Source organism: Cornus florida, unplaced genomic scaffold, assembly GCF_030987335.1.
Source record: "Cornus florida cultivar Cherokee Brave unplaced genomic scaffold, ASM3098733v1 CherokeeBrave_3.0.0_Hap2_Chr08, whole genome shotgun sequence".
NCBI classification, from domain to species: domain Eukaryota; kingdom Viridiplantae; phylum Streptophyta; class Magnoliopsida; order Cornales; family Cornaceae; genus Cornus; species Cornus florida.
The window spans coordinates 7,565,685-7,709,863 of NW_026775578.1; the positions used below are offsets into that span (position 1 = coordinate 7,565,685).

Sequence of the window (144,179 nt, forward strand, 5' to 3'; positions counted from 1 at the left end):
AGAATGTGACTCTGAGGATACGGAAGAAGACCTTAGGTGCGGCGCTTGGAAACTTTATGTAAATGGCTCCTCTAACCAAATGGGGGCTGGAATTGGGGTTAAACTGCAAACCCCAGAGGGTACTTCTTTGAGTCAAGCACTCAGACTTGAGTTCCGAGCCACCAATAATGAAGCGGAATACGAGGCGTTGCTGAATGGGTTAAAGTTGGCCAGAGAGCTACAGGTCAGAAGTTTGACTGTTTATAGTGACTTACAGTTGATTGTTCGGCAGGTAAATGGTGAGTACGCAACCAAGGATGACATGATGGAGGCATATCGTTCTGCCGTTCTGCATAAAGCCAAGGACTTTGCGAAGATTGAATTCATACAGTTACCGAGGGAACAGAACGCAGATGCGGACCGGTTAGCATGTAGTGCTTCGAGTTCTGGTGAAACATTGGCGAGGGTGATTCCAATAGGAATATTGACCCAGCCATCTATTTTCGAAGAACCTTTGGACTCTGACCCTTGGCAAGTCAATGTCATACCGTATGAATCGAGTTGGATTGACCCTATCATCACTTATATTCGAGATGGCGTTTTGCCTATGCAAAGGGATGAAGCTAGGAAAATAAAAAAGAATGCTGCAAAATACGCCATCGTGCATAACCAGCTGTACAGAAGGTCCTACTCTGGCCCATACTTGAAGTGTGTCACCCCCGCAGAGTCGCAGTAGGTATTGCGAGCTATTCATAAAGGCGTATGTGGCAATCATTCTGGGGGAAGATCGTTAGCGCATAAAACAATGACACAAGGGTATTTCTGGCCGAACATGTCAAGAGATGCGGAGGAGTTCTCTCGAAGGTGCGATAAATGCCAACGATATGGACCATTGATTCACCAACCACCTGAGGAATTGCACGTAATGGCCTCGCCATGGCCTTTCGCGCAATGGGGGATGGATGTGGTCGGTCCTCTGCCAACGGCAAGAGCTCAGAACAAGTATGTGTTACTGGCCACGGATTACTTCACTAAGTAGGTGGAAGCAGAACCATATCCAAGCGTGACTCAGACTCATGTGAGACGATTTATTTGGAGCAATATTATCTACCGTTTCGGCGTTCCAAGGTCAATAGTCATGGATAATGGCACGAACCTCGACAGTAAGCAAGTAAGAGAGCTGCTGGAGGAGTATGGAATTAATCAGAAGTTGGCTGCAGTAAGTCATCCTCAGGCTAATGGACAAGCAGAAATTACAAACAGAACAATTTTTGCCTGCATTAAGAAGAAGCTGGAGGACCATAAAAGGAAGTGGTTGGATGAGCTCCCGAACGTCCTATGGGCTTACAGGACCACCCCAAGGCGGCCGACTGGAGAGAGCCCGTTTGCAATGGCATATGGTACCGAGGCGGTTATACCGGTTGAGCACTTGGTCCCAACTATCAGAAGCTTAGCATGGAGTCGAGATCAGAACGACAGAATGTTAAGATTGAACCTCGATATGATAGACGAAAGGAGGGACGCTGCAGCAATAAGGTTAGCATCATACCAGCAAGTATTGGCGAATAGTCACAACAAACGAGTGAAACACAGAGATTTTGCCCCTGGCGATCTGGTTCTGAAAAGAAAGGTGGGGATAGTCAAAAAAATGATGCCACCCTGAGAAGGCTCATACAGAATTGCAGAAGTCATAGGCAAGGGAGCGTATACGTTAGAGACCATGGCGGGAAGGTTGGTCAGCAAGCCCTGGAATGCCACGTCTCTGAAGAGGTACTACCAATAAAAACTAAGTTTCGGCTTTATTGGGTGTTGTTTGTTGTCAATCAAGTACGTATGAATGTGCAAATTCCTGAAATTTATAAAAATAACTTTCCTCTTCAATGGGTTTTTTTTTAAAAAAAAATGAATGAAAAGCCAAGTGGCAAGTGGCATTCTAGCCGAGCGCCAGGTACTTAAGCAAGATAAGTGGCAGCTGGCACCATAAGCCGAACGCCAGGCACTTGCTAAAAAAATGAAAAGCCAAGTGGCAAGTGGCATTCTAGTCGAGCGCTAGGCACTTAAGCAAGATAAGTGGCAGCTGGCACCATAAGCCAAACGCCAGGCACTTGCTAAAAAAATGAAAAGCCAAGTGGCAAGTGGCATTCTAGCCGAGCGCCAGGCACTTAAGCAAGATAAGTGGCAGCTGGCACCATAAGCCGAACGCCAGGCACTTGCTAAAAAAATGAAAAGCCAAGTGGCAAGTGGCATTCTAGCCGAGCGCCAGGCACTTAAGCAAGATAAGTGGCAGCTGGCACCATAAGCCGAACGCCAGGCACTTGCTAAAAAAATGAAAAGCCAAGTGGCAAGTAGCATTCTAGCCGAGCGCCAGGCACTTAAGCAAAATAAATGGCAGCTGGCACCATAAGCCGAACGCTAGGCACTTGCTAAAAAAATGAAAAGCCAAGTGGCAAGTGACATTCTAGTCGAGCGCCAGGCACTTAAGCAAGATAAGTGGCAGCTGGCACCATAAGCCGAACGCCAGGCACTTGCTAAAAAAATGAAAAGCCAAGTGGCAAGTGGCATTCTAGCCGAGCGCCAGGCACTTAAGCAAGATAAGTGGCAGCTGGCACCATAAGCCGAACGCCAGGCACTTGCTAAAAAAATGAAAAGCCAAGTGGCAAGTGGCATTCTAGCCGAGCGCCAGGCACTTAAGCAAGATAAGTGGCAGCTGGCACCATAAGCCGAACGCCAGACACTTGCTAAAAAAATGAAAAGCCAAGTGGCAAGTGGCATTCTAGCTGAGCGCCAGGCACTTAAGCAAGATAAGTGGCAGCTGACACCATAAGCCGAACGCCAGGCACTTGCTAAAAAAATGAAAAGCCAAGTGGCAAGTGGCATTCTAGCCGAGCGCCAGGCACTTAAGCAAGATAAGTGGCAACTGGCACCATAAGCCGAACGCCAGGCACTTGCTAAAAAAAATGAAAAGCCAAGTGGCAAGTGGCATTCTAGCCGAGCGCCAGGCACTTAAGCAAGATAAGTGGCAGCTGGCACCATAAGCCGAATGCCAGGCACTTGCTAAAAAAATAAAAAGCCAAGTGGCAAGTGGCATTCTAGCCGAGCGCCAGGCACTTAAGCAAGATAAGTGGCAGCTGGCACTATAAGCCGAACGCCAGGCACTTGCTAAAAAAAAAAAAAAAAATGAAAAGCCAAGTGGCAAGTGGCATTCTAGCCGAGTGCCAGGCACTTAAGCAAGATAAGTGGCAGCTGGCACCACAAGCCGAACGCCAGGCTCTTGCCATAAACACGCACACGACAAAGTTAATATAAAAAAAAAAAAAGAAAAGGCATATATATATTGAAAATGGGTTTGAACAGAGCGTAACACAAAGAAAAAAGAGAAAAAAGAGTTCTGTCATCTCATTCATGATAAGCATTGGAGTTACAAAAAATGAAGTATTCAAGTCACATTGTTACAAAAAAGTATGGAATCGAAGAGTCTGGAGGAGTCCTAGCTAGCTGCCCCAGTACCGACAGCCTCCTGGTTGTGCCGATCCGCCTCCTCGGTCCCGTTAGCCATCTCACCCTCACGAGGTGGGGAATCAAGATGAATAACAGAGTCATTCTCCTGGGGGCCAACGTCAGCAGTGACTATGGGAGAGACCACAGTTGACGAATGAGGAGCGGTTAGAGGCTGAATGGTAGGAGGAGCTGTAGTGATCCTAGAGGAAGCAATATCCTGACATTCATCAAATATATGCTCCGCTTTGGTGGGTTCTGGGTCAACATAGACCCTCAGAGGATCAATCCCTAAATCCTTATCGACCTCATCTGGAGTTGAGCTGGTCTGTCCCTCAGCCAGAACTCGGTCGGAGAAACCTTCTCGAAATCCCTGAGCATATCTAAGAGCTCCGACTCTTGAGAACCGAGCATGAAGAGCCAGCATCCCACCGTTCACTCTGCTGATGGTATCAATCAGAGCAGTACGCTCGTCCAGAGCTCTCTTCTCAAAAGCCATCCGAGCAGACTGTTCATCAGCCAGAAGGCGCTGGAGCTCTGCCTTTTCGTCTCTGATTGAATCACGTTCAGTCTGCCAGACACTCTTCTCAAGCTGGAGGGCATCCTTCTCATCCTGAAGAGAGTCGTTTTCCTTCTTCAAGACATCTCTTTCTTGTTCGGTTTTTTCAAGCTGAGCCAATACCTCGGTATTCTTGCTGGCGAGAAGGTCGTTCTCCTTATTGGCCACCTCCAGGCTATCAGAGAACTTACGGGCCCTGGCGTTCCCTATTTCCACCTGCTTCTGCATAGCCATCATTCCGAACAAAGTCTGCATAGATATACATTTATAATGGTTAAACCGATAGTCTGGTCGGACGAAGGCAAGACCAAATAATATGAGAGGATTCATGAGTTGGAAAATAAAAGTCACCTCCATGGCAGATTGGGGAAAGCGGCTGAACACATCATTCTGGGATAGACCTTTCGCCGCCTCAAGGTCTTTCGGAGTCCACATGCTCCTATAATACGCCATGGCGGTTTGGCCATCCTTTAGCATGGTCTCGTTCGGCTTCACGAACGTCCCATCCATTCAGGTGTACCGAGGAGCCCATGGTGGTAAAGTGGGAAGAGAAGGGGAGGCTGAAGCAGAAGCAGAGGCACCAGCTGCAACAGGCCCGGAGGGGGCAGGAGCTCTGACTGGGCGATGCAAGAGAGCACCCGGCCCAGAGACCCGGGTCCTTCTTATAAGAGGTTCCTCCTCAGGGTCGACCCCACCGTCAGGATGAGGCCTTTTGCCTCGTTCTTTGTCCCGAGCGCCCCCAGCGGCAGCAGGGGCAGTAGTGATTTGTGGAGACGCGCTCGGGTTGGTAGCAGGGGTGCTGACAACAGAATCAATAGCCACCGTGCTCGGGATGGTGTCAGAGATGGTGGCTGAGGAAGAGGCTGATGCAGGAGAGGAGGTTGCCCCAGCAGCAGAAGTGGCTGGGGGAGTATTTTTCTTCCTACCAAATGATGGAATCTGAAGCCTGCTCATGGTATAGCCGAGGGATGAGAGCGCTAGAAGGTTGTCTGAAGTGAGGAAGTCTGAGTAAGAAGGAATATCGTTCAGAACGTATTTCTTCAAGTAATTACTCCTATCCCTGCAAACACTGTAGCTCAAGTCATCACAAGGTATGCCTAAGGAGCGACATAAGAAAGTACAAAAGTGAGGAACACATGTTTCGCAGGGACAATCGTTTTTATGAGATTTGAATTTCTTATATGAGGAAACAGAGCAGACGCCAAAGGCGCTCGGGATTGGGTAATCCTCTGCAGCCGGCGAAGACCAGGCCCCACTAATGCCCACGATGTTATCCCTCCAACCCTTTTCAGATTTGATTGTGTCCGTACATATGGACATCTTGTCGGTCGGGTAGAGGTGGTAGAAGGGCTCGTTAGTTCGGATCTTACTGACCTTATAACACAGAAGAAGATCTATGAGGTCAAGGTCCAGACTTCTGTCACGAATCAACAGTAACATAACGGATATGATTCTAAAGAAATTGGGGTTTACCTGCAGGGGGGATATCCCCAGTCTATTGAAGACATAATTAAAGAAGGGGTGCAGAGGGAACCTAACGACATTCAGTTAAAGGTTTGAAAATAAAACTTCGCCGGGAAGAAGGCCGGTACCGGTCATAATATTAACATCCTTAGGGCAAACCCTAACTTGGATGTTGTCAGGAAGTCTAAGTCTCATACGAAGAACATCTAGATCTACAACCATGGTGGAAGTGTTTGAAGGATCTAAAAGGGTAAAAAGAAGCCTGCCGAAAGTAAAAAGGAACAAAACTAACCTCTGAGATAGAAAGCAACAAAGAGCACTGCAAGACCGCTGGAAGAATGACTCTTGAAGGATTTCACCGGAAGAAGTTTAGCACTGTTCTAAAAGGATGAACGAGAGATTTGACTGATGATGGAGACGGTAAAAAGGCATGAAGTGGTATTCTAGAGCCTTATAAAGGCGAGGGGGACCCGAGGGCCGAAGCGTCAGGAAGGCGAGAAATTCATCGAGCCCCGGAACATTGATTCTGGATCTGACCGTCCGTTCCCCCATGTGAGTTTCTCGAGCCGTCAACGTCATGATGAGACGCCTTCAATAATTACCCCCTTATTAAACAAGGGGTAATTATGGGGGCAGTTGAGGAGGCCCGAAGTGGCATGGGCCGGATATGACTTGCAAACGCGACATCTGGTCCGTACAGATGGGTCAGACCCGTACAAAGACACTGCCATATGGGCCGAACGCGAATTAGCCCATCAAAGATGACCAGAACTCATAGAGGAACGGGTCTAGATCCAACAGTCCATCGACATTTGTAAATATCTATAAATAGGAGAAGTAATGAATAGAGTAAGGGGAGATATTTTTTGGGGTTGAAATGCAAGAGTTCTAGAGAGAGAAAGAGAGGAGGAATTTCCTGCATCTTCAATATACTTTATCTATTTTGAGTTCCTTCCGTAATTAATTAAGTTATCCTAATTACCTAATATAGTTAGTTACCAGAAATGTTGTGTATGTGGTGCATTATTGTTCGGGTTGATGTAATAGCTTGAAATTGTGTATATATTATATTTAGTTTGGTTTCTGCATTTTGTGTTGTGTATGTGGTGCATTATTATTCTGAAATTACTGCAAACCAGTCTTAAGCATAGAAATAGTGACAGCATGTCTTCATAGTTAGTATGAACTAATATATTACATGCATTATAATTTATACACACAAGAAGCCTATGCATATTCTTACATATATATATATATATATATATATATATATATATATATATATATATATATAATTAAAAACAGAGTGGCTTATTATGGGAATGGTACATATAGTCTTATGGTTATCTCTATTTCTGCTCACAACATATGATATTTGGTTAATTTATAGAGTTTAATTTTCATAAAATTTAGATGGAAGGCGTGAGGTGATGACAACTTCCAGTGGGGTTGCCTTAGGCAATGTAATACCTAAGCCTTCAGTCATGTCCACGGGTTCACCATTTGGTGTTGTGAAGTTGAACCCCTGTAGCAATCGAGCCAATGTCAAGTGTGTCACTTGCAAGGCAAATGAGATCCCGGGGCAAGATCGCCTACCGGAACCAAATGGGGTGTACTCAAAATGCTGACCAGCAAAATCTACCTCTGCGTGGCTCGTCAAGAACCTCTCCGGCATGAATTTGTCAGGCTCTGTCCACACACGCGGGTCTCGGTGCATCTTCCACACATTTACTAGCAAGCGAGTGTTCTTTGGGATGTGATAACCACTCACATTACAGTCTTCCCTGGCCTGGTGTGGTACTGATAAGGGACCTGGTGGATACAGACGTAGAGTTTCTTTAACAATTGCCTGAAGGTAGACCAAGTTCTTGATGTCGGATTCTTCTACCCATCTCTCTGTGCCAACTTTGGAGTCTATCTCTTCTTGAGCATGCTTTAAAGCATGGTTGTTGTTCAATAATATGGACATGAGCCATGTCAAGTTAATGGATGTGGTGTCCGAGCCTGCTAAGATAAGGTTCTGCAGGGCAAGAATGTTAAGAACATAATAAAAACCAGAGGATGTATTAAGGCTATGTTTGACGGGTATGGAATAGGTAGAATCTGCGAAAAAATAAAATTTTCTCCAATTCCATGCCACCAAACACAACTTAAATCTATGTTACACAAGGGTTAATGATAAGATTGCTTTATTGAGACCTAATTACCATATCAAAATAAAAGTATAGTGTCACCGCATACTAAAGTAAGGTTGCTTACGTCAAATCTTCCCGAAATAGTGGAAGCATCATGCAATTGTACTCGTATACCCATATAAACATTTATATGTATTTTTTAATATATACAAACACCAATCAAGAGCCAAGAAACCTGCTGCACAAACTATTTGAGGTTAATTGGCTTCTATGGATCAAGTAGTATTTTACATGGAAGTGTTAATAGCCAACTGATAGTCCTGCACTCCTGCCCAAATGGAAAAAGGTTTGGACTCTGTGTGGTCATGTTATCGCTTGCCTGGAGTTCTTTTATTCCTGCATAGGTAGCACTAAAAACAAATACAGTAGCGTCTTAAAATTGGACTATATATATATGCATTTTCTTCAAATTGAAATTTAGCTCAATATTTAGTTCGAAGTGTAAGTTGAAAACCATGAATGGGGGAATTTGGCAGATATATTCAAGGCACTTGGGTTACCTTGCCCCACCCTCTCACTCCAAATGGTACCTGTATTTGACTGCCTCACTAATTCATTCGCTAGCAAGACGTCGATTGTCTAGTCTTAAGTCTCCCATATACTTTTGTGACCTTGTGTATCCGACCTTATACTCTAATTCCAACCATGACCCTTTGTAGGAAACTTCCCGGAAATCACTACTTGTGTTGTCCCAATTTGGCCATCGTTTTCTAATGATATTTTTTTTAATTATTTTTTCCACCATGAAGGTCCCAACCACCATTAAGACTTTTTGGTATCATGAATGTTGACAATGTTGCTTACGTTTTACAGTACTATTTAAAGACAGCATTGAAAACTCCGTCTATCCCAAACCATAATTTGACAGACTGCTAACTTAAAATTTTGTGATGACCAATACGAATATGAATATAAAGACATACATACCGATATTGTTGCCTTGATAACAGTTTCCTTTGTGTGGCCATAAATAAATTGGTCGTCAATTACAGAGAGCAACACATCTATGAAGTCCAGCTCATCACCCCCAATTCCCTTCTGAACATGTTCTTGAACCCAACTCTCAAAAATAGAATCCAATTCTTTTCCAATTCTCTTCATGGTCTTCAAGCCTCCTACCATATGATCAATCCATCTCAGCAATGGAAATGGAATTACATCTGACAATACAAATCCCCCACTCACATACATAAATTCCTTTATAACTCTTCTGAATCGCGTTGTCTCTTCACCATTCTCGCTCTCCGAATATCTCTTACCTGCAATCATTTTCACAACAATATTCAAAGTCAACTGCTCAAGCCATTCACTGATGATCACTCTGTTGTTGCTCTTCTTGGCAAGCAAGTGCAACTCTTTTATGCTAGTGTCCAATTCCGAGACTCGGACATACCTCAGTGTGTCAAGTCTGCGACTTGACAGCAACTCGAGGAGTGCTAGCTTGCGCATCTCGCGCCAGAATGGTCCGTAAGGCCCAAACCCAAAGGCTGCATAGTTGTAGCCGAGGTAGGTGCCAGCGCTAGATGTGGGGCGTGAGGCCAAGGCTATGTCATTAGTGGTGAAGCACTCTTTGACAGCCTCCCAATTGCTCACCACCACTGCACGGTGCACTCCGAGCTTGATGGTGAAGATGGGGCCGTATTGGTCGGCCATGGCTCCGAGGGTCCGAGCCAACGGCTTTTTGCTGCCTAGTTGGTGGAGGTGACCTAGTAAAGGCCATGCACCTGATGGTTCAGGGAGTACTGGTATGCTCTTGGTAGTGCTTTGACTGTGATTTCTTGATCTCCATAGACTGTACAATAGCAACAATGCTATGAGACAACCAACTGCTTGTGGAAGAGAGAGGATATCCATGAAGCAATAATGTTTGGGAAATGAATGAGATAGTTCTGCAATTAGTTTCCAATTTGGTGGCCTAAAAGTCTATATGACAATTGACGAGGTCAACTTTCACTTTTGAATTAGGAACATATTATTATGAGGACAAGAAAACTTTGTTGATATTCAGAGAAATGAAAAGGATAAGAAAATTATAATAATTAATTTTTCTTCTTTGTTAAGCGTTGGAATCATTGATGGGGAAATATATCTGTAAGCCAAACACTCATTGATGGGCGTTTACTAGGTCCAATTTGAATATTGTATTATGAATATTGTTTTAAGATGATTATGGATTTTTTTTTTTTTTCCACAGTAAATGCACTCTTTACATAATTTATTGTCTAACATATGTATTGAGTTGACAAATAGTTGATATCTGTGGCTTTTTGAGTTAGCTAGTGAATTTGAGACAAATTTCGAAGCTTCTTGTAATTTTTTTTTTTTTTTTTCTTCCAAAAAATCAGCTTCTTCTGATTTTCTAAGAAAAAGCATAGTATTCTTATTTTATTTTTATTTTCCTTAATGTTCACATTTTATTTCATTCATATTATATTGATTATTTTATTTTATTTCCATGAACTTGCTAAAGCCAAGACTGGATTTATATGTATTAGGATAAATTACATTGATATCTTTTGAGATTTTGCTAATATGCATTGACAAGTTACACTTACCTCTACTAAAATTTATATGTAAATATTAGAACATACCTCCCCTTCGTTAATTGTCAACACCTTCCCTTTGTTAACAATCAACACGTACAGTCAATCACAAAAAATGTTAATGTGAGTAATTTTATAATTTTTAAATTTTTATTTTACCCTCAGAAGACATGTTTATTAATGCAATAAAATTCAATAAATATTTTATTAATGTAATAAAATACAATTCATCTCTGAGGCCAGAAACATAATTACGAACCCAACTTCCCAAAAGAGAAATGTAATTACAAACTAAACAAGTTTAACAGGTAAGTATATTTTGATAAATTAAAAAGGAATATCAATGTATATTGACGGAATATCAGTGTAATTAAACTACACATATTACTCTTTACTCTGTTTGGGCTTGGATTAGCTGGGCTTGTCACTACATTGTGTACAGCCCATAAAATCCATCCTTCCAGCCCACCGGAAAGTTCAGAGACACACACTATTAACGGCTAATTCGGCCGTTAATTGTGCATTACTGTTGGAGGCATTGGGTTGGGCTTGTCCCTGTTCAATTGGGTTGAGTTTGTACCTTGTTTTGCTTATTTTGAGTTTTGTTTTTCATTTCATGGTTTGCTTGGCCAAAGGCCCATAGTTGCTTAATTTTTCGAAGGACAAAAAAAAAAAAAAAAAAAAAAAAAAAAAAAACATGTTTTAAAACAAACCTGTGTGCATCAATGTTATATGACCAACTAGTATATATATTATTGTGTATCCATTTTTTTTACCCATTCTCAGATCTAAATAGATGTGTTAACTCTTGCAGCTTATAGCTTAAGTTTTTGCCCAACTGATTTCTGGAGGTTAAGACATGAGGTGAAATATTTAATTGGGATTTTTTTTTTTCATTTAATATATTAGTTATATTATGAAAAAGAGGGGGAAAAGAAAAGTGAGAAGAAGATGAAAATGTCTATGAGAGATAACAGGATAAATAAAAGCGTAATTAACTATACCAATTTTATTTTTTAATGATTGTAATTAACTATCTTATTATCTTCTTAATTTTCTCTTTTTAGTTTCTACGTACTTTAAATTCATTGTAAAGTCGTAACAATTTCATTTGTAATAACTTTTTTTTTTTCCTTCAAATTGCTTATTTTGGATAATGATGACACCCATATCAGTGTAATTTAATATATGATATCATATTGTATTTTCGACATGTGGGTGTTAAAATGACTTGTTTAAGTAGTTTTAATGGGTTTAAGGTGAGCATACTCTAAAATATTTTAATAATTGTAACCATCTCATTATGTTTTTTCTTAATATGCACTAGTAGTTTCTACTTTAGTTGTAACTATTTCATTTGTAATAACTATATATTTTTTTTCTTAAAAATTTCAAATTGCTTATCTGCGATAATGATGAGACCCATATGCATATGAGTGAAATTTAATAATGAAACCTGATTTTATTTTCCACATGTTATTAAATGACTAGTTTAAGCAGTTTTAATGGGTTTAAGGTTAGCAAGGTCTAAAATATTTTGGCAAATGGTGGGTTAAGCTTGCCCAAATTAGCAACCTTAAAAAACAATATGTGTACCACTTGGAACATAATTTTTGTGATAGTCATCTAAAACTACGTGAGATATATACAAATATATATATATATATATATATATATATATATATATATATATATATATATATGGTGATTAAATAGCTGACGCTGAAGTTTTAGATGAGATCAATTGAATATTAAAATGAAATGAGCAGGGATTGTTTTAGATGAGATTGCTGAGTCAAAGTGCTTACTATTTAATGAATACCAAAATGGAGCAGACAATATCCAAGTTTCCAACCAAACCCAGATGGCAACCTTAAGATTCAATGAATACTCCCGATTTATAATCCATAGGGCCCGACGGGACGGTACCAAGGTTTGCGTATTTTTGCATTACGTGTTAAATAAAACAAGGGAACACCAACAAGTCGCTTCACCAACTTCACCGCCGATGGGTACCACCAATCTAGAGAGCCAACAATTGCACAAGGACTTTTACAACACGGAGTGTGTATAATATATATATATATATATATATTGAATAAAATAAAAAAGATACGCCGTAGTATCTTATTTATTATTTCGGTCTAATATAGCGGGAGAGATATAGTGATAAAATAATATTAAAACTTTTTACCTTTTTTTTTTTCATCTCTCTGGTTTTTTTTTTTTTTTTTTAAATTGAAGAAGATTGATTTAAAGTTATTACATTTAAATGTAAACTTATTACATTAGACACAAGACAAATATAAGATCAAAATGATAAATGGTGCATATGTTGTGGATCGTACTCTAAGAAATATATATATTAAAATAGTAATTGTTGAATCTTTTTATTTAAACCTAAAATCTTATGCCAGCATAATGTGGTGTACAATTCGATATGGATTTCTTTTATTTAGAAAAATACATATTGATTAACTTAATTTTTAACATTTATTTATCAAGTTCAAGAAATTTCTATTCATACGATGTAATGAATAAATTCAAATATAAATCATATTCACTCCATCAAAAAATAATAATAATAAAACGGTGCACCAAGATAAACGGATTTGAAAATTCCGTTGAAAATTATTTTCCGTTTTTTCTAACAACCCTACATAGAAATAATAAATGAATTAATAAATGTCATTACCATACAAGTTCATGTGTACTTGCCAACTCAAAACCAAGTGGCTTCTGAATATAGAATAGCATTATCAGGTGGCGTCTCTAATCTGGTGCACAGCCCTCAAGTTCCGTAGACCTTTTGGCATCCTTTTTTTGACAAATCTAAAAATGACACATGTACACACGACATATACGTGGAAGCAACGATATCCATACACCAATTACTCAAAAATATATATATATACACATCATTTGATAGTGATCAAATCAAAATTAACATAATCAAGTTGTATATGATTACATAATCACATATGTCAGCTTAGATGTTTAGTCCACAGATACATCTCTGTTTGTGATTAAGTCTTAATCTGGTTGAACTGATCCCTAATTTAATTCAAACCTGACCACTTGGTCATGGCCCTTGTTGTGAGACCGATTGAGCAAATTTTGGAGGGAAAAACTCAAGGGAAGATGCAAGGGGGTCTGAGGGGCCTCTTAGTCCCAAAAAAAATTGAAAGAATTAATAGTATTAGTCCATCCCAAAATATATTAGCCCACTCTAAAATCTATTTCTTGATCCACCAACATACTAATCCATCATATTATATATATATATTTAATGAGTAATGATAAATAGTTCGATAGTCATACAAATTCTACTAATTTTATGAAAAAATTAATTTTAATTTTATCATACTTACCTTTAAACTTATCTATTATGTCAAATGAATTTAAATTTTATAGACATTAGAATTCTCTATTTAAATATCATTACTCATTTTATATATGAGTTTAATGACATTCCTATATTACGAGTAATAATTATAATAATTAGTTGGAATTGTTCATCTCTCATAAATTAGTTGGAATTGTTGTCTAAATCATTATTCATATTTATTAGACAATATAATATAATAAGGGTGACCGCAAGTTGAATTCCACTAGCCCACAGAAATTTTAAAATTCAAACAGACAATAATCCATATCTGACTCCATCCAAAATAAGAAACTTCTATCCATTTTCACTCTCTATATATTATAAATAGACATATAGAATTAGAGGTAGAATCATAGATACGGAGAGCACTTGTCATCAAAGAAAAAAGAAATGAGCTTTGGAGTGATAATATCAGGAAACGAAGCAGCTGGCTTCAACCTCTGCGCAAAACCCAACGACCACCTATCTTCAAAATTCTCAATGTCTGAAGCTTCTTCTCAACTTCAATTCAAAACCCATGTCACAAAACCAAGCATTTCCATTAGAACTCGAACAAAGGCGACCATTAACAACCTGTATGGTACAGCACAGACCACAGAGAGCTTCTATGAGCTGTTGGGCATATCAGAGAGCGGAAACCTTTCAGAAATCAAGAAGGCGTACAAGCAACTGGCTCTGAAGTACCACCCGGACGTGTCGCCGCCGGAGCGGATGAAGGAGTACACCAGGAGGTTCATTCGAGTACAGGAGGCTTATGAGACTCTGTCCGACCCCAAAACAAGAGCCATCTATGATAGAGACTTGGTTGGTGGTTTGAACCTGGCTCTCTCCACAAGAAAACGGTCTCAATATGACCAGGTTAGGTTCTACTAATGAGATTGTGACACTTTTATTATTTAATTTTAGAAAGAAAAAAAAAGATAAAAGTAAAATATACTATTCTTTTCCCCTCAAATTTTATGGTTGTATTAGGAGTTGAGTTTAGATTACACTTACACATACCCATATATATATATATATATATATATATATAGTGTATAGATTAGGTATGTGACTAGTTAGAGATTGTTTCTCTTTCTTATTAGTAGTTATTTAACCAGGTTAATTTTTGTTGGTTTTGATTTCACCAGAGATTTGACGACTGGGTTGAATGGAGGAACCGTTGGCAGTCTCAACTCAGTGAGTTAAAGAAAAGGAGGGAAAATAAGGATTCAAGAAGGCATGCGACATGGGAATCTCGAGGACGCAGGCAAAGAAGTCAAACAATATTTGATGATGATGATGAATCATTCTCGTCATACTAAGAAGAGTTTTACTTTTGCATTGCTTCTTCATCTAACAGAGCATTCCTTTTACATGCTTTGGCTATAGCGAGAAAAGAAACAGAACCAGTTCTTGATTATTACAATTTGTCAATTTAGCCCATGTACGTACATATCATTTTTGTTCCAAATAAATACTACTGCCTGCTCTACATGATGGTGTTTTTCAAGTAAATTATTGTTATCTTCAGTTGTTTGAAATTGGTATTTTGAAATTGAGAATTACAGAAAATTTTAATTTAAACCATGCAATCAAACATAGTATTTGTGTATTTGAATGCAAAGAATAGATCCTTCATTTGCAAGGTGTATAAGGATTGGGATTTTTGTTCAAAATCCCTTGAATCTGCATGATTTAAAGTGTTTTTGGGTTTTTACCCTCTAATGCGCTCCAAGGTTAACCCCAATCCGATTAAACCTTATACGAGTTTAATTAATTTATCCTAAATTTAAGTCAATTTTTATATGTTTAAGATGTCAATTCCAATAGTTCAAATTTTTAGATTATAAGGTAAGCATCTGACTCATTATTCGCATCAACGTCTATTCTGAATGTTCTCGTTTACTCTACTTCATCCCGTCCCAAAAAAAAAAGTCCAAAAAAAAAGTGTTTCATTTGAAAAGTCAATATAATATTTTTCTAATATTATAAATTTAATATTCTTTCATTAAACCTATGAAAAATAAGGACTTACTTAATTTGTAATTTTGAAAATAATTTTTAAAAATTCAGAAAACATAGAGTATTTTCAAAAATTATAAAAAAATTGTTATCTTAAAACACCCTAATCTTTCTGTTTTTTAAATTTTAAATAGGATTTTCCCCGCTTAATAAATAACCATTTGTTACCAATAGGAAATTGCTTTTCATTTAAAATAGAGGTGATTGAATTTGCACCAACGAAAACCATAAATTTCATACACAATAGAGGGATACGATATTTTTTATTTTTACACACCATGTGAATAAATGATAATTCATTTATCACTTATATAATTAAATAATAATAATAAAATATTATCTAAAAAGTTAAATTTCTGAAAGTGACACTTTTATTTTATTCTTGTAAACATTCACGTACATGCTCCCACTTGGAACCCCAAACTTTTTCTTTACAGAAAGTGGAAGACATACCCCTTAAAACAAGCATTTGTCTCATCCATTTTTTAACCTTTATTTATTTGTTTATTTTTTTAATTCACCATGTTATCGTGAAACATAATCTAAGTAGTTGAACTTTCCCCCACCAATCAAAAGTAAATGTATACCACTTCCTCAATGATTGACTGGCACCATGTTGCATTTTCTGGAATTGAAGTTTGAATTTTTTTTTTTTTTTTTTTTGTCACACCTTCTTCTTGTTAAATTTTGGTGAATAAATTGAGATCGTGGACTCCTAGTCATTTGGTCGCTGAAGCCTCCAAATTGCTCCAATTCTCTTTCACAAAGACATAAACCACATTAGTTCTACCAAACCAAATTAAAAAATAATTAAATAGAATTTCCAAACTGAATGTTGTTTGATCTAAAAACAAAAATATTTAACTTTGATATTGCATTAATTTTCCACCCACTTTTATTGACGAATCTAATTAAATTAATATATTCAGAAGACTGAAATCAGAACGATATTATGTGAAAACTAAACAAGTGTCAAATGGCATCTAAGAAGACGTTAAAGTTAATTCTTATCATAATGATTTAGCCCCCTTTCAGCGATTCCACCACGGCTTAAGACTCTTTTGGTCGTGACTGCAAAGTTGTTGTTGTATTTGCTTTTTAGCAACATTTTCAACACTGCATACGTAATGGACTACTTTTCTGAACAAGTTTTGCTTTAACTTTAATTGATTGTATTTTTTAGTGGGTTGATGACGACTTGTGGAGCAAAGACCCTGGTTTTCATCACTAAGCTGAATCAGCAATTTCAATCCATGTCTCCTTTCGCGCGCGCGTGTGTATTTTATTATTTGAAAGGCAGAAATGCCAAAAGTGACAATACTGACATATAAGTTAAATCAAATAAAGACATATAATTATAAATTATGAAGTAAAAAATAAATAAATAAATAAAGAACATGTTCTAAATTTGTTAAGAAAGAGTCACCCCTCTAAAACGAAAATCACCAAAGGATAAGAGTAGCAACTGGCCAAAGGTCAGGCCATCATCAAAGTAACAGCTCTAAAGCTGCATCCACAAGGCGCCTCCACACACCTAACCCTGTACAAAATCTAATCAAGTCGAGAAAAACAAAAACCGACCTAAATCAAAGATCTGACCGAAGAGAAAACAACAGATCCACTCTGTCGAGCTGGAAACATACCAAATTAAAACATAGGGGTGCACACGGTTCGCTTCCTTACGATTCCGGTCGGAACCGAAACCGAAATCGGAACCGTATAGATATAGAACCAAACCGTGAATACCGATTCGATTCTATGAGAACAATTAGTGTTGTTCCATTTAACAAATACAATAACAAAAATATAAATAATTATTCAAAGCGTACCCTATAGAGTAAATCCTATTTCAAGATATGCTCCTTCAATAACCTCCGCTGAGACATTCGAGTACAGGAGGCTTATGAGACTCTGTCTGACCCCAAAACAAGAGCCATATATGATAGAGACTTGGTTGGTGGTTTGAACCTGGCTTTCTCCACAAGAAAACGGTCTCAATATGACCAGGTTAGGTTCTACTAATTATTTTCTTATATTATTATTATTATCTCTAATTTCATAAATAAAATAATCAAACACTAATGAGATTGTGACACTTCTATATTTTAATTTAAGAAAAAAAGATAAAAGTAAAATATTAATATTCTTTTCCCCTCAAATTTTATGGTTGTATTAGGAGTAGAGTTTAGATTACACTTACACATACCAATATATATATATATATATATATAATAGTGTATAGATTAGGTATGTGACTAGTTTGAGATTGTTTTCTTATTAGTAGTTATTTAACCAGGTTTTTGTTTATTTTGATTTCACCAGAGATTTGACGACTGGGTTGAATGGAGGAACCGTTGGCAGTCTCAACTCAGTGAGTTAAAGAAAAGAAGGGAAAATAAGGATTCAAGAAAGCATGTGACATTTTTACCTAAAAAAAGAAAAAAGAAAGCATGTGACATGGGGATCTCGAGTACGCAGGCAAAGAAGTCAAACAATATTTGATGATGATGATGAATCATTCTCGTCATACTATGAAGTTTTTTTACTTTTGCATTGTTTCTTCAACAGAGCATTCCTTTTACATGCTTTGGCTAGCGAGAAAAGAAACAGAACCAGCTCTTGATTATTACAATTTGTCAATTTAGCCCATGTACATATATCATTTTTGTTCCAAATAAATACAGCTGTCTGCTCTATATGATGGTGTTTTTCGAGTAAATGATTGTTATCTTCAGTTGTTTGAGATTGGTATTTTGAAATTGGGAATTACAAAAAATTTAACTTAAATCATGTAACCAAACATAGCATTTGTGTTTTTGATGCAAGGTGTACAAGGATGGGGATATTTTGTTCAAAATCCCTGAATCTGCATGATTTAAAGTGCTTTTGGGTTTTTAGTTTTTTAACCCCAATCCGATTGCAACCTTATATGAGTTTAATTAATTTACCGTAAATTTAAGAAGTTTTTATATGTTTAAGATGTTAATTACAGTAGTTTAAAATTTTAGATTATAAGGTAGCATCTGACTCATTATTCTAATATTAAACTTAATTAAGTCATTCATCACGTCTCTCAATGTCCCCCATCTACTACTCTTTCCATCTCAAAAAAAAAAATATATATATATATATATATAATAAAATAAATTTGTGTCAACTTTCTATTCCTATTCGTTCCAAAATAATTGTCTCATTTCAAAAGTGTACTATTCTTCTAATATTACTAATTTAATATTCTTATATTAAACTTATAAAAAATAAATTATCACATCAAATTTAATAATCATTAAAAGTGCTTTTAATGATTACTAAATATTTAAACACAATTTTTTAAAATAAAAAATATTTTTAAACATAAAAAAATCAATTCTAAAAGTAAAATTAATAATTCATTTACCACAAGTACAATTAAAAAATAATCTCTTAAAGAGTTAAATATCTGAAATGACACTTTTATTGGGATTAATTTATTTTATTCTTCTGCACTCATGATTGACTGGCACCATGGTACAACACAGATCATACAGTGACTTAGTGATACCAAATTCTTACCTTTCAAAGAGAGGTTAAGGGTTAGAACCCCAGTAGAGATATGTGCGTGTGAGTACCAATTAAGAAGAAGAATGAAGAGGAGAAAGGATGGAAGGAAGAAGAAGAAAAAAAAAAAAAAAAAATTGCTCCCACTTGGAAGTTGGAACCCAAACTTTTTCGAGTAAATTATTCTTCTGCACTCAAGTACATGCTCCCACTCGGAACCCAAACTTTTTCTTCAAAGAAAGTGGAAGACATGCCCATTTAATCAAGCATCTGTCTCATCCATTTTTTAAACTTTGTTTATTTTTTAATTCACCATGTTATTGTGAAACATAACCTAAGTAGTTGAATTTCTCCCCACCGATCAAAAGTAAATGTTTACCAATTCCTCGATGATTGACTGGCACCGTGTTGCATTTTCTGGAATTTAAGTTTGAATTATTTTTTCTTTTGTCACACCTTCTTATTGATAAATTTGTTGGGTTTGTAACTCAAAATTCATGTGCAAAAAATTAGTTTCTTTTTTCGTTTTGAAAGGTTGAAATTTGTAGAGGAACGTGTTCCATTATATTTCTATTTTAGAGTTTTGATCAGTATGATAACTTCTTGTAAGCAAGTTTTCAATAAGAAATTGGATTTAAAAACTCTATAAATAAAGATGGGTGTGAGAGATTTAGAAAGAGAAAAAATAGAAAAGATATAAAGGGTTTAAAGGTGAATGTTGTGAGAAAAGGAGAGAGTATATGTCTCTTCCTTGATTCATAATAATGAAATCTCTCTCACCCATGAACGTAACTCTAAAGTTTCACCATGTAAAATATTGTGTTGTGCGTGAGTATGCGTGATTGTTATCTTCATGTACGTTTGTGTTGATGTGATGTGATAATGCTTTCGTTATGTGTGATGAAAGAGAGATTTAACTCTTAACAACAACCGATCATTGAATAAATTAGAGGGAGTTAATTATTCCCAACAAAATTATAGTGAATAAATTGGGATAATGGACTCATAGTCATTTGGTCGCTAAAACCTCCAAATTACTCCAATTCTCTTTCTCGAAGATACAAACAACGTTAGTCCTACCAAAACAAATTAAAAAATAATTAAAAACAAAAATATTTAACATTGATATTGCATTAATTTTCTACCCACTTTAATTGTCGAATCTAATTAAATTAATACATTCTGAAGACTGAAATTAGAATGATATTATGTGAAAACTATACAATTGTCAAATGGCATCTAAGAAGATTTTAAAGTTAATTCTTATAATAATGATTTAGCCCCCTTTCAGCGGTTCCACCACAGCTTAAGAGCCTTTTGGCCGTGAGTGCGTAAGTAGTTGTGTATTTGCTTTTAGCAACATCTGGAACACTGCATACGTATGATTGTATTTTTTAATTGATTGTATTTTTCAATGGGCTGACGACGACTTGGTGGAACAGAGGCCCGGTTTTCATCGCTAAGCTGAATAGCAATTTAATCCGTGTCTCCTTTCATACTCTCCGAGCTATAAGAAAAATGATATAGTGCCCGACCACAACACGTGGCAATCAACTATTTGGGAGCACAAATTGAGCAGCACCAAACGGTTGTGATTATTCACAAATATATATGATCACAGTTTTCCTTTAAAAGTCGTTTAATGTAGTTTGAAGTAGGAGTGCAATGAGAGTTGGTCAATTCGAATCCAACTTGAGTTCAGAGTTTTTTTTAGCATTTTTTTTAGTTTTTTTAACTTTCTTTATTTAAATCTTAATATATTATAGGTTTAACATTTTGGAGTAAACTTTTTAAGAATTTATTTATAATTATAAAAAAAAATGGTATTAAGTTTTAAAAAATTGTGTTTAGAGTAATATAATTTTAAACTAATTAAAGATGACTTTAAATTTCAATGTATAAATTGGTTACATGAATAATTCGAATAAACCTCTGTTTTTAACTGAAATATCAACAAGTTATAACACACAATTTTTAAGTTGAATTGTGTTTGGGTTAAATAGCTAAGGTTGGGAACAGATTATTATGATTGGAAGGGTACCCACTCCCAGTTACTACATCCAAAACAAGCAAGTGACCAATTTGGTTGAATTATATTGACAAAAATAACCCTATATGTGTATATATATATTAAAAAAAAGGATTAAAATAATGCTCCAACACCTTATCCGGTTTGGGCCATATGAGGTTTGGGTTTATTGTTGTAAGATTAAATTTCCGCAAAAATTGCTTTGAAATTTTGGTTTAATTTACTTTGACACCCCTTTATAAAATAAAATTTCTAAGTTACCCTCCATCCTCGCTTTCTCTCTCTACCCACCTCCATCCTCCCATGACTATTAAGTTTGGCCCTTTAGCATACTTTATCACGATTCTGGGTGATTCCTTGAATGTATTAGAGGTATTCCTAGTGATATTTGTATTTTGAATATCTGTATGACCTGTGACCCATTAGAGTTATTATTTTTTAATTTCTTTTAGGTAAAGTGTAAAAAATCTTCCTCAATTATGTCTAAATTTAAAAATAACCCCTTAAACTATGTTTTGTGCATAAAACCCCCAAAATTATCACATTTAGTTATAAAATACGCCATTGTCATACCTATTTTTTTATTAAAAAACCATAATACTCTTTCCTATTAAATTACACTTGATATATTTTTCTTGTTAAAATAAATTATGAAAAAAATTCATACTAATTTGATGAAATATTATACATTTAATTTGCATAAGTTTCTTTTAATTATTAAATAAAAATCTTAAATAGAAAAATTTGAAACAATTTAAGTAATTTCGTAATTTTTATGAATATATTGCATTAAAAAGAAGATATTTTTTATTTATGTAATTTATTAATTTTTCATGAATATTGTTTGAAAAAGAAGATATTTTTATACTAAATTTTTTTAAAGTGAGTATAATAAGTTAATCATTTTGGAAAATGATAGCTACAATTTTGTTTCCATTTTATAATCAATTGATACTAATTATAAAATTAAGGTAAACAGTATAATTAATATTTAAATAAGAGAAAATATAATATAAAAAAATTAATAAGAAATGACAAATTTAATAACAAAGGGTAAAATAGTCTTTTGTGATTGATTTGTCATTAATTACAGCAAATCAATAGTTTAGTGGGCAATTTTTAGTTCAGGAGGATTAGTTGCAAAAAACTAATAATTCAAGAGAAATTTTCGCACGTTATCTATTTCTCATTCTTTCAGTTGAATGTTTTTAACAAGACACACTGTTAGATTTTTTTAATTTTTTTCTATTCTCCATGAAACTCCAAATTATCCAAGTTACCAGCATAAAACATATAATTTTATTGGACTATCCAAGCTATTGTGGATTTGTTGTATTTCTTTCATTTAGCTTATTTGTCAGTGTTATTTTAAAAGAGCTTTGAACGTCAAAAGATTTTTTTTTTTTTTTTTTTTTTTGGAAAAACATTTGGTGAATCTCTTTTACTGTAAAAATAACTATTATACCCTTACATTTATGTGAAGTATTTTTGATGCTCATGAACTAACCACAATTGAGAGACTTAAATGGCATAAAAAACATCCTCTTATTTTCCATTAAAGCACAATTTTTGCATTAGAGAGCTAAATAAAATCGAAGTATCCTCTTATTTTCCATTAAAGTACAATTTTGGCACATCTTATATTACAATATTGCGTACAGAACTATTGGTGTTGATGGGGAACCAAAACTTACAAAAACAAGAATTTGGTATTAACAAATAGTTGTCTTTTATTTCAATCATAATATTAAATTTAGAATCAGCAATAAAATAGTGCATCTATCACCATCAAAATCCCCAATTTTAAAGTCTTAACAATAAAAAAATTATTCGTATTATGTTTGTTTTTTATATTAAAATTAAACTGTTGAAATTTGAGAGAGCAAACAATTTGGCTTGTAAAGCAGGAGAATAAAGGACGAAGCCTCACCAAATTAATCTTAATCTTTCGGGTTAAAATTTTTACAGTTTTTCATTCACAAATCAAGTAAGAACAGAACTTTACACGAACGATTTCCAGAAAGATAGGAAGAAAATTAAAAGAAAAGAGCCTAAAAAAATGAAATATCCCCTGAAATGTTGTGGGTCAAATCGACGTAGGATTGAGAATTAGATCTGGATGGTTTGAGTTTTTGGGAGAGAGAGTTAGAGTTGAGTTGCAGTTGTCAAAAGATAAGGAGTCCATGATCAAAATTAGGGTTTTGAGAGAGAAGAAGACGACCATATTGAAGCTTGATTTTGCAAGGAGGGCAGATGGACATCAAATTTTTGCCAAGGGACTGAGTAGATATTCAGAGGCGATCTTGAGCATGAGGGTCCTCAATTTCTTCTGCCACCCTAGGGCTTGGGAAGAAAACACCGTTGTCTTTTATAGGAATACAGTTGGTATTTAATTTGTTTATTGAGTAAAAAAATAGGATATAATTAGTATTTAAAAAGTTTCATTAAAATATAACACCACTTCTCGTGTTTTTCAAAAGAGCGTTTTAGAAAAGCTGACCAGCTTCTCCAAAACACTCTTCTAGGGTTCATAAGCACTTATAAAAAATTAGTAAAACACTATTAAAAATAGTTTTTAAATTTCAAAAGTCAAAAGCAGCGTTTAAAAAGTAAATCCAAACAGACCCTAAGATAAGGAGAGTCCTAAGAATTTTTCCAATCATAAATTCATTTCAGACGTTATATCTCACGGACGATCCCCAAGGTCTAATATGTATTATACCTTATCAACCCAAAAAAAACAAAAAATCGCCCGTCCATGTGGCCCATCCTAGTTGAGTTGGGTTTTGTTAAATTCTTTGGACTAAGGGCTGAACCAAGATTCTATCGCACGGACGATACAGAAATAAGCCCAGGATTTAGTCGTTTCGGGGTCGTATTACAAATTTACAAGAGACGTGCTAATTCATATATAGATATACATACCTATATACATTGAAATTTTGTATGGTTTGCTAAAGTCAGTACATCGATCTCTATTGCAAAAAATGGCTGCCAATTTTTGGACATCGTCTCACTAGTAAGTTTTAGACTATCTCGTTTAATTTTTTTTCCCCTCTTTGTTTGAGTTTTGATCTACTTGTTTTAGTTTTTCTTGCGTTGATTTGATCATTTTTCCGGTTTTGTTTGATTGCGTTTATACAGCAAAGAACTTCTGGACCCGGAAGAGGTGGACGTTGTGAACCCCCTTGACAAGGAGAAGGGCATCACTCTTGAGGATTCCAAGCTCATCAAGATGCACATGGCCAATTGTACGAATACTTCTCTTATTCATACATTATATTGGATTTTATGATTGGAAATTATCTATTATTTTTTTGTTAGACGGAAAATTATCCAATTAATTGCAAAATTCTCGGAATTTTTTATAAGCTTGCACAATTTTTATTCTATTATTATCCTTCTGTTTCTTAATTGAAGAAATAATTGGAAAGAAAAGGTGTAATAACTAATAACCCCCATAAAGAGACTAGTACCATTCAATTCAACATTTTCTTCATTGGATTCGAGCTCTACAATTCAAAATTAGGTTAGATTTATTGTTGGACTGTATGGCTGATTTTAACCCTAAAAAAAGAGTTGTTCTTTTATGGACTTTGGTTCACACAAACATGTGTCTGCACACAAATTCAAGCGCGATTCTCACACACACATACAGACACTTAAATGGATATGCAATCGTACAAACATGCATAACCCTTCAAGAACTAAGACATGAAATAATGCTTATTGCCAAAACAAACCTAAGTATGCAATATAATTGGTTGCATTTCAGTTATTCTGCACCGAGGATACATTTTATGAGGATTCATCATTATGAAAAATGTTGAGAAGCCACCAAAGGTCTTGTAGCCCAATGGTATAACCTCCTATCCTCAAAGAGGGGGGGCGTGGGCAGCAGTATGTGTGAGTACTTACCTGATAAATAAAAAAAGTATTGAGAAGCCCAAGATGACACTATCTCAAAAAAGGACCCAAAAAATAGGAGATAAAAGTTAATCGCTAAAATAACTACCAAATTTCAAATCAATCCGAATCCGTTTAAACCTGTAACCAGAAATCTCAAAATATTCATCAGTCTTCCTTTATCACTGAAAAACGTGATTTATCTGAACTAAACGATGAAATTTTTTTTTTTTTTAAAAAACGACATGGCTTGGGAGTTTTGATTGTTGGGCTGCTTTAGGTCCAGAATGTGTCTCCACAAGTCAAAAGGAGCTCGTCAAATTGTACCAGAAAATTTCGGTAACTTGTCCTACATCACAAATCCTTTGTGATGTCATACCAATATATCCAATAACTCCATTACAAAAATTTTCTGGACATGTGATTTTATCAAACTCAACCAACCTATCTCTGTTTGAGATCCCTTAATTAGCAAACTAATATTTTGTATCTATATATAGACAATTGAGAAGAACTGGAAGTATCCTGGTTTTTTGTTGAATCGTTGTAGATGCTCTCTTAAAATCATACTTTTCATGGGAGTATTGTGAATAAAATTTGCTAGTATATACATAGGCATATCATTCATATGCATGCATAGGTTGCACTTGAAACATATTTTATATGTGTGCATTCTTTCTGACATTCCATTTTGTTTCTATATTTTACAGATATTGCTAGCTTATTGTAGTATTGAAGTGTTAGGAATTGTAATAACCTCTACCTGGACTTCATGTTTTCGTACGCTTTTTTATTTTATGGATTTTCATTTCTAATTTTTAATTTCATGCAAAGAAAATTCCTCAAAAGACAATTTTTAATTCATATTATAAAATCAAATTCTTGGAAATTGTATGGAGCATGAGCTGACATCAACACCCCCACATATATTTACTTACCAAAAGTAAAAGAAGCCACACATATACTGGCAGGCTGCCAAAATCTTGCACTCTTTCATGTGCTCATCTCCTTACATTTGTTAATCTTGTTTTTTTCCTTTTCAGACATTGGGAGATTGGCTCAAAGTGTGAAAGTGAGGCAAAGGTTTGGCCTTCCTTTTATGTTGCCTTTACAATTTTTCATTTATATAAGCTGCAATTTCCACAAAAATTATGTAAAGCTGCAGGCATACAACTAATTAAATCAATATCATGTTATTATCAGAGGTTGAAGTATGCTGATATTTTGTTACATTCTGGAATTTGATTACAATGGCTTTTCTCTTCAAGAGAAGTTTAACGTAGTATGATGCATATTAAGAATTCAGTTAACTCTTGACATCAATTTGTTTTGGGAAAGTTACTAGAATTCCTACTCTTTTCCCTTTCAAGAACTAATGAATCCTATCAATTTTCCTATTTGTATAAAAAGTAATTTTAAAAAAAATAATAAAAAAATTACAAGAATTAATGTGATATCTAATACAATAATGTGATATCTTTCAGGGTCGTAGCCACTGCTATTACATACATGAGACGTGTTTACACCAGGTATTATGTACGATTTCCTGATGTCGGGAGAAAAAATGCATTGTTAGCAACCAGCTGTCTCGGCCTTTGCTCAATTGAACCGTCTTGCTTTTTATCTGAGTCACAACCATGAAGTTTTTGTGAATTTGTGATGCATCTCTGTAGTGGCATGCATTTAATTATTTCAGAATCCTCTGCCACTTCATTTAGAATCATATATATTGAGGTCCTTGTTTTTGTTTAGACTCTAGATGGAGTCACACCTCCGGCACGCTACCCTGACTTGGTTATCAACTCATGAAGTTGACGTGGAATAATCAATTAAATTTTTTTTTTTTTTTTTTTGGAACTAATTCGAGTCCCAAGTCTTTCTTTCTGTCTTTTGACTAATATTTTGTTTTTTGTTTTCAACTTGAATAAATTCTTTGACAGACATTAAGCGCTAGTTTTACTTCCTTTAAATGGCATTTCTCTATCCCTTTTTCCATAACTCATTTATATTAAATCACGATTTCTTTTTGCTGCACCATCATTGTTTTTATAAAATTTTAATGTTGATACTCTAATGGCAGATCTAAAATAAATCTAAGATCACCTCACAAATTGGCATAGGGATAAGGATCAAGAATGCAGTTTTCAAAAACCCTATGACACTATTAGATTACATTTAACCAACAATATTGAAACCCTTATTTATAATCTATGTAAGGCCTCACGATATGAGCTAAAATGTCTGCTTTATTGGTCTTCTGTCAGCTGACTTTGAGGATAAAAGAACTGTGCTTCCTTTGAAGTCCCTGAGGGTGCTTTTGGTTCAAAGAACTGGAATTAGCTTATGAGTTTTATTTCTAAAATTGTAAATCTTAGAATTGCTAATATATGGTCAATTCAAATATAATTCTTCCTAAAATTACTTTTGAACTAACAACATATACAATTTATACTCTGAAGTCTGTTGGTAAAAGGTTAGTAGTAGATGGAAATGGTGGTGGTAGTTATGAAGCACACATGATACTGATCCCACAATAGTGGTGGTGGCAAACCATAAATGCAGTGTTGGGGTTGGAGAAGTGTTTATGATGACTATATAAATTGGTAGTTATGGCGGTGGCATTGAGTCATTGACATTTGTGTAATGAGGTTAGTGGACCGGTGATTGTGATAATTTGAACAGTGTAAGATCATGGAGGTAGTGACAGAAGTGGTGAGGACTGTTGGTGATGATGGATGAATATCAATCATGATGATAACACAATATTGGTGGTGGGGGTAGCAACGGCAATAAAATTGGTGATGGTGAAGTGGACAACATCATGGTGGTTCGTGAAACTGATGTTTTTGGTAGCATCCTGTTGTTTTACTTATTTTGCCGAGAGGGATCTACAAATAATCCTTTGAAATATGCAAATCATCTTTTTATGGCTATATTTCAAATCTTGGGATGGATTTTCAAATCATATTGGAGAATTGCACCCAAACACAGGATATGGGTTGAAGTCCAAATCTGAATCCCACTCCTAAATATACCAAAATCCTTGAACTAAAAGACACCCTAAATGTAATCCAACTCCTTGCTGATCCCGAATCACCAAAAGCAACCATTACATTTAAGTTTGATGCTTTCCATGTGGATAGGCTTTCAAGTATAAGCAAGGTTCATTTTCTAAGGTCAACAAGAAGTCTCACCACATCCTGATCCTCATTACTGTAAATAAAAACTGCCGTTGATGTTTTCCTAGAATTTTCTGCATTTTAAATATTTTTATGGAGACCCAAAAATAGCACTATCCTGGCCAACCAAATACGATGAATTAAACGATACCTATTGAACTTGCACAATATGAACATATATTCAACTGAAATTTGGTATAAATTATATGATTTCTTGGCATAAACGTTTTCTCAAGCTGCTTATATTGTTGGTTGAACGGGAGTCAAGTGTATATGTTTCTATCTTATACACACACACACACGCACATTTTTAAAATTTAGAAAGTGCATTATTTTCCCAAGAACTTCCCACTTCTCATCATTCAAGTGTTTGTCAGGCTCTGGACATTCATCTCTTGCATTTATTTTCTGTTCAAAGTCAAACATTTGGGGATTACTGTATATAATAACCTATTGAGCACTATTTCATTATGCAATTTTTAAGCATGGTTTAACCATTTATATATAAATTCTGAGCATTATCTCCTTTGTGCATTTAGGAAAAGTATGACAGAATATGATCCACGTCTAGTGGCTCCAACCAGCTTATATCTGGCATCAAAAGCTGAAGAAAGCACAGTGCAGGCTAGACTTCTTGTATTTTACATCAGAAAAATGCGTAACTACTTATTGAGCCTGTTACTAGATTAATTATTTAATTATCATCAGAATTCAGTCTTGGTATGTTTCAATTTGTGAGAAATGTTGAGAACCTGCTATTTTGGCTTTGCAGATTCAGACGATAAGTTTAGATATGAAATCAAAGACATACTTGAAATGGAAATGAAGATTTTAGAAGCCCTCAACTATTATCTAGTTGTGTTCCATCCTTACCGTGCATTATCACAGTAAGTATCTGTGCTACACGTTACATATTTGCAGTTTGGCCAAATAGTTTGACTATCTCAACTTTTATTTTTTGCTTTCACAAAAAAATGCTTCACTTGACAGGATAATATTCTTTGGATCCTCATCTTGATATTTATGGCTGTCATGTTTGGCAAACACCTATTTATGACTTCTTTAAGGAAACTACGACCTCTGGGTTCTCTGTTTCCTTGGTTCCTATTTTAAATTTTTTACTGCTACAGAGGAACTGCATGACTAGCCTTTGAAAAAGGGTAATTTCAACCCCTTGAACAAGTTGACATATGATGGGTATGAGCATGGCCATACGTCATATATGTCTGGAACTTTTGATCGTGAATAACTTGAGGTGGTTGCGCTGTAATAAAGTTTCCACAACAATCTCCAAATATAACCCTTGCTACACCAGGATTACCAATAAATTCCATTAGCTTATAGATAAATTAGTTTATCCAGGTAACCTTCGGTGTCTGTTGCCATTCTTGATTTTCCTTCATCTTCTATAACTTCGTCAGGAACCTCTATAAGATTCTGGTTGTCATTCGCCTATGGTTAGAGTTTTTATTACCAAATTTTCCGTACTATCAGCTACCTTAGGTCCACTGAATCTTAACAAACTGGTGTGTGCATTTTAATCACTTGAAGCTCATCTACAACACTAATCAATCTAATAAATGATTGTTCTTTCTTGGCAGGTTGCTTCAGGATGCTGGCATGAATGATGCAACTCAGTTTACTTGGTAAAAGACTAATCATCAACACAGTCAATTTTTAAAGTTGTTTAGATGCATCATGCTTTTATTACTATTTTCCTGAGACTACCCCTTTAAATGTTCAATGCTTCCCTGGGATGTCCTGCCTAGTGGCAGAACTGCCGAGACATCCTTCTGTCAAATGCATTGCTTAGAAGTTTTAATTAATCACCTGGAACATTTGATGGTTGAAAGACTGAAAGTTACCCGATTAGATTGTCTTAATCTTCTGAGAAAGTTGTTCTAAGACCATCCTCATTTTCTTTTACCTTTCCTCAGAAAGAAAACAAAGTAAATAACGCTACAAAGAAAGGAAGAACCAGATTAGTTTTGAAGTACGAGCGCATTATTCACATTACACTCAAAGTCCCCAAAAGAATTACATTGCAAACACGCAGGTGCACACTTTTGCCCGGTCCCTGTGCTGCTGATAGCGTGTCTCTGGCTTAGATTACCTAACACCCATATCTTACCACTCAGGAAATTAGCATTCTGTTGGATATTTGAATAATTCTACACGGACGTAATCGTTGAAGCAGTGTCCATAAAAAGGCATGGATTAAATATATCAACAGGGTTCACAAATAATAAATCCTCATTGTTAGAAATTCCACTTGGCGTGGATTAAATATATCAACAGTGTACATAAAAAGGCATGGATTAAAGATACCAACAGGCCAGTGGCCTAGTGGTACCAAGCCCCTACTTCTCAAAGAGAGGTCAGGGGTTCGAACCTCAGTGGAGGCATGTGTGTGTGAGTACCAACTAGGAAAAAAAAATAATAAATCCTCATTGTTAGAAATTCCACTTGGCATGGGCATTTATCAAGTGGCTATGCAAATTAAGAAGTAATTAGGATTACAGGATAAAATTAGTACACACCAGACTCACCAGTGTCTGACCAATGTCATGCTAGTACTACTGGTTTTCTCAAGCTCAATATGTTCTGATGGTATTGAATTCGGAAACACTCTGTTCATGTGCTTTTCATTCTGGAGGCAGGTTGTTCCTCATGCTAAAAAAGTAATAAATGTATAAAGATAGGGGTTAATGTTTATCAATTAAAATTGTACTTTCTTGGATACAAATGCTATGGCAATGAGTTTTTTGCTTGGAAAAGTCTTCCTTTGATCATTAGTTGGCCCTTTTCTTTTGGCTATTTATTTACAACTGAAAAATAGTTGAAAGCTTTCTCAGAAAATCATCCCTATTTTTTGTCTTTCTGGACATGTCAATTGCTCCTGCAAACATTCTATCCCACAAAGCATGGTTGATCTTCTGAAGGCATTTATTTTAAACAATACAGGGGACTCGTCAATGACACCTATAAGATGGATCTAATCCTCATACATCCTCCGCACTTGATTGCATTAGCTTGCTTATATGTTGCCAGTGTCCTCAAAGATAAAGAGAACACAGCCTGGTTTGAAGAGCTTCGAGTTGATATGAATGTGGTAAGTCTTTGAAGCTAAATCCTCCTCGCATCCATGTATTTTAGTGTTTAACTTTCATTATATTAAATTATTAATAAAGCTAAATTGGAGTCATATTCTGAAATTCCATGATGGACAAATGTGATCTTCACCTTTGATGGTTAAATTCCGTCAATTTTATGAACAATTAATAAACAAAAACTCAAATAATAAAATATAAGAATAAACAATCTATTTATCTAGGTGGATTTAATTCTTTGATGACAGGTGAAAAACATATCGATGGAGATACTGGATTTTTATGACAACCAGAAAACAATCCAGGATGGTAGGATTGTTGTTGCCATGAACAAGCTTGCTTGAAAACCGTATATGGTTGGGAAAATTCAATCTCTTGTGATGACCAAAAGCTGTACTTATTTATCTGAAATTATGTATACGGGCACCATGTTTATGAGAATGAGACCATCAGTTCTATGCCATCCTTCAAGGTCAGCTCTAGTTTAGTGAGCTAAAACGATTGAGAGTGCTTTGAGCATTGGTAACATTTTCTGAAATTACTATGGTCCGGTGTTAGAAATGGCGAATGTTGTCAAAGTCGGTCATGCGTACCGTGGCATAGAAAATTTAGTTGATCAATCTGTCATGTAGCTTTGGAGCGTTGTCCTTTTATTAATTATTGCAAATGGTTTCATGTAAACGTACTCATCTAGTAAAAAAACTTCTCATTTTCTTCTTCCTTTTTTTTCTTTATTATTTTTTTCCCTCGTGTTCATTTTATTTACAGGAAATATTATGATTCAAAACAGATTATGCATGCCATGTTGAGAAGACATGAGTATGTGGAGTTTAAAATTGACGAGAGACCTGGAATGCAAAACATGTCAAAGTATTTAGATATTAGTGTTTGGTTGGAAAGGATTAGTGGACTTGTGGTTGTCATCAGATTTCGATACTATGTATCTATTCATTTAACTTTTAACACGAAAAAAAAAAAAAAAAAATATGTGAAACTCAATATGATTGTATACGGAAAGGAGAGAAAGCAAAAAGACATTTCAAATACCGGACCCAGCGTGTCTGTAACTTAATGGTTCTCATATCATTTCCTCTTGGTGGTCTCTCTAGATTCGCAAAGATCGTAAAGGACAAGCATACTTTCTTTTGCAGAGTCCTTAAACCTCCCACATGCATATCTGTATTCTAAAATGATATACTTCTAAGAAAAAACTGTATTCTAAAATGATATACTTCTAACAAAAAAGATTTAGTACATACACAGTAGTATCATTTGTCAATTCCTAAAATAAAGCAATGCACCTTCTTCATTATATATGTATCTCAAAGTCCAAGTCGCAATAAACTCTCTTTTACCAAGAGCTGGAAATTACCCTTCTCCGCTGAGTTGGAAATTTGAAGTTAAAGTGATCACATGTGACACACGAAAAACTTGTTCTTGACAAAAAAAAATTAAAAAATTAAAAAACACTCTTAACTTTTAAAATCAATTGTAAATAATAAAATGAACACGCGTAAATATATTTTTATCAAAACAATCAATTCTTGTGTTACGTAACGCACGTGACCACTTCAATACTAGAATTTTAATATTTGACTGCTATCAGAGAAGGATAATCTGTAATTTTTTGTAAATTGAGAGTATTTGCTAATAAATAAAAAAAAGGGATAAAAGAAGAGATATAATTCAACATTTTAATAATACAAAAGAATTTAGTGCAATTTGAGTTAATCTCAAAACATAATACTGTATTCTATTTTAAGTAGGAGGTGCAACTTGGGTTGGGTAACCCAAACCCAACTCGAGCCCAGTCCGATTTTTCACAGATTTGGACAATCATTTTTACAATTAGGGTTGGGCATGGGTTGAAAAATCTCAACCTGAATTTAATTAGGATTGGGCTTGGGTTGAAGTGCTAGTAACCCGAACCCAAAATATAATATTATTTTCATATATATTTTTACTTTTAAATACATTATATATAATATTTAAATTATGATTACTTTTTTTCTTTTTAACTTTTTTTTTTTGTTAAATCTTAACTTATTGTATATTAACATTTAGGAGAATTAATTTTCTAAAAATTTGTTTGTAATTTATTAAAAATCTATTTAAACTTTTTCTTGTTTAAGAGTAATTTAATCTAAAACTAATTCAAGATCATATTAAATTTTCGGTGTAAGAATTAGTCATATGAGTAACCCGAATTAACCTGAAATCTAAGCTTAAGTTGTAAGCCCGAATTTAAAAGTAAAAGATTAGGATTGGGCTTGAGTTGAGTAGTTAAAGTTGAGGATATGGTTAGAGTTGGGTTTGGGTTTAGCATTTCATATGGTGGGTAAAGCTTAAGTTATACCTTAAATCCACCTGAGTTGCAACCCTAATTTTAAGGGATAGAAATGCCATTATGTTTAATATATATATATATATATATTTTCTTGACAAGAATGTTAGAAGTTAGTTAGTGATGAGAGGGAGTGGGTATTCGGTGCGGTGCAGGCACATTGAACATTTATTTGATTAAAAGAGGAGGCGGGGAGGGTGCAAAATACGACAAATGACCCCGAATACATACAGTAGTAACCAACTATTTGGACAACACATTACTTCATATTATTTAATATTACCTCTGTTCCAAAAAAACGACTGTTTTGCCCGAGCAGAACATTTTTTTTTGAGAGAGAAAATAAATAATTAAGCATCACAAAAAAAAAAAAAAAAAAAAAAAAACCTTACAATCAATAATTAGGCATAAATTTGTTGAAATCATTAAACCATCTATAAAACGAGACATAATACCTTTAATAGTGCAGACACAGATCTTTGCTTATTTGCCTTTTTTTTACATCTGAGATCTCAAAAGAGAGAGGTGAAGGTAGTGTTGTCATTCTCAGATCCGGAATATGCGATTCTTTTTCAATTTTCTATCCTCAGAAGTCTATGGTATGGTGGGTGGGTTGTTGGCAATGTACCACTCTATACCATAACCCAGTTTTCTATGTGGGTCCACCCCCTCTCTCTCTGCGTGTGCGTCAAAATGGTCTCATGCCCAGTACTATCACCCTCCTCCTCTGTCTTTGACCACCACCCACCACCGTAACGATAACCTGACCGACCCATATCAGATCATTTCATCGTCACTCTCTCTTTCATACCAGACCTATCTCTTTGTGGTCCCACCTTCCGTTGGGAAAATAATTAAAAAACAAGGCATCCACACATTCCAAAGATCACAGCCAACTGCCAACCCTACGTTTATAAATACAGACATTATACATATACGAGCACACACTCGCAGATCCCTCTGCCTCCATTTCCGTCTGAGTTGGGTTCACCCATCAATTTATTTTTTCTGAGCGTAAGAGAGCTATGCCCCCCTTACTTTTTCTGGGGCTAGCCATATTATTATTCTAGGTTTTATTGGTTTGATTGGTTAGACCCATTAGTTTTTTTGCTCGTTTTCTTCATCTGTGTACCTCAAATTTTGAATCTTTTGGCTGATTCTTATTTGGGGCTGGTGTTTTAGTCCAACATTTGATTTGATTCAATTTGCTTGCTTTCGAAAGACTTTATTTGTGATTTGGGTCGGTGCGGGATTTGTTTTTCTGGGTCTGTCAATGGGCGCTTTGGATGAGGGGCATTTCAATGTTGAACTACAGAATGGAGTGAAACTCGGTGGTTTTGTTGATGAAGAAGAACCAGAGTCTGTGGCCATTGAGGAAGCTGTGAAAGTTCTGTTGCAGGGCTTGGATGAAGATATTAATCGAGAAGGTATCAGGAAGACTCCACTTCGCGTCTCCAAGGCCCTCAGAGAAGGAACCAGAGGTGTGCCCCATATTTCCTTTACATCCTGCGACTCTCTTTTAGTATCTTTGTTCAATTTTTAAATCCTGTTGCATAGGTTTTTGGTCTACTGGATCTAATGGTTTTCTGGTTTTAATTTTGGACATATTGAGAAATGAATTTTTCTTTTTTGGTTAGATTACTAAAAGGATTACTGTTTGTTGCAACTTATTTGGTAGCTGCTAAGTTGGTTTCTTGCAATAAAAAAATAGTCAAAAGTTAGTGCAGTCTACTGTTAGTGATTTTAACTCTTTGGACGCTACAATCAACAACATTAATCTTTGTATGCTATGTGCATGTATTTGTTGATTGAGGTTATTGACTCATATGGGATATGGGTTTGAGCAGATCTGTCATTTTGTGGAATCAAAATCCTCATTATTTGTTAGATTCATGTACCCAATTCAGTTCAGTGGATCCTTCATTCACATATTTTTTTTAAAGTGATGGAACACATTGATTTGTGTGTTGGGTTGTGGAAAATATACTGAATTGGTCAAATTCAAATTGGAATTGTTTTGTCAAAAATTAGGTTTGTATGTAGTGTACCTCTTCAGCAACCTGCATTGGCTGGATCGATGTTGGTTGATTGGCTATCAGCCTTGCAACTTGCTGTCTTAAATATTTATTGCTTCAAATTTCCATGATGGTAGTTTAAGCATTATGTGCTTATCTCTGTGTATCCATTATGAAGAGGAAGAGACTTTGACAATTTGCCATCTCTTTGTGGATGTTATCTAGAACACTTGTTTGGGCTGTCCACCTTGATAACCTGGTATCTTGAAACCTCTTTGCCTGCAGGGACAAGCCATCCCTCATTACCATCTATAACCACTATGGAGCTTTTTCTTTATTTAATAAATCGCCTGCGTGTGTGTGATATGCCTTTTTGGCTTAGGTTCCTTCTGCTTAACATGTGATGTATCCCATAACTAGTTGGATAGCTATAGGTGCACTCTGAGCTTTCGGGGATCAGTATATTCGATAAATAACCTTCAAATGAGGAAAATAGTTGGGGTGGAATATGAGTTTGACAATAACCTTTGAAAGATTGGAACGGTAGGTGGTAGATTCATCAAATGCTTCCATCTTTGCTAAAGGTATGAAGTCCAGGTTAGAAGCTTTTGTTACTGCATCCAGATGTTAAACTAAAAGCAGTTTGTAATACGGATACCTTATGTTATTCGGACATGGTTTTGTAAGTTTGAGAAGAGCAGCCACATGCATGTAGTGTCATCCATTTTAAAAAGTTTAAAAGCTTGGGACCTTGTTCTTTTCTATATTAGTTTGTGGTTAAGAACATGGAAATCATGCAAGGAAACTTTTTCTTGCCCTGGCTGGTTGAGCAGTTAAACATTGAGTAAAAGAAGATATGTTGAAGATGGGGAGGGTTTTAGGTGTGCTCTTCTTTGCTAATGATAAGGCACTCCCTGGTAAGTGCTTTCGCCTTTGGATTTTCGCAAGAGCAGGAAAGCTTGTGGAGAAAATATTGCTGTTAGAGGTGGAGTATTTTTATATGTGACTGACTCGTAACACCACTGTGTAATCCTTGTGTATATGCTATTGAGTAGTGATGTTTTAATCATGAATTGGGATCTGTCAAATGCAGGCTTGGTAGTTTAGTGTAATTTCAGGAAATGTCGTCGTGGTGGGTAATTATTGAGAATTAGCATATTTGTTTGACTGATATATGTGGTTGCTTTGCCAGGAAACTGTTTTTTAACCAAGTTGCTGGTGGTATTTAAATGAATTCATAGGAATTAATCAAATGGTTCATATAGGTAATGATAAATTTCAAATATGGGTAGTAAAATTTGTCTACTCTAGAAGATAGCATCATGATACACACATTTTTTTGGCTGATCAAATGAGAACATAGAACCAAAAGCATAGCTCAAGGAGGAACTTTTATAGGACCATTGAGTATTTCTAGAAGGTAAAACTTCTCGAGAGAAAAAACATGTTATTTTACAATCAGCCTCCATATGTAATCTTTTCTCCAAATTTTAGAGCATGTTGTTTTGTAATAAAAGCTCTCAGTTTCCATTTGCAAAATCAGCCTCCATATATAATCTTTGTTGTGCCAATATTTTTGTTTGAAAGTTCTAAATAATTGAAACAATAGTAAAAGAAAAATGAATGAAGAAAATATATCTCTGATCTAAATATCCAATGTGTATACAAGTCTCTATTATTATTAGTTTGGATTTTGAAGTATGTGACAAGCGTTACTGATTTAAACATCTTTTCCTACTTTGTCAGGCTACAGACAAAAGGTTAAAGACATTGTCCAAGGTGCTTTATTCCCTGAAGCTGGATTGGAAAGTGGAGTGGGTCATGCTGGAGGTGCAGGCGGGCTTGTTATTGTTCGAGATCTTGATCTATTCTCATACTGTGAGTCTTGCTTGCTTCCATTCCAGATTAAGTGTCACGTAGGTTATGTCCCATCAGGGAAACAGGTTGTAGGCCTAAGTAAGCTCTGTAGGGTAGCGGATGTCTTTGCAAAAAGGCTCCAAAATCCACAGCGTCTGGCAGATGAAGTGTGTTCAGCTCTGCAGCATGGCATCAAGCCAACAGGTGTTGCTGTAATTCTCCAATGTTCACACATTCACTTCCCAAATTTTGAATCGGCTTTCTTTGACTCGAATCACCAAGGATTGATAAAGGTACTGGTTACTTCCGGTTCAGGAGTGTTTGAAAATGCGAATGCAGATTTTTGGGGTGATTTTCTGAGCCTTCTAAAATTCAGAGGCATAGATGTGGAGAAAAACTGTTCTGGAGACTCGGCTGATCTATGTTGGTGCCCATCCCAGTCTTTCTCCAAGCCAGGGTCAGCCAATTCAGGAATGGTTGTTGCAGTATCTTCAATTCTTCAATCTTTGGGTGATGATCCATCGAGGACGGAGCTTGTAGGAACTCCCACTCGTTTTGTGAAGTGGCTGATGAACTTTAAAAATTGTAATTTGGAGATGAAGCTGAATGGGTTTGCCCTTGGTAGAATGGATCCTTTTAAATCCAATGAGGATGTCACTCACACTAATGAAGAGATCTGTTCTGAGCTAAACATGTCATTCTGGTCCTTATGTGAACACCATTTACTCCCGTTCCACGGTGTTGTACATATAGGATACTACTGTGCTCGAGGAGTCAATCCCCTTGGAAAATCCCTTTTGCAGTCGGTGGTACATTTCCATGGTTTTAAGCTCCAAGTACAGGAAAGGCTCACCAGGCAAATCGCTGAGACTGTTTCGTCAATATTAGGTGGAGATGTAATGGTTGTAGTGGAGGCTAACCACACTTGTATGATATCTAGAGGTATAGAGAAGTTCGGAAGTAGTACAGCTACAATTGCTGTGTTGGGTCGGTTTTCAACTGATCCTGCTGCAAGAGCAATATTTTTGCGGAGCATCCCCACCTCTAAACCGACTGGATTGTGATGTTTTAATCCAAATCCTGCAATATTTTTTCAACAGAAACCTGTGGTCCTTGTTCATTCTGCTAGTCACACAGGTATAACAAGGACAATCCATGATCAGTAGCAGATCTAAAAAGTGCAGGTCTTGCTCGGAGTTTTGTTTGCCGTTGTGGTAGTTGAGTTCAAGATGGTATGATAGTTGAGGAATCAGTGATTTTATTTATTTATTTTCTATCATTTACTTTGTGTGTGTAGCATATAGATAATCTAATTTGATGATGATCATTTGATATATACACCATTTGAGGAGTCATAATTTTCATATTTTTTGAGCGATGCTATTAGTAAAGTGATTTACATTGGTCATCTTTATGATTTTTAATGTTTACTGCATTTTGGTTAGCATTGTCAACTGATGCACAGTAAGGTGCCATTTCATTTGAAAGGAATGAGGCCTACTCTTGCCTCTCTCTTAACACGACATTGTATTGTTTGATTCGTCTAGAAATGGCTTACATATTAACACCCCCAATTATGGCAACCCCTTGGTTCTGTTCAGACTAAAATTCCTTGTAGTGAATTGCACTGAATCCGCACACTGAATTACAAAGTTCGAGTGGTGGCAGGACATTAACAAAGTTTGGGAGCCAAATGAAGCTTCTTGAATTTGAAATTCGAAGAAATTATTTAGTTAATATGCGATTCAGTGCTCCCACAAAAAATAAAAAATAAAAAATAAAATCATATGGACAGTTCTGGAGCAATTATCTGCCGAGAATCATTAGTACAGTCCATGTTTCGCGAATGCATTATACAACGTAATGGTGAGTATGGGCAGTGAGGACAAAATCATTTCTCCATTCCAGTTAAATTCCAATTAAACTGTCTAGACGTAACAATTTAGAAGGAAATTTCATCTGGCCCTTAAAAAGAATTGAACGAAAATCTCCAAAATAACCACATCATGCGCAAAAAGAATAGGCTTCAACTGCAGCACATGACAGGAACAACACTTGTCTCCTCACCGTTGCTGATGCAGCATAGCAATAAAATAAAATCATCTTGTATTTAAAATTCAAAATGAATCATTTAAACATTATGTCATATGGTGGTTCCTCGTCACCGGTTAGGAGACAAGTATTGTTCTATGTAACACCAAATTTAATACCAACAGAACACGAGCATGAAAAATGAGACGCTAACATAAGTCCACCATATTACCATCTAACAGCAAAAGCGCTTCAGTACATGAAACCCGAAAGTGTTTAAAATATATTTTGGGTACAACTGTAGAAACCACTTTGCATAAATTAAACAGTATACAATAATCCATTGCATGCTAATCCAGTCGGAGTGGGTAAATTTACCCAATTTGAGAAAAGCTACACGTGGATGTAGAAAACACAAATACATGTACTTCGAGCATAAGACATTTGGTTTATATACAGTATGTTTTGGATTTTACGAGCATGACATATACACGTAAGCTAATTATATTCCGATTCCTACCACAGGTGTCGGATTTTATGCCAATCTATATGGATATCGGAATTAGAGGCACTATGCTTGCGAGCACAATGTCCACGAGTACCATAAATATGGGCTGCTGCAGTAATGGCAATCCCCAGGATTATTACCACGAACAAAAATGCAGGTAGAGATACTTTAAAATCCTGCATGAAAATATGAAAATCAGCAGATTTTCCAAGGAAATAGCTATGCTGAATAGAATATAATCTAATAATAAAAATGGACTGCCCATTAAACTTAATTGCAGTGTCCTTTTATTGCACGCATTAATGTTCATGCATCAATTAGGTTACACCACGTTTACCACTTTATAGTAACATGTATGGAGTATATGTGTGCATGTGTGTACACACCCACACAAACACATAAATTTATGTATGTATCTGTGTATGCATGAAATTTCCAAGGATCTTCAATGGTTGCTATACAATGTAAACGAGATCATTCATTTTAATAGTTCATTGATAAAGAAAATCCTGAAATTGATCCAATACGAACAATAAAATACTCATTTTGAATGCTACTCTTCACTTTTTTGATAAAGAAAATCCTGAAAAAGAGTATATCTTTGTGTATTGCTTAAAGGACTCGTCTCAATTGGTTCTAGAGCACAAACAATCTCTTAAGACATTTAAACGAGTTTACTAGCAGTGTGAGAGCCATTGCGACAGCCATTAACAAAGTTTATTCTGTTGAACCACTGCAAAAGTTGCGAAAAGGTGAATATGCAAAAGAGTGAACATGCAATCATACAAGGGTCTTGTCGTGTGGGTGCAACTACTGCATGATCTAACCATAGTGAATAATCAATGGACAAGCATACAGAAGAATCAAGACTTCACAAGTTTCGACAGTGTGTCTACGTGGAAATAACAAACCACTGTCAAAGGATCAAATGGTATGATAAGAGAACTTAAACAATCAAATCATTTATCTCTTCCCTGTTATAAACTCTCTCAACTGTCTCTTATCTCTCTAATATGTTTTCCTTGGAATTCATAGCCAAAAGAAACAATTTCTGAACGGGAGACCAACACTCACACCACCTCTGGCAAAGCTCGATTTGTTGTACTAAACCCTTCAATCAATCACGAGAGAGCCTTGAGTGGCTGCCTCAATTGGTCAACCACATATGAGTGAGTTTTTACTGTTTCTATACCTTACCTCAACCTGTCCAATATCTTCTAGACTTGGCCCGATCATTGCAATGTTTTACCTCAACCAATTGGGACGGCATTACATTGAACAAAAAACATTTGCAACTTCAAAAAACAACCTTTTCTGTGTCATAGAACCCAATCAACCAAGTACAAGCAGGAAAGACACTCTATGGTACCGTGTAAGAAACACCTACAGCAAGCAGCACCAGCAGAGGTCTTATTTAATTACTCAAGGCAGAGAGATTTTTTTTTTTTTTTTTTTTTTTTTTGTTTTTTTTTTCTTCGCAGAGGATCAAAGATGTATGGTTTTAAACATGTGTCTTGGTGATTGATAGTAGCGAAACAGTAAATGGAAAGGATAAAGACAAGTAGTTGCAGCTTGATCTGAAGAGATGGAATTACTAAGAAGAATAGGACTTGGCAGTTGTTGAAACTACCCAAAAAACAAATAGGTTATAGGGTGCAAATGTGTGTATAGAAAGGAGGAAGAATTGCTGGAAAGAGGGTAAAAATTTCAAGGCCCATTTGGTAGCCAATGATATTCACAAAAGGAGAATTTATTGCAATGAAATCTTTTTCCTTTGTGTTTCACATTTCCATTGAAGTTATTTTACTGAGGTTCCCCTCTTGATTGGTGGATCTTGCAACTCACACACGCCATACTGCTCCAGCAGCTCCATGGTAGTAGGCTTGAACCACCCATCTCCCCTTTAGCTCATGCCATCAGAGCCAATTGCCCTGTAAGTCCATCTATGTCCTGCCTGCATTAGGTGGCCAATCTGCATTCAACTGGAGGGAAACTTTGTACTACACCTTAGTTTGAGAGGCCTATGCCTCATACAAACTATCTACCTAAGATAGAACCTTTACCCTTAGGCCCTAACACAATATAAGAATTCTAACTCATTGCATAACAAGGAGTTGAAGCTGCTAGATGTAAAAATCACCTTCCTTTATGGTGATTTAAAAGAACATATCATGATGTAATAAGACTTGAGGATTCAATATATCAAGAGAAACATGAAAAATCATGCTAAGTCAAGTCTACAATTGATGAGGTAAAATCATGTTGAGCACAGAGTACATGAAGAATCTCCTTGGCATAAGAATCTAGAGCGATAATAGGGTTGAGAAACTATCTTTGACCTAGATAATGTATGTGGAACACCTATGGTACCGCTTCAACAAGTCCATCACCTTACCTTGACTGCTCCACAAACTTCTGGATTTGCCCTTTTGATCCATTACTTTACGTAGATTGGTGGGGTGTCCTATTGACTAACACTTCGAACCTGAAATGCTTCAAAACTTCCAAAAGCAGCCCTTTGATGTTGTTAGCATATATGATAGCCACGATTTATGAAATGACTTACCATATTAGCAGAGATTTGATTATGCTATAGAATATGCCATAGAATATGTTTTAGAATATGCTGTGATTTGATTTAGATTTGATTTAGTTTAATTTCTTGTAATATAAACATGTGCTCTTTTTATCTATAAATACTAGAGCTGTGAATGAGTGATTCATCTCATTCAAGCCTTTACATATTCTTAAATCTCATTCAAACATTTTACATATTTCTCTTTGATTTAGTTTCATTTCTTGCTTCTCCTGGACAGTTGGTTACCGTTGGCAATGCAGTTAATGATCTGTCTGAAGGAGTAACGGTCTGTGTGGGAAGAGATTTGCAGTTTAAGCTGTCCAATTATGAGGCTGTGGCTCTGTTCAAAGAGCTACAATTAAATGTTGCGTTGAAAGTTCTTAAATGTATGCCTTCTGCAACAGATGAGGAGAATGAGGTTGGTAGTATTGTCGGATTGGGTGATTATGTTACAGATTCAGATTCTGTTTATGAGTATAACATAAAAACTGAAGAGGAGTTGGCTGATGACTTGGGGTCTATCCAACAAGTCTGCTCTAATGAGCTTCAACCTTGGCTGAAGGATGACTCTTAACATATCAGTGGTGGAAACCCTGGCAGTGGCGAGACCTGATGATGAGGTTACTGATTTGGGGAGGGATTGGGTGGTTGATAACATTGGAACTACTAGTGAGTTGTTGGGAGTATCTTCAGAAGGTAATCATGATAAGACTTTATCTCTTCTTCAAGCAATTGTGACTGGAACTGAGATAGCAGTCATTAATGAAGTTATAAACACGAAGCCCATATCGTCTTGGAAAGGGAAATGCTTCAGATATTAAGAATTTTCGTCCTATTAGCTTAGTGGGTTGTTTTTACAAACTCATAACTAAGGTGCTTGCTCAAAGAATGAGGAAAGTTATGGATGGGATTATTTCAGATTCCCAGAATGCCTTTGATGGAGGACGGCAAATTCTTGATTCAGTTCTCATCACCGGTGAATGTGTGGACTCAAGGTTGTGTAGTGGTGTTCCTGGAGTTCTATGCAAACTAGACATTGAGAAAGCTTATGATCATGTAAATTGGAATTTCCTTCTCTACTTGCTTCAAAGAATGGGGTTTGGAAATAGATGGAGGACATGGATTGAGACATGTCTTTCGTCTGTCAAGTTCTCAATTCTTGTGAATGGTTCTCCAGCTGGTTTCTTTGGGTGCTCACAGGGTATAAGACAAGGTGATCCATTGTCATCTTTTCTTTTTCTTATTGTTATGGAGGGCTTAAGTAGACTTATGCGCCGGGCAAAGAATCTTGGTCTCATTAAGGGATTCCAGGTAGGAAGAGATATTGACAATCAGGTGGAGATTTCACATCTGCTATTTGCAGATGACACTCTGGTTTTCTGTGATGCAAATGTGTCTCAACTTTAGATATTTGAGGTGCATTCTGGCTTGCTTTCAGGCAGTTTCCGGGCTAAAAATAAATGTGGCCAAGAGTGTGCTTGTCCCGGTCGAAAATGTACAGGACATATCTTCTTTAGCTACAGTTCTTGGGTGTAGGGTGAGCTCCTTTCCTATCCCTTATTTGGGATTGCCCCTAGGGGCTTCTTCCAGGTTAGTGGGGAGTTGGGATTCTGTGCTTGATAGGTATGCAAAGAGGTTGGCAGGTTGGAAGAAGCAATACTTGTCTAAGGGGGGTAAAGTAACTCTTATCAAGAGCACTTTATCAAGCCTTCCCACTTATTTTCTTTCTATGTTCCAAATTCCATGCTCCGTTGCTGATAGAATTGAACAAATTCAAAGGAGTTTCCTTTTGGGGAGGAAGGGGAGAACAGTTCAAGTATCACCTTGTTTTATGGGAGCAAGTATGCAAGCCTATAAAACTGGGGGGTCTCGGTATTAAACGATTGATTCCTTTTAATCAAGCTCTTTTGGGCAAATGGTTACGGAGATACGGGAAGGAAAGACACCGTCCTTGGCGTAGATTAGTATCTTGCAAGTATGGGGAAGAAGTTGGCGGATGGACTACACGTCCGTTTTCTATTGCGGGAGAAGTTGGGGCTTGGAAATCCATTCGAAAAGGATGGGATGCCTTTCCCTTTCATATCAGATTCAGAGTTCGTGATGGTAGTTGCGTTCGTTTTTGGGAAGATCTTTGGTGTGGAAACCAGCCTTTATGTTGTACATTTCCCAGATTATATAGTATTGCAATTGATAAACATGTCATCATAGTTAACTGTTATCAGCTTGATAATAGTGGGATTACGTGGACTGTTCATTTTCGGCGTTCATTTCAAGATTGGGAGTTGGAAGATATGAGCATTTTCTTGGATCAATTGTATCGGCAGGAAGGAATTGGCAGGGGTTATGACAATTTGATTTGGATTCCCTCTTCTTACGGTCATTTTGAAGTAAGGTCTTTGTTCTTATGTTTGTCTAATTTTGCTACCTATGATTTCCTATGGAAGACTATATGGCGCTCTACGGCTCCTACTAGGGTGGCATTCTTTATATGGACCGCCGTTTGGAGTAAGATTCTGACGATCGATAATTTGAGGAAAAAAGGAACTATTCTTGTTAATCGGTGTTGCATATGTAAGCAGGATGGGGAGTCAGTCGATCATCTCCTAATGCATTGCTCTGTAGCGCACGATTGCTGGAATCTTATTCTTGGCCTATTTGGCATGTGCTGGGTAATGCCACGTTCTACTAAGGAGTTGATTCATGCTTGGAGAGGTTGTCGTGTGAGTAGGAGTGTTCGTGATTATTAGAGATATGTTCCACATTGTATCTGGTGGTGCATTTGGAAGGAGAGAAATAGTAGAATGTTTGAAGGGAAGGAGTCGTTTACAGCGACACTGAAACTTTTTATTATTCGTTCTCTCTTTAGTTATGTGAACAGAATTTCTTGTTCCTCTTTTGATGATTTAATTTCTTTTTTGGATTCTTTGGGGCCTTAAACCCCGGTCATTCTAATGTTTATGGAACGCGTTCCCCTTTTGAACGCCTTTTTTAATTTATTATTACTTATCAAAAAAAATATTGCATTTTTTCTTGGTATCAGAGCCAGGGTGGTCTGACTGCAATGAGGGCATTGCGAGTTTAGAACCACCCATTCGGGAATGGTCTAAGGTGAAATCGCCTATCCGGGAGGTGTTGGGTAGGCAGGGTGGTCCGACCTCAATGAAGGTGTTGCGAGTTTGACACCACCTATTCAGAAATGGTCCGAGGAGACATAGTTGTTTCTTTTTATGGTCTAAGGAGACATTGTTGATTCTTTCATCTACATTATTTAAACATATGTATAAAGGGGAATGGTCTGAGGAGACATTGTTGATTCTTCCATCTACATGTTTTAAATATGTGTATCAAGGGAAATGGTCCGAGGAGACATTGTTGGTTGTTTACGGTCTGAGGAGACATAATTGGTTGTTTATGGTCTGAGGAGACATTGTTAATTGTTTATGATCTAAGGAGACATTTTTGATTTGTTGTTTGACACTTCATCTGAGAGAAAATCATCGCTAGTCAAATTTGCACTCCATTTGTCACAGGCTCTCAGCAGCTTGCAAGCATTCTTACAAAGAGCGTTAGCAAGATTGTGTTTGAGAATGCATTGTCCAAGTTGGGCGTTTCAGATATCCACGCACCAACTTGAGGGGGAGTATTAACATATATGATAGCCACGATTTATGAAATGACTTACCATATTAGCAGAAATTTGATTATACTATAGAATATACCATAGAATATGTTTTAGAATATGCTGTGATATGATTTGGTTTCATTTATTGTAATATGAACATGTGCTCTTTTTATCTATAAATACTAGAGTTGTGAATGAGTGATTTATCTCATTCAAGCCTTTTTATTAAATCTCATACAAGCATTCAAACCTTTTACATATTTCTCTTCTCTTTGTTCTATATTGTATTTCTTTTGTTATAGAGCACAATACGTCAAATGAAAGATATTTTATCCTCAAAACAATTGTTTGGCCTTTTGAGATCTGGCATATAATGTGATCATTTTTTGGATTCCTTATATTGAAAAATATATATATATATATATATATATATATATATATATATATATATATATATATATTCAATATTCTAGTATCATTTTGGGGATGGCTAAATTTAGATCCGTTCAAGATGATGAATCCATATCCTCTAACATTGTGAGGAGCATGGAGCCATTATAACTCACAGCACATTCAAAAAGGCTCAAAGTGAACTAAGGGTGGTGTGATAATCATGGACACTCCTCAATAAGGCACAAAGTAATAGGCCAACTTGGTGTTGCTGATGCGGGATTCAAAAGGAACAAAAACTCAATCAAGTAAATAAACCTGACTTAACACCCGTTGATATTGGAGCCAACCATTCACATTAATAAAGCTACCAAATTGTCAATCTGAAATATTTTTTTTCGGCAAGTAAAATAAAAACCATAAAAATCTAAATGGTTTCCTTGCTCTAAGATTTATATCCGTAATGACTATTTCTTCAATCAGCTTTAATACCTATCAGGCTCCAAGGCTTCTTCCAGATATCATAATTTTCTCATGCCAATTAAGTAACCTGCAATGACTTTTGTTGTATCGAGTGAGGAAAATTTTGTTTGGCCACAGCTTGTCCTATAATGAACAAAATGAAACCAGATGACCCTCCACTGATGTCTTCGTGAGCCTAAGAAGTCAATCACTAGGCATGATGTAAAATTCCAAAGCTGGCAAGGCATGAACTGAGTTCCTCACATGAAGAGATGAAGAAAGATTATTATATTGTGTGGATTGGGTAAGCAGAGATCTCTATTTACTCTTTTGTGTGGATTGCATAAACATATGGGATTGGGTTTAGGGAAGGATGTTTACTCAAAGCCCTTGTATCAAACAACCAAGTGCAAAAATACATGTTTGATCGTGACAGCAACCACTTGTACCAATTCAGCCAGAGCATGTGTAATGGAGGCCTACCCTTCCAACATTGTGCGTAGACAAGACTAACACCGGATAGTGATGTTTATGGTTTCTCCCCTCCCCCCACAATTGATTGGAAAATAATTGAAGGTGACAATTTTGTATTATGAAATGTGCAGTAAATGTTAAATAATTATTGGTAAATTGCATGAACCTGAAAAGAATTTAGACAGACCTACCATGAGGCCAAAAGGGTTTCATTATCCTCCATTTTCCATGTTTAGTTTGTTGTATATAAATGCATGTACAATACTGACACCGAGATTTAGTCCTACATAGAATTTTGATAGACCTAACTTTACCATTGTTTTTTTTTTTTTTCTTTCCAGAAGGTACTTTACCATTGTATTGTAGCTCGGTAGCTGATAGGCACTGCAAATGATATCAACGGATTCATACATGTGTGCATGCAACTATACGTAAGTGCATATGTATACCAACAGTCACCAATGCATTGTAGCTTGGTAGCATGTAGGCACTGGAAGTGACATCAACACTCCTATATGAGTGCATGCAACTACGTTTTAAGTGCGTACATTTGTAATTTGCAATGCTGCTCAACAACCGACTCTCAGTAGCATGATAAAGAACATCTAAGAGAGTTATTGGCAGAGACCAGAGACAGACAAATAGACATCTAAGAGAATTCCCGGAAAGATTTAGAGAAAAATCAGGAGTAAATTGTAAGAGGGAAAAAAAATAACATCAATAGCACATGTTATAATATTAACATGCAGAACACTTTGGAAATTCTGCAAAGACCTACAGAAGAAATCACTATTGGTCAATTTTAATCTAATTGTGAAGCGGGTTATTGAGGGTCCCTGACTGCTTCAGCTGTAAAATGCTTAAGCATCGGTGTCACTGGCACGAGTTTGAAACTCAAAGCAGTCACTTTGTGAAATAACAAAGGTTAGATTTGTTTCAAGTCTTCTCTCCCTAGGACCCTTCCACGGCGAGACTAGAACTGGATAATACCTTCTATACCCTTTTGTGAAGCAGGTTATAAGCGAATAAGGTTCATATGCTTCAAAGAAATTGCATGTAGTTCAAGAGATATTTGTCACAGTGTAATGCAAACATGACAACATCTACAGAAAATTGGAAAAGGGGGAAGTACTCGTGCCACTCAAAAATGAAGCTGAAAGTCCAAAACTCAATTCTAAAGATAGAATCGAAAGAAGACAAATATACAAATACCCCAAAACTGTAACAATTACTGCAGGTATATCTTGCAAAAAAGATCAAACCTTGACCATAGACCTTCCCTTGCCAGGTAGATTTCTGTCAGCATGTTCGAGCGAATAACGTAACAAATTGACTACTGTCAACTCAGTTGCTGGATCGCAGCTTTCTGCAAAAGCAAGGAATTATGATTAATCCCTTAAAGATGGTTCATCATCTCACACAAATTTGAGAGCAGAAGAAAGGGTTAAAACATGTAATCACCTGGGATGTCAAAAATTTGTTTCACTGGATCAATACCAAGCAGCTCTCCCAAACGAACACGAACACGAGCACGTTCAGAAAGTGAAAGTAAGTCTCCATGTGTAACAACAATAACAGGCTTGTTATCTGTGACACAGGAAAAAAGTTAGGAAACTAATTGCCAAATTTCATTTTATTCATTTTTTTTTTGGGTGGTGGTGGTGGTTATGGAGGGGGGGGATCGAATTCTACGTCTCATCTCCCATAAAGATAAACAACTATAATAAAATGAGAAAGGATAAAAAAATAAAATAAAATAAAATAAAATAAAAAATAAAAAAAAACCCTTAAAATATCATAAGGCCACTAAATAAGAACCTTCAGCCTGAAAACCCCACAGTTATTTTGACCTGATAGATATATTCAATACCCAAGAAATATAAAAATTAAAATAAAAAAAAAATAAAAAAAATAAAAGTCAAAAAGAACGAAATGCCAACATGATATGCAGGGAAAGTGGAAATGAAAAGAAGTATGTAGAAATTAGCAAAAGAACATGGGCAAATCACTTCAAAAGGCAATCAGCCCGGATAAATTTCAGACTACCCTTTTCCACCTTGATTTCTAGAACTAATTTATATGCTTAAATACACTCCACCCAAGTTATAAAAGCTACCAGTTTCATTGGATGATTAAATCTGCAGTCAATAATACACTGCTAAGTTGTGTAAATTAATATCTTCACAATCAAAATAGAGTAGACAAAATAACGTCGTCATTCAGAGTAGACAAAATTTTATTACTATGGCTGACATTCCGCATAATGCAAATTTTCATCCAATTGTAGTATCCAACAAAGTATTGTGTGTGGGTGTGTATGAGAGAGAGAGAGAGAGAGAGAGAGAGAGAGAGCACATGAATAGTGAGAAAAAATATTTCAATCGTTCTTCTTGTTTGCAATACATTATATTCAATTGAAGGTTATATGGTGTATTCACTGGAGGAATGCTGCTCTATAGTTGCTCATAGTGGAGGCTTTTTATGGCATTTTTCCCACAAAAAAAATATGATATGTTTGGGATAAACATGCAACACTGTTAAATAACCTGTAATCCTGTAATGAATAAACCCCCCCCCCCCCCCCCCCCCCCCCCTCCCTCTCGCTCTGTCTGTCCCTTTCTTTTCTCTTTTGTACAACCCTACATCAGTTAAATATCTGTCATTTGTCTAGAGCATGCTTTCATCCTGCTTAAAATATCTCATGATGAAACCTTTACTTGTATAAGAACAAATATTATAGATCTGCAATTTAGATTTAGTACCTGCGTACACAATGTCTGGTACTATAAAATATGAGAGGAGTTATGAAAAAATTTAGTAAAATAGAACGAAGTACATGGATATCTATACAATTACTTTAATTTCCTCACATTTACAAGAAATCATCTTAGAAATGCTACACTCAAGGAAGCTGAAAAGAGAACTCTATATGGTCTTTGAAAAGCCAAAAAGCATACAATGGCACTGCCAAAAAAAGGTCTAGATTGATAAATTATGTGACATCAGTTGTCCAAAACCAATAACATCAACTTCCTAAAAGCATAATTTGTTGGGGTTTTGAAGAAGAATTGAGGTAGCATTGACATTTTAGAGAGCGAAAAATAGCAATGAAATGACAATGAGATAGAAAACTTCCAATAATTAGCTTCCAGTTACAATATACTTCCATTAGGAGTCAGCGTTCAAGTATGACTAAATTAATTCTCTTATTATTATTTCTGCAAATATTCAAGATGAATACATGCTATATGCAAACGAAGAAGCAAATAGAACATTAAAATTGTGCTCTGTGTCTAGAAATTTAAATTGTTATGAAGCTGAATGGAAAAAAGTACATGATAAATAGAGTGTAGATCAACTTTTCTTGAGCATTTTGGTTTTCGTTTTATTATCAAGTGGATTAAGTTGAGTTGCCTAGAAGGGAATAATTTCATAAATCACATTGACTTTCACAAATCAGTATAGTTATTTGTCAAGGTGTTAAATTCAACTGAGGCCCACTGCAAAACACATGCACTGTATCCAACATAAGCCCAGAAAACAGGGAGAAAAAAAAAAAATCTAATATTAATTATTAATTCAAATTAGCACACAGAACTTATGAATTATTAAAATTATTTATTTTATTCAGCTATTTATGGATTGTAGTCATTACTTTCTGACATACAAACAAGTTTTAAGAATACAACTTTTTCAGGTCAAAAGAAAACAATCTAATTTATTCAGTTCAGCACATCCATCGAAGGATATATAAGATGGCTACAGAGCATTCCTCCACCTCCTCTCTCCCTCCCACCCTCTCTCACTATCTCTGCACATACACTCGTGTGTGAATAGAATGATTATAAATGGTTACTTTGTACAACGGTATGCAAATATGTATCTATATGGTGTACATCTCGGAGAACCATAAAGAAGTCCAGTGGACTAGTCCCTCTGTCCCAAAAAAGATGTCTCTTTTGTGAGTCACAGTTCCCCAAAAGAGACATCTTTTTTGGGACAGAGGGAGTATTTGATTAGGGTTACTTACTCTTAGTTTGGATTTGATGCAACAACGCTTCCTTAAAACTGGTTCATGTAGGTAGAGAGAACTTATTTGGTTTGCTGGCACCACTCTACACAAGATTTAATAGCCCCCATTGTTCTAAGTGTTGACATTCATAATAAATAAAATGTCTATTAAGGCTCATTACTCATGGCCTTCCATGGTTAACCAGCATGCTGAATGATATGTGCATAACTAACGGATATTTGGGATCCAACATCCTTCCTTACTGAAGCTGGACTATTAAGCAGCCAAAACTAATTTAAGATCCGGGCCATCCTTTGATCTATGATACACCAGAAGAAAAGGTTTGAGGTTTCACTTTCAAAGTTTGTATCCACTCTGATTTCAGTTAGAAATTGAAACATCTGTACCCTTTTTTTGCTAAGTAAGATAATTATATTGATATGAAAAATCATTACCTACCAAAAAAATTTAATAGAAAGAAATTTTGAAGCATGAATTAATGCTTTGGAAATTCTCTTTAAATTTCACTAAGATCCCTCCTCGTGTGTATCCTTTTGCCTTTCGTATTAAGAATATATTAGTAATCCCAAAATATTTGAACAAATAAGCTATTGAGAAAACCCATTACGTGAAAAAATATCATCAAGTTCCTTCAAGTCCACAAAGAAACTACTGAAAAATTAAGTGTGTGTTGGTACCTTTAAATGACAAGAATGGGCAGTTGAAAGTTGTAGCGATTATTTGAATATACCGTGTCTCTGCTGCTGCAACATCATCGCTACTGTCCATGGATTTCAGAACTGAAAGCCCATTGACAACAAATATAACAAAATTGACCTTCCTGATCTCACTGTAGTAACCAATCTGGCGATCTTTGTACTTCATTCTGGTCTTTACACTTGAACTATCTGAATCCCTGGCAAAAAAAAAAAAAACCACGCGATAACTGAGATTCTAAAACCCGAAAGGAAAGCTGTGTGAAGTAATGATATCAACCTGATAACCAGCTCTCCATGACGAACACCTTTTGTCATCCAACGCTTCAGCATTTCCATGTCTTCAGATGAAACTTCAGATAGGCCTCGCGTGTCATATAGACAGAAAGAAGTTGAACATCGTGGAATCATATATTCCTGTAGGAAAAAGGTCCCATCCCCAGTAGACAAATTATCTGGCACGAGTGAGATCAATGAATCAGAAAAATAAATGAGTAATTTACCAGCCCTCTATTTGAAAAAGAACGGGGAAAATGGCATCCTTCATAATTCACGTCAACTTTAAGAAAAAATAAATAACAGGTACATGATACTTGGGCCCTTTCTGATGCAAACTTGTCAACTTCAAACACCCTTGAAATTCTATTAACAAGGCTGCTTTTTCCAGATCCCTTGGGACCAATCAATAAAAGCGACGTGGTCTTTGGTACGTCAAAATCACTCAACTGCATGCCTCCAACCTTCTCAATCCATGCTCCAGGGTTATAGCTGCAAAGAATACAATACTGCATTGGTTCAGCTGTCCATCAAAAATGGTTTAAAAATTCAATGATTATTACAACACATTGTAAGTAGTCAATCCTATTAAGAACAACAATGCTAAAAAATTGGCTTTGGAATATGGAAACGTCACCTATCAGGCTATCACTTAATTAGTACGGAGAATTTCTTGAAAAACTTTAGTCTCACACAAATCAACTCCAATTCCAGATCAATAAAGCTACTCAAAACCAATGTTAACATTGTAAACCTGAATTAGATGTTTTGATTTGTATATTACTTCAACTTCTATTAGTTCTCATAAATTAAATGCTTACATTATGTGCAATGAAGATGGGGGAGACCAATGAAGAGCAATTTGACTTAAATTGACAGAATTGTAAGGAAGGACAAAAAAAATTTCAGTAAAGCACCAAGAAATGTAGGATAGCAATAAAAGTTAGGGGTGGGACACTGGGACTTGGGTGGGCCTAACCTAAGCAACCCGATTCCCGCCCAATAGTTTTATGGGAGTGGGAAAGGTCATTGAGACTATGGGATGGAACTGGATTTAAACTTTAGAGCCCGAATTCATTTTGGGCGGGATTTGGATAAAAGTTTTAGTAACCCGAGGAACCCAAAGAACCAAAAATATAAAAATAGTTTATAACTTTTATATCAGGCTATAAGTAAAGGAAAATAAAGTACATTAAATTATTTATAGTATCATAAATCATGGACTCATGGTATTCACCAAACTCAAGTACTTTGGCACCAAGGGCCTTGTGGCCCAATCATATTTCCTCTACCTCCCAAGTGGATGGTAAGATTTCGAGTCTCTAAAGGAGCAAAGTGGGTGTGTGAGTACGTTTATTTTTAAAAAGTAAAAACTTTTAATAATTGAATTTTAGTTAAGGAAACCAAATATTAAAGAATATCAAATATTGAGTTTTTTTCAAGTTTATATTATGGGAACTTTTTGGACCATGTTACCTGTCTTAAATTATTATAAATTATATCTTATTGCTATAAGATTATATTACACATAATTTGGTTGTGTTTTTCACATGATATGAAAGGTTTTTTTTTTTTTATGTCTAACTTTATGTAGCTATATACTTTAACATTTTATTTTCTTATAATTTTATTTATTTATAGGTTATTAAAATTTGAGACAACCCGAGAAACCCAAAAAACCTGTGTAGTATGGCACGGGCTGAGATACAATGGGTTTCTTGGGACTTGGTCTTGGCGCAGGCGAAGGTGTTAAAACCTTGGGTTTGGCATGGGCTAACCCCTTTGCCCACCCAAGATATAGCCAAAGTTGAGAAATAAATCCCACCCTAGATATAGCCAAATCCCATAAGGGGCAATTGGCATTGTGTGCTCATCTCCTACTTACCAAAAAAAGGAGAGAGAGAGAGAGAGCAGCCGATCATTGCAAATGAGCCAATTACTAAATTAGCAGCCACCACGGTATATGATGATAAATAATTTACAAAGGATCCTGTAATGAAAACCTATGGCCACTTTCCTTTAAATACTATTTGAGACACAATAAAGCCAAATACATCTTCAATAAAGAACCACATCTCAATGAAATCATTAGTTTTATAACAGAAACTCTTCAGCAATCAAAGACTATGGCAATGTACCTTAAGACTTTACTCTATGCCTCTTTCATACTCACATTGAATTTGCAACCTGGAAAACTCCATTAGAATGCACATAACATTTTCAACCATCATGCCCTACATATTCTTGTCTATTTTCTCTCCCTCCCTTTTTGGTTGAAGAAATTAACAAACAATTATGATACCTCCATTTTGCAACTTCCCTCAGATGTGGACATAGAGTTTCCCTTACCATCCATGCATTGAACATGTGTGTAACTCTTCTGCTTTTTTCTTTTTGTGGGGGGTGTGACCGTGTGTGTAATTTTCAGTAGTATGCTAAGCTTCAATTTATTCTTTAATTCAAAAACAAATCAAATAAAATAATTTCAAGAATTAACCTTAAACCTCACAAGATCTCATCCATGGTAAGAAAAGAGGACATATTACCGATTAGATCAATGATCGGAACTTGATTTTCACTAAATCACACGCAGAATCTAAATTGATTATTATAGTAATAATTAATAGCACCATAAAAGTTTCTTCATAGTAAAATTTCAAAAGCATGATTAACAACAGAAATTCTTCAACTAACACAAATGGTAATATCAATAGACAACAAGAATAAACTTATTTATATAATACCTCAAGATTTTACTCTTGGCATCCTCCAAATTCCCAATCCGCCTCTGTAATTCATCGTAACTCCGCAACACTTGACTAAAAGCACCGAGTTTCTTCCTTTGATAGGCTTTGACATCCAAAGAATTTGAAGAAATTCGATGACTCACATCACCAAACTCCCCTATCACCGATCCATGTTCTTCACTCACTGTACCATCATCCAACTCCGTGTCCAAACCACCCTTCCTGAAAGATTAAAACCATACACCAACTGAAAATGTCCGGCTAACACATTATATTATCTTTCATCAAAAAAGAAAGAACAAATACCTGGGTGTTGGAAGTGATAACTCTGGCCATGCTTGCTCAGACGAAGAATCTTCTTCTGCAAGTTCAAACCCCAATATTTGTACATTTATTTCTCACTAAATCAAGATACATAAATATATATATATATATATAAGCAGGTAAGAAAATTTAGAGGCAGAAAGTACCAAGAGAGGAATTTCTATCGCCACCCATGATTTTCTTGCTTAGTTGCTTGAGAGCTCCTTCGCGTGGAGGTGGAGCCTTGTTTTCTCTCTCCGCTTTCTCTCTCTAATTTAAACTCCGACTTTCTTCGCTCTTAAGACTAGAACGAAAGTAGACGACGAAGGCTTTACCCTTTACATGGGTTGAAACTTGGAAGTAGAAAGCGTTGTGTGGAATTTTGTGCGTGTGTTGCGTCGTGCTTTGGGATTCTTTAAAAATTATGCGGACTATTAAAAAATGCACAATGACATAAATGCTCCTAATTCTAAATAGGGAAATAGTATTAAAGACATGTTTGTCATTTACCTAAAAAAAGAAGACCAAAAAAATGTAAGTATATATTGTATTTGAGCAAGGCTCGTCTTATTTAAAATTTGAAAGTTGAATAATTCTTTATTATTCACGATGTCATTAATATTTATAATGTTATGATAACATCACATTAATAAGATGTATTTAACTATAGAATTTCTTATTATTTTTTATTAAAAAAAAATAAGTTCAAATTAAAATTTGTGTTGGATGAAACCATTTTTGAGAATATCATTCAAAATGCATATATTCAATCAACTTAATTTTTAAATAATTTGAATTTTACTGATTTTATATATATATATATATATATATATATATATATATATATATATATATCAGCCTTTTACTTTTTACAACTTTTACATGTTTTAGAGGAACACAATTTACAATACCTTATTTTTAATATGAAACCAAGCAAGCTACAAGAATTTAAAAAAATAAAAAATAAAAAATCTTATAATATTCATCTTGTTGAAACAAGATTATTTGGTGGAAGGCATCTCAACCTTTAAATATTATAGGCTCTGGAAGACTGGGACTTACTATCTAATTACTGTTTGAGATGTAACAATGGCAAATCACTAGCAATCCTCTTTATATATATGTCTTAATGAACACCCTTTAATGCCACAAAAAAAATTTCATTCCATCTTCAAATTTACTCATTACTTTGTAATCCATAATCTTAAATTTATGTAGAACTTATGATATTTTGCTATTTTACCATTAAAAATGGATTTTTTTATTACTATAAAAAATACAAAAGAAATAGTGATATAGAGCCGTCTTTAAATAAATAGGTAGTTGTCTCCAGGGTATAGCGATGGTAGGAATAAGGGAGGTAAGTATTTGAGATCTTGTTTCGAACTGCATTCTTAATTTCAGTAGTGCGTGTGTTATGGGGTCGATAAACAAAAAAAATAATAATAAATAAATAAATAAGTATATGCATTGTCTTAAATTTGAACATATTATAGTCACCAACAAGTCATTAGTCCATCGTCATCACATTCCTTTTTTCTTTTCTGAGTCAAGTTATTTCATAGGTTGAGTAGTTATATTGGTAATATAAGGATGTCACCGTCAATTAACACAATAAAATGGAGATTCTAAAAGTGCTTGGACTGCTACGAACTCAGACTTTGTGACCTCCAAGGTCACCCCTGAAATTAGAGTGACTGGAATCAAGAGTTCAATGAGAGATCAAAACAGAACTTTCCACTCAGATTCATTTAGAATAAATGGGATCATCAAAATGTCTAAATAAATGAGTTAAAGAAATGAGACCACCTCTTCTATATTTCCTCTACCCTACACTGGATGTATATGATATCGGTATGTTACAGCCAAAATTTCATCATGGTAAAGCAAACACAACATCAATTCTACTATTTTTACAACGGTATCGGGTTTTCAAACTCTACAAAAAGATAATATAATAAGCTTTCTCACATTCCCAATGTAGTCCCCCCTCCATTGCCCAAGTCAAGCAATGATGAACAAATGTAAAAAAGCAAGAAAAGAAGCATGTGTGCAGGTTGCAAGACAACCCCAATTCGTGTCAAACATTTTCAGGATAAGGAATCCAGGCATTTTTAGTGCAAACAAGTCAATTCAATCGGCTCCTTGGAGGATAATAGAAAGCAGATGCAGCAAGAAACCCATAGTAAGAAATGACATAACATCCCGGGAGGGCTTCAGGATGCCAACTTGGGGATGACACAAAGGGGAGTCGAATCCATTCACTATCAATTAGTAATGAAGCAGTAACATCTGCAGACTCCAATGGAAGAGCTTAAACAATTGGCCTCTCGTTGTGATGCGTTTGCTCAACTAGCTTTAGTACCTCAAGGCATTTATGAGGTTCATCTTCCTTTGTTAAGAACTCAATATATGGTGTAAAAGCAACTTTGTCCTCGATACCAGCATAACTTAAGAGGTCAGATACCAAACTTTGAGCTTCTGGAAACTTCCCTTCGTTGCGAAGACCAACAATCAGAGAATGATAAGATGCAAAAGATGGAACAAAACCTTTGCTGAGACTTAGTTTCATGAGCTCAAGGCAATAATCATACTTGCGCTCCCTGTAGTAGTGCTCAATGATAAAAGAACAAACAGCCTTGTCGGGAAAGAGACCTTGTCTTACCATATCTTGGATAAGGTCATTTGCTTCTAATATTCTTCCCACTTTGCACAAACCCATAACTAACAAATTGTACAAGTCCACAATGGGACAGCCACATTCCTCAATCTTATCTCGGAATTTCAGAGCAAGGCCAATATTCACTTCCCCAAAAACATGATCAGAAATGCAATTATCATCAATTTCCCCCGTCAGTAATGATCTACCACCTAAATCATCCATAGGATTTACAGATTCTTTTCCTGTAGCCTTATTTGACATAACAAATCCGGCAAGCAATGCAGAATAGATACGAGTATTTGGTCGACGACCATTTTTAACCATAACACTCACAATTTCAAAGGCACGATCCAACCTACCTGCCTTGACATGTGCTTTTACCAATATAGTATAAGTAATGTGGTTTGGAGATACTCCTAAAAGGGGCATCTTGAAAAGAAGAGCCTCTGCTTCCTCCACTCTTCCAATTTGGCAGAGACCATTGATCACAACATTGTATGTGTAAACATTTGGGATGCAGCCAGCTTGCTTCATGAGGTCTAACATATTCAAGGAATGACTAGTATCACCTACTCGGAAAGATCCATCAATTAAGATTGTGTAAGTCACAACAGAAGGAACTAAACCGTACTTCACCATCTTCCCAAGAATTGCATGTTCTTCATTCACCTTAATTTCTTTGCTAAAAACATCAAGTAACAAGTTGAATGCATGAGGAGTTGTCAAACACCTATCTTCAATCATCCTGTCAAAAAGCCTAAAAGCATCTGCAGTCTTACCAATCTTGCAATAGCCATTAATAAGAGCAGTAAATGTAACTTCATCAGCAGGTATTCCCTTCTTCACCATCAAACCCAATAGCCCATTTGCTTGCTCAAGTGACCCTTGTTTGCAGAGCCCGTCAATCAATGTGGTATAGGTAAAATGATCGGGTTGAAGGCCAACTGAATACATTGAATTTAATATATTGAAAGCCATATTGAGTTGGCCTTCCTTGCAGAACCCATCAATCAAAATGTTATAGGATACTCTGTTAGGCCATATGCCATTATTGACTACCTTTCTCAATAGCAAAATCGCTTTGCAAGTTCTATTTAAACTACACAACCCTTCCATTAATTCATTGTAGGTCCGTATATTAGGCTTGGAATTTCTTCTTTCCATCACACTAAGTAGCTCAAAGGCAGAAATCACCCTCCCCTGTTTGCAGTAACCATTGATCAGCGCATTATACGTTACTGTGCCAGCAAAAAGCCCATCTTTTAACATCTTCCTGAACATCCCATTAGCTTCCTCAATCTTCCCTTCTCCACATAATCTATCTATCAACACTGTGTAAGTGTGAACATTTGGTTTACACCCCTTCATGGCCATCTCATCGAACAAACCTATAGCCTTATCCATCAATCCTGCATCACAAACAGCTTTGATGAGGACAGTGTATGTACGGGTACTTGGCTGGCAACCCTTTTCCTTCATTTCTTCCATTAATCGAAATGCTTCTTCAAGCTTGCCCGCTTCACATAAACAGTGTATCAGAATTGAGTAAGTAACACTATTGGGGCTGCAAACATCCCTTTTACACATTATATCAAACACTCGGAAGGCCTCCGGGAGATCACCTGCCCTTGAACTACCCAACACCAAAGAAGTATAGATATGAGCATCCAAACCGAACCCAAGTCTCAAAACTCTCGACAAGAACATTTCAGCAGCTTGTACAAACGCATCCTTGCACAGAGCATTAATTATGTTCTTGTAGTCAATGATATCAAGAACAAACCCATCACCTACCATTCTTCTGGAAACCAAAAATGCTGGCAAACCCATACTCAACTTAGCTAAACAGATCAAAAGAGTACTGTAACAAGGGTAATTGAGCCTAAATCCAATCACTCGCATGTCGTCAAGAGCACCCATTAGCTTCAAAATCTCATTTTCGCTATCAGTGCACTCTTTAATTAGAACAATTATGGCCTTATGTGCAATCACAAACAAATTATTCGATATTAATAAATTCAATAGATGAATTCTACTATCCAAATCATAACAATATGTGGATTGCTTACATACCCATTTGAAAAACTGAACCCCGAGTTTGATGTTGGTACTGTTGAGTGCCATTACATTGGAAGCTACATGAGGGGTCATGTGAGAAACCAGTGATTTTAGGTGGTGGTCTTGTTCCCAGTTGGGTTGGTTTATCAAAGTGGAGACACGATGAACAGCGTCGTCTGAGGCGTCTGGAGATCGAAATGAAACAGAGGAAAGCATGGAGAGAGATTGCTTAAGGTAATAGGATCTGAAGCAGAAGTTGAGACGTTTGCTTGTGTGAGACAACATGCACAAATATTTGTGGAGAGAGGGGTTAGAAGTTGCAACATAGAACTGGCGGTGCCCAAGCACAGAAAAAAGAGACCGTTAGCCGGTTTATGTTTTGAAAACGTAGAAATTATGCTAGCCTATACCGCCCTAAATTGAAACGAACATTGAGTTTGATCGATATACTATCATCCGTTTGATTGGATGACTAATCAGTATCATTAATTCATGGATGTAATAGAAGAGATGGGAACACCCTGATTGTCTGTATATCACATTTCCACGAATGAATTTTTTTTACATAAATACCCATGCTAAGGAAATTGAATTAAAAGAAAAATATATATTTTTATAGATTGTCCTGACCACATAGTATCATCTTAATAAATTTATGTTGATGAGTGAATTTAATTTCCTTTACCCATTAATTGAGCTATTTATTATTTATGTGTCAATCTCTTCGATGCTCTGAGTCAGATTGATTCTGCAGCTACGACCCGTATCGATTTATATAGACAATAATGGACTATCTTTTCAATTAATGAGTGCTTCATTATTCAAAAGGAAATAGATCATCTAAGATTAAAAAAAATAAATTCACTAATCAACATTATAAAAAAACACTACTCAACATTATAAAAAAAAAATCAATAAATTTTAGTAAGATGATGTTATGTGAGACTACTATTTTTTTTTTTTTTCTTTTTAATTCGATTTTCTTATTATGAGTATTTATGTTTTCTTTCCGATCCCTTTAAGGGCAATTAACCCTCTATTAGCCAAATAGGTAAGTTGCAACAATTAGTAAATAAATGTTGTTTATTGCCAAAAAAAATAAAAGAAAAGAAAAGAAAAAAGAGAGGGGGTATTGTGTAACATTTTGGAATTAGAGGGGGATTTAGTGCACTAAGGCCAAATTAGTATCTTGCAATTGAATTGGAAAGAAAAAAAAAAAAAAAAAATTTACATTTGAAAGCACCTACTAAAATGAAAATAATTTAATTCAAAGTTTTAATTAAATTGTATTGATTTTTAATACAATTTAAAAGATAATTCATAGAAGATTCAACCTTACACTTTTTCAAGTACCAAAGATTCAATTCCTAAGAATCATTAATCCCTCACATACTTCATAGAAAGATAATTCATAGAAGAATGTTTAGTATAAATAAAATTGCTTCTTCAGGTACATCTACGGGACATATGTGAACACATATTTCACAAGCAATGTATTTGTCAAATTCAAAGTGAATCTCGATCTCTTCGTGAGATCGATTCATTTTTGTATTACTTATAATTTTTTTGTTGGTAGACAAAATGAAATTGTCTTTCATTTCAAGGCATAACTTGTTATGGGGTAAGAAATAAATCAAGGTCATCATTTCCTTTGGTTTACCTACACAACCAAAATATTATTCTAAAGCCTCATATATTAATGAACTCTATGGAAGAGTTATTTATCGAATCGATCTATTAACAATCACTAGACCTATACTAGGAGAATTAGTAATAATTGAAATGACAAATATATTTACTCCATCAATAACGGAGTCGAATATGGTGTATCACAAGGAATTTGCTTCTTCTATTGATTTATAGGGATTCAACTCTAAAGATGCATAAAGATTGTCTTATATTTATAGAGAACAATACACAATACTTGCTTCCCGCTCAAATGATTTTGGACTCCAAGTAAACTTGATGAAAATTGTAATTCTTTCTACCTTTCGAGATAACTTAATTCAATTAGGTGCTTTCAAAGCAATTTTATTTTTATTTTTATTTTTTTTCAATTCAATTGCAAAAAAAATCATTTAATTCAAAGTTTTAACTAAATTTCATTCTAATTTTAGATTTAAGTCATTGAATTTGGTGTTCAGAACCATCCATTGATAAAGTGAAACGCATGCTTTAGAGACGTTCTCACAATCCAACCCCTACTAACATAGTAACATGGTTGCTTGAAGTATCTTCATTGCGGGCGGTGGAGGAGCATAACGTGGTTGCTTGAACTATCTTCTTCAATGCGATGGTGGAGGAGCATAGCTAATCGATGCAACCATTTTTCTTATGTCCTTTCCAATAATTATGCAAAATATAGGAAATAAAAATGGCCCATGTCATGTTATAACTATTTTGTTCATTTTCTCCTATGCTTTTTTCTTACCTAATGCCATTGCATTTACTTATTGATGAAAATGAAAATTAGAATTGTTCTTTGACAATTTATTTATTTCTGTATCATTATTAAATTTTTTTGGGTGAAATTTCAGGGTTGCCATATTATGTTCTAGCCGTTCAATGGTTTCTTAACTTTTTATTTTTTTTCTTTATAAAAAGGTTGATAGTTTTGCTGCTTCTATTTTTTTATTTTTCCACATTTCTCACTCTCTTTTTTCTTTTATTTTTTATAGCGATGTGACCTTCCAAATGTGAGATAAATTAGAAGTGGGGCATATTAGTGATAAGATATATAATATATATTTTAGATATATAATATATATTTTAGGTAGTGTAAACGTATCAAAGAAGATCAATCTAATGGGGATACATGGGGAGTGAGATGTTGGTAACAAGTAAAAATGGAATGAGATCATTATAAATAATTTTAAAAAATTAGATATTGTAGCAGAAATGACTTTAATAAATAAGTAAACAAATAAAAGAGACATGAAAGGGAAAAAAAGCAAAAGAAAAAGAAAAAGAAAAATGGTGTTTAGTGTTGATGAAATTGAATTAATAATGAGGGAGTAATACAAAGTGGCCCAAAGGAGCTAGCACAATGCTAACTACAAAGAAAACCAAAGCCCAATGGAAACCAGAAAGGCCCAAAAGGAAAAAATAACATTGGGACGTGTCCAAATCATGCTAAACAAAATGAGCACAAGATAGATACAGTCAACATATATTCCGATGAACATGGAGAAATTCCAACTGGGAAGATTCACAATCAATCAGGCGGTTTTTCCGGTGGTCGAATTACTGATTCGGGCAATTCCTACTCAAGAGCGATCCTTTTGGAATTGAGTGTATCTGTGATGGACGAGATAAGAAGCTTTTCTCTGATAGACTGAAGAGTGAGATGGAGTAAAGAATTGGCTGTCGCTGCTTTCTTCTAGAAAATCCTCCTGTTACGTTCATTCCATATGTAATAGACCAGTGAAGCTAACCCCATTTTAGATATAGAAAAGTTGCGAAAAATTGAAATACCACGCCAGTGATGTGAAGCCTAAATGATGAGCTCTCTCCATGAAGAAGGCTAGATATAGAACCCATATTGTGCTTGAAGAAATGCCCATAAGGGCTTGACAAAAGGGCAATTAAAGAATAAATGACCATGGGACTCAAGGTCAGAGTTGCAGAGGATGCAGAATGTTGAGTGTATATGTGATGTACACCTCCTGTTCAGTGTTGGCAGCCTATTTTGAATAGCAACCCAAAGGGTAAAAGAGTGTTTTGGAATCAAGGGCGGAGGGAGGGGTGGGCGAAGGTGGGCTTCAGCCCACCCCAAAAAAGATTTTTTTTTTTTTTACTATACTACTTTTAGCCCAGCCCAAAAAAAAAAAGAAAAATTAGCCCACCCAAAATTAACCCAATATAGAATTAGCCCACCCCAATCAGCAACCTTGGATCCGCCCTTGTTTGGAATTGAAGGTTTGGTCCAGACCAGGTGGTGCCATGGAAGTGTGGGTAGGTGCTTGTTGAAGTGTTTCAGGGTTTTGGATATGGATAATAAGGCAGAGTTAGAAGGGATCCAAAGAAACTTATCACAACAGTTGGTTTTGGGGGGTGGTAGCGATGCATTGCATTGCATTGTGGAAGGATGGTGGTGACGGCTGCTGGAAAAGACCATGAAGAGTGAGTGATAAATAAACTAACTTTAGTTTTAGAATCAAAACCTGAGTTGAGCGTCTATTATTGAGAGACTATAAGGTGAAGAAGACCTAGAGAACACCATATGTCAAACCAGAAATTGGATGATGAACCATCCCTAATTTCGAGTTTGACAAGAGGAGAGATTGAATCTCTAAGACCAAGCAGTCTCCTCCAACTCCAAGAGCATTGACCTGGGACCTTTACTTCCCAAACACTTCTGCCCTTTAAGAGAAAGGTATGGATCCACCTCACCCAAAGCAAATCTCTTGAGTTAATTAAATGCCAAAATTGTTTCATGATTACACATTCATTCCATGTATGAAGGTTAGGCAGACCAAGACCCCTGCCCTTTTAGGTAAGCAGCACTTATCCTAAGCATTTTTAGCACATGTCCTCTTGAGTGAAGGACCAGACCAAAGGAATGCACCAAAGAGACTTTCCAGTTCTTGAGTGATACTCATTGGAAGGATAAACTTGGAGCTCCAGTACATTTGTGTGGAGTACAAGACAACCCTTATAAGTTGACGTCTACCTACAAATGAAAGGGTTTTACTTGTCCAATGCCCAATTCTAGCAGTGATATTATCAATGAGGATCCTGTTGTCATTTGCTCTAAGCATGGATAAAACTAGAGGTACCCCAAGGTATTTCACAAGTAGGGTCCTTTGTTAACTCCAAGAGTGTTGAGGATGGTGGATTCTAATTGCCCATTAACACTAGAGAAGAAGATTTGACTCTTGTCATTATTGATATAGAGGCCAGAGAGATTGGTGAATAAATCAATAATATGCTTCAGTGTTTTAACTGACTCAAGGCTTCCATGAGAGGACAAAAATAAGTCATCGGCAAAAATGAGGTGGGAAATGGCAAGCTCTTTGCATTTCCAGTGGTATTTGAAGGTTCTTTCAGTAATGGATTTGGCAAGAACTAAAGAGAAAACCTGCATTACAAGAACAAAAAGGAAGGGTGATAGAGGATCCCCTTGTCTCAGCCCTTTGACACTCTTGAAATGTCCATTGAACTCCCCATTAAGAGGATTGTAAAAGTTGGGGAAGTAACACAAGCTTTGATCCAATTCAAGAATGTGGATGGAAAGCCAAACAATTGCGGATCTTGGTAATGGGAAGAAGGATAGTTTTTACTTTCCAATTTTGGTAATGGGAAGAAGGATAATTTTTGGTAACGTAACTTCTTTTTTCAGTTGTTGGAATATTAATTTGGTGTGACAAGTCCCATGGAATTCGCAACGTCACCTTTCCATTGGCCTATGGATTTTTCTTGTTTATCCATGTGGCAACATTCGATTTGCTGCCAACGTCTACTTTCCATATGTCGAAATTATTTTAAATAAGAAAATGCTAAATATCACAAAATAACAATAAATAAATAAATAAATAAATAAAAATAAAAAAGTATTTTAAATAGGAAAATACTAAATGTAACAAATATATTATTGTATCATCAAAATAACACGAATTAGTGTGAAAGTAATTTCCTTGAGAGAATATAGGATATAATAGAGATAAATAATAATAATAATAATAATTATTATTATTAAATAGAAAAGGCAATTATCATTATTGACTCAGAATCCCAACGTAATTGGATGATTAAATAGGAAAGGTAATAGGTCGAAAAAGTCGCCTGTTTACCACGTCTCTTTCCTTTAAACTTGTTTATTAAGGTTAGTTCAATTCAATGTGAAACAGAGGACCCATTCATTAAGAAATCAATAAATTTAGCATATTATTAATTGCAGAGTATTGATAGTTCAAGTGTAGAGGTAGGGTTCACATATTATAGTTAGGGTTTACATAATGCGAGTCAGGGATTAAACAAGAGGGAGAGAGATCATTATGAATTTATGGGCAAAGGAGAGAGGGAGTGATCATCGTCAACAAATGTAAGAGACTCCGACAAAAGGCTTCATGGCCGGCAGTGGAGTATTTTGGCAATAACATATGTCCTGAAATAACCTTCAAAAAAAAAAAAAAAATACATGCTCTGAAAACAACTTCCAAAAAATATATATATTCCCTGAATATTTGATAAAATCCCCATCATTGCCAGGTTGATGGACACATCCCTGCCATAATATAATCTCAGAATTATTTTTGATACGTGTAGCACTGCTCTTTTGGAGACCCACAAGCATGAATCGTTTGTTATATAGTTGCATCCATCGAATGGCTGCAGCTATGATTCTATTTGACTTGTATATGTCAATTGTGGTTATAAATAATAATAATAATAATATATAGCAGCAGAGCAGAGTACTTTGATGGAATGTCAATGGGATTTAATTATATTTTACTTCATAGCTTTAGTAAATGATTTTTCAGCAAATAACTCAAAGTGGAAAGGGATTTATTTCAGGAAAAATACTTCGTATTGCATATATTCTAATTCTACGTATATTCGAGAGAGATGAATTTCGTCGAGAGATACTATTTAAAGGGTACGAGAGTCATTTGTTGTATAAGATATTTTTATTTATTTTATTTTATAAATACATGGGCATAAATGATATTTTAGGTAATTTTTAAAATTTATAAGATAATGAGTGTAATAAAGAGCAATCTTAATTAGTGAGTATAATAATTAATATTTTTTTATTTTTTATTTTTATAAGACAAGAAGGATTAGAAGTTAAATTAATAAGGGTTCAAAACTCTAAAATTCACCGAAAATATTAATCGATTAAGCTATCGATAATAAATTCAAAGATGTAAAAAGGGAGTATTCATTTAACTAGTCGAGCTATTAGCATTGTGTTGAGTGACAAATGACAATATACGATGGAATCGCACTGTTAGAACAATAAATCAAAGATAGATAAATTATAAAATAAAATTAAAAAAAAAAAAGAAAAAAGAAAAAATAATAAAAAGAGAGGAAGGAAGAAGAAGCCAGAGGCAAGAGGTACTTAAGAGGATTTCCAAGGGTAACAATGTCCTTTGGGAATTAGGGAAAGCACACGCCAGCAACACGATCCATTCGTCACCTTCATAATCGAGGAAGGACCGTGAGGCACTAAAACCCTAAAATTTTCGATTGAGAGGAGGAGGATGAGGTAATTAAAGATGGAGGATGAGGTAATATCATTGTTCTTGGTTGCGACTTTTGATCGAGGCCCAAATTGTGCTGCAATTTATGAAATCAAACTTGGAGGAGGAGTTGGAAGTGGAGGAGGAGGCGGATGTGAATCTGCAACAATTATTAGTCCTCTGGTGAAAGCGTTTCGTTGTGAAGCATTGAGAGACTATTCACCGGTTGGTTGTGATATCTCAGGATCACACATGTGCTTGATGGCTTCATATAGTTCATCGACGGAAAGCAGATTCATCCAGTTTCAACCCCTTCTCTTCGATACAAATACTAAAAAGCTTTCTGATTTGCCATGCCCAAATGCAACAAAACCTTTTCCCAATGTGATTGCAGTTCATGGAAGAGGCTTGTTGTGCTTGCTGGAGGTACCAAGGATTCGAGATTGGACATAAACTCTCCGTGTTTCGAACGTTTGGATCCTCCTCTCTATAAAAAGTGGGGTTCTTCTTCCCTACCTGAGTTTCGTTTGGACAAAAAATTATTCAGAATTGTCTCCGGTTACGCAGTCATCGACGACTGTATTCTCATTTCAGTTTGTAACTATTATTCCGATTCTCTCAGAACTCAAACTGAATTCCATTATTACAAAGTCGGGAGTTCAATGAAGGAGTGGCTGGTCGTCAATAAGGATCCCAGGGATCGTGTATTATATTACCCATTCGGTGGAAAGGCTGAATATGTTGATGGTTACGTATACACTTTCACAAATGAATATCATCTCTTGATTGCATATCAAGTCCGATTTTCTTCTGCTGGTATCATCCAATCTCTTGATGTTCCACTGAATATTGCCGGCCTGGACTTTATAGATATACCAGTGTATTGGAATCGGTCATGGTCTGTGGGTTGCATTGTTCATTTGGGAGGGAGAATATTTTGTCTGATGATAACTTGTTTCAATGGTGAAATTAATCCCTCTAATGTTCAATATGTTTCCATCTTGACCGTCAAAGTTTCCCAGGACATGAAGCTTTCAACGTTGAATTCAGAATATAGAGGGCCTCGGTCGGGCAACTTTAACATCACTTTGTTTTGATTCCCAGTGAGTGTTTTTGCGTTTATGTTTATTTTTGTTCATCATTTCCTTGTATGCATATGAAAGACACAAAGACACTGAGCAATAATATATATATTTTGGTTTTTTTTTTTGCTGTACTTTTTTTTTGACTTATATGTTAATGTATATGGGTGATTATAAAATTTTATTATTTATTATTTATTAGTAAATAGTATTTTGATTGAATGTCAATGGCTTGAATAGTTTGCGTTGGATATATTTTACTTTGGAGCTTTAATTAATGATGGATTGTCCATGTAAGAACTCAAAGTGCTAAGGGTTTTATTTCAGGAGGTCCAAAGATTGGTCTGAGTACTTTGAGGTTCTCAATGTTCACAAGCATTTGAAGCCAGCTGGGAACATTGATCCACCAAAGCTGGAGTCAGTACTTAAGGACAGTCAACCTGCTGCTACAAAGAATAAGGTTTTAATTTTGTTAGGATGTTTTTTGAAATCACATTAAATTTTGTTTTTTGTTTTTTGTTTTATTTTTTTATTTTTCACGAATTTAGTAATTTTCAATTTTATTTTTGGTGCAATTTGATCTTTAGCAAGAAACTTAAACATTTATTTGCACCTACGGGGACTTTTATGTTTTGGTAGGTTGTGGAGAACAGTACGACCTTGGTACATTTGGTGCAATTCATATTTAATTCTTTTCTTTTTTCTACTTTCAAACAGTTTGGAAAAGCGTTTTAAGAGTTGATTTTCTTTTTATAGTTATTATATGTATTTGGCTAGGTCAAGGAGATACTAGGCTGATAGTGCAAGTCATATTTAATTTTTTTCTTCCTTCTACTTCCAGACAGTTTGGAAAAGTATCTAAGAGTTGACTTTCTTTTCATTGTTATTATATGTTGATTTTAGTTAGTCAATCAATCCTTTTCTCTCCTGGGAATAGTCAATTTTTTTGCACTTCTCATACCAATCACCTTGAAGGGATGAACTTGGCCGGATGCCAATAAATTAATCCTCCGTGAAGCTACAGATTCTTTTTTCTCCCTTTTTGCTTTGGTGGTTGGGAGCTGCTGGCCGGGTGCATGTTAAACATCATAAATAATGGCAATTGGAGAAAATATGAGGTTTTTTTCTTACTTACAAGTGATACATATTTGGTGCAGGTTGAATCGGTGGATGGTTTCCTGCGCCTGTTGGGTCTTGAAAAATATTCAATTTTACTCAAAGATGAGGAAGTATGTGAATTTTATAGCTTTCATTTGTTTACTGCAGTTTTATGCTTTGGTTTTAACCATTACCTTAATAAATTCCATCACTATTTATACTTTTCTCTGTAGATTGACATGCCCATTCGTGTACACGACTGATGACGAACTCAAGTCTATAGGATTACCGAAGGTAAACTAAACCATACTCAGCCTACTATATCTAGTGTCTCTCTGTTTACCATCAGACAGGATTTTTTTACTCAGCAGATATAGAATTTAGGGTGAAGAATTAATTCTCAGATCTGAGGTTTCTGGAAATTACTTTCGAATGAAACTATTTGAAAAATTATTATCAACCTCTCTTAGAGGCTTTACAAAATCATCCCTAGCTACTATTCCTGCCATCAATCAGCTAGGTCAGTATATTAAAACAAATAAATCAACTTGGTCAGTCAAAGGGATAAATTTTAAGTTCCAAACATGCCATGCATAAAGCAAAATGGTTTAAAATGATGTAAACCATTTTAACCAAATCACACACATATACATATATATATATATTTCTCTCCGCTACTACCACCATTGTGAGGCAAGAGAATGTATGAGCCATAAAGCAGAGGACAAGGGCAATGGAAAGCACCTTGCAACTACAGCAGAAAGGAGGAGAGTGCCACGTACCTTTGAAAAGGTTGGAATATTACCATCTTTCCTCTTTTCTCCTCTGGTTCTTCATCAATTTGGTAATGGATTATTTCTCTTCTACATTCCCCTTCTACAGCAAGTGGTATCAAAACCTTTCGTGCCCTACCTCACTCCGACAACATTATAATGAAGTATGCTTAGATGAAGATGAATACATATATTGCTTTATTGGGTACAATTTCTCTAAGCAGCTAATATCAGTGGATAATTGGGCTGTCATTTAGAAAATGCTCCTCTTTTTTCCCTCACTAATATTAGAATCCTACCCTCCAAAATTTTAGTCTCCTTCATTTTATATATGTTCAGTTGTTCACTTTTAATCACTTTGATTACTTTGACTGTTTCAGGGTCCAAGAAAGAAGATGCTTTTGGCATTGGATTATGAATCTTGACATTCCAGAGTTGACTGGTTTCCTTTGATTGTTTGTGTGGACCTCAATGTTTTTGGACTAACCAACAACCCAACATTCATGTGTTTTAACTGGTGTAAGTTTACCTTTTAACTTTCTTGGACTAAAATTTTCGCTTATACTGCAGGAAGTGGTTTCAATGAGCTTGTCATTTGTGTCATGTCATTAGAAGAATGATAGCATCATTTAAAAAAAAAAAATTTCCTATGCAATGATAGCGTCAACTTGTGTTTCCTCTTTTCAGAAAGCAGCCACGAAGGGAAATCACTAGTGGTGGTCAGAACAGAGAGAGAAACTAACAGAGCATCAGGGCTAGACCCACCTGGAGTCCCAGGATCCATCATTCATCCTCAATCTCAACGCATTATTTGCTCTGTTCATTAATAGCGCAGCTTCCACCAGGTGCACGAAAAAGACTTCCCCACACTGCTTATACTACTTCATTCGTTCTATCAACTAATTAAATGTTGTCATATAAGTAAAAATATTTTACTTTAGTGGTTCGAATCATTATGTGTTCATATTTAATCAGTTGGTGATATTATATTATTAGAAGGGAGTATATATATATATTTGAGGATTTTTTAAAAAAAAAAAATAATAAAAAAAATAATGGGAACAATAATAGATTTATATATATATATATATATAAAGGTAGGTATGTTGACTCTTTCATGAAATAGTGTCCTGAGCAACAAAAAAAATCAACTAAAACCCACGTGTACGGAATTATGATGAAGAGAAAAGTACGTTGTACAATATAATTAATTGTGTTCAAGACAAATGTGGTTAATTAAAGTGGTTTATTTTAACTGATGTATGGTCCTCATGAAATGTGAGAGATAAGTTAGAAGAGTTGTTTATTAGTGATAAGTAAATAGATTTAGTTTTGAAAATTAAGATCAAGGATTCAAGTTTCATTAAGGACATATGTATAATAGGCGTACCTTGGAAAACCTTAGGAGGTCGGGATGGAAGTTGCAAACATGGGGAGGGAGATCCATATAAGTTTTGCAAAATTAAAAAGAGATGAGATTATTAAAAATAATTTAAATTTTTTAATACATCTTTGTCTCCATTACCCAAGTTTTGATGTTCGAAAGGAACTTTTTACTTCATTTATATGGAATGCAGATAGTGATGATGGCCCTTTTTAATTACCTTTAATGGAGTGCAATGTTAAGGGCATTTTAATAAATTTAGAACAAATCAAAGATAGCTAAGAGCACCCGCATTGGGCTCACAGAACCCATTTCTGTGAGCCCGAGCTTCTTTTTCGGTGAACCAATCTGCTACATTTGGATCGCGGAATGGTGGGCCCATTTTTGTGGCTCGTGGAATGGCTCGCCTTATTTGGCAACCTAGTTCGCGATCGCAGGCCTACACAAGCGTTCTATAAAACCTTTTTTTTTTAAAAAAAAATAAATAAATAAACAAACAAACAAACCCAAGTACTGTGCAACGGCTCTACGGGCTTGCTTGCTTGGCCCCTAATTTTTTTACATTTTTTTCGACACAATACTAAAATTAAGAGCGGTTAAGACATTTGAGCCAACACAAACAATGCAAAAATGGTGGGCCAACACAAACAATGCTAAAATGGCTCTTTTGGGCCCAAAAAAAAAAGAAAAATTAAAAATTCTGAACAAGAATGATATTGGAGCCGTTAAGGCACCATTTGGTTAACACTACGGGTGACAAAATGGTTCACAACTCATCAACCCGCCCATATCTGCCCACTTTTTAATGACTTTGAGTTAAACATATTTAAAGTGGGTCAAAAATGAGTTGGGTAATTTTTAACCAGTTAATTTGAGGATCAGGATGGGTTAGATATAATACCCATATTCAATCCATATTTCACCTAGTACGTAATAAATACACAATATACATCTATTATATATTGCACTCAATCCATTTTACTCTCTAAATTTCTCTCGTTAATCCCCCCCTTTCTAAGTTTCTCTCTTTAGAAATTTCATCTATTTCCCTCACTTTTGTCTTTAAAACGAGTCATAAATATTATTGAGTTTGGGATTGTTTTTTCAGATGACACTTAGTAATGCAAGTTATTTTCACAAGTGACAAAGCATTAGATTACATGGATTGTTGTGGTATTATTATATGTTGCTGTTTGGTTTTATAGTAGATGCCTATACATCTAAGACACAGGTCACAATTTGAAAAATGGTTTACTAAGGCCTCTTTAGTAAAAAGAATGATTCCTAATTTCTATTGTCAATTCTTAAAATTGAGAATCAAAAATAAAAATCATGTTTAATGAAATACTTTTACTTTTTAATTTTAAGGAAGTATTTTCTATTTTTGTGAAGGGAAGAGAAAGTGAGAATTACGTGCTTTCTCTAATTTCTATACTGTTCACGGAAATTACTTCTTTTACTGTAGCATTATTAATAAAATAAAAAAATTTCTAAAATCAACACCCATCTCTACCCGGCTGCCGCAAACCATCTTTTTCTGCTCTTCTTCTCTCTACCACCACAAACCGCCACCGCCGATGATGGAGTTGGAGTCTTATCCGATGAGAGGAGAGAGAAGACAAACACTTTCTCTCTCTAGTTTCTCTCTCTACTGGTCTCTAGGAGGTGAAAATTAGTTGCCTCGCCACCACCATCTTTTTCCTCTCTTCTCTCTACCACCACAAACTGCCACCGCCGATGATGGAGTTGGAATCGCATCCGATGAGAGGGAGAGACAGAAACACTTTTTCTCTCTAGTTTCCCTCTCTAATGGTCTCTAGGAGGTGAATATCAGTAGCCTCAATCTCTCTCTATACTTTTTCTATATGCTAGCATCAGGATCCCATCTTGCACCAACCAAACCAAGTCAGTGAAATCCTCATCCGTTAAGTGATCTAGGGGCTTCCTAAAGTTCAATTGTAAGAAGCTCGTAAAATGAGCTTTTGATTTGCCTAAAGTTGGGTGGAGTGAATGCAATTGATCTAGAGAATGACACCTATATACAGAGTTGACCCTCAGAGGTTCTTTGGCCTCATCTAAACACACTCTCTCTCTAAAAAAATTTGCAGAGTGATGATATATATATATATATATATATATATAGAGAGAGAGAGAGAGAGAGAGAGAGAGAACATGATTCTTCATCAATTTCTTCCTATGCCTGGTGGTCGTCCATTCCGGCGTCAATTGCATCACCAATTTCTTCCCGTGCTTGATGGTGGTCCATTCCGGCGTCAATTGCTTCCCATACCTGGTGGTGGTCCATTCCGGCGTCCATTGCATCACCAATTTCTTCCCATGCCTGGTGGTGGTCCATTCCGGCGTCCAATGATAATATATATATATATATATATATACACACACACACACAGAGAATATATAACATTAATTATAAATTTAAAAAACAAAATCAAAAGTAAAATTATTAAACTTGCTTTCTAATTTCTTGCTTTGAAAATATTGAAAACATAAAAAATTAGTAAACATGATATTTCACATTCAGAAATGAAAATTATGATTTTACTTTTGAAGAAAGTAAAAGTAAGAAAGTGAAAGCGTTAGTAAAGGCTCGTTTGGTAACCGTTTTTGCTTCATGCTTTTGCTTTGACGCGAAGCAGAAACAATATTTCTGCTTTAAGTGTGTTCAACATTATTTCGAAACTTGTTTGGTAACGAAAATTTGCTGCAAGATTTTTAGAAGCAAAAAATAAAAGCATGTTTGGTAAAAAATGTTGCAAGTTTGAAAAATTGAATGGCTAGTTAAAAATGTCATTTTAGAATTTTTTTAATTATTATTATTTTTTTTGCTACAGTTTGGAAGTAAACAAAAATATCATTTTTATGCTTCCGATTTTAACCTTAATTTCGGAAGCGTTTTGGTACTATTTAAAAGACAGCAAACGTTGCCAAATATGCTTTGTACAAAAACAAAAAACACAAAACAAAAGCATCAGCCGAACAGCCCCTAAGGGCCGTTTGGTATGCGCTTTTGTTTTAGGTGTTTTGTTTTTCGCTAAAACAGAAATAATGTTTTTGTTGTAGGAGTGTTTTGAAAAAAAAATTGGAAGCATTTTTGGGAATGATGTTTTGTTGTGAAATGTTAGGGCCCGTGTTGCACTACTGTTATGGTTTTGGGCCATGAACAGTTGTCAAAATAAGAAAAAATAACTTTTTGGTGTTTTGGTTTTGGACCACTAATCACGAAGTATTTTAGCACTGTATAAAATAAAATAAGACCCCACCAAATATGTTTTTGTTGCCAAAATCGATATTGTAACAACCAAAAAATAAAAATAACATAAACAAAACGTAGGTCAAACGGGCCATAAGCGGCAAATGTCAAAGCTTTTGGTTATAAATCAGAATGGGTCCAATTGGATGCATTCTGTTAATTCATATCGAATATGGTGCCAACTTGCTTGAAAATGGTGTCGCAAAGACCACCGTATTGCCATGATTACAAACTAGACTGGCAGCTGCTCATTTTTTTTTTTGTAAATGAATCATCTTATTAACTTCAACTTTTATATTCAAATTTCATAAAAGTTAGATTTAGTATTAAAGTCCAAGGATCGAATCCTAATAACAGGTCAATTCCATGCTAACTTAGATTTAGTTTTAAATTCCAGGAATTTTTTTTTCGGTCTTTTACTTTTGTTTGATTTTTTATTTTTTATTTTTTTTCCTTGCAATAAGAGAAGCCAAATGGCACTTACATAGATAACATCACAAACAACCCCCTAACTGATACAAACCATATGCAAAACAAGACAACAAAACCCCGACAATAACCGAAACCAAACACCCAAAAACTCAAGACAACAGCCTTGACAACAACACCCTGCTTCAGCTGGTTTCAGAAAGTCTGGGTTGACTCGCCCCCACAAGCAATGCAAGCTGTGTAGCGAAAGATTGAGATGGAGATGACTCTGAATAATAGGAGTCAACATTATGTGCACCAGACTTACCAGAGGAGTCTGAAGGATGACATACCACAGTATCATGGGAGACCTACTAGAGTTGCATGGAGACATCTGTTGGAACCACCTTTGCTTTGCTCTTCTTCCCACCATGATTACGAACACCCTGAGAACCACCAATAATAGTTTGTCTTCTTTTTCGACCTTTTCGCGCCAAGACCCCTGATTATGAGAAGTTTCTGAATTATCATATGTTCTACCAAGAGATGGATTCACCAGCTCTTTACTTTTAGCCCAAGCCTTAAACATTTGCTCCCACGGCTTCAACGGTAACATCCGTCCCTTAGTCGGATAGCTGACAGGTTCACAGTGCAGGGGCTCCTCTAGCTGCGCAGATGCCACATGACTTTGAGATGAAGAGTTTTGTACCAGTTGTACATTATGGTTAGGGATATCAGCACCAATCGGATCAAACTCCGCATCTAACCCTTTCTCTTTAAATTCCTTTGCAGTTAAATATTGGGGATTAACAACACTAGTAGAGCAGTATCCTCGTCTATCGCCAGTAACGAACAACGTTTGCCCACTTATGCTGGATAAAGCCACCATCGCATTATCTGATTTAGCCAAATGATTATTTCCCGAGCAAACATCAGGAAGTCCAAATATATGGCGAGACGCACAGACCCACTCCAACCCTCGACGGGAGGAAAAAAATGACTTAGATAACCCAGTCCCATCGCCACCATCTGAGTCACCATTCTCCACATATAGCCAATGTTTACCATTACCATCAGCGGTAGAATCAACCAAATCACTTTCCTGATTCCAAAGATCTTTGCTAATAAATCCTTCCACTTTTAACCATAGCCCATACTCCTTCAAATCCACAGGAGATAGATTAGTACCAGTCGGGCACCGCCGCCAATGATGGCCAATAATTCCACAAGCATATTTATAACTCTTGTTTGATGGTTAATAACTCTTGTGGGTGTTTTAGAGACCATATTTATACACACACAAACATATACTTATTTATATTTTTTAAAAAGGATTGGGTTTTATTAAATGGATCGATTTAGCAAGCAAATTGGACTAGGTTTTCTACTAATTTTGACCAACTTAATTTTATCCATCAAAACTAAGGTATTAGCATGAAGCAATAAATTGCATTTTATTTTATTTTATTATTATTATTTTTTTTGCAGAAGAAAAATAAAATAAAAGAAAAGCAGAAGAAATAAAATGGGTTGGTGGGTCATAACGAGTTATGACAACCCGCCCATATTTAATCTTAACCCAATTCAACCCGCCCAATTGCCAGGCCTAGCTGACACAAACAGTGCTAGTCTATTAGCCCAATATATATATATATATATATATATATATTATTTTTACCTCTATAAATACATCAACCCTTACCACCATTCATTTCACATTCCACACATCTCTATTCTCTACTCTTTCCAGGGGCACAATTAGGAGTGCAAATTGGGCGGGCTAACCCAGCCCAACTCGAACCCAATTCGAAATTTTTAAAATTTGGGCTTTTAAATTCACAAATCGAGTTAGGGGTTTTCAAAGCCCAAACGTGTTTGGGTTGGGCTCAGACTCGACTCTAACCCAACCAAAATTTAAAAATTCATTTTTTTTTTTTTTTTTTTTTTTTTAATAAAAACCCTAATTGGTCTTTGACACACAACACACACACACATATTCTTTTCAATCAGATATATAGATAGCAAAACACATACATATATAGAGAGAGAGGATCAATGAATTGTTGTTTGGAGAAGGCGGTTGACGCCAAGGGCAACCTCTTTGGTCTCTGCCAGCGACTATGGTGGTCGTTAATGGCGACCTTGTGTCACCATCCAAAACACACACTAGGTCGCACTCCGGCGACCTGGTTGACCGGAGAAGAAGCAGCGGTCGCTCCTATTTTAAGCGACCGGAACCCTTCACCGGATAGGAGAATGCGTTGCCAGGAGAAGAAGGATAATAGTCGTCGTACGGCGACTTGGTCGTTGATGTAAGGAAGGGCAGCATCTCGCTACTGTAATAGTAGGGAGGTGGTCGATTTCTCCCCCTCTCCCCGGTTTGCTCTCTTGTGGCGGCATGTAAGGATTACTACCATCTACACAAATTGTTTTAGGGTTTTATTTGGAGTAATTTAAAAATAAATATTTATTTAATCACAAATAAAAAAGAAAAAGTTTTCTTACTTTTATATTTAAAATAAAATTTGGCAAGTTATATATATATATATATATATATTTGTCTTGGCAATGTTAGGAGTTAGAGGGGGAAGGGGAGGAGTTAGTAGTATGGGTGGCTCGAACACTGGCACTCACACTAACCGTGAGGTGCATCCACCACATGGGCTACAAGGCACATCCATAAAAATTAATAATTGAATACTTGATTAAAAAAAAATATTAATGAATTAAAAGTATCTGGAAAATTTGATGTTTCAAATCGGGAAAAGAAACGATGTAATTTGCATATTTGTTTCTAAGAGAATATATATATATATATATATATATATATATATATATATATATTTTGAATGGGTCAGCTCATTCGGCCCGAACATATTGGGGTCCGAGTTATTGTAAGAGCCTGCCTTTTTTTACATTGGACTGGCCCAACCCAACCCAACTTTGGGTTGTGTTGGGTTGGGCCCGAGCTGAGTTGGGGTCGCCCAACTTGCGACCCTAGGCACAATACATGTCTTAAAATTTTATATTATTCAAAAAGGATAATTTTTTTTTTTAGGATAGAGGAAGTATTTAATTATAAGAAAATATGTAATGTCTTTTTATTTATATTAATTTAAATTCATTAAAAAATTATTCTATTCGAATATAAAAATAAAATTCGAGAATAGTCGTTGAAGAAAATATAAACAAACAATTAGATAAATATGTTTTGAAATTTTTTTAAAAACATGTAAAAAATATAATAAAATAGGTTAGCCGACTATTAGCAAAATACAGTAACTATCAATGCGATTCTTTTTTATTCCTCCATATATATGTCTGAAGGACAGGGGAGTTATCCTAGTTTATGGTAGATTGACAAATTATTGGGCCAAGTTGGATTTGAACCAGTGTAGATATATTGCCAACGAATTTACAATCCATCCCCATTAATCGCTCGGACATTGACCCAGCAAGAATCAATCCCCAGGGGTTTATATCAATTAATAAATAATTTTTTATATTAATAGTACTTGTCTAATTAGATTTACTTTTATTAAAAAGCTCATAATAAATAGATTAATAGGTAATTTGTGTTAGAGTTTTATAGAAACTCTTTAAATATATTTTTGTCCGAATAAAATAGGTAATTTGTGATAGTGTTTTATAGAAATTATTTTATTTTCTTTAAATATATCCTTGTGTAATTAGATTTTATTTTAATAAGAAACTTATAATAAAACTAATTTGTGGTAGAGTTTTAGAAAAATTATTTTATTTTATTTTATATATCAATTAATAAATATTTTATATATTAATAATTCTTGTCTAATTAGATTTTATTTTTTAAAAAAATTCATAATAACAATTAGATAAATAGAAATTTATTAGGTATATTTTAGAGTTTTATAAAGTATTTTTATTTTTATTTTTATGAAGACTCTTTTCATATCAATTAATAAATATTTTTTATATAAATAAATCAATATAAATAAATAAATACTGAAACACCGAAACTCATTTCAATGTTAATAATTATATAGATATAGATAAAAAAAAAATTATCAATTAATAAATATTTTTTTATATAAATAAATAAATATTGATAGACCTAAAAATATAGATAAAAAGAGTGATAGACCTAAAAATATAAATAAAAATTCTTTTTATATCGATTAATAAATATTTTTATACAAATAAATGAATACTAAAACTCTTTGACAGAGTTTCTGTATTTTTTTTAGTATTTTATAGAAATAATTTTTATATTAATTAATAAATATGAAACACTAAAAGAATTCACAAGACTAGATGCATCGTTATCTTTTATAATCGAGGTAGAGGGAGGAGTGGGAGGCACCAAAACCCTAATTACCGATTGAGAATAAAACACGATTAGCGGAGGAGGGCAGAGGAGGCAATTAAAGATGGAGGATGAGGAAGTATCATTGTTCTTGGTTGCGAGTTTTGATCAGAGCCCAATTTGTGCTGCAATTTATGAAATCAAACTTAGAGGAGAGGAGGGGGATCTGAGTCTGAATCAGAATCTGCAACAGTAGTTAGTCCAGTGGTGAAAGCTTTTCGTTACTATGGAGAAGGAAGAACAACTTATTCATCTGTTGGTTGTGATATCTTAGGATCGCAGATATGCTTGATTGCTTCATATTACAGAAGTACGAAGGGAAAATATATCCAGTTACAACCCCTTCTTGTCGACACAAATACCAAAGAGATTTCTAATTTGCCAATGCCAAAAGCAACAAAAACTTTTCCCAAAGTGATGGCACTGCACGGAAGAGGTTTTTTTGTGCTTAATGGAGAAGGAAGAAATTTTTCTGTGCTTAATGGAGAAGAAGGAAACATTATAAAATCTCCGTCGTTTGAACGTTTGGATCCTACTACTATTAATCATGATGATGATAATCAAGAGTGGGATTCTTCTTTACTACCTCATCAGTTTCAGGGTTGGGAGGAAAAATTACCCATGACTATCCTCGGTTACGTGGTCATCAAGGACTGTATTCTCATTTCAGTTCAAGATACAAATCAAATTCCGCATCCTCACAAAACTCAATTCTATTGTTACAGATTCGGGAGTACGAATTCAATGGAGGAGTGGCAGCTCGTCAAAAAGGACAAGGAGGATGGTCCATATTACCACTTGGATGGAAAGGCTGAATATGTTGATGGTTGGGTATACAGTTCTCTAAATGAATATGGTCTTTTCTTGATTGCGTATCGTGTCCGATTTTCTGATGATGATGATGGTATCATTCAATCTCTTGCCATTCCACTGCTGTTTACCGGAATTCAATTTGCAGATTTTGCATATCCTCCGGCGGGATATGATAACTTGCGTGATTGGTCATGCTCCTATTGTTTTGTTCATTTGGGAGGGAAAATATTTTGTCTAATGAAAACTGGTTTCTTTTCTGACCTCTCTGTCGTTCAATATGTTTCCATTTTGATTGTCAAAGTTTCCAAGGACATGCAGCTTTCAACGTTGAGTTCAGCTGCCCGCGCGTTGAATATAAAGGGCCTTGGTCCCGCTACTTTAACATCATTTTTTTACCCCCAGTAAGTTTTTCCTTTCCTTATTTTCATATTAGCATTAATATTTTGTTTCATTATATTATGAGGCACAAAAACTATGTCAAAATTTTCTTTTTTCTTCTTTTAATTTGACACAATGTGATTTGTTTTGCAGGGAGGTTCAAAATGCCTCCAAGTCTGAATGGTGGACAAGTATGACTTTGTTTGTGACTTATATGGACATAGTATTTTGATTGAAAGTCAATGCCTAGTTTGTACATAGTTTACTTTTGTTTTATCTTATTTTGAGGATCTATATGATGATGCAGATTTGCAGGGAGTGAACACTGATCAACCAAAATTGGAGGGCAGTCAAACTGTCCCCAGCTCAGCCTTTTCTGAAAAAAGAATTAAGGCAAACATACAAATCTTACTGGTTTCTATCATTCAGAATATTACTTAGACCCGTTGCATTTTATTACTGTTACAGAGATTTTAATTTTGCTAGAATTTCATTAAAATTTCATTCTTTATTTTTTTTGTCTTGGATAAAGACAGACACAAGTGCCCCCACGGGAATTGAGACCTGCACATTCCTTCCGTTGCATAGTGTATTTTAAACATCATCTTAGCTGAAGGCGTACTTTATATATATATATATATATATTAATATTGGGGATTGGGACTAAATTTCATATCACATATTGGGACTAAATTTCATATCACATATTTGGTGCAGGCTGAATCGGTGGATTGTTTATTGGAGCGGCTGGGTCTTCAAAAATATTCAAGTATATTCAAAAATGAGGAAGTGTGTGAATTTTATAACTTTCTTTTGTTTTTCTACAATTTTATGAAGTGATTTTGGTTTTTAACCATTCCCTTAATAAATTCCATTGCTTTGTCCGCAGATTGATATGACAATTCTTATACACATGACTGATGAGGATCTCGAGTCTATAGGATTACCAAAGGTAAACTATTTACCATTACATTACACCTTTTATAGACGTTTTTGCTTGAAGTCGTTCAGACCTTGATGTCACGGCCTTGGTATTTTCCAAGTGCTGAGAAGAGGAGAAGTGAGCAAGATATATTCTGTGTGAATGTAGCCTTGTATTGACTTTATTGGATACAATCTCTGTGTGCAGCTATTATTTGTGGTTCATTTAGGAAATTCTCCTCATTTTTTTTTTTTTTTTCCTTTTTTCTTCTGCTTTTAAATATTCACTTTTGATCACTTTGACTCTTTCAGGGTCCAATAAAGAAGATATTCAGCAATTTGACATTCGGAAGTTGACTAGACTCCTTCCCAATTTTTTTTACAGTGGGAGATTTTTCACATGGAAACAGTCTGGCTGCGGCCCAAGACCTTGTAATGGCAGGAGGTTTGCCCTATATTTTGTATGCAAACTTCAAGTTGGTGTTTTGTATTTATCCAAAAATTAATAGTTATTAATTAACACTCATTTTCAATTTTCTTAACTCCATTTTTAAAGCTCATGATATCCATGAGCATCAAAATATAATCCAATCACCCCAAAAAGATTAGAAGCAGCATTTATGCATATGGGACTCACCAACCTGGTTCTTTTATATTTGGTTGCGATCAACATGGTGGTCCTAAACCTAGACGCCAGTATATAAAAGATCAAATTTTAAAAAATTTGCGAATTTTAGAATCCATTCAAAAAGGCAGAATTGGACAGCATTTCAAAGGCGGGTCATTTATATTTCTGTATTCTTCCATCTCATTTAAATCCTTTAATTACTTCATTGCCTTCCAAAATAGAAGTTCAAAGGTTTTAAAGTTGTATGGGTATTCTTGTTATGCTAGTTAGGAATCACAAATAACAAAGTGGTCTATTTTTAAAAAAGCTATTTTTTTTTTTCTTTTTTTCTTTTTTCTAAACAATATTTTATGTCTCTTTTATTTTCTCTCATAATTTATTACTATTTTTTTTTTCTTTCCTCGTAGCTAATGTTGTCATTTTTTTTTTTTTTTTTTCGATCGAAACCTAAGAGTTGATTTTTGTCATGGGTTACATTAATTATATATCATGAGTAAGGGTGTACATGGTCCGATTCGGTACGGTTTCAGACTAAATTGGAACTAAACCGATTCCTGAAACTGAAATAGAAACCGTTTAAGGTTGGAACCGAACCGTGAAAGATTTGTTTGGTTTGATTCCAAACCACGATTCTTTTTTCTTTTTTTTTTTATATTTATTTTTACCTTTCCAAAAAAAAAAAAAAAAAAGAGCACTAAATAACTCATTAACAACCACATGGTGGATTATTAATGCAAGTACAAGCTTAGACACTAATGGGCAATAATAAATCTATTGACCAATAAACGAATAATATTTATAACCTAAAAACAAATAAGCTATTATCCTATTTTTGTGAAACAAATATAAAATTTATTAGGAAAAAACTATTTCAATGTACTATAATTTAATGGGCTAAAAACATAAAATCTCTTGTTATTTACAAAAACTACATATAACCCCCTCGATTATTAAAAAACTCCCGAAACTAACATAGACTACTACGTTACCCCATTTCCGTTACAGAACCGTTAAGTGACTATAATGACCCGGTCATTTTCTTTTCTTTTCTTTTTCTCAAATTTTACGGATATTTTTTTTTTCGTTAATTTTTCTTTTCCGAGTTCGGTTTCTCATCATTTGGTGTCGTCTTGAGTGCTCGGGAGACTCCTTCCTTTGAATTAACAACTTCTTTATGAGGCCCGCGTCATTTTCACATTTTCTTTTTTCGACACTATTCACTTTTCGTCTTTTTCCCCGTTTGTCACTTTTTTGGCATAACCTCACTTTTCGTGTTCGGATTTGATTTTCATTCCAGTTGATTTCCTTGAAACCCATAACTTTATTTTTGGAGAAAAGCTCACCGGTTGTTTCTTTTTCCCGCAGGGGCGTAGATGAAAAGATTCTTCAGAAACATTTTTGGTTATTGGGGTATTTTTCATAAATATCTTTTGGAAGATATTTTCATTCTGAGCTAGTTTTGCAGTTATCCTTTTTTGTAGGGGTATTATGTAATTAACGAAAGTTATTGTAAAATGTCTCGTTTTGAGCCTGAATCTTCGTACGGGATTTATTTTCACTTTTCGTCGAGTCGCGTACTCTTAGAATTATCTTTTGGTCATTTTTTTTTTCAATTTTCGGGTTTCTGACCGAGGTTGCCGCCGGACTTGTTCGGGGTATATCTTTCTACTCGGGATTTGATTTTTGACGCCGTTTCTTTCGTTATTCATTTTTTTTTTCCTCATTTTGGTCCTTTTTTGTTCACGGTGTTTAGCCGTTTGAGCGCGTCTGCGCATATTTCACTTTTCGGACCCCGTTCGGGGCACTTTTTGAGATTTTCTATAAATAAGGGGTTTAAAAAATTAAATCATTTCATTTCCTCTTCTTCTCCACTGCTGCAGCCCTAAAGGGGCTGCCACCCTTCTTCTCTCAAATCAACCTCCTTCTCCTTTGATTTTTGCCTTAATGATTAATACTTTATTGTCGGGTTTGGCGAGATTTTTGTTTCCCCTCTATTATAATTCGGTTTTGACCATTTTTGAGTTTGGGTTTGGATTTTGGTGTTACCTCAAGGGGGATAGTTATTTTCCTCGTAGTTCCTGATGTAACCCCGAAGTATCGTCGGATTCAAAGTAGTTTCCTTTTGGTGGTTTTTAAAATTTCATCTCAAATGGAGGTAGGGGATGTTTTAGGTTTGTATATTTGTTATAGTAAATGTTTTCCAAACTTATACAACTTATATGCATACCTTTATATTTATTCTAGAATTTAATTTAATTATTTTCTTTGTATAAAGTTTAATTCACATAGTTGTATATAGTGTGAAACTAACTTTTGGAATGCTATTAAATTAGGTCTTGATATGTTCATTAACATATATTAAATTGAGAATATTTGAATAAGTTTTGAGACTTTTATTTAATTATTTTCTTAACATGGTTGTACCTAATATGGAATTAACATGTAATGTGATATTAAATTAGGCCTTGGTATGTTCATTAACGTATATGAAATTGAGAATATTTAAATGAGTATTGAAAATTTTATTTAATTATTTTCTTGTTTGAAATTTTAATTCACCTAGTTGTATCTAATATAGAATTAACTTGTGATATGCTATTAAATTAGGACTTGGTATGTTCTTTAACATATTTTTATTTAAAAGCATTTGGATAAGTTTTAAAATCTAGAGATTTTTATTAAATGAATTAATTAAAATCTATTTAATGGTTCCATTGACTTGATTAAGTTTTTAACTTAATATTTGTAATAAGTAGGACTTGTTTACTATCATGTATTAATTTGCGACCATTTAGAGTTGCTTTAGAATCTAGAGATTTAATTATCATGTTTTAATTAAATTCTATTTTGTTGTTCCAATGACCTAATTAAGTTTTTGATTTGATATATGTAATGACTATGATATGATCTTGACATATATGTTAATTAGGAATTAATTAGATGAGATTTGAAATCTAGAGAAATTAATTAGTTTATTTAATTTAATTTCAATTCAATTGCATTAATGACTTAATCATGTATTTGACGTTAATTATATGTTTAAATCATGATTCCGAGCTTGTATTATAAGCATGAGATATGTTTTCAATATTGGATAATATTGTTATAGCGTGTAACGAATCGCACACTTAAGATTCGACATTTTATATACCATAGTTGTTATGGACTTAGAGCACGTATTGTGTGTTTCCAAAATTGGTTTGTGCATAGTAGATAGTTTATTACCTAGTATATACATGATGATATATATGTTGTTGCACAATTTCTTGATTTTGAAAACTTGGGATATCAAATGTATGACTACGGCTAGGACATGGTTCTAATACGGGGGATGAGAGCTCCCCCCATGGGTCTAGTGTGCACGTAAGGTAGGCTGCCAATGGGTTAGTAGCCCAAAAGTAGCCCCATGTCGGTCTGATCTGATCGATATCCGAGTATCCACCTTTGTTGATTTCGCTTTTCATTACAAGTTAATAGCACTAAATTGTTATAATTTCTTATTTCCACATTTTAGATTTCAAGTTATTAACTTTGATAATATGTCTTGATACATTGTATTAGAAGTTTTACTTTTACTAAATTGAAATATTTAATTGTTTACGTACTTTAGATTTCAAATGGATAACTTTGATAATCTATGTCTTGATGCGTTATATTATAAGTTATACTTTTACTAAATTGTTATATTTAGTTGTTCTCGTGCTTTAGATTTCAAGTAGATGACATTGATAATCTATATTTTGTTGCGTTGTATTTGAAGTTCTAATGTTAGCTAAATTGCATTTATATTGTAATTTGTGTTTTAATTGTTCTAATGTAGCCTAGGATGATTCCTTAGACTCATTTGGAACATAGATGTTAGGTGGTATGAATCTTTTAGTTGCTTTCGCATTTTAGGTTACAAGTTGATAACTTTGATAACCTATGTCGTGTTGCATTATGCCGTATACTCCTATGTCGTTCACTTGCATAAATATTGTGATTTATGCTAGAAATGTTTTAAAGTAGCTTATGATGATTCCTGAGTGTCACTTTGACATAAACGTTAGGTGGCATGAACCTTATGAATTGTTTCACATTAATGTGATAATTATGTAAAACGTTAGGTCTATGCATGTTCATTCCCTACGAGTAATACAAGTTACTCACCCCGCTAAATGCAACTTGTTTCAGGTACAAGAAGTCATGATTTGAGATTCATTCTATGCTTTGGATGTTTTGTAGACTTGAAGTATTTAATTCATGCAATTGTTAGCATGAAATGCTTTTTTAAGTTTAAAATGTCAAACTTGTATATTTAGTTCTAAATATGTAATGTGCACGTAAGTATACCTTTTAGGATGTATTTGATATGTATGTAATGAGGCCATGAGCCAAGTACTTTCATTTTGTATTATAAGTACTTTTACTTTCAAACTATTTTATTGAAAAATAGAATAATGGCATGCTTTAACTTCATAGGGTCTCTTAATTTATGCATGAAGTGTGGCAAGGGCCAAACGGTCCTTTGAAACCATTTGATAATTTTTAGTTTCAAGTTTTTCTTTTAAAAGCCATTTTAGGCAAAATTTGAGATTTTATATGTGATATTTTGTATTTAGCGACCATTGAGGCCGTAGGCCATTGAAACGCGTGCAAATATATATATATATATATTACGTTTATGTGATTTCTCACTTTACACAAAATATCACATTTGTATGAAATGGATGCTTGTTGGTCTCAAGTTTTCCATTTAAAACATTTTCTTTGTATTTTAAATGATCACTTGGTGCAAAGTAATTTTTTTATCGTTTTGACCTAAACTGATCTAGGGGCATTCTGGGCATTTCATGTTGCATTTTAAATTTTCTTTTCGACATGGTTAGTTTGGAAAAATTATTTTAAGGGGGGTTTCTTCTTCGTATTTTCCAAAAAAACGTCATTTAGTGCCTCAAAACGGCACACGTTTTTCAGCATTTTGCCCACATCACTATTCACTGCTGTCAAAACACTATTCACGGTCGCGACGACGTCAAAACTTTGTTTCAACTATTCTCTTTTATTCGGACTCCGAATCAAGTGATTCTTGAGTCTAAGTTCATTAATTTTTCGTTGTCTATCTAATAGTGTGCTCGGTGGCACCTAAATCTTACTGAAAATTACTATTTTGCCCTTGGGGCTAAACTTTTCTATTTTTCTTTTTAAGTTACTTCCGCTTGTTTTCCTTTTGTTTCCATGAGTTTATGGAAAGTCATGCTTGTGTCTTAGGGATGATGTACATCTCTCTAGACTTTTATTCCGTGTGAAAAGACTCTCTTGCCCTTAGGGGCATACTTGGTCTACTTTTGATCTTTTCTTCTTCGTTCACTCTCGTTGTGTTCCGCGACCTCATGGAAGGTCGCTTTGGCGTCTTAGAGATGTATAGCATCTCTAAAGACTTAGTTTCTATTTTCATTTCCGCATTCGGATCTATTATCGGGTCAAACTTCGGTTCATCACAGGACGCACTGACTTGAGAAATCAGAACCGTCACAATGACAATAATGACCTTGATAGTATATTAATATTTTATTAAAATGAAATTGTGAATTTTAAATGGCAATTATGCCCTGTGTGAAACGATGTGGTATTGGGGTGTATACCGTTTGTGTGAAAAGATGTCGTGTGGGGGTGTATACCCTCCATGTGAAACGATGTCGTGTAGGTTATATAATCTGTTAAAATGATTTTATGCCCTAAATTTTTGTGTTGTGTTTGTGTGTGTGCGCCGAGTGTTATGGAGGCGAGTGTTGGAAGCGAGTGTTGTGGGTGTGTTTTGTGTCTGTAATCGCTCAGTGATCGAAGATCTTGGTGGATTCTAAGTGGTTCATGCCACTTTTCTTAGATAAAATGATGTTAGGTGTTGAAACGATGTGGTATTGGGGTGTATACCCTTTATGTGAAATGATGTCGTGTGGGGGTGTATACCTTCCGTGTGAAACGATGTCCTGTGGGTTATATAATCTATTAAAATGATTTTATGCCCTAAATTTTTGTGTTGTGTTTGTGTGTGTGCGGCGAGTGTTGGAAGCGAGTGTTGTGGGTGTGTCTTGTGTCTGTAATCGCTCAGTGGTCGAAGATCTTGGTGGATTCCAAGTGGTTCATACCACTTTTCTTAGATAAAATGATGTTAGGTATGGACAAACTTTCACCTGTTTCCTTGAGATTTTGTTGAATAATAGATTATGTGGTGGAAGAAGACATTTGAGCTTCGGCTGATTGCGGTTTAGGGCTTCAAATAATTAACTTAGGGCTGATATGGGCTGCGATTTAGGACTTTAAATCATCAATTAGGGACTTCAATTGATCAATTACGGCTTCAATGAAGGATTATAACTTCTCTTACTGCTGTTATGGAGGATACCACACCACTAAAATGAAAGAGAAGAAGATAACAAAACTGAAGCTTTAATCTGTAAAGGCCCGTGCAATTTGTTTTATACTGAGAAGGGCAATTTCGTTATTATGAAAAAATAAGGGTATTTTGGTCTGCATAATGTAGTATATGGTGCACGTGATAAGATCCCGTTAATTTTAGACGGTCAACTAACGGGAAGGTGGTGATATGATATACTTTTAAAAACATGAAAAGGTAATATGATAGTTTATGTACTTGAGGGGGTTAGTAGATAGTTTTTGTAAACAATATCGGGTTTTATGTTTTTAGCCCTAATTTAATAGCATTGGGATCACATAAATTCTATTAATGAATCAATAAATTAATAAGTTATTAATTTAACTAGCGCTGATTACGGATCGGATCGATTCAATTTAGGGGTAAAGTTCAATCAAATCCAATCTACACAGATTGGTGAAGTTTAAAACCGAATCGATCCGTGGGGACCTTCAATCCGAACCGACTCGATCCGTGGAATAACGGATCGGATCGGATCGGTTTCCACAAATTGGGCTTTTCAAATAATCCAATATAATTACACTTTATGGCCCATTAAAATCTCAAATGAGTAATTAAAAACTTATAACTAACTTTTTAACATATATCACCACAAACTTAAATTACCTAATAACAAAATAGAGTTGTAAATCGTCCAAAAGTGAAAATAATGGTATAGTACTAAATATATAAATTATCCAAATAGAACAAAACAAAATACTTAAATAGTAGCACAATTGCTCATTAGCATAATATATATATATATATATATATATATATATATATATATATATAATTAAGGTAACGGATCGGATTGGATCGATTTTTTCATGATCCAATCCGTTAACCAATCGAACCACGAATAGCGGATTACTATTTTCCTAAACCATAACCGAACCATGAGATCTGAAAACCGAACCGAACCGAACCACACAGATCGGAGTAATTCGGACCGGATTAACGGATTATTTGCTCACTCCTAAATTTAACAAGATATTTTATGTATATATATATATTTTTCAAAATATTTAGTTTCTCAATAATCTTAAAGATTCAATGCATTGTACTCATTTAACTGATTAAAGATCCAATGTGTACTTACTATTTAATAAACTAAAGATTCAATATATTGTACTCATTTAATCAAGTTCATGCAATGTATTGAATCAAAAACAAATTAGACTTAAATTATTGTATTTTTTAGAAAGTAACACTAGATTCGTATTTAGTCTGTCCTACTTCTTACCAAATTATTAATTTACAGAGTATAATAAGTGGGACCTACATAAACCTATAAGGGAATTTTTGAAATTTATTATGTTATAAATTTAACAAAATTTTTAATTTAGTATCTTGGCCCAAGTTAGGACAGACGTAATTTATTATTTTAAAAAAAATTATTAATTTATTGGGCATTTTTTTTTTCTTTTGGACACCTTATTGGGCATTAATTTATAGAGGTTATAGTGTAACCTTGTATTTATGTGTAGTCTAAAAATATATATTGCTGTGTTTTGGTGTGTACTTTTATGATTTTTATCTTTGTGAAATGTGTTATATTTTATTTAGGGAGGCGACATATATCTGCACTTCACTTTTCAACATTTGCAGTATAATCTTAAATGAAATGACAATTCTAATTTTAACTTTACAAATAAATAATAATTATTTTTAAAATGACACAACTGCCCTTCTTATATTTTATCTCCTTATCTCTAATCTTTAATATTTTAAGTATCTTTTAACAATACAAATAAAATAAAATAAAATAAAAGTAACCATTTTAAAAATTATCTCCTTTGACATGAAAAAAAAAACCTAAAAAAAATCACTATAGAATAAATTATCCCTTTTGACTACCAAAAATAAAATTATTATTATGGAATAAATTATTTTCTTTTAAGAGGACCTCCGGAAAAAAATAAAAAGAAAGGAAAAAAAATAATAAAGAAGGTAAAAAAGAAAAACTAAAGTTATGTAAAGGGTAGTTATGACATTATAAATTAAGGAATTGTGCATTAATAAATTTAAAGACATTCTTGTTATTTTTTTAAAATAAATGATAAATGAAGTATAATTGAAAACAAAGTGAAATGGTAATATTGTCTTCCTTTGTTTTCCAAATATATATATATATAATTTACGATTGTATTAGTTACTCATGGATCTGGAATTGTAACCATTTATAGTACACCCTAACTGTGAGTCTAATCCTTCTAAAATCCTAATCAATATGGTAAAGGTGTGTATAAAGAATGAAAGAGTAGATTTATTTAATTGGAAAAAATATTATTTTATGGACCTTTACGTAATACCATGTATATATATATATATTAAAATGATTCCCTTGGTCTGAGTTACCGTATATAATCGCTAGTGAGGTTACACAAATTTTTCAATCGAGGGAGAGGACTTGGGGACACCAAAACCCTAATTTCCGATTAAGAAGAAACCACTGTTATCCGAGGAGGAAGCAGCGATTAAAGATGGAGGATGCAGTCAGATCATTGTTTTTGGTAACGAGTTTTGATGACGGCCCATTCTGTGTTGCAATTTTTGAAATCAAAATTGGTGGAGGAGGAGGAGTTATTAGTCCTATGGTGAAATCGTTGGTTTGCCCTGAAGAAAAAGGATTTTCATCGGTTGGTTGTGATATGACAGGATCACAGATATTCTTGATGGCTTCATATGGGCAAAATGCATGGAGCGGTAAATTCAAGCAGCTCCCACCCCTTATTTTCGATATACATACCAAAAAGCAGTCTGTTTTGCCATTGCCAAAAGCAAAAAAACTTAATCCCAAAGTGATGGCAGTGCAGGGAAGAGGTTTTTATGTGCTTAGTACAGCTGTTGCGCATTCCAGCATATACGTAAAATCTCCCTCTTTTGAACATTTGGATCATCATCCTCCTCACCAGGACTACTACTGGGATTCTTCTTCAATCCTACCTGAGTATACTGTGCCGAAAGAGTCACAGCATTATTCTTCGCGGGCCGAAAGTGGCTGTGGCCGGTTACGCAGTCATCCACGACAATATTCTGATTTCAGTTGTGAATTTTAATGCATATTACGCAATAAAGTTCCTTTGTTACAAAGCCGGGAGTTCAATGGAGAAGTGGCACGTCGTCCAAAGGGAAAATAAAAAGAAAAATAAAAAGGAAGAAGAAGAAGAAGAAGAAGAAGAAGAAGATGAAGAAGAAGATGTGCAATATTATGCCTTATGTGGAAAGGCAGAATACGTTGATGGTTACTTATACACTTTCACAAATCACTGTGACTTGATTTCATATGGTGTCAATTTTTCTGCCGATGGTATCATTCAATCTCTTAGTGCTCCACGGTTTACGCCACTGGAATGTCTTGATCCAGCAGTGGATCGGGGTTACTCCTACTCCTCGTGTTTTGTTCATTTGGGAGACAGGATATTTTGTGTGGCCAGGACCGAATTCTGTAAAAAAACCCTTGATGTTCAACATGTTTCCATAGTCACTTTCAAGGTTTCTGAGGGCACGCATCTTTCAACGTTGAGTTCAGCTGTCTGGGCCTTGAATATAAAGGACCTCGGCGAGGCCAAAATTGAATCACTTTGTTTTGATTCCCAGTAAGTGTTTTTGAATTCTTTCTGTTGTTTACCCTTTCCTTTTCTTCTGCTTTCTTATATTACCATCGAGGAGCGAGTATGGAGGTGAAATAAATACAGTAACAAATTTGAGAATTTCTAAAAGATATGCAATTGAAACCAGTGATGGAATCCTTATTAGGCCATGTTATTCCAATATATCATGTTTTTCATCCAATGAACTTGAGTAATAAATATATAAATTATGGCTGCTCTACGGTTATGAGCCATTTAGTAATTGAATATCTTTGATGCACTTCCTTTTTCTAGAAGTCTCATTTCTTTGGTCTGTATGGCCAAGTCTGAATGCTTTGAGATAGGGTTGCAGCTTATTTTTATTTGACTTGTATGTATGTATATATATATAAATATGCAATGATTATAATCATATTATATAGCAGCTTTTTGTACATAGTATTTATGATTGAATGTCAATGGCTTGTATAGTTTTTTATTAGATATATTTTATTCTGGAGCTTTAATAATCAAGGACTATATATACTTTACAGGAAATTTAAGGATTGGTCCGAGTACTTTGAGCATTTGCCTCCAGTGAACAACGATCAACCAAAGCTAGAGTCAGTACCCGAGGAACGTCAACCTGCTACAAAGAATGAGGTTTTAATTTTATTTGGGTGTTTTTGCAATTCCATTAAAATTTTGTCCCTTTATTTTCTTCCAAGATGATGGCTAAGATAGGCATAACTGTCTGAATTTGAATTGGGAGCTGCACCTCCCTTTAGGGGGTGGCAAGAAATGCCACTTAATTTAACGGATTTGGTAATTTTCATTCACTTTTGGTGCAATTTAATCCTTCGCAACACTCTCAAACATTCATTTGCACATGCAGGACTTGGACACCCTCACCTCATGTTTTGGGAGGTTGAGGAAATAGCACTATTCTACGACCTTTTGTACTTTTTGTGCAATTCATATTTAATTTCTTTTATTGTTTTTCTATGCTTTCAAAGAGTAAGTAAAAGTTTTTAAGAGATTACTTATTTTGTATAGTTATTGTTCGTTGATCATATAGGTAATCTCGATCACTCTTTTCTTTCCCATGAAACTTATGTCTTACTGTGAATAGTCAATTTATCAGCACTTTTCATACCAATTATCTAAACTTATGTCGGTTGTTCACCTTGAAGGCTTGAACTTGGCATCCTTTTGTTGTTTACCTTGACGGATTGAACTTGGCAGGATGCCAATAAATTTATCCTCCATGAATTGCTGCAGAGTCCGTTTTTTTCCCCATTTTCATCATCTTAGTTTGAAGATTTTTTTAAATTAACTAAATATAAATAATGGTGATTGGTCATACTTAAAAGTGATACATTTTTGGTGCAGGATGAATTGGTGGATGGTTTCCTACAACGACTGGGTCTTGAAAAATATTCAACTACATTCAAAGATGAGGAAGTGTGTGACTTTTATAACTTTCCTTTCTCTACTACAATTTTATGAACTGGTTTTGTTTCTAACCATTACCTTAAATTGATGCTTCATCATTTTTTTTGCAGATTGATATGGCCATTCTCGTAGACATGAATGATGAGGATCTCAAGTCTATAGGATTACCACTGGTAAATCAATTAAACTCGGCCATTATATGTAGGGCTGCAAGTTGGGTTGGCCCAACCCAGCCCAGCCCCAACCCAACCTCAACCCGAATCGGGTTGGGTTGGGCCAACCCGAATTACACTCAATATGGGTTGTAGTCATAACCCGAACTGAATTTTTTCGGGCAGGTTGGGTCGGGTTGAGATTTTTTTTAATTATTTTTTTTTTGGGAAATTTATATATATATTATATATTATATATATATGTATATTATATATTTTTTATTATATATATATATATATATATATATATATATATATATAGGGCAAATCGTTTCAGCCTTACCAATCGCCGCCTCCATCTCTCTTCACGTTCTCAACTCTGAACTTGCCTTCTCTCTCTCTCTCTCTCTCTCTCTCTCTCTCTCTGCAACTGCAAAGTACTAAATCTACAAGAATCAGAATTTCAAAACCTATATATTTCAGTTTTTCTATCTGTTGCAATAATCAAAAGTTCAAAACCTATTACCTATATCAAAACCCAAATCGGCATATCATTTCAGATTGTTCAAAAAATCAAAACCCATATTTTTCAGTTTCCATCGCCCGCTGTTCCAGTTCGGGTTCGCCGTTCGCAAGCTTCAGCCGCTGTCTCTCAACTCTCAAGCTTCACCCATGGATGGCGGCAGAGAGAGAAAGAGAAAGAAAAAGAAGAGAGAGAAAGAAAGAAAGGAGAAAAAAATTAAGCCCCTCTCAACTCTCAAGCTTCGCCCCCTCTCAACTCTCAAGCTTCGCCCATGAATGGCCGCAGAGAGAGAAACAGAAAGAAGAGAGAGGATGATGAGAGAGAGAGTTAGCGAAGAGAAGAGAAGAGAAGAGAAGGATGATGGGAGAGAGTGTTAGCGAAGGATGAGGAGAGAGAAAGTTAGGGTTTGTGATATGCGTTTATCGTGGAATTTTTTTTATTTTTTATGAAATGTTTAATTTGGGTTCTCGGGTTGGGTTCGGATTGAACCCAGCCCAAACCACTTAAACCCGAATTGTGAATTTATATGTTCAGATTTTAAAATTTATGGGCTGGACTAGCCCGCCCAAGTTGCACCCCTAATTATATGCAGTGTTTCTCTCCTGTGTAGTCTTTTGCTCATTTTATGATCACTTTGACTCTTTCAGGGTCCAAGAAAGAAGATACTTTTGGCATTGAAGTCTGAAGTTTGATATTCAGATTTAACTAGGCTCCTTTTGCTTGTTTGCGTGTGCCTCAATATTTTGGACTAACTTGACAACTCAAGCAGGTTTGTCTTTTGAAGTGGTTTGAGTTTGATTACTTTATACGGAGTACTATTTTTGGACTAAATTTTTCGGTTATAGTGCTGTAAGTGGCTTCACTGACCTCAACGTTTGTGTCGAGCCATTAGATGATTGATAGCGCTAGGGTCTTTAACAGAGAAGGTACGGTTTTAAATTATATTTCTGCTTATATATAGTAGTGAACAAAAAAAGTTGTACAATTCATGTATCTGCATATGCGTCCCTATCATGAGGGACAAGTAAAGTTTTTCTTGACCGATTCTTCTATCAACCATTCATTTATTTCTAAGATAACTAATTTTCCAAGTTTCCAAGGTCGTCAAATTTTATTTTAACCATGAACCCCAATTTGAAGCCTAATTTAAGTTTTTTTTACTGTTTGTATCAGAGAGTTGATTTTGAGGAATTTTGTATTCAACTTTATTTCTTTTAGTCTTACACCTGATGGACTAGTCATTTTTGCTGGTTTCTGTCAACCACTTCTTCATTCATACTGTAACTAATTAATTTTCCAAGCAAAACCAGTTAAAAAGCTTATCAACTTCTTCCATTTGAAGTTATGGTCCCCATTAATTTTGGTGGCCTATATAAACATGTTCAACATATATTAGGTACTGGCACAACCAGAAGAAGGATTAATTCTGAGAGAGAATGGAAGAAGCATTCGTGGGACTTTGCAGCATGAAGTCTTCGTTCTTATGTATGCTTCTCATCAGCATGGCGGTGCTAAACATTGGCGTCACGAGTACCCCAGCACCCTATCTAAACATTGATCAATGCCAGATCCAAGGGACTCCAGGTTGCCTCCCTAAACACATTGATCCTAAGAGTAAGAGCCTTCCTAGACAAGCCAACCCTTACCGTCGTGGTTGCCATAATTTTTTGCGCTGCCGTACATAATGGAGGAGGAGCATAATTATATACTCGGAAAAATGATGGAATTGACAAACACAGACAGTGTCTTTTGGTTGGAGAAAAATGATCGCCTTAATTCTTGGTGAATATATATAGCACTGTATTAATATACCTAGCTAGTGATAGGGATTAATATACTTTAGCAAGGGTCTTGCCAATAGCTTGCTTTGTGTAATCAAGATCTATAAATTAAGGTCTGTTCTTGAAGCATTCCTCATTATTTTTTCGTTGTAAAAGCTGCATAGCGGAATTGTTGCACTATATTTTCTTCTTTGTGTTGTAACTGAAAGTTATTATGAAGTTTAACTAGTTGTTAATACACTTCATACCTTGAATAAGATGGATCTTGATCCTTCTATGAATTTTTTTTTTTTTTTCTTTTCAAAAGTTCAAGCAAATGCACACTCACAACAACATTGCCCCAAATAGGGGAAGAAAAATTTTCATATCTTCAAATTTTTAGATTTACAGTGAAAGCATGTGATGTGATCATATCATGTGGAAGAAATTAAAGGGACTATCTATATATTTGAAAGATTATTACCGTTCATTTTGGGTGGTTTTAAATATTTCCAAACACAATCCAAGGGTACGTATCAGATCAAGAAACCAAAGGTTAATTGAAAAAAGGGTGGTCTAAGAAGAAAGTGGGATATATACAAGAGAAATCTAGGGATGCAAACTGTTTATTGCACCATAAGATTCTGTTTCAAAAAATTAAATATAGTAAAAGATAATATATAATAGAAAATAGTGAAGAAAGGGAATTTATTTTCTAACTTGTTTATAAGAGATAAAGACAAGAATGATGATGATGATGCGATAAGTATGTTGATGAGGACCGAACTTCTAAATTCAAATTTGAGATGTATGTCATGTTCTACAACTTTAGATGAGCATGACAGAAAAATTACAATTCATTAATTGTCAGTTTATATGTTTTTCTAAAGGGCTATTCGATTAATACTTTTGCTTCGTGTTTTTTGTTTTTGCTAGTATACCGTAGTGAAACAAAAGCACGAAATATGTTTAGTAATGTTTGTTGTCATATGAATAGTATCGAAGCGCTTCCAAGCAAAAATCGAAAACATAAAAATGATATTTTCGATTGCTTATGCACTATAGCAAAAACATTGTTAAAACAAATATATATCTAAAATGATATTTTTAACTAGCCATTTAATTTTTCAAACTTAAAATATTTTTTACCAAATATGCTTTTATGTTTTTACTTTCAAAAATCTTGTAGTCCTCTTAACAGTTTGATCCGTTAATATTTGTTTCTTGTAGCTGTCTGGGCTCTAGGTTAGGCTACTCAGCACTCTGGATTGGGCTTGCCTATTTGGGCTTTGTTTTCCCCTTCAATGGGGCTGGTCTTTGGCCTAAGGCGTGCTTGTAATTATTCTTTTCATATATATATATATATATATTCAGTTACTTTATTTTCTAAAAAAAATTACGTTACCAAATTCGAAATAGTATTAAACACAGTCTAAAGCATAAATATTACTTTTACTTTAGGTCAAAGTAAAAACACAAAGCAAAAGCAATTGTCAATTGCGCCCTAAAACTCGCCAAACACAAACAAATGATCGTACTCGGTGAAAGAGCCTCTACAGAAAGCTGACCGTGGAGCACTGAAATGGGATGTTGCTTGATGTCAACTATAGTTTTTTATTCCAGATATAAATCGTTAAATCTTTATATTACTTATTTTTTCTTTTTTGATAATTAATAGCAATAAACAATCTCAAGTTCATTAATGAACAGAAGGTGCATCAAATCCCCATTTACAATTTCATGTAACAGTATAAATGTTAGTATAACTGTTTTTTATGTATATAAATTGTTTTTACTCTCTGCTTTCACTCTTTCACAACCCAAGTTCTTCCCATATAACATAATCACAACACCACTCTGCTTTCTCATCTGTTACAAGTATATATAACAACAATGTTTTGAGGAAACAGAGGGCTGCTTATGTTCGATTCTAGCAATACTTTTAAGCACAAAAGCTTTTAATGTTGAATCTGAACAAAGGCTATACTAAGTGTTGCTCCACAGCCATTGAAGAAATCTGTCTCCTCTCACAATCAGCATTTAAATCTGTCTTTCTAGTCATCTTCGATCCTTTAAACCGATTGAGTTTGTGAAACCTGAAGGGTGCTGTAGTGTGTTCGTAGCTGTGTTAGTAAACAGATTACTGGTGGTCATGGAACTACCATCACTAGCTTGCCATCTCTGCAAGACTTGAGGGAGGCTCATATGGAGGTCAGTGCCAAAGCCATCGTCTTCGTCATAGGAGGCGGGTTTCCATTGCTCAACGAGGGGAGACAACACGTTAACCGCATGGCTCATATCTGGCCTCTGAAATGCCTCAAGAGCAGTGCAGTACCCTGCTAGTTCTGCTACTTTGCAGATGCTCTCAAAGGTCTCTTCATCTGGGATTAGGGAGGGGTCGAGATGCTCTCTGATGCTCCCTCTGTTAATGCCTGCCCTTCTGAACCAAGCAACCAAATGACTTGTCTCCTCTGGTAATGTCTCATCTAGTGCTTTTCTACCTGTGATCATCTCCATCAAGACCACCCCAAATGCAAAGACATCAACCTTTGTGGTCACTCGTCCAGTAGCTTTTAGGAAACAAAAATAATGGCTCAACATTAAAATAAATTCTTGACTGATTAATTAACACAAAAAGTAACTCTAAATTTTGCTAAATTTCATGGCCCATCAGATGCTATAAAATAAATGCTGTGTGTTCTAGTAATCGTCAGCATAAAAATATTTGAACCATCAAAATAATAGCCAAGAAAATCTTAAAGCCTGTCTAGGTTGAAGAATGAGCAAAAAGATAAACCTTTGGAAGTACATAAAGAATTGTCTGCTCCACATAAATTAATAATTAATTTGTTAGAAAGGAGTTTAAAGTGTATCATAGTAGGGAATGCACCAAGTAATTAGAGGTGATATATTTTATATATACAAAGAAGTACTTACAAGCATATTCTGGTGCAAGATATCCAAATGTTCCAGCCAACCTTGTCTCAACTGAATAATTCCCATCAGGCGCATTCTTAACCAAACCAAAATCAGAAACCTTAGCTCTCATGTCGTCTCCAAGAAGTATGTTAGAGGGTTTCAAATCTCGGTGTATGAAACTTTGTTGTGCTAAGCTGTGCAAGTATTCAACCCCTCTAGCGACATCTAGTGCTATGGTTACTCTCTGCTTCCAAGTAAGTGGGGGAAACCCCATTTCATTGTATTTAAAGAGATGCTGCCCCAATGTCCCCTGAGGCATATACTCATACACCAAAAGCCTCTCATTTCCATTGACACAAAAACCATGAAGTGCAACTAAATGCCTATGCCTAACCTTCGAGAGGACTTCAATTTCAGCCTGGAACTCATTCAGCCCCTTTGAACCCGCCGCCATTACGGATTCCATCCTCTTTACAGCTATTTGTGTACCATCAAGGAGTGTTCCTCTATAAACAACACCAAACCCTCCTTGACCCAAAATGTTTTGTTCACTGAAATTGTCTGTTACTTCTCGAAGTTTCTCAATTGAGATAACAACACCCCCACCATCATAGACATTTTTATCTGAACTGCTTTTACTGGGTAGTTCACTTCCAATCGCACCATAGTCCTTCTTATTCACATTTTCTTTCCCCGCGCTAGAACTTCTAACCCACTTATATTTCCATCTTGGCTTTTTCGCAAAACGTTTATAAATTACGAAGGACAGAACTACCACAAATATCGCAGCAGCAATGCCAACAATAACAATCACCCACCGCAAAGTAGAGGACTTACCATTTCCACTTGTCTCACCTGACGGTGAGCCGCCACCACCACCACCAGCAGAAGAACCACCTCCTGCTGTTCCTCCTCCTGTGGGCAAATCTTTTCCAATAAATGGATTACCAGATGATTTCAACATCACACTTGAAGTAAATGGTGGTATTTTCCCAGAAAGATTGTTGTTTGATACATCAAGAAGCTGCAGCTGTGCCAAACTGGTCAAGACAGCCGGTATTGGACCGGTGAGTTTATTGTCATTCAAAAACACACTCTTCAATGCAGTTAGGTTAGCAATGGCGGGTGATATAGTCCCAATCCATTGTTTCTTCCCGAAATTGATCACTGTCACGCTTCCCTTCGGATCACACGAAATCCCATTCCATCCTTGGCAAGGGTCATTCCCCTGCCATGATTCAGCCAATGTCATTGGATAACCCAGAGCCTCTGCCACTGCAAGCAATGCCGTCACCTGAGGGTCACAGGGTCCCGGCTTCGTGTTGCAGAAATTGTTGGTCATCCCAAGTGTCACCTGAACACCTTTGGGAAAATCAGGGTATGGACCTTGCAACCTATTGTTCTGCAATGAGACATTAGCAAGCTTGGGAAGCGAAAACAGAGAAGGATGAATCACACCCGTTAGTTCATTATCTCGAAGCTGAAGATTCGAAAGCGAAGTACACTTGGAAAGATCAGGAATTGGACCTGAGAACTTGTTGACATGAACCCAAGCCTGAGTCAATTGCGACATTCCGCCGAGCACATCAATCCTACCCGAAAGACCTATCAATTGATTGTTAATCCATAAATTCTCAATCCCTGTTTTGGAAAATGATTGCGGCAAAGACCCTGTAAGATTGTTGTATGCAAGCCTAACCGTTTGCAGATTCGGGAACGATCCGAATATCTCCGGCATTGGACCGACGATATTGGAATCCATCGCGTCGAAGAAATTCAACGTGGTGGAATCGGCTAGGGTTTCGGGGATGGTCCATGGAGGAAGATTATGGTTCATACTGATGCTCAATGTTTGAAGACTCGTTAAGCCTGAGAGAAACGAAGGAGGGATAGAGCTGAAGTTGTTGTAGTCCAGGAAGACTTGTTCGAGGGATGCGAGGTTGGAGAGAGAGGGTAAGGGGCCATAGAACTGGTTTCGTTGGAGAGATAAGATTTTGAGGTGAGAGAGCTGGTTGAGATCGGAGGGTAATTCGCCGGAGAGATATTTGGAGGAGAGGTTGATGTTGGAGACTCGGCCGGATGAGTCGCAGGAGACGCCGGTCCACTTGCAGTGGTTGGAGCCGGACCAGCCGGACGGCGTTGGAGAGATGGATTTGGCAAGCTTGGCCATGACGGCCGCTTCGCCACCGCCGCCATCGGCCGCCGCGGAGGGGTTGAAGAGAGAGAAAATTGCAGTGATTGTTAAGAGAGAAAACAATGGTTTTCTAGGAAAATCCTCTTCGTCGTTCATTGTTATTGTTGTTTCTCATTCTCTCTCATTGAGACATTACAGAGATGAGAGAGAAAGAGAGATTTTTCCATTTAGTTGCTAAAATTGAGGGGGAAGACAGAAACAGACGGACGGACTATTTTGCCAAAGCGTTACTTTAAACAGTGCGGTTAGATTTCCTCCGGTTAGCAAGGAAGGCAAGAGAGTTACGTGCCTAACAACGAAATATCCTACATTGTAATGCAAAATTTATCAAAATAAACCACCTCAATTGACAATTATCACATCCTAATATCAAAATATACTATTTTAGTAAAATTTAGAATATCAGAATAAAAGCATTGAAACTTAATAATCTAAGAAAAGGTTATTTCACGGGTTTTTTTTTTTTTCAAATTTTTTATTATTTTAAATTAGGAGTGTAGTTCTTAGATCTCTGTCAACGCCGCTGTTAAGAACATTTTAAGAATTCCTTTTAAGTTTAAAAATTTTAAATTATTTGATCTCCCACATATACAATAAAAAAAAAAAAAGTTGTTTCTATTTGGCTGTTTCATGAATTTTTATTGTATTTCCTATTGCTCCCCATCACTTATATACATCGGACTCAATGCAGGCTTAGGCTAAAGGGGCACACTCTCGGAGATCTAATGTAGGTTGTGTACATGTGACTCTGCCCTGATCTGCCAAATGTGTACATATATTTGTTATGTATATATATTTGTGAAATTTTATTTTGGTTATGTATGAAAATTTATATTTGTTATTTGTAAAATTTTAAAATATGCAACCCACCTAAAATTTTTAAATTCTTTTTAGTTAAATCTAATCATATAATGCAGGTGTTTACTCATGGATATAAGATGAGCGTGTCAATTCATGAACATTTGTCCAAACTCTTTGTACGGTTTATATAACAATTATATTACATCATCATTTCACATGTTGTACAGCGTCGAAAAAGTTGTTGAATGCAATGCAATATAATAACGCATCGCACTTACAAATGTCCACCCCTAGTAAATGCACAACTTTTAATTCATGCCTCTTGAAGCTAGTTTAGTTTTCTCTTTTACATGAAAAATGAATTCTTATCATTATAGTAACTTTCCACGTTTTTAATATTTGTGTAGTGCACTTTTTAATTTTTTTTTAAAATGTAAAATAAAGTAAAAGCTTCGCATAAATATTTTTCTTTCAATTTTTTTTTTGTGCCTTTTTTTAAAAATAAAATAAAAATTAAATTACAAATGTAAAATATTAATAAATGATATCTTGCAACACTCTTGGCATCTTAAGATTGGAATAAAATAGGAACACAAGATATTGTAGGCACTAATGCTCCAAGTTCTTCTTCTTTGAAATGCTATCATCTCTCAAAACGGAAAATGAAATTCTCAGAAACACGGGAATCCTCAAAAACATAAAATGATTCATTAATAGTCTATGGTGATTATTAAAGTGCAAAATTAAATGATTTTATGGCATTAACAATCAATATATAATGCTTAACTTTTCCTTATCACTTATAATAGTAAATAAGGGCTCAAGTGTAGAAAACCTTCTGTAATATAAATTTTGTACATAAGTAGTCACTATTTTTTTAAAATATGCGTTTCAGTTCATATAATTTTAAAAAAATACAAATAAGCCCCTCTGATCACTTTTTAATCAAAATAATTTATCCAGTTCTCTTCATATTCTGCCCTTTTTTTATATATATTAGTTTTCACTCATTTAACAATGGGTCTTCTCCATTTTTTTTTATTTTTTTAATATTACATAAATTTTTGTACACATTTTTTTTTATCTATTGGGCCACCTAACCAATCAGGATTGAAAGACATGTGTCCTTGTTTAAAATGGTAATTTTAGCTTACTTTATTTTTTAGATATTATTTAATTTTACTGGCAAGAGGGTATTATAATTTTTTTGTGTAGACATAGAGTATTTGCACCAAATTTAAAATAAATGAATATTACATATCATACAATGACTTTTTTACACTACATCGATAATACTTAATGGTTGCAATTTGGAGAAAAAGCAATAATATATGATAGACACCTTAACCCTCTTTTAAGTAGCATTCAAAATATTTCATTTGTTTTTGAATTGGAGTAATTTAAAATAGAAGAGAGGAGGAAAATGAGAGAGTATACTCTGTTTTTATGGAGAAGGAAAATAATACTCCAATAATCCACTCACTCAATCACTAACATCTTCTGCAAACTTTTGACTTAATGTCAGAATAGAAGTCCCATGAAATAAACTGCAAATATTCGAAACAGAAGCCATCCGATCCGATCGAGAAGTCAACATACTTACCCAATCGTATATATTGCTTATGCGGTTAAAATCATAAAATTATCTCTTCTTTTAAAATCATTCATAAAACTTTCATGAGAATTAAAAAACTTTCTGAACTAACTAAATTTATCAAGTTATTATAATATTCGTAACTACATATTAATTAGGTTGTGAAATAAGATAAGTAGTATTTTAAAATTATAAAAATACCTCTATCTTAACCCTTTGAAAGTCAAATTTGACTTAAAAGCTTTTAATTAATATTTTTGTAAGCATTTTGGCGTATTTTTGTAATTTAAAAATAATAATTATAATTATAATTTAATATTAAATAATAATGTCAAATTTGACATTTCACAACTCATTTAATAGTTCGGTGAGTTTGTGAGTAATTTAATAAATTTTATTAGTTCAGAAAGATTTTTAATTTTACAAGAGTTTTATGCACAATTTTAAAAGTAAACTAATATTTTATACTTCTAGGTGATGCGTTACACTAATAATAGTATGGACTAAAGGTAACAGATTTGCTATATTGAAAGTAAACCGAATTACATTCACCACCCCAACAAATGCATAACTTTTATTATAGAATAGTGATATTCATACCAAACACTTGTACTGAATTGTCCAACTTAATAATTTTTAATTGGTTATTTATAACAAATATAAATAAATAGAGGGCTTTACTTTATTATTTGTTAAAGAATTGACTAATTAAAAAAGTAAGTCTAACAATTCACTCCACTCCAATTATTCGATAATCATTTTCCTTTATTATATTCCTCTTGAATGATCAAACACATTTTATAAAACAGAAGTGCAGTGGTGATTGTGGTGAGGGTAATATTGTCTTAAAAATACAAATTCACAGTGCACAAATTTTCTAATGTCATAAATATTTTTAGGGTGATTTACATTTACACTTTGTTGAGGTAAATTTTACACAAGGAAAGCATTTGAGATTTATTATTCTGACCCCATTTATAATTTTAAAAGTCAATTACACCCGGACAAAGAAAGCCACCTCCTTCCATCATGGAACCGCTCCCTTTGTAAGCGAGTTGCCTCCCTTCAACTAGAGCCGGCTCCCTCTATATTTTTATAATACAAAATATATTATAAAATCAAAAATGAAATGAAATTTCTATCTGATCTCTTATTACTTTCTCTATCATCTTCACCACTGTTACCCTTTTTAGAAAAAATATTGTATATAAATAAATAAGTGTAAGGGCAACTGGATTATTTTATGAAACTTTTTTACAAGGTTTGATGGAAAGGAAGATGTTGAGTATATACTCAAACATAAGAGCGATGAAAGTAATAAATCTGAAATGCTTGCGTAACATTTAGCCAAATATCAGTCTAATTTACCCATATCTTTATGTTGTTCAGCGGACGATTTCACCCGACGACCGCCACTAAGGTTTTATCGTTCTTTGAGAGAGCTTTTATAGAAAAACAGAGAGAGCAGAGAGAGAGAGAGCATAAGAGAGGAAAGAGTTCGTCTTTTCGCCGATCAGCAAACATGGGTATGGAACCTTACGCCATGAGAAATCAAATTGTGCATTTTAGAAGAATAGCGTCATATCTTTCTCTCATGACTTTGTTTTCTTTGCAGGTATATCTCGGGATTCGATGCATAAGAGGGGTGCAACTGGCGGCAAAAAGAAAGCTTGGAGGAAGAAGAGAAAGTGGGTACCATTTTGTAATTTATAATTTTTTTTTTTTTTGGTTTGTTTATATTTATATGTGTATATATAGATTTATTTGTAATATACTTTTGAATATATTGATGAGCTTTCAACAGATATATCTGGTGTTGAGTTGGTCATTCTCGTTTTTGAGGAGCATTTGTAATGGATTACATATATGGCATCAAAGATTATCCAATGGAAGTACTGAAGTCAGAAATCATTAGTCACATAACACATTATAAAACAGCAATGAATTAATTAGGGTTCTGAAGTAAAAAATCTTGGGTCACATAACACATTATTTAACAGCAATTTCATTAGGGTGTTGAAATCAGAAATCATTACTTTGGAATTACTATGTTTTGCAATGCATCATTTGCAATTTGGTTTCTGTTTTTTTGATGGTCATTGTCCAGAATAAGGTATCCTCAATTCTTGTATGAGGCAGTTGAACGATTAGGTTCTTGTGGAGTCCAAACTTCGATTCCAGAGTGCATTCCTAGTTCTTTTGCTATATTGACCAACACTGGATTTTTCATTCAAGAATGTGGTTTTGTGTGCAGCCATGTTCTCTTAGTTACCATGGAATTATTTGATGTTGAGGAGATGCAATGCTACGTTTTTTTTGTTGCTGGGGACCAGTTTATGTTTTATGATTCTTCTCCCCGTCATGAAGTTCTTATATCTATTACCTGTCCTTGATCTTCCGGTATTGGCAGTTGACATGGAAATGATTAAAAGAAGATGATAGCTGGATCTGGTATTCTGAATATGTCTTCTCACTATTGAGATTTATTGTTTCCTCTTCTCTCTGTATGGGCATCCACGAATTAAATCTAATCCTTGGAGATATTGTGTAAAATTAACTAATTTTTATATTTCAATTTGGGGTAAGCCAAATCCAAGTGCTTGTTGACAAGTTGAGTTTTGGTTCTGCTTTAAGCGCCTATATGCACTAATTGTGATTCGAACTCTCTGAAAAGAGAGCAGAAATATGTCTTTATAAGCCTTATAGTTGGTTTTTAGTGCTAGCGTGGCTAATAGTGTCCTCCTTTGGGGTCAATAATAGGATGATATTTGCAAAAAGAACTGGTGGTCTTTGTGAAGTCGTAAGGTCTATTGTGAATTATACTATATAATTGTTTACTTTATTTATTTATTTTTATTAAAGGTATGAACTTGGTCGTCAGCCTGCAAACACTAAGCTCTCAAGCAACAAGACTGTTAGGAGAGTACGTGTGCGAGGTGGCAATGTGAAGTGGAGGGCCCTTAGATTGGACACGGGGAACTATTCATGGGGTAGTGAAGCTGTAACCCGTAAAACTCGTATCCCTGATGTGGTCCACAATGCTTCGAACAATATGCTTGTTAGGACGCAGACTCTGGTAAAGAGTGCAATTGTTCAGGTGGATGCCGCCCCATTAAACAGTGGTATCTTCATATGGTGTTGACATTGGTAGGAAGAAGAAAGGGACGACTAAGGAGGAAAGTACAGAGGTGATGAGTTTTACCACCTTATTTCTTATCACATCTGTTTTTGTTTATTAATTTTATAATTAATACCATTTGATTAGTGGACACTCATTTGAATTATAGTTCCTTTATATTGTTGTGCGCCATTGCAAATAATGTAATATGTTTTATTTTTTGCTAATGTTAATTGGAATTGAGTTTTAGTTAAAAGCGATGTTGACACCTTTAAGCATAAAATAATTGGCATACATGGATTCTTGCATGCATAAATTGTAAAACTTTTACTCTATGAAAACATAACAAACTGCAGTTGGTTGATAACAGAGTTGTTAAAAGCATGTTGAACGGTTCTTAAAAAAAAAAAAGAAAAAAAAAATACTTGCCACAAGATAAATCTGCGTAGAATGTTGACCTCCTCAATTTAGTAATGAATGAGGCAAGTTCCCAGAAGCCTGTTGGTACCCACTTAATAACACATCTTCATTTATGTGGGCATCTTTACTGACTGATATGGAACTCCATTTGCCATTGAAGGTGGATTGACTTATTGAGGCTGCTCATATAATTGATTTTCTTCCCTGGTATGCAGCTTAACTGGTCTCTTTTTGGATTTTTTATTAAATAAAAGAAATCCCTATATGTATAATTGAAGGAGTATGATTATCTTCACTTAGTGATTATATTGCTTGGCTGTTGGTTTCCTGACAACATTTCTTTACGTTAGATAGGTATTGTTATCTTTGATTAATAATTTGCTCCTTAAATTTCGTCTTTCTTGCAATTGACTTTTGATGTGTGAAATGGATATATGAGTTCAGAAACATGAATCTGTTCACTGTTTGATATATACAACTCGTGGATTTTCAATTGTTGACACATTTTTCCCCAATGCTACCCAAGTAGTGTGAAAATCAGTGGAACTTCATATGATGGTGATGAGGGAGGCTTGTAACAAAAATCAAAGCGGTCGATCCACACAAATGAGTTATCCACAATTGGCTGAACTTCTTAGTCAAATTATTAGGACGTTTCTCACTTGTTACAATATCCGATACATAACAGTCACCACCCAGCTTTGAACTAATTTTTCTCCAATTCCAATATCAAGGCAGCAATTCAATGATACCGAACATCCCTCTGACCCAAGATAGATTCCCTTTTAGGTACCCCAAAATTTCAAGGAAAAAGGCACGGCTCTTTTTCCAAAACTAACCCTTTAGAAGTTTATAGATATACATTTTTAATTTAGGAACATTTTCAAAACTTAAGGATAGTTTAGGGAGGGTTTTTTTTTTTTTTTTGGTTATTTTCTTGACTTTCAAAAAGAACACTTACATTGGGACAACTAAAAAATAAGGACGCTTAATTTGGGATGGAAATGGTCTGAATGACAAATATTTCTTTTTTCCATTAGAGTTCATTTTTTACTCTATTGATCTTGTAGACCTATTTTTTTCGAATTTCCACAATTTTACATTGTTCTTCTATGGGAATCAATTTGATTTTGTGCACTATTTAGCCTCTCCCAGATTATTATCCCATTTAGCAAATTTGTTTTACTTAAGGTGAGAATTCACCCACAATCAGACACTTGTCTTTTATTACACAACTAATTGTATAAGCTTGCTGATTTAATTTTATTTTGTGCACTATTTAGCCTCTCTCGGATTGTTATCCCATTTAGCAAATTTGTTTCACCCACAATCGTTTTCACTCATACACTTGTCTATTATTCTTATTCATTGTATAAGCTTGCCGATTTATTTGTTTGTTTATTTATTTTTGTAGTTAAGCAACACATAGTGCCCTGCTCCATGTGGGGCTTGTACCCCGCACCTCACATTTGGTGTGGAGTTAATTCCATCTGGGCCAATGGCCTAGTTAGTTGTATAATGTAATAGTAATTTGCAATGGTTGCCAGATAACCATATATATATATATATTAATAATCATGTTCAATCATCCTGGGATATAATTATTATGACAGTTAAATCTCTTTTCTGTGAGACATGCTGCTTTTCAGCGGCTTAAATTGGTTGTTATGATGCTTCTGCTTTTGATTTCCAAATTCCAAACTGTTTAGGAAAGCAAACTTAAGTTTCACCAAATTCTTTTTAGTGATAATTTTTTTTTTTTTATTTTTTATTTTTTTATTTTTTGTCAAGGAAGTACTCACACTTTTTATGCCCACGCTGAGGTTCGAACCTCTCCCCTCCTTTTTGAGAATGGGGAGATTATACCATTGAGCCAGAGGTCTTTGGTTTCTTTGTAGTAATGTTGGGGAAAAAATAACCAATATAATAGTTTTGGCCTTTTCGGGAAATGTTGGCAGGAGGGAGAAGGTGCTACTGAGGAATCCAAGAAAAGCAACCACGTTCTCAGGCAGATTGAGAAACGCCAGCAAGAGGTGAACCAAACCATCACACCAAGCTTTTATACAATGTGAATGCTAACCTCCTCTCAGAAGATGCATATATATATAGTGGCAGATAACTAACCGGAAGAAGCACCACCAGGAGTTGCAACATCAATTAAACTTCCGATCAAAATATGTGATCGTACACAACCTGCCCTTGACAAAAATAAAGAATAATTTAGTAATCTAACAATGCCCGATTTTCTGCACAGGCAAGTATACAGTGGCATTACAACAAATGAACAGGCTGAACAGAGAAACCACCCTCTGCCAGTTTCACAACTCTCCATCTCCATGACTTGGACAAATTTAGATCAATTTTCCAGCTATATGACTCGGCATCAAATAATGATACCGTAATCCTTTCCTCATAGACTACAATTATAAGCATACACATCGGAAATGAACTGCTTTAGTTGGCAGCCAAGAAATGTATTTTCAGCTATGATTGATTATTGAACCTCTGAAGATGGTTCCCAAGGCTGTGGTTCAATGTGACTTTTCATCCCAGGCTTGAATCCGTGGAAAAAATCTTTTAACCGTGTGAAATTTGTAACTGGAACGTCAACTAACCTGCTCTCCTATCAAATCAAGACCAACAACTAGGAAAGTTATCCCTTGAAACAACAGGAAGTAGAAGTGAATTCCTTGAGCAGACAACAAGCTTCTCACTGAGGCAGTTAACAAAATAAATGCAAGAGCAAGTTCCTTCCTGTACAGACGATTTCTTTTAGTCTTTCCAGATGTCTTGGTCAACTCTAATCTGTTAAGCTCCGCAAGACCCGACTCTGAGGAGGACCTGTGGAGACTGGTACCTTGCGCTGGTTGAGATTCATTTTCCACAAACGCAACTAGGTCTGCCTCTGATGATCTGCCCAATTTTTTAGTAACTATCCACTCATAAGAACTTTTTAATCGGAACAGCCCTGATATCATTGCATGAAATTTGGTCACAGACATGGTATTCTCAAATAGGAGGTAGGGCACGATAAATGGGAATGACTGGGGTGCTGGGATGATATTCAAGATGGACATGAATCCAGGGACATAAGAAACTACCCAAGCTGGTAACTCAGCTTCCGGCATGAACATGGTCAAAGGGAGAATAATGCAGAATAGTGTGAATGAATAAAAAGGCAAGATAAGTTTCCGCAGGAGGAAGAAAAGAAATATAAGGTTGACTTTCTTGGCCAAACTCACCTGTTATGACAAGAAAAAGAACATTAATAAACTTTACAACAATATAGTTGAAACAAAATCATTTGATGGCCATAAGGCCACAAGTTTTAGTAATAAATTACTCATTCTCAGGAATTATTTAAGAGAGATGATCTTTGGCTTTGTTCTGTGTTTTTTACTTGGTTCTGTGTGTGTATGGGGAGGGCGTGCATCCAGTTTTCTTGCTTTCACAGAACAAAAGCTCAAAAAATCTAGTAAACATTTCAATTACTGAACAATCTTTTACTAATGTTTAATTCAATATTGTCCTCTAAATTTGAACAAATTTACCCATTCAAGAACTTATATAATTATGTAATATGAAAAAATAAATAAAGAAAGGAAATTCATTACCTTCAGCTAAAGTCGCAATATGTTAACTATCTGCCAAATTTTTACACACTAATCCAACTACTTGTCTTGCTGCCACTAGTTTCTAGATCAAAAACTGCTAGCAGCTTAAGGTATAGAGTAGAAACCTATATCATAGAAAGCACCCAAGAAAGAAACCATAATCTCCCCTGCAACCCCTAAATTGAATAAAGAAAAGGCAGGAAAAATTTACTTCTGTTCACTCTGGCAGTTCATTTATTTTCTTAATGAACAGAAGGTGGCTGTAAAAGTTATATGGTTAAAACTACATATTGATAGCCAAAGTTCTCACATGCAATGCTGTGTCTGAAGTCCAGTGTCTTTCTCCACATCCCATTGCTCCTTTTCTTTTCATTACTAGGTTGAATCTATTTATTAAGGTTATATTTTGAGTTGACCAAATAACCCTATCCTCACTCTCTTTTACATTTACAATAAGGCTGAATTACTTCCAAATTCAGTTAACAATTCCTTCAGGTTTTTACATTGAGAATTTGCAAAAGAAAAAAGAAAAGAAATTGATCACCTTTAATTAAAGTGGCAATATGTTTACCATCTGCCAACTTTTACACACTTATTCAACTACTTGTCTTGCTCCATTATTTTCTAGTTCAAGAACTGCTAGCAGCTTGAGGGCCAGAGTAAAAACCTAAACCATAGAAAGCACCCAACGAAGAAACCACAACCTCCGATGCAACCCCCAAACTGAAGAAAGAAAATGCAGGAAAATAATACATCTGTTCTCTCTGCCTGTTCATTTATTTTCCTAATCAACAGAAGGTGAATGTACAAGCCTAAGTTCTCATGAAATGCAGTGTCAAAGTTCAGTGTCTTTCTCTAGTTCCCCTTGCTCATTTTCTTTTCATTACTACGTGCCCATATTTTCTTGTTTGAATCTATTTATTACCACAGAACAGCAATTAAGGTTATACTTAAGTTGACCAAATAACCCTTATTTAAAATAAGGCTGAATTACTTACAAATTTAGTAAATAATTCCGTCAGATTTTTTACATCGAGAACTTGCAAGATAAATGAAAATCAAATGGAACTTCCAAACCTTTGAACGAAGTATGTCAACAAAGCACAAGCGAAACAATTGCATTGGACCTGAATGCCAGCGATGTTGCTGCTTCTTATATGCTTCATACGACTCAGGGAGTTCACAAAGGCACTGCAAAAAAAGAAGCAGTGTCAATGCAACCTTAACCTAATATCTCAAATGCGTGGAGAAAAAAATCCAAATATTAATATATTATGAACCTTAACATCATTCAGATATATGAACTTCCATCCACAAAGGTGAGCACGGACAGCAATATCCATGTCCTCAACAGCTGTTCGTTCCAACCAGCCACCACATTCCTGAAGGGCCTTGATTCTCCAAACACCAGCAGTACCATTAAAACCAAAAAAGTTGATAAACATTCCATTAACTTGCTGTTCGACCTCAAAGTGGAAGGATAAGTTTATGTTCTGCAATCTTGTAAGCAAGTTCTCATCCTTGTTCACAAAGCTCCACCTTGTTTGGACCAATGCTAGTTCGCCTTGTCCCTTCAAAAGGTGGAATAAACAATTAGTCCCAGGAACAAAAAAGGATTAGTAAATCACTTAACATCTATTTTCTCACGTTAACTAAATGGTCTTTCCATAAAACCCAAAGGACCCAATTTTTGAGTTGGTTTAAGAAACTGAATCTATATCTCTATATGCACGTCTTCATGAGCAGGGGCAGAGAGGGGGGCATGGCCCCTCCAAGATTTTATAGGTATCTAAAATATATGTTGCCTATAAATAGTGAATTTCAAAACACTAACAATTGTATGTCTCAATTCTTATTGGGTTGTATTGGTTTGGGAACGTGTAGATAGACTTGGGTCCAAAGTAATTAAGCCCCAAGTAGTTGCTGTCATTGCCAAATAAGGATTTGTATTACTTGTTCACCAAGCTACAGTTAGAAACTCTATACCCCCGATGTTGAGGAGTGGTAGACCATGAAAGGCTCAAGTATTCAACGCCATACCTTGAGCAAAGAGAGTATGTACACGGTGTAATTTCTCATGAGGCAGTGAGTGAGTGAGCATTCTCTACAGTTGTATATTCTCTTCTTGATTCATTATAATGAAATTCTTCTCTCCGTGGACGTAAGTTGAGTTCGGCCGAACCACGTAAAATATTGTATTATTATGTGTGCTTGTTTGTGTCATGACTCCGCTGTGCCAAAGGAAGGGGTTTAATTTCCAACAAAACATGTGGCCCTCCGAAGCTTATAAAGAAACTAAATTTGAGTCTTTTAGGTTTTTACTTTTAGTTAGTCCAAACTTAAAGGAATGTTCAAAAATTCCATATATTGCACCTATCCCTATTGTTTTCCTAATTTTATGCACTTTGTGATTTGTGAATACTCTCAATTTATTATTAAAAAAAATAATAAATAAATAAACTTATTTAGATCTACTTTCCAAAACTCTATTATAAAGAAAAAATTATAGTATAAATTTTTTTAATTCATTTTCATACTACTAATTGTTTAAGATAAGTCGAAATAAAACTGAATATATGGAGTGTAACTTTAGTAAATCTAGAAAGACAAATGAGGATGTAGTGGGGATTGAGAATCAAGAGGTACAAAAAAGTGAACATTTTCGTCATCTAGGCTCAATTATTCATAATGAGGGAGAAATTGAAGATGGCATTAATCAAAGAATCAAGTCAGGGTGGGTTAAATGGAGGAGCGCATCTAGTAGATTGTGTGATAGGCGTATACCCTTATGATTGAAAGGGGAGTTCTATCAAACAACTATTAGACCAGACCTACTTTATTGTACTGAATGTTGGGCAGCTAGGAAACAATATTTGCATAAAGTGTGGCACAATGCGAATTTTGAGGTGGGTGTGCAGTAAGACCAAAAAGGACAGAATTAGAAATGATCACATTCGAGAGATGGTTGGAGTAGAGCGCCAATTGGAGATAAAATGTGACAAAATCAGTGAGCAAAGATGATCTTTTAAGGGCGTTGGTTAGGAAAAGTGACATTGTCCACATTAAGGGTAACTAGGGAAAGAGGAAGACCAAAGTTAATGTAGGTAGACTTGGTAAAGAAGATATGATAGCATGTGGATTGAACTATGCCCTTAAATAGAGCAGAATGGAAACATGGGATTCATGTAGCCGATCCCAAGTAAATGGGAAAAGGCTTGATTGTTGTTGTAGTTTTATTTTCATACTACTAAGTCAGCCCCCGCAAGTAAGGATCCACCCCTATTCGTGGGTGTAAAGATCCATATATGGTTTAATGGGCTCATTGTTTAACTGACTCAACAAAAGCATTCAATAATATAAGATTTGAGTGCCATACAAGAAAATCGGTTTAGACCTCACAAGGTGCAAAATAATGCCAAATGTTAGGTCTTCTACATTCCACTCCTCCCAATATTCCGCATAAAGAGGACCAACACTAGGCAACAGCCTTTTAAGTAGGAAAATAAATAAGGCCAACCATATAGATGGACATCATTAAAGCCATGTCCAAAGAAAACAGAACTAGTGGGCAAATAATGATGACAAAAGAAATAAGAGCTCTATATTACATTATCTCATACAAATATCAAAATATAGTTCATGTACTTCTGTCTATGAAACACCTACTCATTAAGTACGAGTTTTTCTTAAATCATACTATTTGTAATAACATAATCACGCCAAAAGGTTTCAACTAAACCACCACAGGTCACAGCTAGAAATCATTGTAAAATATGCATATATGCACTGGATTGAGAAAAGCTTCCATTGAGGATCAAATGGAGTAGATCACCTATGAGAAGTCACATACAATTGTAACAAGATAGGGAAAAACAAGATTGTAACAACAAGACATATGGGTCTCTAACATGCAACAAATGTGATTATGACGTCACTGATATATTGGCAACATCCTAAAAGATGTTCAAGAAGATCACTGGACACTTTAGGGCCACGTCTTTCCCTTGGATTTATAGTGGTCCCTTTGCCTAACCCATCCACGTTATATGCACCAGAATCTATTAATCTGGCTGGCATAAATTAATTGTTGTATTAAAAGCTTACATTACCATGGTGGCAAGTCCAACAATGTGTTAACATTGGATGGACAGGAATCACACCATATCGATAATTCGTTCTTTGAGAAAGTTTGCACATAAGCAAAAACATATCTATATACGATATCAACATACTTATGAAACCTGGTGATCTAAAGCTCCCTACAATACTGCTTTTGAGCCTAAGCTTTGATTGTAAGACATGCTCAGACCAATGATCTCCATATAAATTGTATAAAAAAAATTACCTTGAAATAGGGAATAGTTTTCTTCAAGAAATCTGGTCCCGGTTGAAAATCCGCATCAAATATGGCCACAAACTCATAATCTTTAACATAATCGCAACTCATTGCAGATTTGAGATTCCCCGCTTTATAGCCTGTCCGGATAAGACGATGCCTATACAATATCCGCACACCCCTTTGTTGCCATTTCTGAACTTCTGCCTTGATAAGGAGTTGAAGATCTATATCATCAGAATCATCTAGAACTTGTACAAGCATCCTCTCCCTTGGCCAGTCTTGGATACATAATGCTGCAATGGATTGCTGATAAACCTGTGTCCCAACCCAGTGAAGAAATATAGAGTTACTGAGAAGGAAACTCAGACCCCGTATAACTCAAGTAAAAAAAAAAATCTCGGACCCATACAGCAATGTGAAATCCAGAGGGAGGGAGAGACTGCACAAGTTGCATGCTTTTAAGAAAAGGCTGAAATAGAATAATATGCTAAAGTAATTCTTGATTGCTCAAAATGGTTTCCCATAATGCATTGGGAGAGAAAGACGAAAAAAAAAAAAAAAAAAAAAAAAAAAAAAGGGTTCAAATTTCAGTTGTTTCAATACTTAGAAAATGCGCAACTCAAGTCAACTAAGCATTACATCTGAGCAATATCACTGAGAATCAATCAGAAATAGGGTTGTGGGCCTGAGAGTGCTCCAACAGTTACAACACTCCCCACTCTCCCACAAACACATATACTGGCACGGATTAGAAAACAACTAAAATAACATGTGAGTCACAAAATTAAACTATAAGCTAATCAAATAAAAATAACAAAGAAATAAATTTATATTACATCTTACAATCCCTCACATGATTTTATAATAACAAGGTGAGCATTTTTTAGGGTGCAATGGGTGTAGGTGTGTTTCGAGCTTGAAAACCTACACTTTTTCTTAAGGGACTACTGTGACAAAATCTTGAACTAGGTCCTTTAGTTAGTCGCTGCTTACCACACAAGTATTAACAAATAGCCAGAAATATTCGGTCTTAAGCTTTACGGTTACTTGCACATACTGCGTTTCAGGAATGTTTCAAGGGATTAGCTCAAAATCCCACAGTAGCGATCTGACTAGGTGATTCCTCCAATGTGATACGTGACCAGTACTTCCAAAATTCCAATCTTAAAGCGAAACCTTACGAAAATCTTAATTTTTATGAGCACTACTTACTAAACCCATCATTTTTATCAGCACTTAAACCAAATAAATGGGACTAGGTGATGCAGAACGGAAGATAGAATAGAAGAGGAATAGAAAATAGAGAGAGAGAAATAGAGGGGAAGAAAATCTTTGTAATATATGTAAATCAATAGTCAAAAATCATCAAAAGGTATCTAAGCCTATAATAAAGTAAATAGTCCTCGTGGCTCATCAGGATCTCCATCACTAGGGAATATCATAAAAATGCTTAGCGCTTTCCTTACCACCATACAATTTCATTCTTACCTATCCAACCTCCTTAATGAGATCTCCAATCACAAAGGTCATGACTACCTTCTATGCATGAGTCACGTCCTCCTCAATGATTATGGATCAAGCCTGTGCTTTAATCCAACCGCACATTTAGAATGGCTCACCATTTTTCTTACTTCTAATCTTTCTTTTTATTTTTATTTTTTTATAAGTCTTACTTTTATGATTCATTCATTTATTTTTCTTCCAAAATGAAATGAGCAAGTAAACTTGCTTATTAACATGCCACCCTTGTACATGAAATAATCTCAAGATTTTTCAGGTGGCAAAATCTCACTGTCACACACACAAACATAATTTTTATTTTAGCGTATATGGAACTCCAAGACAATTCTAATGGCGAAGTTTTAAATTGAAACCATCAAGATGAAATTTCCATATTAGAATAAATTTGGTAAAGCACTAACAAGCTTATACAATTGTCACAGAAATCCAACAAATTGTAGAATGTGGCAATTTAATAAGTCACAGCATTATAATTGCAAATTTGTATACATGCACCACAACAATATTTTATATCAATGAACTACCACAACCACAACCATGTAAATATGCAATTGAAACTGAACAGCGCATCTCCTTTTTTATTTTATTAAATGGAATTTTTCCCCCACAAAAATCTAAAACGAACGAGTATATAATCTTCCTTATCACTCGAGGTTCAAGAGTTCTAGAAAAGTATAATTTGATCCACTTTTAATGGCAGTGTCTTGAGGGGTTACAAATTTCCCAAAGAAACATCAGAAATACAACTGAAAATTACAAAATATCAACTTTATGTTAAGCTTCAACAATAGCATTTAATAATTTCACCCATAGACTTCAATCTCACAAGTAGCATAGCAGTATAATCTATAAAATTTGAAAGTATTGTCTAAGAGTGCATTACCTTTATGAGGCAGCATTCAGCAAAAAGGATCAATATGAAAGACAAGCCCATAAGAAAACAGTTTACACTAAAATAATGTACTACATGCCCTTTTCAACAGTTGGCATTACCAATGTAACAGCATGAATTTGTCTATGAAAAAATATATATATACATATAAGCTAAAGCTTCAAACATGAAACAAAAATGACCTAAATCACAGTTGAAATTTACTTGCAATTGCAGTTGAAGCAAATCGCTAAATTAACCAAAACTTGTACAGTAGGGATTCGGAACCTACATCTTCTTACCTCCCTCTCATTGCACATGGGGATCTGCACCAACACCATCGGAAAATCCTCCACATCCTCGTTCTCCAAACCCTCTGAATATTCCATTAGCGTAACGGGCTTCAATTTCCGTAACTTGATCCAGAAACATCCAAGCACTAATATAATGCGATCCACGGACTGTATCAAGAACAAAACAATGCACATATTGATGAGACACTGTAACGGTGGCGCTAAATAATTCGCCCTAATTTGAAGCCAATTGGCATACACAAGCTCCAGAAAATCCAACACCTCCAACGACCCCACCGACGGTGGACTGAAATGCCATCCTCTGAAGTAGGCGACGAGCTCGAACACTAGTAACAACACTACAACGATCAAGAACACTTTAATCACTCGATACAATCTGGATTCGGAGCGTGACGAATAGGATTCGGAGGAAGTGATTCGGCGATTAGCGATTCGGAGTACGGAGACGAAGCCGTTGGTGAAATAGGCGAAATAATTGGCGATTTGCTGGAATTTCAAGAGCCATACCCAAGAGAGCTGACGAGCGCTTCGAGTTCGGCCTTTCTCGACCGTTAGATCGGCGGAGGGGCTGCGGATCTCGACCGTTAACCAGCTAGGGTTTTCAGATTTGTCGAGGAAGAGGTCGCTGTGCTTGTCTCTGTGCTTGTTCCACCATTCTTGGAATTCATGGTTTGGTGGTCGAGACATATAGAGGATGAATGAAATGTGTAGAAGAAGATCTCTTTCTGTGTCTTTGGTTTCTTCTCAGTGAACCATGGCAGTCTCTCTCTCTCTCTCTCTCTCTCTCTCTCCTCTTTCTGTCTCTTCTCTATGTGATCCGGAGTTGGGGGAAGAAGCCACAAAGCAGAGAGGGCTGAGGTTGAGCTAAATTTAGTTAAGACACCACCAAATTTAGCGGAGTTTTGCTCTTTCTTAATGTACGTATAGTAGTATAAGTACATATGCATGTTTAATATAAGATTATTAGAGCAGGACACGTGTGGCAAGCTATTCATCCCAAGACCCTACCGGCTAATCACGGGGATATTCATATTTGGTAACGCACAGCAGCAAGTACGATATTTTCCATTATTTTCACTGATTTTAAACCAAAATCCAATTCAGAATTGACAAAAGGGACCATTTTAGGTAATATGGATGGAAAGAGAAAACGGTGCCTATTGCGTGACTTTCGTTCATATTTTTGGTGTTACAGTATATGTTTGGTTTAACTCAAATCATTGTATTGAGAATTCCATATATTTATTATCATTAACAATATGGGTCACCGCTAATTATATCATGTTATTAAAAACAATATTGTCGTATGACCCCTATTTTGAAGACATTGTGACAAAAAAAAAAATTTTAAAAAAAAAAAATGCAATGCAAAGTTTTGGGGATGAAGTATCTATCAATTAGTAGCAGTTTCTTCTGCAAAGAGTGAAAAAGGTTTGGAGATTTTGTAACTAATATTTATGGGTATATCATTTTGGATAATGTTAACAGTTCACTTGTTTAATTTACTTGAAGTGGAGGATATCCTCTGCTTGAAATTGTTCACTCTGCATCTAGGTTGTGGCTTTCTGCAGGTCAGAATAATAGAGTAGGAATTGTTTTCGTGACCAAAAAAATTAGTTGATGTAAGGCAATTGTTACAAGTGTCTTACATTGGATGCAAATGAAAAAGTAAATGATTATATATGGATTAGGTGTTACAAATTTCTCATATATTATAGTATTGCTCCAGTTACAAACTAATACAATGTTCAACTCAAATCAAATTAAGTAATGAATAACTTTAAAGGCAGCTGGTATAGAAAATCTAAAAATCAAATCAAACCGTTTTCAACGGTTTTAAAAAGTTTAAGACCAAACTATGAGAGAACGATTTGGTTCAATTCGATTACATGGTTCTAGACTTTTTTTATAATTCAATCTAATATATAATATATAATATTATTTTTTATTATATATTATGATATATAGTTGGGAGGTTCAAAGACTAATTTTATTATTGTATTATGTATAAAATAAAATATAAATATATATACAATTTATAAAATTTAATCTTGTAAAACCAAACGCAGCCAATCTAATGTTTAGAATTGACTAACCTATTTATTATGCGGTGTTGTGGAGCATCATGTTTATGTCTTTTAAGCGGTAACCCACCTAATCAAAGCCTTATTTCTTTTTATGTCCTACAGTCACATGATCACATCTATATATTTAGCATAAAAATTATAATATTATTATATCATGGTTTGCCATAATTTATTATTTGTCCTAATAAGGAATTATAATATTATTTTTAGTTTTATATTTAAGAGTAAATTGTATAATGTGTATAAGAATAGCCAGGGAAAATAATTTAAAAAAAAAAAAGAAAAAAAGTCAAAGAGTTAGAAAGAGAAGAGAATCAAATATATATATATATATATATATAGAATAAGTTTGTGTTGTGCATTATAAAAATAAGAATAATTATTTTATTTTATTTTTTAGAGTAAATTGCATAATATGGATAGGAAGAGTTAGGAAGATGATACAATTAGAGAGAGGAAAAAAAAAAAAAAAAGGAACGAATTAGAAAGAGAAGTTAAAAAAATAAAATTAGAAAAAAGATAAATTTATTATTAAAAATGCATTATAAAAAAATTATATGACTAGATATGCTCTTGGGCCTTAAAGCCAGCCAAAGTACACTCAAACACTAGGTGGGCACATAACCTGGGCTTTGCCCGATTTCAACGAGGGTATTCAGACATCGGCTCATTCGATCTTAAACATAATTTAATGGAACTACCCAAAACCCAACTTCAGGTCCAATGATTGATCATCGTTTATTAGCCCAATTCCCAAATCCAAATTAACCAGTTGTATATTCTTAAGGGCATTTTTGGTTCAGTATTTAAAAAATATATCACAATTTTCATGATGGACATCTATTTTGGACGGAGGACCGGAGGTAGTATATTTTTTCAGATAATTTTATTTTTATTTTTTAATTTTTTATTTTTTTTTTCATTGGCAAGAAACTCCAGTATGAAGTAACCATTTGTCATTTTGTTACAGGAAGACTTGAATCATTATCACATCTTTGGACGGTAGTGAAGAGATCACTAGGTTACAACATTTGATGGTGTATTTTCAAACAATTAAAAATTAAAAATTGTACAAATCTTTTTTTTTTTTTAGCCGTTTCTAAAAACTATTTTTCAATTACTTAATTAAAAAAAAAAATTCATGAAATAATCTTTTATAGTTACCTTAAAATTTTTTTTGTTCCAATGAGTTCTTGGGAACTATCTTTAAAAAATTGAATAAAATATCTCTTAAGTTTCAATAATGTTTGATAAGAATGGCGGGTTGAAAATCACTTTTTGCATAATCTATAATGTTCCTAAATATCCCTAGAAGCATGTTAAGGCCGTGTGAAATAGAGGCAAATTTTGTAATTGTAATATTTCGTTTGGTTGGAGGGATGAAAAAAATAGATGGAAGGGATGTATGAGACAAAAGTGACTCTCTCACCTTTTATTTGGTTGAATGGAATGGGTACTTAGAGATGATGGATGGGGTTACACATTTTTTTTGATTGAAAGAAAGGGAAAGAGGGTTTTTATATTCGTTTTATTAATATGCCCTCTGTAGGTGCAAAATTTCGCTCAACCAATAATGATTGAGAAAAATAAAACAACTCACTCAAAAAACAATAAAAATAAATAAGAACAGTGTATAGAGAAGCGTAAATTGCTTGATCCCTTTATTGGAGGTCTAAACCTCTATTTATATACAAAAGATTGTAAATTTATAGTAGGACTCGCGTTGCTTGTCCTCTAATTCTTTCTATATAAACATTCTTTACTAATAGAGTTCTTTCCATTGTCTAATTTTCCATACATAGAACTTGCCTTGTACAGAATTTCCTATCTCAGAATTTTCCTTCTACGGTAAATCCTTCAACTGGTAGGACTTGTGTATTCTTGAGTAACTGTGCTGAACATACTTTGATCCGGCTGGGCTTGAGTAACGGACCGAATGTTAAATATTAACATGTTGGGCTGATAATCTCTTAATTCGGGCTTCAACAGGGCTGAAGGTCATATAACAATAGTATTGGGCTTGTGAACAATGATCTTGGACTAGTATCAAACTCAATTTGGGTTTGAGCGAGGTGGGCTTTATAAACTTATCAAGGATATGTTTATATTTATGATGACGAGGATTATTCTCATTGGAGGGGATTTTTTCCCTCCACACCTCATTATTTAAAAATTATATATCTATCCCAATTTTTTAAAAAGGTTAGAAATGAAAAATCTATATTTGTGTTAGTTATTACTTCTTTCTCTATCCTCTTCCTCTCAATTTTGGGGGAATAAAAAAATACAAAGGTTCCTCCCACTATTCCCTTCCCTCCAACGGAAAGTTAATTCATCCCCCTCTCATCCATCCCTACTCAATCTTTCTCTCCAACCGAACATAGCATAAGTGTTACTTGTGAAACAACATGCGGTTCAATAATACAATCAAAATAACTTATGAAAATCTATTTATGTGCTGACTATATTGAGGATTTAAATGCATCTTAAGGAAGGTTTTACTTCCAGAATCCCAAACGGCATGGAGTATTTTGCCATCTCTGTACTATTCCGTCCATTCCATAGCAGTCCACAAACAGCATGGAGTAATTTGCATCATTTCTTAACATTTTAAGGGGGTTATGTGCAAAAACGAAAGTTGAGGGAGTAATCTACAAAATTATGAAAGTTGATTTTATATATATATATATATATATTTCTTACAATTTTCCCTATACTTTATATGCATTTGGCAATGCTGACATTTGCATTTTCCCCTCACTGTTGAATTTCACCTGGCTGCAGGTGCATTTTGTCCCACAATTGGACTTCACAAATTTATCACTTCCACTTACGTCAGCAGCTCCAAAAATGATAAATATTTCATACATCCAACAAAGAAATAATGCGTAATGGTGACACAGATAAGCGCGTCCCAAACAAAATTATTAGTAGAAAAGATAGCATAGCTTGTGTTGGGACAAAACCTCCAAATTGCAGAAAAGCACAAATGCTCACAGTTGGAGATCATGATGTGTTGATGTTGGTGAAAGAAATGATGCCTGTGTTTTTTCTCCCCTACAATAGAAAATACCCCGACCCAAAGTGGAAGCCTGAAAAGAAAGAAAGGGCACTACAACAGTGACAATGTGGTTAATGTGACACCCCCACTCTAATAAATCACTCTTATTTATACCCTAATAAACCCACCAAATCCCCCTTCAGATTCGATCTTTCGTGGTAGGACTTCATTTTCTTGTCGTTTTAGCAGCAAATTGATTTGCGGGGGCTTGAAGTGTGTCCTTCAAAGGACATGAAATTCAGGAATTAGATGTGACAACTCACCTGGAAATCTCCCACTGTTAATGGAGACATTTCGCTATCGATGACGACTACCTAATTAACCTATAATATTTCATTACATTATGTTGTTGAAATCACTCTACATTCACTTTACACTCGCCACTTTGCATATAAAGAACCACCTTGCACATAGGAGTACCTAGCTTATTCATTTACTGTCTCAATTCTCAGTGCACATATATAGTGATTGATTATCAGTTGGCACAAAAATAGTTTCAACAGTTTTTGAATAAATTATTTTTTCTTTAAAACTTTAGGGCACAGGCACACACTTCAATATCATGCTTTGAATGAAGACATATGACGGATTTAACAAAACTAAAGTATTGGAAGAGGCTTCCTAGTCATAAACTTGATAGGGCATACTGATCATACAAATGCTAATAGACTAGGACAAACCTGCCCCCAGAAAAACCACTCTATGGTTATAATAACATTCATAAATAAATAAAATAATGATTTTTTTTTTTTTTTTTTTAATCCCATAGATGTAAAAAACAAAACTACACTAGCATTTTCTAAGCTCCTGTCAAGTGCAGCTCCCCTTGCAACCATAAAACATTAGGGGACTCAATCCAGTGAAAAACACCTAAGGGCTTGAACAGAACAGCCGAGTTATTACAATAAGATGAGAAATTTATAATCCTATATTTCATGATATGATTGGTGTGTTTTTTAACTTTTTGGTGACAATCTACCACCGAACCTTTCCGATATTATAATTTGTCGTTTAACTCTTCTGTGATGATTATATCATTTTCAAAGAATCTTTGGGATAATTTAATCACGCTAGTCTAGAGACCAATAATACAACTCCCAATTATAAAAAAGATAAAGCCGCAACTAAAAAATCGTTTGTTAAACCCCCAAAAACTGGATTTTTCCTAACCACCTCTCGATGACATGATTAAACTATATCCAAGGGTATCTTTCCATGCCTGAACTCCACTAGAATAACCTTCCCTATTCACAATATTTTAAATGCTAAAGCCCTCTGATTCACTGTGTCTAGTCAGAAAATTACCAAACCCAATATAACATGTTTTTTTATGGTCTTTTTGGATCATCAAACCTGTGTATATACATTACCTGTGTTTCATTGTTTCTTTCTGTGCACAGTGAAAAAGAGAATAGAAACTTCTCTTTATGGTTAATTTATGAAAATTACAGGAGCAATGGTCGGCTCCAGCTCAAACTAGCTAATCCATGTCTTAATCATTCATGTTAGACAATAAGACAGCATACGAGTCCAATCACACAGCTGGTTACAACATGTTAAAATCAAACCTGCCAAAATGCAACATTGAACAAATGATAGGACCATAATAATAATAATAAAACAGCCAAAATTATGTTATTTTTATAATTTGTAACCGTGTCCATTGGTTCGGAAACTGAAAGTTCATGGAATTTTCGTTTCTCATTTTCTAGTGGAAATATAGCTTAATGTGGTGTATTGGACAATGCACTAATATATAGAATTGTTTCTAGGATTATACATTGGATACTAATAAGAAAACTCACCCAAAAGAAAGGAGGAAGACAAAATGATTGACAAAAAGTAAAATAAAAATGATATACCAGAAGAATTGCTCCCTTGATTCGACCTAAAGATGGATTAGCAATGCATACAATACTCATAACTAAAATCTCCCTCTATATACAGCAGACTGTCTCTTCCTCTGGACCTTGAATTAAGGATAAATGGACGGTGATCAGAGCCTCAATTTTCACGGGGATGTTTGATTTGAGCCTGCATGGAACAGATTATAGTATAAGTCATGACTTAATATTAGTGTCTAAGTTCCTAAAGATGACACTGAATCTCTTCAAAATAGTATCTTCCTCACCATGAAAGCTTTGTGAATGAAATACTGAATCATGGTTTTGGTCCTGGCCAAAACCCATCTCAAAAATGTTTTGCAGGCCATCTTCAGAGAATGCAGGAACCTGGAGATAATCAATTGAAAGGTAGAATTAGATAACGAAAAAAGATGATATACTTCTAAGTGTTTGTAGAAATTATAAGTTTATTGTTGAGTTAGTAGTGAAAAATTAGTTACCTGTGGAAGACTTTGGCCAAATTCATCAACTGGAGTCAATTGCATGCCTATGTTTCGGCATAATGTGGTGTTAAATGGGTCCACTGAGCATGGCGTCACTACCCCATTGGAAACACTGATATGTACTTGTGGTCGGCTTTGCTGGGGATGCTGGTGGCCATAGAAAGGCGATGATGCTCGGGTACCTAATGGATATATTGGCTGCGTCGAGGAACCATTTGGCTGAAATATCTGTCATTTGGAATGGTCCCAGCAACCCAATTTCAGAAAAAATCATAGTAGCTATAGAAAGCCATTTTTGTGAAATTTTATGAACTTACATCATTAGGAAGGAGGCTATCCATTTCAGTGTCCATCCTTAGATTCACTGAAGCTAACTTCATAGCCAAGAACTGCAAAAAAATTTAAATACCAATTATTAATCAACGAAAGTAGAATTTGTGATCACCATCTTCTGCATTATGACAGCAGTTGATTATTGTTAATTTACCTCAACTTGTCGTTGCAATGACTGTACATACTTTATAATTTCTTCCAGCATTAGTGTTTTCCCTGTTACCTGCAATTTCAGTTTCCATGGCCAAGTTAGTAATGGACCCCTCATTGATCTAATCTTACTTGAGAGCTTATGTATGATCAATATTTCAAAATTACCAAATTTTCACACCTTATTGCAGCCCGGTACAAGGTCTTGGAGAAGCTTCATTCGTTCACTGATCTTCTCCCTTCGAACCTGGCCAAATACCCAAAATGGCAATCCTAAAAAATGTTAAAACTTGCCGTGGTGGGATGTTATGAATAACGAGAGAGAATGGAATTGTGGTTCTTACTCTTTCGGCAAGACTGTGGCTGTCAGTGGCTTGACCCCTTCTCGCTCTTACATGAATGTAGTCCTTTGGAGGCTCAGGAGGCTTTGGGTTGCTCTTGGCTCGTTTCTTTCTTTCATCCCCTGCACTATCACTACTCTCCTCTGTTTTAACACCACCATTTCCATTTCCATTGCCATTACCCTCCGTCATTTTTGATCGCTTTGAATTCAAATCATCCTCCACTTCACATACCTGAAATGGAAAATTTCCCGCATTTATCAGATTCTCAAATGAATTTAAAAACGAAAATTAGGATCACTTTGACTTTGTGTCATATACCTTGGTGGCATTGGCATTGGCATTGGCATTTGCAGGCTGGGATTCTGCAGTGTCCTTGGATTTTCCTCTTGAAACCACTTTTCTTTTCCTAGAATTGGAATCAGCTGGAGTTCTCAATCCAGTTTCCCCTCTTGGGATATGTTCAGAAACAGGGGAGTCCTCATTAGAACCGGGGAATTCAGTTCCGGCAAATTCAGTTCGATCTGATGCAGCAGAAGCTGAAATTTTGCTGAATTTCTTGTCAGACAGAATTTCCATATGGGTTTGTGCACAATTCTTGTTTTCCTGAACACCCACTGGGGAGCCAACTGCCTTGAGAGAAGGACTGCTAGTAACTTTGGGCAACTTAGCTCCTCCCATTAATGGGCTTAATCTACCATATGAGAATTCACTACTATTCAACCCAAATTGGCTCATTCGACCATTGAAACTGCTACTGCCGAAGCATGAAAACTTTGCAGCCCTCTCCGCGAAACCATGATCGACCGAGACTTCCGGCAAAGTGGGATTCGGAATTGGCATTGAGCTTCCCAAATTTGATATGCTTTCTTTGACAAATTGATTCATAATTGGCAAATTTGACTTTGGAGGTGAAGTCAGAGGTGTATTATAAGATGAAGTGTTAGTGCTGTTATTTGAAGTTGAACCACCAACGTAAGCCGGCAACGGCTGAGACTGCGGCAAGATGTCGCCGGTGGGGCAAATGTTGCCCAGTTTTCCGATCAGTTCACGGATTGCGAAAGTGTCATTTGACATGGCTGAATTGGAGGTAGCTGGTGATGAGACCATTGAATTGAGGGCTGACTCGAAGTCAGTGTACTGGTCCATTGACTTGTCCCAACTGGGATTGAAAAAAATGTAATCGGAAGATTGCTCCGACGAGCAATTCAGTTCAGGGGCCAAATAAGGAGTTTGACAGGTGGGTGTCAGCGATGGGTCGAAGTGTAATGGGAGTGGAACTCCGGCATTGAGAAAGAATTGTCTATCCATGTTGAATTTGAAGGACTAAAGATAGAAGAGCGTGTGAAATGAGAGAAATAAGGGGACCAAGATAAGAATTCACGGGGATGAGTATGAATTATAAGAGAATTTGAGGTTCTTGATTGTTCAGGATGATGATGATGATGAGGAGAGGAGAGAGAGAGATCAAGAAGGTGTAACAAACAGAGGAAACAGAGGAGTAACTTGTGTGGAAAGAATCAAGTGTGGGGCTGATTATGATGGCATTTGGGATGAATGGAAAGGAGGTTAGTGAAGGGAAGAGATTATGTTGGTGCTGAAAAAGCAAAGGAAACCCAGAGAGAGAGAGAGACATGGAGGGGAGGGAAAGGGGAAGCCAATAGATGGGTCGAGATGAAGTTATATAGCCAAGATACAGAGAAGTTTGGACCTTTTTACTTCACCAGAATGTTCAAGAAAAAAAAAAAAAAAAAATGAGGAAAAAGAAAAATTACTCTAAATTGAATCCCCTTAATTCTTGTCATCACATATTATCATACTCCGTATTTGTTTTACTGCGTCACTTAAAATCAATTTTGATATTTCCTTCTCCTAATTAACTTCAATGGGAATAATATTACACTTATTAATTGATCTAACAACTATTTTTTGTCTTATGAGATCAAATTATCTTAGTCAATTTATCTAATTACCCTTTTACTTCACCAAAATGTTCACGAAAAAAAAAAAAAGAAAAAAGAAAAATTACTCTAAATTGAATCCTCTTAATTCTTATCATCACATATTATCATATTTGTTTTACTGCGTCACTTAAAATCAATTTTAATATTTCCTTCTCCTAATTAACTTCTATGGGAATAATGTTACACTTATTAATTGATCTAACAACTATTTTTTGTCTTATGTGACCAAATTATCTTAGTCAATTTATCTAATTTTATCTCCTTACATATTTAAGTCCCACAAACTCAATAATACATTTTTAATTTTATCCTCTTACTAGTACACAACGTTATATTTGACCACATTCATGCTATCATTTTCGTCTATTTTTTGAATATTTATTTATTCTTCTAGTCTCCCTCGGAACATATCGGCGTTGACAGATATTCGAAAAATAAGTCATTAAGATCTCGCTTAGGAATAGCACTCTTGACTTGAATGAAACGTGTATTATGAAGCCGATACACGTATTCTAAGGAAAAAAAATTCTATCCTTCTACTCTCATTTATATGATGCATGGCTTTTTTCACATTTCATTGAAATCTGCAAACAGAAATCATGATGCAAGCTCATCCCCTAAGAACATGGAGCGTGTTATAATTTACAGACATGGGCTCTTTTCCTTTGTAATTTTGTCTCACATGCTTCCCCCATTTTACCTTTTTTTTTTCAAGCATTTTAAGTCCAAGCCGAAGTCACTTATTCTATGGCTAGACGTTTCAGATTGAATCTTGTGTTATGCCAAAAAATAAAAAATAAAAAATAAAAAATAAACACTTCATGAAATAAAAAAGAAATAATTCCATCAAATGGCCGCAGTGATAATTGTTTCATGCCATGATGGCAAAGTTTAGCGTTGCCAAGAGGGAGCATTGAATGAATTTTATTTAACAGATTGAATGTAGCAAAAATTAGTTTGATTTCATAATTTGCACATTTACTTTTCACTAAATAATACTGTACCAATAAGTTGTGGTTTAATGGCTTTCAAAAATTATGCACTGGCCTAACAATTGAAGTCCAAGACTTTAAGCCGCCTTATATACCCTGTGGGGTTAGAAATTTAACCACTTCACAAATTTTCCATCATCCACCTTCTTATTTTACCTATTGAAATAAAAATGTGAAACAGCTATAAAAACTACTACAAAATTTTAATTACAAAAATATGGGTGTTTGAGTCTTTGAGACTCTGAACCAAATGGTTAAAAAGTATCAAAAAGAATTCAGTCCACAAAATATTGTTAGATACAAAGCCAATGGATAGTGAGCCGCATTTTGTTTACTTTAATCCGGACCATCAAACAATTAATTTTTTTTTCCAATACTATCTGAAAAATAACTACAGGCCAAGTCTACTGTGTACAGTATATTATATACATTTTTTTTTTTTTTTTTGATGATTGCATTTCGGACGGATTATGATTTTATATTGACAAACTAAGGAGAAAGGAGACTCAAGTACAGACACACTTATTTGGGACGTTAAGCATTCTACCAATTAAACCATTAAAAATTTAAACACAATTATACCGGTTCCTACTAATTAGACTACGTTCCATATTTCTTCGTATTTTCATTCGTATGTATGCCTGAAAGTCAATTGGATATTGGAGAAGAATACATCACATTGGTGATTGAACTCAAGTAACTTGATCTTGTATTGTGTGCTTTATAGCTCAATTTATTGGTGTTGAAAAGTGCTCTCACGCGCTCTACGGACAGTAGCTTCTAGAGTTAAAATCTATTGGTCCTCCATTTCTGGGCTCTTAAACTTCAAATTCACTTCTTTCTCGAGAGGGTTTTTGTATTTCACAATAATCAATGGAGTCAATTCAAGTTGCATGTATGGGTTAAAAGTCAAAGTTGCATCTAATATTCCCTATTCTAATTAGGCGGTTAATTTTTTACTAAATGATTGGGAAAAAAGAATATATATATATATATATATATATATATATATATATATACATACATTATCCGTTAGTTTTAGTTTTAGAAGGGATAAAAAAGTCATTAGGATGCGTAGCGCTAGCTAGTGGAGCATTGCTTGAAAATTTGCAGAGCTCTCCGGTAGAATCGGCATTGGTCGGGTTCACATAACATATATGGCAAACAAATCCAAATTAGTGATCAATCTTTCTATATAAGAAAATGCAAGGAAACCCATCACACCCAATATGGTACGATTTGTAGGGTAGCCAAATCCTCTCGAATCCGTCTCTGATTGGATGAGACGTAGGCTCGGTTTGTATGACACTAAAATATTATTTTTAAATTATTTCTACACTTTTGTCAAACAACATATATATATATTACTTAAGAAAAAAGAAAATATTTTATATATCTAAATTTATGTCTTATATCTAAATATTTTATAGTATATCTTTCTTTTTACACATAAATACCTCAAAATCCTTAATATATAGGCTTCATTTGTTTAGATATAAAATATTTTTCAGAAATTCTTATCTTTTATTTTTTACTGTATAATTGTCGTAAAATATTTATAAAGAAAAAAAATATTACTCATATAACTTAACAAAAATAACTTACCGAAAGTTGACAGATAAGTTTATTTTACATGTCCCACATGATGAATTTGACCTCAATCTCGACCTATACATTTGCCAAATACCAAAAAATACAAATAAAAAAAATATTTTACTCAAAAGTATCTATATTTTTCGAAAAAAAATATTTTATATTGAAACAAACTACCACTTGAACTAAAAAGCACAAATGTCTTACAATTATAATTTTTAATTATAATTATTTTAATATTGATAATAAATATAATCAGGCACCCATTTTGATTCAATGGTAATTTAAACATTTATCATTAGAATAGATTCTACATTGGTAATATATAAAATTGTGATTTACCATTAGAGTGGATTTTATATTGGCAAAACAATATATAAAATTGTGAAGATGGGTTGAAGATTGACGACGACTATGCATTTACCAAATAAATCACTATTATTTATCTACTTATCTTGTATCAAGTACTATTTGTAATAAAACACCTTAACTCGTTTACTTTGGACTTAATTCTTCCTCACAACGTGCTGCTTCCAATCACTTAGTCTTGCACCTAAAAATTGTACATCACCACTTCTCTCCAACCCAAATTTCATTTCCAAACAAATGCCATTCACACTTGGAAGAATACTCTGAGAGTAGGTTTGATCAGAGTCTTCTTCCACATTTATTGATAAGCCTTGCATTCACACTTGACCAATCGACTACTGATCAAGTGTAATTATAAGTCTCTTTGTGACGTTTATCACCGTCGTCTAAAAGAGTTGTTTACACATATACGTAGACACATTCAAATATTGTAAACAAAATGAACAATATTTACATTGACCCGTGAGAGTCTTTCTTCCACTATACGCACGTGTGTGAATTCGTTTTGTATTCTTATATGTAATTAACAACTTCTCACGTATGGCCTACATAAGAGAGGCCATAACCTTGGAATTATACATGTTATGGAAAAACACTGCATTCCAACAACCATTGGTGTCCCCCCCCCCAGTTGGTACCATAAACTCCACAAGACCTTTTTAACTGTACAATTCATCTCTCATTCTTTATGCCATATTCATTACTAACAATTTGTGCATCCTATATATATGTATATATATGCTACGTGGAACTTCTGCAGCGCACAATATATAATTGAACGGGCCAAAATTAACTTCTTGTAAATACCGAAGATAAAATAAATAAATAAATAAAAAGTTAAAAAAGTTCTTGTATCTCATTTAACAATTTTATTTTTAAATCTGAGTTTTTGGCACTTAGAAAATGATTAATTAATTAAAATAATGATTTGTGGAAACGAAATGAAAAAGGAAAAGGAAAATGATTTGTCACTACTCACTCTTAACAGCACAATACCAACTAGGCAACTGTAAATGTAAGCTATCAACCCCAACCAAGTATATTTACAAACCTCTTCAAAGTGAATATAAAGATGGCCACTTCTTAAGTGCATCTACTTTATGGTATTATATAGATCAATAAATGGGACTTACTACCTATATTAGTCACCATCTAGCCCAATTCAGTTGCTCAAGAATTTGTCTTTAAGAGACAGAGTGCTACTACCCCCTTTTGGAAGAAAATGCCATTCCTAATCTTTTCAGACTCCTTTCTTTCTGTTTCAGCAACTCATTCTTTTGCTTAATAATCACTTCTTTTCTAAGGGGAATGAGTATCCGTTATTAGGGTGCAAACGATTTGATTTGATTCAGTTCGGTCCGATTCTGAACTAAATCAGAAACGAATCAATTTCGAATGTTTTTTTAAAAAAAAATAGAACCGAAACTGAAACGATTAGAATTGTAAAACCAAATCATAAAAGATCAGTTGGATTCAGTTATCAACTATGAAAAGATTGTAGTTGAAAATATTCTAGCTGAGATCTTATAATTATCAATATTAAGCTTACAAAGAGCACAACCAATTCAATTTTGGTAATAATGAGAGCTTTACGTCATGTCAGCAAAATTCAAACTATAATTCCAACAAGTAACGCATTGGAAGCTAGCTTAGCTTACCAAAATAATTTATTAATTTCAACCTTATAAACAATTGTCTGTTAATTATTAATTAATTTTTTCTAGTTGCTATCATATTGTCTTGTACGTATATATGCAAGTAATTCCTGATTAAGAGGGTTTTGTCTGGTTGGTCTGTGCCTTGTCCTGTAAGTAGCACAACAGCGCACACATACTCACACAATTCAATAACAATAAGTAGTATGCCAAAACGAATTAATGTGCTCGATCATCACATATATTGATATTTGATATGCATATGTATATATATAATACACATACATCTATAATAGAGAGTTTATCCTAATTAAAGATTGTGCTGGTGGAGTGCCTAGCTCTTTTCTTTTTTGCCTTGCACTATATATATTATCAATATATATATATATATATATATATATATATATATATATATATATATATATCATATAATACGATGTTCTTTTGCTTTATAGTCTTGTTTATTTGTGATATAAAATATGATTAGTATATTGAATGGTCGGTTTGCCCCAAAACCAGAGATCCTAAAACTAGGGGCCTAAGCATCTGGTGGTGAAATGGCATGAACCAATCAAAATGTTAGATACGTTGAGTTATCATTGAATAAACACTATATTTCAATCCATTCATTACGTAACATATTTGTATTAAATTACAATAATCAAACAAATAATACCATTTATTTTTGTAATAATTCATCTCTAATCACCGCCTCATAAATATTAAATATATAATATAATATAATATTTTTGTAATTTTTTTAAAAAAAATCCCGACACAGCTATATACGTAGTATTTGATTAACATATATAGGTTGTCATAGAAAAATTATTCGTTTCATATACACGTAATGACACAATTATTAGTTCTATGCAAGTGCAACCCAATAAATAATCTTCTTGTCATTCCCCCTATGTGTAATACAGTTATTAATGAGAATTCCAAATCCAGTAATACAATTTAATTCTGTACTAAAAATAGATATTTAAAGTTATCAATATTTTTATTGTCTTTTATGGAATATTATGGATTGTTATATTTTTTATTGTTCCTCGGTATTGTATTGTATTGTATTATTATTATTATTATTTTAATTAGCACCAGGAACTCACCTAGGCAGGACCCCTTTGGGACTCACCCTAGGCTACAAATCTGGGAGTGCAGAGTCTCGCCCCAAAAATACACCGGGTAAGACGGAGAAATTAGAAGGCTTGGTAGGAGTCGAACGCTGGCCGATTGGATGCTAGCCCCGAACCCTACCATCACTGCCAAGCCCCCGGGGGCATTGTATTGTATTGTTGTAATAACAATTGAAAGAAAAAAACAAAATTGGTTTGAACTTATGAGAGACTGGATTTAATTGATAGGTGGTCCAATGTAATACTGGTTTAGAATGGCAAGCCTAACTCATTTAGAAGTTTAACTTGTCCATGTATGTGGGTGATCCAATAGGAACAGAACTGACCATCACTAAGTGGAAGGCCCGGTCCTTAATCAATTGAACTTGGTCCAACCCAAACTGTGGCAGAAACAGCGAAATTGAGTTAGTGGCCGACAATAACTGGTATTACTACTAAGCCCAAAACAGCAGGAAAATTGGGCTAGTGGCCTACAAAAACGGGTGTCCAGAGTAAAATCAGGTACAAGCCTAATACGACGTTTAACAGCATTTGAAGTGGTTTTTCCAACTCTCTCTAAGGTAGATTAAATGGATGATATTAGGGAGACTTGGGCCTGTCAAATGCAATATGGTCCATGCGGACTAGTTAAAGAGGTCCATTATGTTTGAAGCGTCCTCCTCTACTTTTCTACTCCTATTGCATGGCTAAAAACATATACGTTTGAATTTGCTACATGCGAGATTACTGTGAGAACGTCGAGCTCGATTTGATAGACCACAAAAAAATTCTCCAGAAGAGTCAGTCAGTCAGTCAGATGTGAAGAGTGAAAAAGGTTGACAAGAAAATGTGGGAAATTTTCGTATTTATTAACGCATCGTTTGGTTTTCGTTTGGTTACATAGAATTTACGAGAAAAAAAGAAAATAAAAAATTTTAATTTTTTTAGGAGTTTGGTCAAATAGAAAGAAAAAAATTTTAAAAAATTAAGATTCTCGTAATCCTTTATTTTTCTCAAAACGTTTCCCATATAAAACACTGAGAATGAACCACTGGGTACAATGGGTCTACTGCATGTACTTATGTATATAATATAACATAGATTATATCTATTTCAGTAAAGGAAATTTTTATTTTCACATGAAAGCAACATTTTTTTTATTTTGTGTTCCTATTTTACGGAACAACATCATTGTATTATTTTACATAACAACTTTATCATATTTTTTTACTGGATTTTAAAGAATTGCAGTTACAGAATAACTTTATCATTGATAGGGTTTTAATTAACTTGATTTTCATTTTTAGTTACTTTCCATCATATATGAATAAAATTAGGGGTGGGTAAATAATATGCGAATCTGATCCGATCCGTGCGGATCGGATCGGATTACTACACTCATGGATCGGTGACGGATTTAAAAAAATCAAATTTGTACCTCACAGATCGGATCACAGATTGGACTGTTAAAAATCCGATCCTATCCGAGAAATATATATATATTTTCAAAGAATATATTAGTTAATTTAATTAGTTAATGATAATTTAATGGACTCTACCAATGTATTAGTTAATAATTATTTAAATATATGAATTAATATTAATAAATTAAAATTTTATCTATTGGTTAATGGTTAAAAGATAAATAAATAATAAATAATATTAATTATATAAATAATAATGAATAATATAGATAAAACTTAATCCGAGGATCTAATCCGTTATTACACGGATCCGATCCGATCCGTGGGATAATGGATCGGTGACAAATTAAGATTTGTCTAATCCGGGGAGCAAATTAGATTAGGATTGATGCCTAATCCGATCCATGACCACCCTTAAATGAAATAAATAATAGTTTACAAAGTCTAAATTAATTGAAAACTCCATTATTTTTTTATATACATTCTAGTAATTAATTTTTTATTATTTTACCATTTTTATAAAATAAGAACAATTTAGGTATCCAAACTATAACATAATATTTTCTTACAATTTTCTTAAATAAATTTTCATCTTTTCATTCACTTCATTTTTTTTTTTATTTTCCATTTATTTTATTTTCTCACTATTTTCATCTAATCAAACGGAACGTAAATGGAAAAGTGAATTTCTTTGAAAATTTTACAAATTATTAGTAATTATTAAAATAAGTTCATTTAAAATTTTAAGAATAAATTGCACCGACACCCTGAGTTTTCGTCAATGTAATTCTTTACATTTACATTCCTGAAGTTTAAAAATCCTGCATGCACATACCCTCTTGACCTTCAAAAGACTAAGTGTCCATTAACTAGCGTCGACTGACCTTGCATCATAAGACGACCATTTTCCCATACTGGCTCAACTAACTCATGACCAGGTCTGCATCAAAACCAACAATTAATTTTTACCGACCATTTTCTCTCTTTATACACTTGCTTTATACGGTAATAGTAACTTTATGGAGACAGAATTTTTGTCAGAGAAGACCCAACAAGACAGAGAGCCACACGAACTAAACTTATTCTTGAAATAGTGACAACCAGATCGCTGATCCCATTCCCCACATCACAAAACCCTAACTTGGTGACGCTAGTGCCGGCGCAGACGGCGTCGCCACACCCGCACCAGTAGGTGACGGCGTTGACAGGGTCAGTTTTGAAGCAATTGACGGGGAATGAATGAGGGCGGGGACACTGTACCGGAGCACATATTTCCACCCTTCCATACCTTCATCGCTGTTGCGACGATTCGTTGGACAGTGAAGCGTTGGATCTGTGGTGGAGCAAAACCAGGTCCTTGTTGGTCGGTACGGCGTCGCCGATGATGATGATGATAGTTGAGGCCTCTACGAGGAGGTTAAAGAAATCGGCGATATAGCCTCCGGCGACAGAGAATGATCTATCTGTTCTCTGGTGTTTACTGAGCACACTGGTGAGCCCAACAAGGCAAAATCGACACCGGATTTTACTGCACGAAGCCCAAATGAGTTCGGCGTCGAAAAATTCATTGTACGTAGTATTAGAAATCAGGTCACTGCCAGCTACCTGGTTTCCGTCGTGGAGAGGACAGCGACCTGGAGGTTTTTATAGCCGCAGCCGCTCTGGACCTCTTGTATTTGGGTTGGCCATGGTTTTCTTCTCTGGTGGCTGTGGTGGTGTGTATGTGGGTGTGGCGGCGGTGGTTGTGGTGGGATTACAGAATAATTACGAGGGTTTTTTTGGGGTTGGCCATGACTTAATGAGAGGCATGATATGGTTGTGAATTATTTGAATTAAATAATTAAGGATAAATATGACTTTTTGGTTGATTTATAAGCATGATATGTTTGTGAATTTTTTGAATTAAATAATTAAGAATAAATATGACTTTTGAAATTTTAAGCGATTTCAATATAAAAGAGTAAAGAAGTATGTTTTATTGGCTGGGTGACGTTAACCAAAATCTCAAGAGATAAAAGTACAAGAGGCATAAGTACAATTTACATAAATTGTAATCATAGCAATGTCAATGGACAGTGGCCTAATGCAGCTTCCCACTTTTCAAAGGTGAAGTGAAGGATTCAAGTTTTACAATGAAAAAGGAAAAAAAAAATTTGAATTTAAATACTGAAATATTTAAAATGCTTTAGATAAGAAAAAGAAAAAAAAAAACTGATTTAAAAATTTTGACATTTTTCTTTTAAACAAATTTAGGTTCTAAAAATAAATTGGGATTTTTACAAATAAAATTAGAATTTTTCAAATTTTTACCAATAATAATAATAAAGACTGAAAAGTCTAAAGTGCTTTTAAGGATATTTTAGTTTTTATAAACAAAAAATTTAGTTAAAATTGACAATTTAAATCAATTTGTTATAAATATTTAAATTATAGTAATTTAAAGGCACATATAAATATTAGTGGTATTTTTTTTTTTTTTTTGCATATTTTTTTATATCATAGGAGATTTTTACAATTTACTCCCCCTCTCTCTCTCTCTCTCTCTCTCTCTACACACACACATGTATATCTCATATAGTCATATAATTCTTGGGATATTATTTTTTAAACGTCACCAAGTCCAAAGCACCCCACTAAAAGTCTTTCTTGCAATCCAAGAAATTCTGCTCACATTAAACAGCTGGTCACTGAATTTGTACCCCCAAAGAGCAGATTTGTCAAATCAAAAATCCAAAAAATAAAAAAAGCAACCCTATCCTTTTCCTCGGTACTTTCTCACCCTTGGCACTAATGAAGAGGCAACCAAACCCCCTCCAATTTTCCTAAAGAAAAACGAAGAGCCAAAATCCCTGGACTCTGACCCTGCCCCTGGCCCCACTCAAATAGTAAATTACAAACATACTTCCCCACCTCCCCCTCCATGCAAACAACATTGTCTATCCACGTGACAACTCATGCCCCCACGCTTCCCAATTACAAAAACGTGGCCAAATTACCAACTCCCACGTCAACAGAGGAATCATCATGGGATATGCCTCCACATCATCTCTCTTCTTAACTCCGATGCTATCCGGATATCCCCACTATATTTACAGACTGCTATCGACCTCCATATTATCATAAAAACTACTCATTTTTAAACACTACGTCTTCACGAATATTCCCTTCTAAATTCCTCTGAACTATTACTACCTTTTTTTTTTTTTTTTCAAACAAGCACTACCCTTTATAAGCTTATAAAATCTTCCTCTCTAACTTAATTCATTTCATATACACATCACTTTGACCTAAAATGGATTGTTTTCCGAGGACCAAGCGAGTAACGTCGGACCTTCTCGGTGACAAGGTCAGGGCTCGAATCTTCGGTCTTGATCGGTCCAGCAGCGGAAGTGAACACGCCAGAGAAAGCGACGACGAATCGCTGTCTCTCTCCGATCTCGTTGATGGCTTTCTCGTAGACGATGATGCCAGTGTTCAGTTGTCGGAAAATGAGTTAGATTCAGGGAGCGATCGGTCAATTTCTACAGCAGCGAACGTGATTCAAGACTTAATACGTAAGGCGGTTACTGATCGAGCTGATTCCTTCAAGAATGAACTAGTGGCGCGTGTTTACAGTGCTATGGTTGCGTTCTCCAGTGTCACACCGGACAAACTCATTCTCCGGCGAAGGGTTATGGCTTTTCTCCGAGACTGTGGATACAATGCCGCGATTTGCAAGACCAAGTGGGAGAGCTCCGGCGGACTCACCTCCGGCAACTACGAGTTCATCGACGTAGTCCGATCGGACCTAAACGGACGTTATTTTATCGAACTCGACCTCGCCGGAGAATTTGAGATCGCGAGACCTACTAATCAGTACGAGCAAATGTTTCAGGCACTGCCTAGGGTTTTAGTAGGGAGGAGTGAGGAGTTGAAGCAGATCGTGAAGGTGATGAGCGACGCAGCGAAGCTGTCGTTGAAGAGTAGAGGTCTGCACCTTCCTCCGTGGAGGAAGAACCGATACATGCAGAACAAATGGTTCGGTCCTTATCGTCGGACGATGAATTTCATTCCGGCAAACTCCTCGTCTTTTCCTCTGCCGCCTAAACCGACGTTAGCTGTCAAATGCCGGTCGGTTGGTTTCGACGCCGTTAACGGCCGTTTGCTTTCGCCCGCGATAACTCGTACAAGATAAGGAAAAGGAAAATAGTTTTTTTGGGTTAAGGGATAAGGAAAATAGTAGAGTGTTCCAACTAACAACAATTAAAAACTTTTTGTCGTGTTGTAATAGTTAAGTTTATGTAATGTACTCCAATGTACAACGCGTACTTAACGCCGCATAGTTTCACAATCGTACTGGAAAATGGGTTTTTTCTTTTTCCCTTGGCTTGCCAGAGGGTTTGTCCTCCTGGTAATCGCAATGTTCTACTGCAGCGTTCTTGATTCTCAAGTGCTCTGGTTTTCTCCTTTTCCTTGTTTTGACAAGCCTTTTTTTTATTTTTTTTTTATTTTTTTTTTTGTACTTTTTCCTGTGTTCTCTGTTTTTCTTGTAAATTGATTTTCCGTTCTTTTCCCCATGGAGGATGATCTTGCATCTCAACTGGAGTTTTGTAAGCTTTCAGAGGAGGAACAACTCGAAGTAATTATCGCGGAGAAATCGGCCTTGGATGGGTCTCGTGATCTCAAATTGGGTTGTGCTTGGCGTGATGAAGAACTGTACTGGGCTGCAGAAATCAATAATTGCTTGGTTGGAGCATGGGGACAAAAATACCAAGTATTTTCACAGAAAGACTCAGATTCAGAGTAGGAAAAATGAAATTATTGGGTTAGAGGACTCTACTGGTACATAGAAAGATTCTAAAGATGATATTAGGAAAGTAGCATCCCTTCGGCTAGTGATGACTCTCAATTTTGGACTTCTATTCCTTCCAAGGTTTCGTCAGATATGAATCAGGAGCTGTTGAAAGATGGCACTTTAGATGAGCTTTGGGATGTTTTAGCATGCAGGTATGGGATCATATAAGGCGCCGGGGCTAGATGGTTTTACTCTACTATTCTTCAAAACAAATTAGGATACTATTAAGTTTGATCTTCTCCAAGGTTTTAATTCCTTCTTACAAGGTAGTTTGCTCCTAAATAATTTAAATGAAACTAATTTGGTCCTCATCCCAAAGGTGAAACATCCTACCCAAATATCTCATTTTCATCCTATACCCCTTTGTAATGTGGTGTATTGATTATTTTCTAAAACTCTTGCCAATAGACTCAAAGTGTTTCTGCCCCTTCTCATCAGTGACTCCCAAAGTGCTTTTGTTCCTCATCGACTTAGTCATGACAATATTCTTTTGGCCCATGATCTGTTGCATGTTCTAAAATCTAAAAAGAATGGAAATTCTTGTTCTCTTGCTCTTAAGCTGGACATGGCTAAAACATATGACCGAGTTAATTGGTCATTTGTTTGTAATTTCATGAGTCATTTGGGTTTCAGTCAAAGGTGGGTGGACTTAATGAAAGAATGTATTAGTACTGTATTTTTTTCAGTGCTATTGAATGGTGAAAGGGGGGATACTTTTGTTCCTTTTAGAGGCTTGTGTCAGGGAGACCCTCTCTCCCCCTTCCTTTTTCTATTCTATACTGAAGGGTTGTCTACTTTATTTCATCAATTGGAAAGCAGGAAAAAGTTGAATGGCTTGAAAATGGCTAACGGTTGTTCTCCTATTTCTCACTTGCTGTTTGTAGACGATGCCCTTCTCTTCTGTAAAGTAATGATTTCGGAGGTTCGTAGCATTTAATCCATTTTGGATAGATACGCAAACCTAATTGGACAACTGGTTAATTTTGATAAGTCCTCTATTTATTTTTCTCCTAATACTAATCTGGACTTGAAAGTTATGTGCAGACAGATCTTATGCATTGACAATGTTGATTCGAAAAATAAATATCTTGGGCTTCCCTCAATCTTAGGACGGTCCAAAGTTGCATCTCTAAATTTCACTTCAGATCGGGTTTCCTCCAAAGTCAAGATTATTAAAGGAAATTTGTTTTCCAAAGCAGGTAGGGAAGTATTGCTGAAAGCTGTGCTCAATGCTCTCCCGATGTATGCCATTCAATGTCTTAAATTACCTAAGAAGAATTGTAAGGATTTGACGAGCAAGCTTCTCAATTTCTGGTGGAGGGGAGAGAAAAAATCATATAAGATTAAATGGGTTAGCTAGTCTACTATTTGTGATTCCAAAATCTCTGGAGGTTTGGGCTTTAAAAATATTGAGGCTTTTAACTTGGCTTTGCTTGCAAAGATGGCGTGGTGAATGAAGGTCGGAGATGAGTCTCTTCTTTTTAAATCTTTTAAGCAAAAAAGTATTTCAAAAGCTGCAATTTTGTTGATGCTCCATATAAGGCTAAAGCTTCATGGGCTTGGAGGGGGTATATGTTCTGCTCGAGCTATTATCAAAAAAATGGATGAAATGGCGTATTGGAGATGGCATGATGGTTAACTGCTGGCATAACAATTGGCTCCCAGATTCTTTATATAGTTTAATTACTTCTAAGCAACGGGATGCTCCATTTTCCTCTGTAGCTGATTTAATTATCCACTTTTCTCATCTCTGAAATTCTGAGTTGGTGATGCGGTTCTTTAATCCACGGGATCAGGCTTTAATTCTTTAAATCCCTCTTAGTGTTTTGGGAGAGACAGATTACAAAGTATAGGGGGCGTCACTAGATGAATCTCTTTCAGTTCGCAATGCATACAAGATTGTTCTCTCTGTTCTTAACTTGCAATCAAAGGCAGCCCCATCTGAGAGTTGCAGTTTTGAGGCAGCAAAAACTGATTTGTGGCGCACTGTTTGGTCAATTAATACTCATAAGAAAATTCAGCTTTTTCTTTGGCAAAGTTTGCATGATTATTTTCCTGTGAACTCTTTACTCTCTATTCGGGGGATAGATACAATTTCTTTATGTCCTTTTTGTGATTCCGCAATCGAAACAATCGATCATCTTCTTTGTACCTGTCCTTTTGCAAGTTTGGTCTTGTTCTTGTTCCCTCTGCGTATGGATTTTCGAGGGACAAGTCCCTTCTTTTGGCCTAAGAGATAGATGGCTCTTACAGAGTAGTGGTTTCGGTCTGAGAATATGCAGAACTGTGTGAGTTTTGCTTATTTCATTTGTTGGACTATTTGAAAATGTCGCAACGATCTTATCTTTGTTAATCATCAATAGGGTCCTTTTGAAGCGGCTCAGAAAGCGTATCGCGACTTTATTGAATTCCAAAAGATCTCGCGCCAATCTCATTTTCTATCTCTTCCTTCTCCTTCCGTGGCTCCTATTTCTTTGAAGTGGTGTGCTCCGGCAAGAAGCTATCTTAAGCTGAATTTTGATGCTGCTTTTGACTCCTCTCGGCTGCTCTATGGAGAAGTTCTGATATTGAGAAATGATGTGGGGCAGCCCATCTGGGTGGCTTCTTTCTTTTTCTCCTATATGAGTGGCCCGTCCATCGCTGAAAGCTTAATTATTCATGAATGCCTCTCTCTTCTCAAAGTGTGGGGTTATGAAAATGTTGTGGTGGAAGGGGATTTGTCGGCCGGTGATGCATCTCTTACCCTCTGCTGAGGCTTTAAGTGTAATTTTTAATGATGTTATTTCTCTTCTTAAAGTTTGTAAGGGTGCTTCTTTGGCTTGGGTGCCTTGCGAAGGCAATGCGGTGGCTCATTTGCTTGGTAAAAAGGCTTTAGTAGCCGAATGTGGTGATTTGGAGTGGAGGGTATGGCTCAAGTGGCTATTAAACGTTCTACTTCCTGATTGTATTTATCTTCCGTCTTAATCTATCGTTGATTTGGTTATATATAATCGTACTAGCATTTTAGGTGGATGCCAACAAAGTTTGTCAAAATTGTGTACAAAAATGTTGGTAGACCATTCACCTAAGCGCACAAATCATAACCGTAGAACAGAATGATATTTTTGTATGATGATGAAGAAAAATAAACTTTTCCAATTAACTTAGTGAACTGATTTTAGAATCGAAAAAATTTCTTGCCTCCATGGAGACTTGATGCACTCATGACCTCCCCTTCGGGGAGGGGGGGGGCTTGTAAAATTGGGCCACTTGGTTCTTTGATAATTTTGAATAAATTTGTTCAAGGAGATCAAAAAAGAGAAATAATAGATATGTTACTTAATTTTTTTAATCTTTATTTAAATAAAGAGTAATTCTAAAGGACGAATAAATGACCTTCAATAAATTATATAGACCTTCCTATGCATTTAAAAATTTGTTACACCTTTTAATTTGGCAAAATGCTCCGTTTGGTTATGATGCTTTCGGCACCTAAAGTGTTGGGCCTGAATATCATTTTTTTTAACTAGGCGTATAGGCCTCACTCATCATGCAGGCAATCAAGGCACGCCAAGCTCACATGAGCTCAATTTTGAGTGCAAGTTCGGCCCAGATA

The 144,179-nt window shown here is 35.1% G+C and overlaps 10 protein-coding genes and 1 long non-coding RNA gene across 11 annotated transcripts; 5 read left to right on the top strand and 6 right to left on the bottom strand.

The window, feature by feature from the left end:
• Window positions 1–6,751: 6,751 nt before the first annotated feature.
• On the bottom strand, window positions 6,752–9,777 carry LOC132269171 (cytochrome P450 CYP82J17-like). Its single transcript, XM_059770259.1, has 2 exons — window positions 8,620–9,777; window positions 6,752–7,517 (listed from the first exon to the last, which is right to left on the bottom strand). The coding sequence occupies exons 1-2, from the start codon at window positions 9,544–9,546 to the stop codon at window positions 6,891–6,893; spliced, it is 1,554 nt and encodes a 517-aa protein (XP_059626242.1). The 5' UTR covers window positions 9,547–9,777; the 3' UTR covers window positions 6,752–6,890.
• A 4,071-nt stretch (window positions 9,778–13,848) lies between these two features.
• Window positions 13,849–15,120, top strand: LOC132269172 (chaperone protein dnaJ 20, chloroplastic-like). The gene is made up of 2 exons (XM_059770260.1): window positions 13,849–14,481; window positions 14,754–15,120. The coding sequence occupies exons 1-2, from the start codon at window positions 14,014–14,016 to the stop codon at window positions 14,925–14,927; spliced, it is 642 nt and encodes a 213-aa protein (XP_059626243.1). The 5' UTR covers window positions 13,849–14,013; the 3' UTR covers window positions 14,928–15,120.
• An 8,894-nt stretch (window positions 15,121–24,014) lies between these two features.
• On the top strand, window positions 24,015–32,108 carry LOC132269173 (cyclin-C1-2-like). Its single transcript, XM_059770262.1, has 9 exons — window positions 24,015–24,212; window positions 24,338–24,444; window positions 26,143–26,182; window positions 26,584–26,628; window positions 28,818–28,936; window positions 29,051–29,165; window positions 29,880–29,924; window positions 31,243–31,390; window positions 31,637–32,108. Exons 1-9 carry the CDS (start codon window positions 24,181–24,183, stop codon window positions 31,730–31,732), a joined length of 747 nt encoding a protein of 248 aa, XP_059626245.1. The 5' UTR covers window positions 24,015–24,180; the 3' UTR covers window positions 31,733–32,108.
• A 2,144-nt stretch (window positions 32,109–34,252) lies between these two features.
• Window positions 34,253–38,970, top strand: LOC132269174 (GTP cyclohydrolase 1). The gene is made up of 2 exons (XM_059770263.1): window positions 34,253–35,213; window positions 37,494–38,970. The coding sequence occupies exons 1-2, from the start codon at window positions 35,006–35,008 to the stop codon at window positions 38,666–38,668; spliced, it is 1,383 nt and encodes a 460-aa protein (XP_059626246.1). The 5' UTR covers window positions 34,253–35,005; the 3' UTR covers window positions 38,669–38,970.
• A 901-nt stretch (window positions 38,971–39,871) lies between these two features.
• LOC132269175 (uncharacterized) lies at window positions 39,872–56,102 on the bottom strand. Its single transcript, XM_059770264.1, has 9 exons — window positions 55,891–56,102; window positions 55,727–55,781; window positions 55,418–55,642; window positions 52,984–53,165; window positions 52,678–52,852; window positions 52,380–52,597; window positions 49,131–49,256; window positions 48,932–49,035; window positions 39,872–40,319 (listed from the first exon to the last, which is right to left on the bottom strand). Exons 1-9 carry the CDS (start codon window positions 55,916–55,918, stop codon window positions 40,152–40,154), a joined length of 1,281 nt encoding a protein of 426 aa, XP_059626247.1. The 5' UTR covers window positions 55,919–56,102; the 3' UTR covers window positions 39,872–40,151.
• A 1,503-nt stretch (window positions 56,103–57,605) lies between these two features.
• On the bottom strand, window positions 57,606–60,794 carry LOC132269176 (pentatricopeptide repeat-containing protein At3g07290, mitochondrial). The gene has a single exon (XM_059770265.1). It carries the CDS (start codon window positions 60,726–60,728, stop codon window positions 58,038–58,040), a length of 2,691 nt encoding a protein of 896 aa, XP_059626248.1. The 5' UTR covers window positions 60,729–60,794; the 3' UTR covers window positions 57,606–58,037.
• Window positions 60,795–81,862: 21,068 nt separating this feature from the next.
• LOC132268373 (uncharacterized) lies at window positions 81,863–82,589 on the top strand. The gene is made up of 3 exons (XR_009469290.1): window positions 81,863–81,971; window positions 82,072–82,134; window positions 82,416–82,589. It is a non-coding gene; the product is annotated as an uncharacterized LOC132268373 (long non-coding RNA).
• A 15,857-nt stretch (window positions 82,590–98,446) lies between these two features.
• Window positions 98,447–101,794, bottom strand: LOC132268374 (receptor-like kinase TMK4). Its single transcript, XM_059769229.1, has 2 exons — window positions 99,549–101,794; window positions 98,447–99,181 (listed from the first exon to the last, which is right to left on the bottom strand). The coding sequence occupies exons 1-2, from the start codon at window positions 101,698–101,700 to the stop codon at window positions 98,670–98,672; spliced, it is 2,664 nt and encodes an 887-aa protein (XP_059625212.1). The 5' UTR covers window positions 101,701–101,794; the 3' UTR covers window positions 98,447–98,669.
• An 8,062-nt stretch (window positions 101,795–109,856) lies between these two features.
• On the bottom strand, window positions 109,857–119,230 carry LOC132269177 (probable xyloglucan glycosyltransferase 6). The gene is made up of 5 exons (XM_059770266.1): window positions 118,305–119,230; window positions 115,617–115,925; window positions 112,552–112,842; window positions 112,349–112,462; window positions 109,857–110,899 (listed from the first exon to the last, which is right to left on the bottom strand). Exons 1-5 carry the CDS (start codon window positions 119,001–119,003, stop codon window positions 110,264–110,266), a joined length of 2,049 nt encoding a protein of 682 aa, XP_059626249.1. The 5' UTR covers window positions 119,004–119,230; the 3' UTR covers window positions 109,857–110,263.
• Window positions 119,231–125,100: 5,870 nt separating this feature from the next.
• Window positions 125,101–128,874, bottom strand: LOC132268375 (transcription factor bHLH78-like). The gene is made up of 8 exons (XM_059769230.1): window positions 126,957–128,874; window positions 126,639–126,869; window positions 126,476–126,541; window positions 126,299–126,367; window positions 126,129–126,200; window positions 125,809–126,039; window positions 125,596–125,695; window positions 125,101–125,498 (listed from the first exon to the last, which is right to left on the bottom strand). The coding sequence occupies exons 1-8, from the start codon at window positions 127,944–127,946 to the stop codon at window positions 125,476–125,478; spliced, it is 1,782 nt and encodes a 593-aa protein (XP_059625213.1). The 5' UTR covers window positions 127,947–128,874; the 3' UTR covers window positions 125,101–125,475.
• Window positions 128,875–138,834: 9,960 nt separating this feature from the next.
• LOC132269178 (uncharacterized) lies at window positions 138,835–140,179 on the top strand. The gene has a single exon (XM_059770267.1). It carries the CDS (start codon window positions 139,043–139,045, stop codon window positions 139,922–139,924), a length of 882 nt encoding a protein of 293 aa, XP_059626250.1. The 5' UTR covers window positions 138,835–139,042; the 3' UTR covers window positions 139,925–140,179.
• The last annotated feature ends 4,000 nt before the right edge of the window (window positions 140,180–144,179 follow it).

Coding starts and splice junctions, on each gene's coding strand:
- LOC132269172 (XM_059770260.1), top strand. CDS start 14,014: ATGAGCTTTGGAGTGATAATATCAGGAAACGAAGCAGCTGGCTTCAAC. Junction 14,482..14,753: donor AACGGTCTCAATATGACCAG/GTTAGGTTCTAC, acceptor TGATTTCACCAG/AGATTTGACGACTGGGTTGA.
- LOC132269176 (XM_059770265.1), bottom strand. CDS start 60,728: ATGTTGTCTCACACAAGCAAACGTCTCAACTTCTGCTTCAGATCCTAT.
- LOC132269173 (XM_059770262.1), top strand. CDS start 24,181: ATGGCTGCCAATTTTTGGACATCGTCTCACTA. Junction 29,925..31,242: donor GATGCAACTCAGTTTACTTG/GTAAAAGACTAA, acceptor TAAACAATACAG/GGGACTCGTCAATGACACCT. Junction 31,391..31,636: donor TTCGAGTTGATATGAATGTG/GTAAGTCTTTGA, acceptor CTTTGATGACAG/GTGAAAAACATATCGATGGA.
- LOC132269178 (XM_059770267.1), top strand. CDS start 139,043: ATGGATTGTTTTCCGAGGACCAAGCGAGTAACGTCGGACCTTCTCGGT.
- LOC132268374 (XM_059769229.1), bottom strand. CDS start 101,700: ATGGCCAAGCTTGCCAAATCCATCTCTCCAACGCCGTCCGGCTGGTCC. Junction 99,182..99,548: donor TCTTGCACCAGAATATGCTT/GTAAGTACTTCT, acceptor GTTTCCTAAAAG/CTACTGGACGAGTGACCACA.
- LOC132269174 (XM_059770263.1), top strand. CDS start 35,006: ATGGGCGCTTTGGATGAGGGGCATTTCAATGTTGAACTACAGAATGGA. Junction 35,214..37,493: donor CCTCAGAGAAGGAACCAGAG/GTGTGCCCCATA, acceptor CTACTTTGTCAG/GCTACAGACAAAAGGTTAAA.
- LOC132269171 (XM_059770259.1), bottom strand. CDS start 9,546: ATGGATATCCTCTCTCTTCCACAAGCAGTTGGTTGTCTCATAGCATTG. Junction 7,518..8,619: donor TTATCAAGGCAACAATATCG/GTATGTATGTCT, acceptor CTTGCCCTGCAG/AACCTTATCTTAGCAGGCTC.
- LOC132269175 (XM_059770264.1), bottom strand. CDS start 55,918: ATGGGTGGCGATAGAAATTCCTCTCTTG. Junction 55,782..55,890: donor CGATAGAAATTCCTCTCTTG/GTACTTTCTGCC, acceptor TTGAACTTGCAG/AAGAAGATTCTTCGTCTGAG. Junction 49,257..52,379: donor CCCATTCTTGTCATTTAAAG/GTACCAACACAC, acceptor CCTGTGTCACAG/ATAACAAGCCTGTTATTGTT.
- LOC132268375 (XM_059769230.1), bottom strand. CDS start 127,946: ATGGATAGACAATTCTTTCTCAATGCCGGAGTTCCACTCCCATTACAC. Junction 126,368..126,475: donor TTGTACCGGGCTGCAATAAG/GTGTGAAAATTT, acceptor CTGAAATTGCAG/GTAACAGGGAAAACACTAAT. Junction 126,040..126,128: donor ATAGCCTCCTTCCTAATGAT/GTAAGTTCATAA, acceptor TCCAAATGACAG/ATATTTCAGCCAAATGGTTC.
- LOC132269177 (XM_059770266.1), bottom strand. CDS start 119,003: ATGTCTCGACCACCAAACCATGAATTCCAAGAATGGTGGAACAAGCAC. Junction 115,926..118,304: donor CCATGTGCAATGAGAGGGAG/GTAAGAAGATGT, acceptor GTTGGGACACAG/GTTTATCAGCAATCCATTGC. Junction 112,843..115,616: donor AAACTATTCCCTATTTCAAG/GTAATTTTTTTT, acceptor CACCTTTTGAAG/GGACAAGGCGAACTAGCATT.